Source organism: Tachypleus tridentatus, chromosome 12, assembly GCF_004210375.1.
Source record: "Tachypleus tridentatus isolate NWPU-2018 chromosome 12, ASM421037v1, whole genome shotgun sequence".
Taxonomy (NCBI): Eukaryota; Metazoa; Arthropoda; class Merostomata; order Xiphosura; family Limulidae; genus Tachypleus; species Tachypleus tridentatus.
This window is the reverse complement of record NC_134836.1, coordinates 108619510-108751023: the sequence shown is the minus strand read 5'-3', so window position 1 is coordinate 108751023 and position 131514 is coordinate 108619510. Positions and strand designations below refer to the sequence as shown.

Sequence of the window (131514 nt, the reverse complement as noted above, 5' to 3'; positions counted from 1 at the left end):
GTGGTATTAAAGTTACATTTTAATACTCCTACGACTGAAAGTGCGAGCATGTTTGGTGTGACGGGGATTCGAACCCCCGACCCATCAGATTACGAGTCGATTGCCTTAACCACCTGGTCATGCTTGGCCGAGGTATACGGTTAAATTTAATATTATTTTAATGACTCCTAAACTGGAAAAATTAATTCCTAATTTTCAAATGATACTCAGCAATGTTCTCCAAACTTTAAATGATGGCTCACCCTGTTTCTTCTATCGTTATATTTGGACTCTCATCCGCAAAGCTTCCCCTCCCACGAGAACGCACGCACCACAGTTTGGAAAACATTACGTTAGAGTGTTTGTCTGTGGGTACCAATCTTTATTAACATGAATGAAGTGATTCTATTAAGTAATGAATTCATAAAAAGTTCATCTGGATTTAAATGGTTTTGGTCTTTTTCAGCTTGGTATTCAAATTGAAGACGTACACAACATGGCCATCAATATATGGATACTTTTCTAGTTAGTGGGTTTGAACCCATTACTAACAGATGCATAAAATCAATGTAATCTGCTGGCAGTAGAATGGGTCGTGCTGAAGAGCTCAGTGACTTTCATCATGGCATTGTCATAGGATGCCACCTTTCCAACAAGTCAGTTCATCAAACGTCTGTCCTGCTAGAGCTGCCAAGAGAACGCTACTTGCCTGAATGCATAGTGCCAACTGTAAAGTTTTGTGGAGGAAGAATAATAGTCTGGACTGTTTTTCATGGTTTGGACTAGGCTCTCTAGTTCCAGTGAGGGAAAATATTAATGCTACAGCATACAATGACATTCTAGAGAATTGTGTGTTTCCACCTTTGTGGCAACAGTTTGGGGAAAGCCCTTTTTTGTTTCAGCATGACAACACCTCCGTGCACAAAGCGAGGTCCATAAAGACATGGTTTGCCAAGGTATGTACACGAACGTGACTGGCCTGCACAGAGTTCTGACCTTATCTTCATTGAACACCTCAGGGATGATTGTTTGTTTGTTTTGTTTGTTCTACGAATTTCGCACAAAGCTACTCGAGGGCTATCTGTGCTAGCCGCCCCTAATTTAGCAGTGTAATACTAGAGGGAAGGCAGCTAGTCATCACCACCCACCGCCAACTCTTGGGCTACTCTTTTACCAACTAATAGTGGGATTGACCGTCACTTTATAACGCCCCCACGGCTGAAAGGGCGAACATGTTTGGCGCGGCGGGGATGCGAACCCGTGATCCTCAGATTACGAGTCGCACGCCTTAACACGCTTGGCCATGCCGAGCCCCTTAGGGATGAATTAGAACGTCGACTGAGAGCCAGGCCTGCTCGCTCGACCTCATTAATGCTCTTGTGGCTGAAAAGGAGCGAATCCTTACAGCCATGTTCCAAAATCTAGTGAAAAGTCTTCCCAGAAGAGTGGAGGCTGTTATAGAAGCAATGGGAGGACTAACTCCATATTAATGACCATAGTTTTAGAATGAGATGTTCAACAAGCACACATGGGTGTGATGGTCGGGTCTCCACATACTTTTGGCCATGTAGTGCACTTTAATTAGTATTCCATGTTCAGACACCTATCTGGACTTCGTAAAAGTTCTTAGGAAACTTCATACTTTAGTTCGGCTCGGCATGGCTAGGTGTTTAGGGTGCTTGTCTTGCAATCTGAGGGTCTCAGGTTCGTGACCCCTTCCAACCAAACATACTTACCCTTTCAGCTATGATAGTCAATCCCACTATGTTTTGGCAGTGTGTGGTGATGACCATTTTACCATCCATTTAGCCTTTCGTTGATAAATTGGGGATGGCTAGTGCAGATAGCCCTCGTGTAGCTTTACGCAACATTCAAAACATACTTTAGTTTCTTTACTATGTATTGAAATTCCATTTATTAAAGTTTTTAAGTTTTTGCCGCGCAATATTTAGAGAAACTGGTATATTATTAATTTGGTTATCAACTTTGTTGCTGGACGTCCAATTTTCCCCGACCATTACTTAACAAGACGAAATTCAACATTTTTTTCAACGTTGAATTATGGTTCTAATATTTTTACAGCCATACACGCGGAATACCCATACCAGCCTTTTGAGATACATTTTTATTTCAAGTGGGTTTCTCGTCATCAAGGATTACCGGACACTTCTCATCTATAGCTTTCAAGCCCGAATATTATGTTAAGTCTTGAAACGCAAATGTTTGTTTGATAAACATAAAAGGTTGTGTTCCTGAAAAATAAAATAATACACACTATTTGTGCGTAAATGTAAACACTATCATTTTAATTTACTTCCTGCACTCTATCGAAATGTGAATTAGTTTTCTTGTGCAAATAAAAGACGGCAATTATTTTTGTCTTGTTACTACATATATGAAGTGTGACGCCATCTGTAATTTGTTTTCGTCACTAAAGTAAATGTGAGTTGATTGATGTAGCGATAAATATATATGTAAAAATGGCTGGTATGAATACAGAAAACTCTATGTAGAGGACAGAACAACGTTTCGACCTTCTTCGATCATCTTCAGGTTCACAAAGAAAGAAAGAGATAACTGACCGATAGCTGACCACATGTTTGAAGGCGGTTGTGTAATTGAGTATAGGAATGTAGAGGGCGTGATTAGATGTTGGATTGTATTTATTAATATTAGTATAAAGGTATTCCTTTATATTGGTTTATTTTGGGCTTGAGTAACCGTTGTATAAGTAAGGCTTCTTTAATTTTGCATTTGTTTATGTTTGTTTCTTTATTTAGTATTTGGGTTTTTTCTATGGTTATGTTGTGTTTATTTGATTTGCAGTGTTCGAAAACGCATGAAGGTGACTTTTTATGTTCTTGGAATCTGGTTTCATTTTTCAACTTGTTTCTCCAATATAGAAGTCGTGGCAGTTATCACATTGTATTCTGTAAATAATGTTGGTGTTGTGTTTGTCACTGTAGTTTCTACATAGTATAGACCTTAATTTTGTGCCTGGTTTTTGAATAAATTTGGTATTGACTGGAAACAAGTAGAAAAATGGAAACCAGATTCAAAGAACACAAAAAGTCACCTTCACACGTTTTCGAACACTGCAAATCAAATAAACACAACATAACCATAGAAAACACCCAAATACTAAATAAAAAAACAAACACAAAGAAACGAAAAATTAAAGAAGCTTTACTTATACAACGGTTCAAGCCCAAAATAAACCAATACAAAGGAACATCTTTATACCTATATTAATAAATAAAATCCAACATCTAAGCACGCCCTCTACATTCCTTTCTGTACCCATACCAGCCGTTTTTACATATATATATATTTTTTTTTCTCTACAAGTGGGTTTTCTCGTCATCACGGATCATGTAGTAATAGTTTTACATTTATATACCATGATTAGCATTTTTTAGACTAATTTGTTGCATAATTGGTGTTTCCTGGAATTTGCGCGACAGTGTGCCTATCGTAAATTTTAGAGAAGCTGCTTTTAACAGCGTTGTGGCTTCGTAGTTGGCTATTTCATTATAGTTAGGATAATTTGGTCATCTCTTTCCTCCTTACAAAGTATATTTCGAATTTATTCATATATTTTGTGTTCACTGGTACACCGTAATATTCAGCTTCTTGTTCACGTTGTGGTACATGGTATCGACTGTAATCGGGAATTTAATCTTATATGGTGCAGGCCCATCTGCAGAATGTTTTAAAAGAGATTCTAATTTGTGTGACCAAAAACCAAAACATATTGTGCAAAGCATGTTAATGCTATGGTGGTCTGGAAACATGCGACTATTTTAAGCCAAAAAAATGCTAATGCTTCATTAGAAGAATGTAGACCATGTGAACAACATTAGACACCATAAGAAACTGCGCTATAGCTATATAAACATAACCCCCCCAGTGGCACAGCGGGATGTCTGCGGACTCACAACGCTAAAACCTGGATTTCGATACACATGGTGTGAAGAACGTAGAAAAACCATTGCGTAGCTTAACTACAAACAATACAAATATAATTTTTTGTACACGATAAAAACAGGTGGTTCAGCCGAACCCTCCTTTGCATACCTGCATGGGGGCTCGATATGAAGGAAGACAGCAACACATGAAGGGTATCTTGGTATTCAAAGGAGCGGAAAACTCTCATCATGAGTGTAATCTTCCTATTAACTCCATAGGTTGAAGAAATGGTAAACAAAGTCCGATTTGTTCTGGAAAGGATTATAAGGATGGCAACAAGGACAATAGGGCTTGGATTTGGTACATGTGTATGCTTCCTAGTAAGACAGGCCAGAAGAAATGAAGGATTAATTTTATGGAAAAATTTAGTTGTGTTGGGTGACTTTAGGGGTCACGTTGGAACAAACGTGGTTGAATGTAACAGGTGCTGTGGAAGCTTTTGGCATTAGGAATGGAAATAAAGATAAAGAAAGAGTACTTGATTTCTCTGTTAGAAACCAGCTGCCAATCAGAATGACTTTCTAATTCCCTCAATAGTTCCATAGACGGGATGGTATTGTTGGAACCGAGAACTGGAAAAATCAATGATTGACATAACGTTGGCCGTCGGAAATAAACTCGACCATTGATGTTAAATCCATTTCACGATTGTTCATGGATTCAGATTACAGACAAGTTGTCGCAAAGATAAAACTGAATGTATCAGTAGTAAAATGGAAGCCTCAGTCTGATGAATGAAAATAATAGAGAGGAAGAAGTAAAAGTAAAATTGGTCGGTAGGATTGAAGAGTTTGTGTGTCCATTAAGTACGCTTCCCAGTGGCATCGCGGTATGTCTGCAAACTTACAACGCTATAAGCCTGGTTTTGATACCTTTGGTGGGCAGAGCACAGATAGCCTGTTGTGTAGATTTGTGCTTAACTATAACCAACCAACCTTTAGATATGTAATGGTAATCGCTGCATAAAGACGGATGATAGTTATTTCTGAGAAGGTGACAAAAATCACTGAAGATACTCCTGATGTTAAGCAGGTCAGAGGGACTAAGAAGAAGAATCTACTGGAATGATGAGGTGAAAACATCCGTTAAAGAAAAAGTTAAAGTTTTTAGAAGATGATAAAGCATAGGTCGAATAAAATCGTAAATAATATATTGAAGAGCTAAGCCTAGCTAAGAAGGCAAAACACCAAACATAAAAGGAATGTTGGGAAAAGCTCGAGAAATATCTCGACGAAGATTTTTTTTTAAACACGAGAGCTTCTATGTACACTGGCAAAATCTTACAGAAAGAGGAGTTGATCAAGAGCCTACTATAGTTGTTAAAGGTAGTGACACCAATATTTCGACTGATCTTTTTGAAATTGGTTGGAAATGGAAAGAGTACCAAAGAGTTTACCCTAAACGCTGAAGAGAATAATCCATACATGCCAGAGAAGGACACGAAAACAAACAAAGGCCCATATGAAGCCAATATCTCAAAGGAATATCCTATCTCTTTGGATGAGGTCACCAGATGAGAAGCAATAAACCTACAGAATATATGATGACCTGTCCACAGAGATGTTTAACTGTGATGGAGAAATCATGGAGATAGTTATAGAGAATTTCAATACAGTGTGGGAACAGGACGATATGTCAGCAGATTGGAACAAGGTAGTTATTTGGCCCATATACAAGCAGACAGGTGGCAACAGAGAGTGTGCTAAGCATAGATGAATATCCCTGGGACTTCACAATGATAAAATCTTTGAAAGATTGCTATAAAGAAGGCTAAGGATCTGTGAAACTAGAAAATTAGCAACATGGTTTTAGTACCACCGACTTAATCTTCTGTATGAGAATGATTTTGAAAAATCATGATAATGTAACGAGGACAAGCATTTGTTTTTCTTAGATCTGGAAAGAAAACTACTTGATGGAGTCCATAGGAGAAAATTGTTGCAAACGATACAGGAGACAAAATATCTCATACCTTTTAAGCTTCACAAAACAATAAAAACCACGCGCAGTGAGGAACATTGTTTTAAAGTAACAGAAGAACGTGATATTCTTGCCACTCTTGGTCATCTTACTGAAGAATCAAGCAATCAAAGAAGTGGTAGTGCACATTTCACCCATTTGTGAGACTGTGGATTCAGGATCAAGCAATGAAAGAAGTGGTAGTGCGCATTTCACCCATTTGTGAGACTGTGGATTCAGGATCAAGCAATGAAGGAAGTGGTAGTGCGCATTTCACCCATTTGTGAGACTGTGGATTCTGAGACATTTGCACGCGCCGATGACATTAGTATTATTACACTTATTGAAGAGGAGTTACAAGTGGATATGGCGAAAAATGTTTGAGGAGTCAGAATAATGGTGTTACCACGTATACCAAAACAAGCACTTGTTGCGGTAAACTGAACACCAGGCAAACACTTAAAGATACCTAGGAATTGTCTTTAACTAAGGGACAGATAAAGAGCATGTAATAATAGAAAGGATAAACTGATTCAGTAGAAATTTAGGCATACCACAGAAAGTTAGGTTTACCATATATGTCATCAAATTTCGACCTCTGCTGTCATCTATGGCAATAAGGCATGGATTTTAAAATAAATGCTAAAATGAAAAGTCCAAGCAGCCAAGATGAGAGTCCTCCGTCCTATCAGAGGTGTCGCGCTCAAATCCAGAACGAGAAATGATAATATTAGATCAGACCTAGCAGTAAATAAAAATAAATTCAAATTACACCAAAGAAAACCACCTAAAAGTAGCGTGAAGTTCATTCTACTCTAAATATGTTTACACTTATATTTTTCAATACAGTTTGTTTACTAATGATCTTCAATATTTTGTTTTTGTACATAACTAATACAAAGAATTTCTAATATACTGAATAAGTTGTTATTTCTTAAATGTTAGCCCTTCAGTGGCACAAAGGTATGTCTGAGGACTTGTTTGTTTGTTTTTGAATTTCGCGCAAAGCTTCACTAGGGTTATCTGCGCTAGCCATCCGTAATTTAGCAGTGTAAGACTAGATTGAAGACAGCTAGCCTTTTCCACCCATCGCCAACTCTTGGGCTATTCTTTTACCGAAGAATAATGAGATTGACCGTTACATTATAACACCCCCACGGTTAAAAAGGCGAATATGTTTGGTGCGACAGAGATTCGAGCCAGCGACCCTCAGATTACAAGACGAGTGTCTTAACCATCTGGCCAAGCCAGGCCTATCTACGGATTTACTTATATTGCTAAAAACCGAGGTGGTGGGAAGAGTGTACATAGCCCTTTGCATGACTTTGTGGTTAATAACAAACAACATTGTAAATGTTAAACTCGAGTATTTTCATCTTGTTCCAGCTTTTAATTAATTACAGATGCACCAGCTTTTAATTAATTACAAATTAAAATGATTAAATACAAAAACAAAACGCGAGAACAAATAATACTTCATCATTAGCCCTTTGATTACTAACATTATTTAAACAAAGTTGCGACATTAGTGCACTATGTTAACTAACATGGTTAGGTTTTAGTCCATCACCTGAAAATAATTAATTAAAAATTAATCATTTCATTATGTTATTCTACGCAGAGAAATATTATTTAATCAAGACAGGTACACATAGATCGCGTGAGCTACATGATTTTGTTTAACATTTTAAAATAACAACAGTTTTATTTTATAATTTGAACTGAATATATGTTAAGTTTTACTAAATTTTATCAAAAATAATTTTTTGCATTAGAGGAGACAACACATGCTGTTCATAAATCATAAAAAATCACGTCGTGGAGAAATTATTTATAACAATCCTGCTGTTTCCATTACAAGTCGGTCCAGGTGGGTTAAGGCACTCGACTCGTAATCTGATGGCCGTGGGTTTGAATCCCGGTCGTATCAAACATGCTAGCCCTTTCAGCAGTGGGGGTGTTATAATGTGACATCAATCCAACTATTCGTTGGTAAAAGAGTAGCCCAAGAGTTAGAGGTGGGCGGTGATGACTAGTTACATTCCGTCTAGACTTACACTGCTAAACTAGGGACGGCTAGAGCAGATAACCCTAGTGTAGCTTTGCGCGAAGTTCAAAACCAACCAATCAATTACAAGTCGCGTATGGTATTTTAAATCCCAAAGGTAACTTGTAAGATAAACGGCCAAGTCAAATACTCTCAAGTTAAGGTATAGCAATCCTTAATTTTGAACTGTTGACAAGAAGGAGGACAACCAGTTATTAGTGCTCGCCGCCTACTCGGCTAACATCACTTTTATAACGTCCCCACGACTGACAGTGAAAAGTTTGTTTAGAGCCATATTAAGGGTTTGAGCCTTTTTTTTTTTTTTATTCAAAACCTAGTACGCTAAATACACTGTTTAGGGTTAAAATACCAAAGTTTACGATAAAGTATGATTTAAACTTGTTTAATTCGCGATTCCTACAATGTTTTGTATATACACATATACGTATCTGGCAATGTGGTTTTCTTTTTCAATACCTAAACAAGAGGTGTCTGATTTATATAATATAATGATAATCTACACTGAGTTCAGTCGTATCTGGTTGCCGTCTCATTACATTGTCGAGTTAAGAATAATAACACTCTGTGTATCTTCTACAGACATGGCTTATCAGAAATTAACGTACACGATGTATTCTTGTAACCTTAGACGTACTAACCCTTAATATATTTATACACAACGTAGACATAACAGTTACGTTTGTTTGCTTGTTTGAATAGGTAAAAGTATATTTTCACTATACATAAAGCCTTCATATCTCTAATAATAATGATAACTTCCGGTCCGTGTTTCTAATATGAATTAAATTTTTTAGTCATTTATATTTGATAAAACGTGTTTTTCCTGAAAAAACACACACGTAAAAACACCTCTTCTGAATATAGATTTATACATTTACAATTTCATTTTAAACAACAAATTTTAATACTAAGTAATAAGTAATTATTTATTCCTCAACACATTATTTTGAACGAAGTGTATAATAATATAATTATTTATTCCTAAATGCACTCTTTTGAATGAAGCGCATATTAGCTTCATCACTTTTTGTTCCACATCCAGGGTGTTACGCCATCTTTAATTCGTATCTGTCATTAAAGGAAGTGAAATATGAACGAACTATTCGGGCGATAATTTATACATGAACAACGTGATAAGACATGCACATTTAACTTGATATGGAAAAACTGATGTTTCCTTGGTATTTGAAGATTGTCTGTTTCAATTATCTTTTAGAGTTTGTTTGATATAATGTTGTGACTTCGTAGTAGCCAGTTTGCAACACGTTAGAAAAGGAAATTATTAGTGATATTGGTTGTTTTAGAGCAGATAACCAAACGTAATTCCGTTTAGGCGTTTAGAATTAATAACAAGATGTACGAAACTATGATGTGTAAAGTTTAAAAAGATGTGTTAGTATATTGTCGTTTTTTACCAGTCGGTTGATTCTGGTGTAAGCTAGCCTCACTCGATCTGAATTTTTAATTCATTAAATTACATCTTTTCACTGTTCTGATGACATATCAAACAATTTGGCTCCAGTATATGTTGTACTTAACTTCACAAAACTGCGAGCGTTGCTAGGAGACCGCTAACGCACCAGGCACAGACGCCTTTTCTGTGTACACCTCAGTTTCGAGGTGAAGAACAACGAATACATTATGAATGACGACTGATTTTGATTTAAACTTTGAAAATCTTGTTTCTAGTATGAATTTTACTTCAGGATGTCTTTAAAAATAACAGCACACTGATTCATGCTAATTCTGATTTTACTGTGTTTAAATAAGTGATAATTTTTTTTTATTGGCTTTCTGTCTGTCTTATGACGAGGCCTGGTATGGCCGAGCGCGTAAGGCGTGTGACTCGTAATCCGAGGATGGCGGGTTCGAATCCCTGTCGCATCAAACATATTCGCCTTTCTAACCGTGGGGGTGTTATAATGCAACGGCCAATCTCATTATTCATTGGTAAAAGAAGTAGCCCAAGAGTTGGCGGTGGGTGGTGATGACTAGCTGCGTTCCCTTTAGTCTTACACTGCTAAATTAGGGACGGCTAGCACAGATAGCCCTCGAGTATCTTTGTACGAAATTCCAAAACAAACAATCTGTTAATAATTTAGCAGTGTAAGACTAAAGGGAACGCAGCTAGTCATCACCGCCAACTGTTGGGCTACTCTTTTACCGAAGAATAATGAGATTGACGGTTACATTATAACACCCCCACGGTTAAAAAGGGCGAATATGTTTGGTGCGACAGAGATTCGAACCCGCGACCCTCGGATTACGAGTCGAACACCTTAATACGTTTGGCCAGCTATGCAAAAAAAACCAAAAAAAAAAAACACTTCATCACTAAAACTACTAGATTGCCCTCATAGGTAAATAATTTATTTGTTATTAATTATTATCTTTATTCGACACTCTAAGCACCTGCTATGATACGGTAATAAGAAATGAACAAAATGCTAGAGTATATCCAGTTTAATTACATTAAAATTATTGATGTGTAAATTTCTTTTTGTGAAAATATTGATGCATATTTCTTGATAAAACGACCCCTAGCTTCGAAAAGAAAAGATATCGTTCTGAATCTGGTGGGAGTTCACCGCTCAAAGTGGAAGGTCACTCAAGGAAAAGCCACAGTTAGATAGATCTTCCACAACAAATTGAATTCTGTGTTTGTGTAGAACTCGCACGTTGTGGTGAAGCAATTATTAAACTATCAGGGACTCAGTTTTTATATTTTTAACTTTTCCACATTGTGGTTATGAATAATAAACGTAAAATAAAGAATACACCGCCATTTGTGGATCGTGTACTATTCTAGAAATAAAAAACGGGTCAAATGAGAATTTCATTTGATCAAATTTCATTGCCCAGACTTCTGTAGCTCCGAGGTACGTTCGTATGTGAGCATATGAAGCTGAGATTTCGGTACCCTCAGTGGGCAGAGCACAGATAGTCTGTTGGAATAGCTTTACGTTTGACAAAACCAAACCAGTTTCATTTCTTACTCAAAATAGGTTCACGTACTTTCGTAGATTTATTAGCGTTTGCTTAAAATATATTGATATGGGATTAAGTTAATTCGATATGTCATAATTTCACAATGATAAATAAGAAGAAATATGGAGGACAATATTATTTTGTAACTTGCACCTAAACCACTTTCTATAATGAACTATGCTTATTACAAACCCTGACGAACACTTTCCAAGGTCCCATCTTGACGTAAAACATGACGTCAAGTACAACGTTGTCATGGAACGATCATTCGTACAGCCTTGAACTTAACAGAGTTACATACGATTAGTGCAACCACGGAGCTATTGATTGTTTAGTGAAATAAAATACATTTAAACACTTTATTTTAGTTTGACTTGTGATGAACAAAACTGAGCCGTTTCTAAAATTATACACCGATAGAGGACGCTGTGATTAGTTGCTGAAAGATACTGGTAACACATTTTAACGCTTTGCAAGTTTTTGTTTGTTTTTACACAATCTGATAATGCGTTTTCTGCTTTTCAATTAACTGTTTTTATTTATTTATCTGAGTTAACTTTTACGATCCTTTGCGATTACTTACTGCTACATTTGGTCTAACATGTTATTGTTTATTTGTTCACAGTCGTGAGTGAATAACCCATATGATTTTTTTTTTTTAATTATAAGAATGTAACCAACCTTATGATTCTCAACTGGAATTATTTATAACAAAATTCGTGTTTGAATATCTTCAGCTTTTGAAGATAATGATAATTATAACTTCCACAAGTTTATCTGTTTATTTGGACCTTCTCTGTGTGTGTATGTGCAAAGATAAAAAAAAAGTTATGTGGCATAGCCTTTCCTAATTTTGATCGTGTAAGCCAGACAGACAGACAGAAGGCAGCAAGCCACTGGCAACCCTTGAGTTACATATAGCTGAGTTATTTGTAGAATTTCATTACCAGAGTGCACAGTGTATTTTTGTGGCAACGGAATGCAAACCATGAATCTACATATTTAAGCATCAAGCATACAACATGTTATCACACTGTTTCGGTTGTCATCCGAACTTCTTCCTGCTACAACTGTGTTGAGTTTTAGTTTCTTCGATTTAGTAAGTGTTCTTTGCAGGAAATAAAATTCGAGTTTTTAAACAAATTAAAATTCCTTATGAAGAAGCAAAACTGGTGATTTTGTTTTTGTTTCGATTTTCTTTCTATTTTGAAATCGGAAAAACAAAACTATATTTGTTTGTTTTTGAATTTCGCTCAAAGCTACGCGAAAGCTATCCGCACCAGCCGTCCCTAATTTAGCAGTGTAAGACTAGAGGAAAGGCAGATAGTCATCATCACCAACCGTCAACTCTTGGGCTACTCTTTTACCAACGAATAATGGGATTGACCGTAAATTTATAACGCTCCCAAGGCTGAAAGAGTGAGCGTATTTGATGAGACGAAGATTCGAACGCGCGATCCTCAAATTACAAATCGAACGCCCTAACCCTCTGGCTATGCCGGGCCAGTTATATATGCTAAATTTGGTTATTTCTGAGTTACTACTTTCACAAATTCAAAACTAACAGCGCATCATGAGTTGAATCAACTCCAAAGTTTATCTTATTAATACTACTCTAACAGAGTCTTTAGATCTAGGCTCCCAAACTAACTCTAAAATTTAAGTTTATACTCTTATAGAGAGTTTAGTTTTTTTGGCAATTGAATGTATTACTACTAACGTTTCAAGCATCGCAGTTCGTCCAGACACATTAGAGTTCAACTTTTCTAGATGCAGTCCTCCTATACAATGTTATATTCTGACGTAAATAATTATTACACCTTAAAACTACAAACAACTTTTGAAATTGTATACTATTGGTCTACTTACGTAAACTTTTAAAACGTATTACACTTGTGTACGGTGATATTAATTTTCAATGAAGGCAGGGTGTTACGTATCTTCCCCAAATATGATCATGTGAGTACATGTTATGTAATTCATGTTCGTCCCCCGCTGGTAAACCAGTAATTCAAGGGATTTAAAACGCTAAAATTAGGGGTTCAATTCCTCTCGGTGGACTCAGCAGATAGCCCAATGTGGCTTTGCTGTAAGACAACAGGCACACGGCAACGCGTACTGAGAACCTCACTATTCATATTCTCTGTGGTTTATTCAGTGTTCTGATTTCTCTGGAAGTGGGACCATACCCTTGCGATAAGCTTCGGGTTTATTGGCCAGTAAATATTCGAGTAACCGGGGAATATTTTGTGATGAGTAGAAGTAATAATTATATTTATTTCTTGCTTTTGACGTTCATATTTAATGCTATGTTGTGGCCTACAGAGTGCATAATTTTATTCGTGATTCATGGCATGTGCAACTTGTACTGACGTCACAACAGTACAAATTGCAACGTAAAGTGTCTCCTTATGTGACGTCATTTTTGTGGCTGCTGTGTGTTTTCTTATGGCAAAGCCACATTGGGCTATCTGCTGAGCCCACCGACAGGAATCGAAACCCTGACTTTAGCGTTGTAAATCCGTAGACTTACCGCTATACTAGCGGGGAGCTGTGTCTACTGACTGACAGACAACAAGTGTTTAAAACACGTGTTCATGAAAAATGTCTGCTTGCTTGATAGTTTATATTACAGTTCTAAGACATCCAAAATAAAAATAAACGATTCATGAAACTCGATATGGACACATGCCAAAGACGTTGCTCTGTGCAATTACATGTACAGAGAAAAAACTACCAATATATTCGTTTTCTTAACTCAGTTACTGTTTGTTTATTTCAGAGCAAACCTACATTGGGCTATTTGCTGTATCCATCACGAAAAGTCGAACTCCGGATATTACTATTGTAAGTCCGAAGAGTTGCCGCTGACCCTCTGGGGGATATTTAATTAAAGGGGCAGTCATGAATGAATTGTTGAATGAACAGGAATAATTTTCTGTACTATCTGTTCATTCTCGCGAGGCTTCTTTGCGCATAAAGTAACTTTTTTTTTTTTTGTCGTTCAGACTATTAATTTTGGGTAATATTAAATTACCTCGTGAAATTTAATTGAGAAACGGAAATGTTACTTTTGACGTATTTCAACCAAGTGACAGAAAATTCATCCCAGAAAGTTCGTCTTCAATAGTATTTATTAATTAATTGTAACTATAGAAGTTTAAATGCTTAAAACACTTGTAAACCTATCGATATATTTTTTTTTCTCTCTAAGGTACCCCGATAGTTCAGCGGTAAGTCTACGGATTTACAACGCTAAAATTGGGGGTTCGATTCCCCTCGGTGGACTCAGCAGAGAGCCCCATGTGGCTTGGCTACAAGAAAAACACACACTCTCCAAGACAAAAGAACGAAGATCATAAATTACCATATGAGCAGAAATTCTCCTGTATGTAGAATTAATCCATGTATTTATATAGTCATACGAATAGAACTAGAAGACTTCTATTTTTATAGTATTAAATATTTAAGTAATATATTTCCTATGAGAATGGAGAATGTAAAATCTTCTTTTTTCTATAAACCGCGTGCATGGTTTTACACTCCGGCAACAAGAAACTATGATAAATCCGTTTTCTTTGAAAGAACACAATCCACTAGAATACAATATTTCTGTAACAACTGACTACGAAGGGTCCGTCGTTCTGAGGACTTAGAAAAACATCTCTTTTTTTATTTTCTAGACAGAGATTATAAGTGTGTGTTTGTGTGTTTAGGAGTGGTCTGTCTACAAGGTATTATATTTCCTTGAGTTGGATATAAAAGTCTATACATTCTCATATAATTAAATATTGTTGTATCAAGTCATACCACCATACAACAGTAGACTATATGTATATTCACTTGTTTTGCGTATAACTAAGAGTATGAAGTTCTGTATATCTTTAGTAGAAAGAAAATAACGTTCATGTTGCCACAGAGCTACTGTTATAAATCCATTATTACTACTAAAGTATACCTTCAACTCTTATTACTTATATTTCTGAAGTAATGGTGTAATAATCTGCTAATCTGTGTAAGAAGACAGTGTGCATCACTAAATACTGTGTTGGACTTACTTTATCCTTGTTGTAAAACTCCTCGGAAGTCGTAGATCTTTGTAGAAATAGACATTAAAAATATATATATGTTGTCTCATTGAGGTGGTGATTGCTTATACCAGAGGAGTGATGTGCCCATCAGGATGGCGGGAAAAAGACTCCACGGGAAAGTTATCCCCACCCACAGCAACCTTCTTGTCTGAGATATCAAGGTTTAATGTTTTAGTACTATATAATTCTCTGCTCACTATGATTACCACTGGCATGGAAGTGTCATGCTTGTATTTCGACATACTGTATAACTTGAGTGTTTCCAGACAGATTAGACATGGTTTTAAACAGAATCAGAACAGTTTGTTTGTTTGTTTTTGAATTTCGCACAAAGCTACTCGAGGGCTATCTGTGCTAGCCGTCCCTAATTTAGCAGTGTAAGACAAGAGGGAAGGCAGCTAGTCATCACCACCCACCGCCAACTCTTGGGCTACTCTTTTACCAACGAATAGTGGGATTGACCGTCACATTATAACGCCCACACGGCTGATAGGGCGAGCATGTTTGGCGCGACGGGGATGCGAACCCGCGACACTCGGATTACGAGTCGCACGCCTTAACGCGCTTGGCCATGCCGGGCCCAGAATCAGAACACTGGGATGCTGTAGAAAGAGGCTCTGAGTAGACGTACCAAAGACAATAAAAGCTTACTTTTACTTCTTTTGTATTTACTATTATTTAACTATCGCACCTTCTTACACACATTCCTCCTTCTGCTCCAAACTTTTTGCTTTCTCTTGGTTTCCTTTAATAATAATAAAAAAGTCTGGATACATTGGATACTTCTGTACATATTTCTTTGTAATGTCGGTGATTAGAACTCCTCTGTTTTTACAGGACTAGTATTGAGAAGTCCTAGCAATGGTATGTTAAACTATTTTTATTGAATAGAATAAGAGTTTTTGTCGAGTTACCAGTTCACGTAATCATCAGTGAACGAGAGATTTAAAAGCTAATTCAGGGGTTACTTTTTGCAACCGAACATTTTGAAATCTTGCCAGTGTTGGTGTTTTATTCTTCAAATACTGATTGATTTCACCATCGTGTTTCGTTACCATAGTTTCTGATTTATTCCTAGAAATTGCTTGAATCTAATTAAGCCTCATCAAAGTACAAACATACATAGGTGTCATTAAAACTAGGAAAACGGTTTCAGCTTTTGAAAACCTACACGTATTTTTTTTTTTTTTTTACTTTTCCAATTAGGTAAAGCTTCATTAATCTTCTTTTTTTTAAATTGTATAGTTCAAAGGTTTTCCATGCTGTATATATGTATTTGATGAAAGGTAATTAATTAGTTGATATCAAAATACGTTTTGAATATATAAAGGGCATGGCATATATTAATTAGGAACACAAGCTATTCCGATGCATAAGCGTCACCCGCGTTGTTCGTGCTACTATTGAATTTATAAGTTTCAATACATACACGCGGATATACAAATATTGTTTCTTTAACTGAAAGTTCTAAGTTCGCTGCAGAAATGAGTTTTTAATACTAGTATATAAATTATAAAACTTAATTTCGTGTCACTCATTCGCTACACACGGAAATGTTACATGTGTGTGTGCATGCTCAAATAAATTCAATAAAGAATCATGTAAAAGTGTGAAAAAGTAAAATAAATTTGTACTTTAGAAAATATCTAAAAACAACATTAGGAAAATTCCTTTTGTAAAAGTTGCTGTCTGTCGTTCGCAGGGAGCGAACACGTTAGGTAGATAAGAATGAAAATTGGATAAATGAAATGAAATGAAAGGGCATAAAAGGGTCAAATGAGGTCACACGAGCAAAAAAAAAAACAATAAAGGAAATGACCAGAGAGACAATGAGAAATATCAGAAGGATAAAAAAAAAGATCAAATGGGGTCATTTAAATAAAAGGAGGAATTAGATGTTTAAAAGCAAGGGTCAAGAGGTTAAAATAAAAAGTATGGGAATACATGAATAAAAGGAATGACCAGTCTAACAATATGGACAGTCGGATGTATCAAATAAAGGGTGAGAATGATAAAGGGAAATCTAAAATAATGATGGACGAAAAGATGTGTTAGGTAGATGAAGAAAAGATTATATATATATATATCTAAGGAGGGAACGAATGCATAAAAGCAAACTGTTACAACATAAAAAAAAAAAAAAAATAAGAATAATAAGAAAAGAAAGAATTCACTGAACAGAAGAAGGGGTCAGATGACTGGAACAGAGGGTTAGATGGGTAAAATAAAATTGTTTGTTATTAAGCACAAAGCTACAAAAAAGGGCTATCTGTGCCCTGCCCACCATGAGTATCGAAACTCGGTGTCTGGCACGGCATGGCCAAGTAGATAGGACACTCAACTCTTAATTTGAGGGTCGCGGGTTCGAATTCCAATCACACCAAACTTGCTCGTCCTTTCAGCCGTGGGGACGTTATAATGTGACTGTCAATCCCAGTATTCGTTGCTAAAAGAGTAGCTCTATAGTTAGTGGTGTTGACTAGGCGCCATCTTTCGAGTCTTACACTGCTAAATTAGGGACGGCTAGTGCAGATAGCCCTCGTGTAGCGTTGCGCGAAGTTCATAAACAAAAATGAAAACAAACCCAGTGTCTAGTAATATAATTCCTCAGACATACCACTGTGCAATTGGGGGGGGAAAAGATAAAATAAAGAGTCAAGTGTGTGTTCTCTTATAGCAAAACCACATCGGGTTATTTGCTGTGTCCGCCAAGGGGAATCGAACCCTTAATTTTATCGTTGTAAATCCATAGACTTATCGCTGTCCCATCGGGGGACAAATAAATAGTTAAGTGGAAAATTGTGAAAATGATAGTTTGGTTTGTTTTGAATTTCGCGCAAAGCTACACGAGGGCTATCTGCGCTAGTCGTCCCTAATTTAGCAGTGTAAAACTAGAGAAAAGGCAGCTAGTCACCACCACCCACCGCCAACTCTTGGACTACTCTTTTACCAACGAATAGTGGGATTGACCGTAACATTATAACGCCCCCACGGCTAAAAGGGGAAGCATGTTTGTTGTGACGGGGATTCAAACCCGCAACCCTTAGATTACGAGTCGAGTGCCTTAACCACCTGGCCATGCCGGGCAAAGTCAGATAGATAAAAATGACATTCTCTTTACATAATTTCTGTTGTGTGTATTGGTGTATAAAAAAAGACATTTTAATACTAGAAATAAACAACCGTAACTAGCTTTAAAAGATAAATTTAATATTGAAAATGTGATAAAAATTCAAAATTTGAAGAATAATAATTTGTGATTTAGTGTAAGGCCCCTGAAGAAGCAGTAAAGCGAAACGTTTTGTGCCAAATTAAAGGAAAGTAATAAATCTGGTGTTATGACGTCGTTTATTTATAGCATGTGTGTTTTTCTTATAGCAAAGCCACATCGGGCTATCTACTGAGCTCACCGAAGGGAATCGAACCCCTCACTTTAGCGTTGTAAGTCCGTCGATTTAGCGCTGTACTATCAGGGGGCTTATTTGTAGTAATAAAGCGAGTTCTTTATAGTTAATAGCATATTCACGTGAAATTTGAACATACGGTAATAGAGTCAATTTATCAGCAATAACCTTAATTGTTTAGGCAGGCGTAATATATAAATTGGCGTGACGAGTTTATTTCTTTAACTACCAATAAATTTAACGTGAAGGTGTTTTTTTTTAGGGAAATTCGATTTTCTGCTTAGTTTGAGAAGACATCTGTCAATGAAAAGATAACAAATAGTTGGCTAAAGACTGTTTCATACTGGCTGCTAGGCTGAACAAAAGCTAGCAGAGTTGTATTCAGTTCGTTTATATAGGCTGTACACGTAGGGCATTCATCACCAAAGATTTCTGAACAGAAAAATGTGACAGGGTAGAAAGCTAAATTATTTCAAATAACTCGATAAACCTTACAGAAAACCACAACTATTATTGAAAGAAACGATATAGAAACTGCAAATAATCCATTTAGCTAAATTGATTAACCTTTCTAACTTATCCCTCCGGGCTGGGTGTGGCCTGTTGGTTATTGTGCCTGAATTTTGAATCCGGAATTTTCGTGATTCGCGGTTCACAGTCGCAAAAATGCATTCGCACTTTGTAGTCGAGTGTTGAATAACAGTGACGGTAAAATCTCGCTGTTCAGTTAGAAGAATAACTCAACAGTTGGCGGCGAGTGTTGTAAATTGTCTGACTTCTCTCCAGTCAGTTAGTTCAAAATTAGAAACGACGAAATGTAAATATCCAGCCGTTTGAAACATATGAACAAACAATAATTCCTACACTCATTCTACGCCCTCTTTCATCTTGTGGTCAATTTTCCAAACGATAGCGTATAAAAATATCGAATGTGGAACGTTGTTAAAGATTCGTCACCCACAAAGAGAAATCTAGCTCCAAATGAGCGAAGCTTTCTTTTCGCAACTCAGATAGGGTTCTACCGCTAACATTAGGTTTTGTTTGTTTTGTTACCATGCATAAAGCTACAGAAACGGCTATCTGCGCCCCTGGGAGACGTGTTTGTTTCGGATACTTACGCAAAGCTACACAAGAGCTACTTGCGTTAACCATGCCCAGTTTTGAACAAATGGACTAGAGGGAAAGTAGCTAGGCAATAGCATCCACTGCCCACTTTTTGACGCATCTAATCAAATAACGGAATTTGACCGTTACACTTATAACACATCTATGGTCCCAAAGTAGAGAATGCGATTTTGTAACAACGAGACGCGAACCATGGATGTTCGAATTCACAAACGCTAACCAAAAGAACACTAATTCACCACGATTAGGCCAGTAATGAGAGAAAATCCCTTGCATTAAAACGGCATCCTTTATGGCAAGCCCCCCATTGGCTCAGCGGTATGTCTGCGGACTTACGACTCTAAAATCCGGGTTTCGGTACCCGTGGTGGGCAGAGCACAGATAGCCCATAACGTAGCTTTGTGCTTAACTCAAAAACAAAACAACAACCTTTCTAGCAATAACACATTCGATTTTACTGTTGTTTCTGTGTGTGTTTTTTTTTGTTCGCTGTTTTACTTAAATACTTTATCTGAGAATGGGGAACGCGGAGAAACAACCGTTTGTGAAAATTAAATTGTCCTGAAGAACGTAGGTTTTCCATCCACCACTACTTTCATGAGAGACAAGAGATACGTAGTTTATTTCCGCCATTCATTAATTTTGAAGCGGCGTCGTACCATTAGCAAAGGATGATAAGAGTCAACAAAATCATTGTTTTTTCAAGCACACAATGTTATTTACATGCGCTAAGTTGATATACGGCAATTCCTTTTGAGATGTTTGAAGATGAAGCGCTTTAATACGTGCTCATTTATTTTCAGCGGAACTAGAAACGGTGTTACTTAATTAATTATTTAATGTTTAACGAGATTAAATTGAATCAATATTCTGTGGATTAAGTGAAATGGCGAAGTGATTGAAAAGCACGTTGTATTTGTAATGTAATAAGCACACACACACACACAAAATTTACAAGCGTCATTATCTGAACAGTTTGGTGCCCGGCATGGCCAGGTGGATAAAGCACTCGACTCGTAATCCGAGAGTCGCGAGCTCGAATCCCCGTCACACCAAACATGCTCGCCCTTTCAGCCGTGGGGACGTTATAATGTTACACTCAATCCCACTATTTGTTGGTAAAAGAGTATCTCAAGAGTTGGCGGTGGGTGGTGATGATTATCTGTCTTCACTCTAGTCTCGCACTACTAAATTATAGACGGCTGGCGCAGATAGCCCTCGTGTAGCTTTGAGCGAAATTCAGAAAAACAAATAAAATTGGAGTTAACGGGTTCGAATCCGTACGATTTGATAATGTCTTACTCACATTTTAAGACGTGAGTGCATAATAGGAACGACAGTCAATTACTTTGCATCCATGCTGGGTAGTAGGGTGCAGCTAAATGACTGCTTTCTCTCTGGTCAATATTTCAAATTGGGAATGGCAGCTGATCGACAGAAATACAAATTACAAATTATGCTCAATAATAATAATAATATGCACCTGAACAGTATTAGTAAAAGAAACGTTTTGTAAAATTACCAATTATTTTGTATCAGATGCTAGTGTGCTGTACTGTGAAGCTGTGATATCGTAATTCCCAACCTTTTGTCGTAAAATCGCGCTTCATAGTTTGGAGTATCAGGCGTAATATAGGAGTGATAGTCAAACCCAACTACGTACCTTTATAATAGCCATAAAACTGACGATGGGTGCAGTTGACTTGCTCAGCCTTCCCTCTAGTTTATTAGTTCAAAATTAGGGATTACTGGTGCACATAAAACCTGTGTAGCCACGCATCCGTGTTTTAAACAACAAAACAAACCATATATAAATTTTTTTTCCCTATTTATTGTAATAGCTAATTTTGTACCCTCAGTATGAAAATTCTTTAAACTCGTTTATTTCTAAACTGTAGATTCGATATAATGAAAAATATTATTTAACAGTTTTGTTATTTATCTGATATTCTTGGGGAAACTGAATCGTATGTTTCGTAAATTTATGTGTGTGTGAGTGTGCAAAATGAAATTTCTGATTGTTCAGGCTTGGAGAATCCGATTACAAAGGAATGAATCCCTTTGGCATTTATTATGACAGGCTTAGGCCTAGAACTACACGTAAATACTGATAGAATCTGTATGGCATGGGGTAATAAATGTGATTTAAGACGTATGTGCATTTTTACAATAAACCTTGTAAGTTGCGAGAAACTTCTGGTATTCAAATCACGAAAAGTCTCTGCATATATATTAATTTCAGAAAGTTAAAATATGCTCATTTATCAGAACATGATAGTAATACTCATATTATCTAGAGCACTCGTGTTTTTAGTTATTTTGAATCCTTTTGAATGATATTAAGAAATAGAAAATGCCAAATGACGTTATAAGTAAGCGAGGTTGGAAACTTGTAAAAACACCGCATTTGAATATATTTGGTATTTTCAATCTGAATAAAGCTTTAAGAAACACACAAGATAAGTAAATTCGTGATTAATGAAAGGTATCTTAGGACATGAAAAGTTGTTTCCTTTGTATATAATTTAAAAAACACCAAAGCACAAAATGTGAAACCTTAAGTTTGAATGTATCTCTTCATGAATCAAACAAACCTTCATGCCAAATTTGGTGAGGATCCATCAACAGGGGCAAAGTAGTGTTAAAAAACCCAACAAAAACACGCATAAACACTTGTAAAAACCGCAAAATGCAAAATTGAAAATTTCTTGATTGGCCTAATGAGCCTTCATATCAATTTTGGTGAAAATCCATCCACACCCTGCGCAATATATTTACATGGACATACAACAGGCAATACATTTATATTTATATAGATGACGCCAGTGCATTAGATCTGCGTGTGATGTATTAATGATGTCATATCTGCACCCTGAGAATGGAGAAAAAGTTCTCTGTGACAGGAAACGGAGGAGAAACAAAAAATTCTGACCCTATTGTAAATCTACATACAAACAGGATAAAAATTTCGCGAAATTGGGGGTTGCAAATCGCGTAATAAAAATGTTTTTCCAGTATCATTTAAGCAAGAGTTCCATTATAGTATGATTACTCTTAGTTTCATAACAGAAAATCTGGAATATGTTTAGCGTCATATCACAGTCCATACCTTGGAATTCCTGATACTTAGTCTAATACGTGAACTGCAAGGTCTGACCTATCACTTTTCAGTTGAATATAACTGGATAGTATTCTTTACGCTATTTATGTAAACTTTTTTCAGTCTTTATATGAGTACAGTATAAGTTTCGAAAAGCTAATACCCAAAGAAAAAATTAACATAACTCAAAAGAAACACTATCAATACTATAAAGCAGTTTGTGTCTATCTGTAACGAAATTTTTTCAGCTTTTTGCCCTATGACCACCATGAAGCGTTCGAAGATTCTTGCATATGACCCTGATTTCAAAGACTTCTAGAAAAACACGTTAGTTAATATATTGAAAATAGTGACAGTAATGTGAAAAAGCTGCACAACGTGGACGAATTTCTAAAAAATTGTATGTCAACGTTCCGTAGACTTTGATGTCGAATGACGCACATGTACACTGTTCTACTATCTGAGTGAAGACAGAGAAATAATTGGCATGTGTTTATAGTGTAAGACTTTTGTTAGTAATTGCAATTCACTGCCGAACAGAAGCACAAGAGAGGGCTACATGTAGGTGTCCTTTAATCTTTGTGTTGTGAAAAGTCCAGGGTATTTCGTCATACTGAGGTCTTGGAACCACACATTGCAGTACTGTTTTAGCACCACGCTTCGTAAACTGGTAACAATGGCGCAGCTCAACTTCTAACGTTTTAAACTGCTCGTACATGTGTCACAGGTTACGTTTATCCGTACTACTTTCTTGTACTAGTGCTGGTCTGATCTTACCTTGCAGGACATCAAGAACCACCCACGCTAGACCAGGGCTTTTCAATTACTCGTCCTTAATTTCAGTATTCATCTTTTGGTGGAATCATCCACCTCATGGTCGGCTTTCACTATGACCGAAACATCTATGATTTGAACTTCCCACGTTGTCCATGGTCATTAGACACTACGAATGAACAAAGTTTTACATGCAATAAGAACATCAATTTACAGTTAGTTTCACGTTTCAGACCTGGACGATTAACTATGACAAAGTAATTTTGTAATGATTTTATCCCACTTACTATCGCCTTTTCCAGATTTATAAAGTATATTATTCACTTGAGCAAAAAAATAATTTTGTTTGTTTGGAATTAAGCACAAAGCTACACGAAGGGCTATCTGTGTTATGCCCACCACGGGTATCGAAACCCAGTTTTTAACAGTGTGAGTCCGCAGATATACCGCTGTGCCACTGGGGGGCGCAAAAACTATTCTCCTGGCAATAATGTTTTATGAAGAATGACCACCGAAATAAGCTATTTCTCTGTAGTTAAGTATCTGTAATGGAAGTCATGATTGTACGACTAGCGCACGTGATTACAAGTCCTATTGTATCTTGCAGCTGACATAACACTGTTCTGACTCTGTTGCTGTTGACAAACTTTGGGGATTAGAATGCATGATTACATTCCTCACTCATCCAGTGTGTACTTCCACTTTGATGAAAGCCAACGAATGGTGCTGATATTTTCGAGATTTTGACAAAAAATTGACAATAGTATGACCAAGTTAAGAGCAGACTTCTCACTTCATGATGAATCGAGGCCATTCTCTCCATAACTATCTTAACTTGGACTCTATTTTTTTTCGAAAATGTAACCGAAAATATCCCATTCACGAATAAAGATTTCCCTAGTTTTGGTTTCAAGCTTACCTTCTAAATAAATTGGAATATCACCTTCAGGTTCTCAGACGTAAACTCGAAAATGTGGCACAAAAACATAACAAATGTAAACCAATCATTTCTCCCATCGCAGTCTTTTGATCGTAAGCTCCACCAGTCACTTGATAGTAACTGTTGCATTGTACAGACTGGAGGACACAATATGTAATATATATATATCGTCTTTGATCCTAAAAGCAGTCGTAGCTTCGTATTTACTGCGCTTGACTTCCCACTATTTGGATGCCAACTCCAAAGTGTTGAACAAATACTACTTTTTTAACGAGTCCAGAGTAAAGGTAAGCAATCAACAAAGAACCTTGTTGTATCTTCATTATTCCTAATCATTATTGAATACAACCAAGAATTTTCAAATGCTGTATGAATCTATTCTACAGCATACACTGTATTTCAGTGGTTGTAACCTCTCTAGTGCTCAGTGGAAGTCGACACAGTAGCTGTTTTACTGGATGTGCATAATCAGTTTCTACATGGTATCGAGTCACTATTGCTTTACCATGTAAACTATCTGACCATTCAAACACATCGTCGTATTCATCCAACAAGTCAATCAGTTGCTTTTGCTGTGTTAAATCTAAATTGTTGGTTCAATCTATGAAAAAAACCCTAAGATGTATTGGTAGCTTAATATTTGCTTTTAACTGTGGTGTGATAGATACAACCACAATGTTATCACTAACACCAGTTCATTCAACTTCACATACGATGCTTTTGATCATTTCATCATCCACTTGGAAAGATGTTCGTTTATAATTACAAAGCAACACGGGTAATTTGTGAGAGATAAAAGATTCTTTCATGCAGGTACTTTATTACTTTAATTAATTAATTTTGTGAGTTAATATTTTATGATTGTTTAGTTGTTATATAATAAGAGAGTTAAAAGCAAACGATTGTTGGAAGTTGTGTTTGTAATTTATTGACATTAAGGCTACAAAGATTTCTAGAACGCCTCTTGGAGAATCGTATAAATAGCTGGTGAGCAGACGAGAAAATAAAGAGCAGAAAGAGAGCCAAAAGTAAAGCCGAGTGAAAGAGTGTTTTGGTCATAGAAAGGTTATAAAACATCGATTATCTGTCGTAGGGATAAACAGCTTAGTGGTTGATAGGTTAAAATGAGATTAGCAATTTTCTGACATTTTAAGAGAATAATTTGACTCGTCAAAGGGTATTCTAAACTTGTTCGTGTGAACTTTGACAAAAAGTAGGCAATTATTTGGAAGTAGGCCTACATGCGAAAAACAGACATGTATCGGAAGTTTAGAATACAATTGTGGTAACTCAACGGCAGCGTAAGTTGTGATAAAATTTGAAAACAAGAAAGAGAAAGAAGAAAAGTAATAAGTGAATTATACAAGGATAGTGTTTAAGAGGAAAATAGTTCAGTTTGTTAATTGAATTCTAAAGCAGTTGAATTAGTCTAAGTGCACCTTTGATTACAAGAAGAAAACAAAACAAATGGAGTGCATGCCGTTCATTTATTGTCTAATTCATCGCCAACCAGTTAAAGACACTTACTGTATAAGAATCTCTAGCCCAACACATCCATTGAAATGGTTTATTTTATGAGTGGCTTCTGTAACCGTGTTAGACTTTTTCTTTATTAAACTATGACACTATTTGCATACACTAAGATACTGTTTTCTCTTTGCTGCATACACTCGTACAATCAACTGTTTCTGGACTTGATCCAGGAAACACTGAATGTCTTTTTGGTGGAACATTATCTCACTCACTTCTCAAACAAAACTGACTGTCAAAAGTTGCAGTACATCATTTCGCAATATGTTAATTTTAAATCTGATGTCCACAATGACTACTTTTATTCTGTGGGTGACATCTCTTACAACGAGTCGGAGATTTATTTCTTTTCTAATGTTCAGTCTAACACCATTTACCAGAAGGATGTCAATACTTGCTGTTCATGATGTGGTGATCTCATTTGGAGAGCTTTGAAAATCACGACCTCTACTGGAGTACTCTCTGATATCGTGCTTATCAAGAATTTAACCTCTTACCCTTGTACCCTTATCAGCAAAAACCAAGATCTATCCAGTTCTGACAAAACTGGACTAACCACTAAACTCTTTGGTGCAAGTTGTCCACTTCGTTATCCCACACTGATAGTCAAGTCCATCTTGGGCTCCATCAGTTTTCTGGAACATTTGACATATAGGTTTTTATTTGTTGCTGGCCATTCCAAACATTCTGATTGGATGACCAGTATTAATATCCCTGTCTACTTTGCAGAATTGCTCATGTGAGTTAATAGTCAGTGACAGCTGATAGCTCTATTGTCTTTGCTGAGTCGCAAAGTACAGGAAAATCGTCTGCCAGTACCTCATAAGTACAATTTCCAAAAATTATCAAATAGGTAATCCCGCTAAAAACAACAGATTCACTGAAGAAATAAATGAAGTGTTCTGTAGTTGATAACTTAAGTGAATTTATTTAAGTGTAAAATAATATTTCGAGACAAATATAACTAACTGAACAAAATCTCTATTTTCTAAAACAAGCAAAAAGCATAATAGTCTTGTAGAGACAGAAAGACAATTACTTCTACTAGTGCTACATCTTCCTCTCTCAAAGGATTAGCCTCCATAGAACTAAAACATGATGCCCTTGAAGTATATCTTTACTCGTTGAACTCCAAGTAGGACTAGCTAAAAAAAAGTGCGCCTGTATTCAAAAGGTAAACTCGCTTTTTTGTCCACTTGACAGTGTTATCTCACGACTTTTATTCTCTCATAGCATTGGTTAGCACTATCATTAGGCATCAACTGGGCCAATAAAGGATATTACAGCGCTAATTCTTTTGACATGGATGCTATATCTTAAGCAATATCCATTCAGGCCAAACAGACATTACCAGCTACAGAGAACAAAGAAACTAGAAGATAATTTCAACAACAATTTGGACTGCGCGTTACTGTCATTGCAACATGGAAACTAACTAATCGAGAAAAAAATCTGTGTCATTAAAACAGGCATTCTGTAACTAAATATCACTTTTTAAATAATGTTTTAGGCTAATTCCTTGTATAACTGAGAGAGTTCTTGAAGGATAGTTTCTTTATCTTAAAAGGCAGTTTTAATTTAAACTTTGAGAGGTTGCTCTCAGTCTCAGTTGATTTTTATGTTTATGAAGGAATTTCATATTTGTAATTCTGAGTTCTTATGTTCTCTCATTTTGATTTAAAGGATTTTATTGTTTGCTAGCCTTATTCTTAGTTGACTTTTTCGTAAAGAAGACAAATGTCCGAGTTGTCAAAAGGTTATTTTGAACCATATTGTTTAAAAGTTTTTTTTATTTAATGTGTAACTTTTAGAGTTTAAGGTTTTTTGTATTTTTTTGCATGCATTGTTATTTTTAAAGACTTACGCTTTTTTATGATATACGTAATTGGCTTTGTTCTGTTTTCGTCATGCATAATCTCTTAGACTAGTCCACTTAAATGGAGAACACGATCTGGGGAACCATTTTTCTTTGTAGCGTTGTTTAACATCGTGAGACAAATGATTTTAGGGAAAAAAGATGACCGTATCTCTTGATTCATACATGATCTGATTTCTTTTTGATCGTTTTTAGAATTAAGGATGGCTGTGCTAACTTGGATATAAAGGGAGGTAGAAATGTGCTACAAGTCAGTATACTGAGTGATTTCTACTTCTTAGTTCAGGAAGGTTTTTTTAAAAATTTAATTTTCTGTATTTTTTAGTTCACTTTGTTCCAATAAACATATCCCAGTTTTGCTTCTTAAGTCTTATTTAATAAATACCAGTTTATAGAATTCCCTTCGGAGAAGATATGTGTTGTGTGTGTTTTCTTATGGTAAACCCACATCGGGCTATCTGCTGAGGGGAATCGAACCCCCGATCAGGAAGATACCATACGTTTTCCGTGACTCACGTAACACTGTGGGGATCCACTTCTGTGATCGAACATGAGTGGACAAAGATCACACGTAGAAGAGGACATTTTGTGTAAATCTGGCAAAGGTTGTTACTGTAGTTTCTAGTATTCAAAAGCAACAGATTTGTCTTTATTCAAAACTTCAAGTAGACTGGGAGATTTTAAAGTTTTTTTTCTTGCTTTTGTAAGACATATCATTGTTTTAATTTTGATGAGATCATAGCTTATCTTATTTTAAGTTCATTTTCACTTTGTAGTTTCAGTTAACTCTAGTTCACATTACACTGGTGAGAGAAAGAGGGAGTTCATTAAGGTTTAACTCGCCCTTTCACGGCCACAACAGTCACTCTTGTTTCATTTGTGATCGTGTTTTATTGTTACTTGTAGTGTAAATAAAGGTTGCTCTTTGCACGTATTGTGATTCATTTTTTCTTCACAATGAATTTTGTTAGGGGTAGGAAGTATAAACAGACACACGCCGTAACTTGATAGCTGTAACTGTTCCAGTGGTTTGTTTTGTTTTGAATTACGTACAAAGCTGGACGTTGGCTATCTGTACGGGCCTTCCCTAATTTAGCAGTAATAGGGAAGGCAACTAGTTAACTCCACCCATCCTCATCTTCTGGGCTATTCTTCTATGAACGAAGAAGTGGGATTGACTGTAACATCATAGCGCTCCTACATCTGAAAGACTGAGCATGTTTGGTGACGGTGATTCGAACCTGGGACACTTAGATTGCGAGTCGAGCGCCTCAACCATCAAGCCTTGTCAGGCTCGCTTCAACTAACATCCACTAGTTATAATATATCACACATCTGAAATTGTTTTAAACTAAATGTGTTCATTTATATTTTGTTTTCGTAAAATGAAATAACTTAGGAATTCTTCTAACTGTCTAGTATTGTGATAAGTGAAAACATACATATAAAAATATAACTATTTTTTTTTATTATGTGTGCTATTTTTCGTATGAAAATTATAAATAATGTTCAGAAATACTTTGACCAATACACAACAGTTTAGCCCCCCCAGTGACTCAGCGGCATGTCTGCGGACAACATTAAAAGCCGAGTTTCGATACACGTGGTGGGCAGAGCACAGATAGCCTATTACGTTGCTTTGTGCTTAACTCAAAATTACAACCGTTTGTAACTTTTCTTCAATTAGTAATTACGTAATTTTGCTTTCGGAACACAATAAATAAATATTTGCGTTAATATATTCAAATAATGTAATTAAAACTGTCAAACCATATATTAGTTTGTATCTGATTGAGAGAACCATTACCCCTTATAAAAATGAATCAGCGATAAATAATGTTGGCTTATAAATTTCTTGGAAAAATTAGGTAAGCCTTTTACGTCAATCTGAGGGTAGCGGTTCGAATTCCCGTCACACCAAATATGCTCGCTCTTTCAGCCGTGGGAGCGTTATAAAATTACAGTCAATCATATTATTTATTGGTAAAAGAGCAGCCCAAGGGATGGCGGTGGGTGATAATGACTAGTTGCCTTCTATCTAGTCTTACACTTGCTAAATTGGAGACGGCTAGCACAGATAGCCCTCGTGTAGCGTTGAGTGAAATTCAAAATAAACTAAACCTTTCTCGTTATTTTTCTGAAGTAATAACAGTGATCTTAAGAAAACGTTTACAACTTCAGTGTGTTCGGGAACCTTTCTATTCTCTTAATAGTTTTGAATTTGTTCAAAATCAAAGTTAATCAAGTTAGCAGTCTAAGGACTGTCAAATGCACTGCCAGTAACAGTCTTTAGTTACTTTACAAAACGTAGACGGTTACAATAACAATAATTATTAAAAGAGATTCGCGATCGAATTTAAAACTGGGGTGCTGAAAATGGCGGAGGGAATTGTATATATGTAAATATATTTTCAAATAATTCTTAAACATAAAGAAAATTGTGTATTTCATAATCATACGCACAGACCAAACAAAATAAGTATTATAAATAACTAGCCTATAACCTGTTATAAGTTACTGGGAAGGGCACCCCCACCCCGTAGTACACCCTAACATTTCATACATAACAAATAAATAATTTTTGCGTAATAAAGGAAGCTAAAAATGTATTCTCATGACGGCTGTTATGTAATACCAGTCTTTATTATAATACATTTTTACTTCAAGTGGGTTTCTTGTCATCACGAAACAAAAAAGCTGAAAGGTGCAGCCGAGACAGTCAAGCGTCTGTAAATTCCTTTGTGAGCCAATCAGAGATAATATCATCCATGGAATAAATTCGTTGCATATTGATAGAATAAATATTGGTAAAAATTAGTTAAATTAACAGCTTCTAATGTACAGCGTGTTTTTGTAACGGTAGGTTCCAACAATAGCTTTCATGCAATATCGCTTAGCAACAAAAATATAAGATACTATCATTGTTAGTCTGTGTACTAAGATTATAAAATGAAACTTACAGACAATAAAACCGGACAAATATTTGTTGATTTCTTAATTTAGAGTCTCTGTTACTTAGAAAAGTTGGTGATATAATAAAAAATAACTTAATTCAGAAACGATTAAGGTTTAAAATCGAGCTGATATTTTTACTTTCATTATAAATATTATGCACTTAACTCTAAACTAGGTGATCCCACACTACGTCTTTAGTTCAGGCTTATCAAACCAACACTCACTACATTTGTGAGGTTTCCGACCCCTTTGCACTCCCGTCACTATAATACGAATGGAGAGACAATAATCGGACTACGACTATTTTATCTAAATACATTTTAGCTCGTATGACTCCTCGTATTTCGAGAAACCAAGAGAAATTAAGCGTGGTATGACACACGCACTGGCTTTTGTAAAGGGTAGATAACACGCATGGTGTCACGAAATCACAAAACACAGAAATATCCGTCAAAATATCATTAACAATTTAACGAAAACGGCAGGCCACACTGGCACAGTAGCCCGGCATGGCCAAGCATGTTAAGGCGTGCGACTCGTAATCTGAGGGTCGCGGGTTCGCATCCCCGTCGCGCCAAACATGCCCGCCCTTTCAGCCGTGTGGGCGTTATAATGTTTCGATCAATCCCACTATTCATTGGTAAAAGAGTAGCCCAAGAGTTGGTGGTGGGTGGTGATGACGAGCTGCCTTCCCTCTAGTCTTACACTGCTAAATTAGGGACGGCTAGCACAGATAGCCCTCGAGTAGCTTTGTGCGAAATTCAAAAAACAAACAAACAAACACCGGCACAGCACTCCTGTGCGGCCGTATCCCAACGCCCCCTCCCACTTCTCACGTTCTCCTGATATCTCACTATTAAAAAACAAACAATGATTGGTTTGGTTTGAACTTCGCGCAAAACTACACGAGGGCTATCTGCGTTAGCCGTCCCTAATTTTGCAGTGTAAGACAAGAGGAAAGGCAGCTAGTCATCACCACCCACCACTAACTCTTTAGTTACTCTTTTACCAACGAATAAGTGGGATTGACTGTCACATTATAACGCTCTCACAGCTGAAAGGGCGAGCATGTTTGGTGAGACGGGGATTCGAACTCGCGAATTTCAGATTACGAATCGAGTGCCTAAACCACCTAGCCATGCCGGGCCACAAACAATAAATTATAAGATAGGGACAAGAATCACAATATGTGACATAAGCAACTTCAACTAGTGATATGTTGCAAATTATATATATATATTTTTTATTCTGATATGGGCCGGCATGGCCAGGTGGTTATATTAGGGACGGCTAGCGCAGACAGCCCTCGTATAGCTTTACGCGAACCTCAAACCAAACCAAACCATTCTGGTGTTTGTTTCCTGACAACTTATTAAAATCGAACTATCAAAGTTTTTTAATGAGCTAGCATGTCACACAATTTTTCTATAATAATCAAAATACATTTAAACAACAGTGTTTTTGCCTTAATGTACAGAAATTGCGTTATAATAAATCAAAACTTGAATCTTGATCATGTGATAATTAACACGACAGTATGGTCAAATGAAATATTTATTTATGCCTATTACGTCTTTACAGATTGTCAACTAGCCAAAATTATTAATATAATACAATACCCACGTCACACTCCCAAGCAAAAAGTATCTTCATTCAATAAAATCCTGAATTATACATTAATATATAAATATATATATAGGTTTCTGTGGTTTATGGTCGTTTCACATGTTACAAAACAGGCCTTTCCAATCAACCAAATTAATTATCTTGAACAACAACAGCGCAGTACTATAACCATAATTTTTAAATGCATAATAGAGGATTCTATACTTATCTAAACAGGTGCGTCATGGCCAAGTGGTTAGTAGCACTCGACTCGTAATGTTAGGGTCGTGGGTTCGCATTCCCGTCCCACTAATGCTTCCCTTTTAGCCGTGGGGGAGTTATAATATTAAAGTCGATCACACTACTATTAGTTGATAAAAAAAGAAGCCAAGCGTTGGCGGTGGGTAGTGATAACTATCTGCCTATTCTCTAGTATTGCACTGCTAAATTAGGGACGGCTAACGCAGATGTCTTTTGTGTAGCTTTACGCGAAATTCAAAGACAAATAAAACAAACTTTTATAAATAAAAGGAGACTTTACGACTGTCACGGAAACTTTTTAAACGCAAATTATAGGATAATTATTTTATTCTCAAACTTACCTGTTTCCACAGCTGGCCTACTGTACAGAAGAAACATAGCATACCACGATTGTAATAATTTCCATTTATATGTATCCGTCTAGCCACACTAAGGTGTAAAAATTTTTTTCAACTTTACTTCAAATAGAGCCATAGTCTCGCGTCAATAGGATTACCAACACCATGCACGCTTATAAGAGGTAAAACTTGCACCCTTGTCATGCAATAACTATAAAATAAATACTTAACATTATATATGACAATCATTTATTTGTTTTCTGTTGATTCTGACAGAGCAATTTTACCATTTGTAATAATCTCTTAACCAATTACATAACCTTTACACTAAAAGAAACACTGGTGCCATGTGTAAAAAATATGAAGTTCGTTTAGAAACTGTTCATTTTTATCGAGTACACGATTTATTAGGCGTACGATGTTGTTGTTTTTTTTTCTTTTATGGTTTCTAATCTCTGATAAAGGAATGTCTGCCAGTACAAAATCCGCGAACAAATAAAAAAAGACTTTTGGTTTTTAAAATTTAGGGTGTATTGTATGAGCAGTATGTGATTATTTTCTACGTTTATTGTAAACTTGTGGAATCGTCATTTGATTTACTGAAAAACTATTTTCCTATTCGTTTAGTGTAGTAGCTTTCAAATATTTTAAAATAATGTAATTTCATATCAAACACCATTAATATGCATTGTAGCAAATCCCATTATTTTGTGACGTGTATTGTATTCAACTTTGAACAAAAACCTGTACTCTTAATTTGTTAGTTTTATAATCACTATCGTGGGTTTAAGCATTTATGTTACACATAGTTTATTAAGAAAGTGGAACAATGAAAATCACGGTATTAATCAAAACAACAATGCTTTAGCTAAGTATTTTCATTTACAACAGGCTAATATTTTGATATTAATCAAATAAAAATTTAGGAATAACGTATAAAACACCTTTTTATTCGTAAGTTTTGTTTAAGTTATCAAAAATAAGCAAATGAACATGTAATAGGTAATATTAGCTGTGTTACCTATTTATTCGGTGCACTGTTATTTTGATATTTACAATGAGGTCATTGTAACAGGTTTCATTGTGGAATAACAAACCTTTAACAAGTCGTATTTACTTAAAAAGCTATAAGGATGCAGTCGTTAGTTTCACACAGGTTTATTTGTTTTGGAATTTCGCACAAAGTTACATGAGGGCTATCTGCGCAGTTTCACACCAGGTGGCCAACTCGAGGAAGTTCAATTGCTTCGTGAGACACAAAACACAGAATCAGAATTCTCAAAACAAAACACAGATACGATAAAATTATTATTCTTAAGATACATGTATAAGAAACTTTATAATAATTCACTGCGGGGTATCAAACAGTGATTTTTTCCATATTTTTTGTTTTTCTTCGTAAAGCAAAGCTACATTGGGCAATCTGCTGTGTCCACCGAGAGGAATCAAACGCCTGATTTTAGCGTTGTAAATCTGTAGACTTACCGCTCTCCCAGCCGAAGACGGTATCAAACAACTTACTATGATCAGAAGTTCTGCTCACTATTATACAAATTATTTCTTCTGTATGTAATATTTTGTCTCAATTTTCTATCTTAAAAGAAAATTTAATAAAAATATGAAACAACTTACAATGTTTATAGTTCAGGTTGTTGCAGGTACGAGATATGAGTCTTGCTCGAGGTTAACTTCATAACTAAACTTGGTCCTAGCCAAACAATGGGTAACTCATTGCTGGATACCTAACTAATGTGTTTGGTTCAGATGTGGAATTTATATCTTTCTAGTTCAAAATTTGTTGGTTATCAAACAGTAAAGAATTCTTTTACAAGATCAAACTGGTTTGTGAGGTGTACAAAGAATTTCGAACTAGAATTATTACTATTGCTACTATATAATACTGTTATTAGGTGAAGTAATCAAAATCCTTGCTCTTCATTTCATTGGTTTATATCCAAGTTATTTCAGTTTCATTTCATAACAAATCTTCTCAGTGCCTAAGTTTTCAGCTTGCCCTCCGTTAGCTGAATGAAATGACTACTTTTCAGCTCAGTATTTTATATTCCTGTTCGTTATCGACTATGATAACCGATCCTCCAACGTTGATTTAAAAGTAATTTTCATCTTGCAATTAGCTAAACTATTTTTTTAAGCTTTCAATTACATTAATTGCCAGATATATATACTGTTATAAGGTATTTCATATATGGATGCTTCTTCAGATTACTAACCTTTTCATTGACCACGTTTCCCTAATACTCAGTTTCACAACAATAAGGTATTGTTCACTGTTGATTTTTTTTTAAACTTTTAGATTTTTATCGAGGGTCGAGATACAGACTAAAACTCGCTTCGGTGATCTTGTGAAGAGATAGCGCCACCTTTAATTCCTGTGAAGACGAAGATGCGCACGATAGTCTTTGAACTGTGAGAGATTCAGATTGAAGAGCAGGTGGTGTTGGATAATCGAAGAACGGGTGCCATGTGTAGGAAATATGTTAGTTTCGTTTAGAAAATGCGGTGGTTTTATATTGCCCTTTTAGTGTCCTCTTGCGATGCTTCCTTTTACGATGTGACTCGTACAAAACCTAGAAGAAGACGAGGTAAATCGAGTAGAACAAGTTGACGAAAATATATATGTATATATATATATGTCTTTTTTAATTTTACATTTTTAGTATTTGTAGCACGAACACTAGTAATTTACTATTACTAGTATATTACGGTACTTATTTACTACTAGTAGTAACTACAAAAATTGTGTTGATCAGTGTTAAGTTAGAGCCTAATAATTAAATATTAGTGTTTAGCCTATGCTTCATTTTTTAATATACATAAGTTATAATCTCTGGGTTGAAGCTGAACGTTTAATAATAATTTTTTTTTATAAAACTTAACACAATTTTTGATACGTTAAAACATTTGGAAAGACTAAAAGGGAAATCTAAAAGTATTTCTTCCTACAGCTATGTAGGTGAAACGGTAGAAACTTGCATGTTTAATTGTATAACTTTGGTTTTTTTCTCTTTTATTTAATTTTTGAGCAAAGCTGCATTTTGTTGATATGGTGATGTATACTTGCATATATTTAGAGCCATAGTTATAAATATGTTAATAATATTGGATTTTTTTGTACATTTTTTATTTATGTGTATTGATATAATACTTTCATTTTCAGAAAAGTTCTGTTATACTTTACTAACTCTTTTATTATAGTATTTCTGTTTGTGTGTGTCATTTATTTTGACATTTTAGAAGACAATCTGTAAGGTGTTTCACAAATTCATCAAATATTAGTTAGCAACTTAGATTTATGGTAAGAGTAATGTCAAAAACTATTGTTTTGTTATTGTTAATTAAAGAGCGATTGTAAACTGGCAGTTTTCATATTGTGCAAGATTTTTCACAAAAATTTGTTTGTATACTCGCTATATTAATGATATTGAAAACTAAATGCTTTTTATTGTTATTTTCATCTGCAGACTTGCTAATGATTCCAAAATTATGGAGAGAGCTGATGATTTTGAACCATTTGTTTTTAATGCAAAGTGGTTCAAACAATAAGTAAACTTACTCCAGGATCTTACCTTTACATACAGAACTTAAAATATTGCAGTTTTGGTCTCTTTACTATAGAGAAACTGGCTGATTTACTAAAAAGATTACAGGGTAGAATTAGTACAATAAATCTGGATGTTCTATATAATTTAAGATAGATTCTGGCATGTTTCTAAATTCTATAAAAAAAACAACAACAAGGAAAAACTTGGAATGATTCATTCTCTGAAATGAGCTAATGTATTAAACTAAAGGACTGGAAGGAATTACAGTGGGAGGTAATTTCAGCCTACAAGTTGTATATTTATATTTATTAATACTGGATTTTTTATAATTAGAAACCATAGTAACAAAAACTTTGGTAAAGCTTTGCACAATAGTTGTACTTGTTGATGTGGTGCTGGTGATACAGTCATCAATGTTATCTTGACACAGTCAAACAAATTTATCCACTGGAGCTAAGGAAAAATGTTACTTTGCTAAAGACAAAGCATAACATCTGGACTTGGTATTGGCATCATTAATTAAACATTTCAATTTCTTTTAAATGTACTGGACATTTTCAACTTTTAAATTGTAAGCTTTCCATTTAAAAGTACAAATATTTTAAGTAAGTTACATTACAACATGTGCTGTTCAGCTTGTTAGACACTTTAGAATTTGTTCAGTATTACAAGAGTTCTTGGTTAGAGTTTGTAAATGCACTCTCATCTTTCACAAGGGAAGTTCTTCCTGCCATATTTTTAACACAAAATGTATTTGATCTGTGGGAAATGTAACAATATTGTTACTGTTGATTATAGGTTTAAAAGTTTTGTAAATATATCATAACCTGTTTGAAACTTTTACATTAGATTAAGCTCTGACGGCCCAGAGTGGCCAAGCATGTTAAGGCATGCAACTCGTAATCTGAGGGTCGCGGGTTTGCATCCTCCTCGCACCAAACATGCTCGCCCTTTCAGCCGTGGAGGCGTTATAATGTTACGGTCAATCTCACTATTCGTTTGTAAAAGAGTAGCCCATAAGTTGGCGGTGGGTGGTGATGACTAGCTGCCTTCCCTCTAGTCTTACACTGCTAAATTAGGGACGGCTAGCACAGATAGCCCTCGAGTAGCTTTGTGTGAAATTCAAAAACAAAAAACAATTAAGCTCTTGTATATAATTGTATATCAATACTAGCTTCATAACAGTTCTGTATATGCTATGAGATTGACAAAAATTGGTGTAAATTAACTAATTATGTAATCATTTTTTTTACTTTACTGGAGTTTTCCTTTCTGTGTAAATTTATTATTATTACTGAGCTTTCATGAAGCTTGTTTGATTTATATTTTAAGTTTTTATAAAAGGCTTAACTTAATTTTTGTTTACATCTTGTTGCATGCTTTGTTTCTTAAGTGACAGAGGTTAGTTAAAAGGGGTGTACTTGTATTGCACATACTTCATAGATTGTTTAACTAAATCACCTAATCTGGCCAGACATCATGGGATATTGAGTGTACAGCATAAAATATTGTTAATAGCAATGGTACTCAACTGATGAAAAATGCATTTTTTATCTTCATAAGTGAGAATGAAAGAAAAGTATCCCTGATAAGCTATACTTCTTAGAAGGGTGACTTATTTCACTCCACTCCAAGTGGGTAGTGGCTTTGATCAGAAGTTAATCAATTTTTATATCTACTTAACAGTATTTTAAATAACTGAAACTATATGCACACTACATCATCAAGAGAACTTAATACACAAATTCAGGGCTACTGAACTCCACCAATTATACAAGGTTATAATTTCATTGCACAGTTCATTGATTAGGCTACATTTGGAGTGCTGTTTTCAGTTTTGGGCTCCTTAACTTAGAAAGGACATTGAATTATTGGAAAAGAGAGCTACTACTGTTATAACTGGGATGGAAATTTTGTCACATGAGGATAAGTTAAGATCTCTAAAACTGTTTGTGTGGATAAAAAGAAGTTTGAGGGTGTTTAAGATTGTTAAGCCAATTGATAGAGTAAAGCATCTTTTTTTATTTTTGTACTTAATGGTGAGAAGAGTAAAAGTAGCAGATTCAGATATAACTTTGGCAGGGAAGAGTCATCTTCAGCTAATATAGTTTTATGACAAGGTAGTTGGCCTTTGGAATGAGTTATCTTCAGATATGGTGAATACAGTTAAATTGAGGTAATTTAAAAGAAAAGCTTGATAAATCTTTGAGTGTTAACCTTGAGTGTTTTATCTTTATCTTAGAGTTAAGTATAGTGAATATGGCTTAGATGGAACAACAGGTCTCTTGTTCTTAAAATTAAGTATTAAGATTTCTATCTTGAGAAGATAACTGACAGAAATGACTTTATAAGATAAACTATGTAACAAAGACTTTTAGTATGAGAATTATTCTAAGCCTATTCCATAGTACCAAATAATTTAGGCTAGTAGTTGACACCTTGTGCTGTGGTGTGTTCACATTTTTAGTGTAAGAGTTAATAGCTTGGGCTAGTAGATAAGATCTTGTGAGGCCTGGCATGGCCAGGTGGTTAAAGCACTCGACTCATAATGTGAGGGCAGCAGATTTGAATCCCTATCACACCAAACTTGCTTGCTCTTTCAGCAGTGGGGGCATTATAATGTGATGGTCAATCCCACTATTTGTTTGTAAAAGAGTAGCCCAAGAGATGGCAGTGAGTGGGGATAACTAGCTGCCTTCCTTCTAGCCTTACACTGTAAAATTAGGGTCGGCTAGTGCAGATAACCCTTGTGTAGTTTGTGCAAAATTCAACACAAGCAATATTTTGTGCTGTAGTTTGTAGATATTTTTAAGAGTAGATATTGCTTTTTTACCCATTGCAAAATGTTACTTGTATTAGATAAGTACTTGTGCTGCATTTCTATAAAATGTTTAACATATTATACTTTTTATAAAACCTATTACAAAATCTTAATTAATTTTGCTAGCACATAAAATATTGTGCTTTGGTATTTAAGCAGATGTAGGTAAATAATTCTATTTGCTATGAATGTTCAAGTCTTGTTTGCTGGATCCTAAATATACAGATTTATTTATAAGATAGAATTAATTATCTTATATTCTCAACAGAGAGCTTTGAAGAAAACTGCCAGTTTTTAATCACTAGATTTTGTTGTTAGATGTTCAGTTATGCTACTAGCTCTGCCTGTTAGCTTTTCTTTCAGCCAGTGCAAAAAAAAACGTTTTGTTAATTAATGTTTATAAATTTTGTTTCTGACCATTGCATTGTTATCAGTACATTCTTGAACACAGGTTGAATTCCATATTGACACCTTTTTAGTTTTTGAATTTCTTGGAGGCTTCATGACTTTCTAGTTTCATTAAACCTCAAATTATGGACATGTTTTTATACCATTAGCTAATTCAATTCACATATTGTATCATATTTGAGTAATTTGTTTTTGCTTGTTAGTGAAATCACTAAGTTGCTGAAGGAGTGTGCACAATATTTGTGGGATTACTGTGATATTGATGGTATATCTTTTTGTATGTTATTAGGGACTTTGTAACCAGTTGTTTTCAACTCGCAAGCAATTTGGTGCATGGTTTAGACAAATGTTGATCAAATTAGTTATTATAGGGTTAAATAAAAAATTTGGTTTATTATATTCAGTACCTAGTGATGTCGAAAAGACCCAGACAAATTTGATCAAATTATATTCAGTAAATGTTATAAGTGTATTTGCTTTATATATTCAGTACTGTTATAAGTGTATTTGCTTTTGTTTTTCCATATGATTTTAGTGTTTTCAGTTATTTTGCACTAGGTTGTACTTGTTTCTTTGTTGATAAGTATTGCACCTTTATCGGTAAGTGACAGGGATCATTTATCTATTATAGTATGTTTGTTCTGGTTTGTATTTTTATTTAGATACTTCCACTTAATCCTATTATCAGTTATTGATGGTTAGCTATGCAGCTTTAAAAATACTTTATATTGCTTTCAATTTTTTCAAGTTGCATAGTAATGAAGTATTATTTTTATGTAATAAAATATAAATAGTTTAGGTAAATGAATTTGAGAAGGGTTTTTGTTTATTGGTGAATAGCAGTAGTAACTGACATTTTCTTATTCTGTTATTTACAGGTATGAAACTTATTTTCCCTTTTATGCTCTTTTAGTATCAGTTGGGTGTGTTTCAGGTACAAGGTCTAAGGGTTTCAACTTCAAAGATTGGTTTATATTTTGGTCTGTATTATCCCTTTCTATGATTTGATCTCTTAAGTAATATTTTAAGAAAGATGTTTAAGAAGCTTAATATGATGATAGAAGAATTATAGAAAAGTTAGGAATTTGATAAAATCAAGAAGTATAAAATAACTTATTGAAAGCAGCTGGTTGACAATGCTAAATCTAATCAGCAAGGATTTTCTTCAAATATGCTAAAGGTAGGCAAAATATTAAAACTGGGAATTGGATCCATATAGGATACGGATGGCCAGAATTTTGTTGAAGGCTATGAGGTGGCTGAGCTTTTGAATGCCATCTTCTGTTTTTACAAGAGAAGATAATACCAATATTCATGATCCTGAGAATCATATAGGAAATACTGGAACTTACTTGAATCATGTTGATATTAATCCATTGGTGATAAATGGAAAGGTTAGGAGATTTAAAAGTAGATAAAATGCCAGGGATAGACAGTTTTTCTCCAGTTTTTTTTTTTTTAATAGCTTAAATATCAGATGTTAGTTGTTTGTTTTGTTTTTTCCATTCTTGGAAGGTACTGGAGGACATTGCAGGGTTGTTTATTTTTAAAGGGGATATTAATAGTTGTCCTCAGAATTCTATACTAGTGTGAAACATCCCAAATATTCTGAAAAAAGAAGCTTTACAAAATCATTTAATGAAATGCCTTATGGTGTTATAAATGAAAGCTAACCTGGATTTCCCAAAATATATATTCAAAGGTGTGGATTTGGTGCACTTAGATTTTGAGAAAGCTTTGATTAGGTACCACACAAAAATAATTAGCTAAAAAAAATCACATTACTAGTGGTTGGGGCGAGACTAGTTAACTGTAGGAGTCATCTTTTGGGAATTTTGCTCTTTTCACTTACATTAATGATATTGATAGAGATAGAATTAGTATAGTTTGCTGATAATATTCAACTTGTGGATATCTCTAGCTGCATTGTGAATGTCAAGTTATTACTTAATGATTTGAATCAATTGGTTAGCTGGACAAGTATTTGGTAAATGGCCTTTAGTAAGTGCAAGGTAATGTACTTGGAGTATCATGGTTTCTGTCACAAAATTAGTACAAAATTGAGACCAACTCAGTAACATTGCTGAAGAAAAGGGTCTTGACATAGTTGACAGTGGATAAATCACTCATACCACTTAAGCATGCTCTATTGATATCAGTGAAGTCTCTATAAATTTTGATATGTTGATTATAACTCAAAATAGATAATTATCTCTGTACAAATTACTAGTTACCAGTTAGTTATGACTTGGAATTCTATGTAGTTTTGGTCTCCTTATTTAAGAAAGGATATTGACTTATTGGGAAGGGTTTATAGGATGTCTGAGATGATTCTAGGGATTGAAAGGTTATCTTATAAATTAAGATCTTTCAACTTATTTTCTTGTGAAAAAATAAAGGCAAGGGGTGATCCTGTTGGAGCTTACAAGATTTTCTCAGGGATCTAAAGGATAAAGACCTTTGATTTGTTTCTGCTGTATTCTAAAGATATTAAGACAAGATAATACAAATTTAAAATTTGGAAAAGACAAGACAGACTCCAGTTAAAACTTTTATTTTTCTAACAGGGAAATTGACTAATGGAACAACTTAACATCATCACTGGTGGAGTTTAGCACTTTACAAGCATTTAATAGAAAAATTGTTTTCCTGAAAAGTAAAGAGTGGTTTTAAATTTTTCCTTTTCCCAAAGGTGGATGTGCAAGGACAGATTTGCAGGACTAAATGGTCCTTTTTTTGTTTACAGGTTATACGGTTTAGATCTCATTATTTTACTCACATTCCATTAATTCAACCACTTTCTTTAATAGTCTTAGCAGGTTTCCTGAATGGAAAAACAGAAGGTGTTAATAGTTTGTGTTTTTAATATTGTTACTTTCTCTAATATATCCACTTTAATGTAGATGTTCCTTAGTTCAAAAAAATAAAAATATTCTGATTTCTCCAAAGAAATGAATACATTAGTTTTAAGTATTTTTAAAGATTTTTTGGAGCATGTTTGTGTGTGTCAATATGGAATTCATAAGAACATTTATAAAAGAATATCTTAGTTAAGTTTTTCAAATCTTGTATCATCTGGACAAATGATATTTTTTACTGTCATTGCAGAACATGTATGTTTTAAATTTATTCCTAACTTGCCACTTATCTGTATTTTATTATTCACTTAAACATCTGTTTACAAGCTGATTCAATGTTTCACAGACTTAGAAGCTTCATTGGGTGATTCACCAGGTTTCCCTTCACGGGGTAAGTTTCTAGTGCTAGTATGAGACTTTGGTGACCTTGGCCCCTGCTTGTTGTCTTTTTTGGAAATCCTGTTATTCGTGATGGTTCTATCCCATTTGCAGATACATCGGATGTAGTGGTCAATTTTCTGGACTTTTTTGTTTTTTGCCTGAAATCCCTGTCCATGTGAAGTAGTTTTTAGTGTACTTGTATAAAGGCATGAACTGTGAACATGCAGAACTTGAATTAATTTAATTTACTGTAGAGTGTTAGATATGCCTCGTGCCATTTTGGTTTTTTGAAAATTAAATAATGCAAGTACTTTTAACCAACCTGCATGAAAATGTTTTATTACGCAATGAAAAAAGTTGATTCTCATTTGGAAACCATGTTGAGTGTTTGAAATAATGAATTCTAGTCAGAACATATTGGAAAATACCATTAATATCAGTGTTCAGTATATCTCAACAAATCTTTAGTGTTAAGTCTAAGATATTTTTTTAAGAATCAAAGAACTTGTAAGGTTTTATTGATGACCATTGCTGACAACACAGTAGAAAAATATGAAGCTTTTATTGTGAAAGAGAAGAAGATTTTTCTTGTTCTATGCTTTAAGATTTTTGTACGTGGAAATTAAACATCAAGTTTAATGAATGTAAATGGATTATCAATCAGTAGGTCAGTGGTAGGGAAATCAGGATGAAGATTTCTTCATCAGTGTTTATAATTCTTTTTTATGATTTTAAGAGAAGTGGGTTCTTAAAAAATATCTAAATGAGAAGTCTAATTCACTGTTTATTGTAAAATATATACTAAATGTGCACAGAAAAAATTTTAATTCAAGAGTTCACATGCTGTTAATAGGACATAAATTGGATTTAATGTGGATCAGGTAAACCAACCTTTTTAAAATTCTGAACACTTGCCGAGTTTTTCCTCTTTCTGTCAACAGTCAACTTCTAAATATTCTTGATTCAGTGTGCAGCATGTGTCAACTTACCCTGAGTTGTTCTCGTATAGTCATTCTGTAAACTTTGTTCACTATGAATGCTGAATTTGGTGTTAACTAGTAAGAAAATGTTTCTACCAACACTGGAAATTTTACAGCTCTTCAGGACGTCTAGGTTTCATAGTCTGTATCTAGCATGAAGATAGATTGTGACTTTTATTGATCAACATATCCTGGCCTTATATTCCATGTTGTCTGATGGTGCCCATAATGAGTTTTAGATTCCTGTAGACACTCAGTGGCACAAAATGTGCTGTTTTTTTCATAATGATAAAGAATTTGTTTACTTAAGCCTACTCATTGTTTTGAAAGCAAGATTTGTCATTAGCTGCATTTCTAAAGAAGCTTTTGTTGGACTGATGACATATCTGCAATACTTTTGGTTAAAAATTGTATAATTCCTGTAACTTTTAACAGTAAAATTGGAAATGCATAATATGTAAGTCAACACATTATCATTTAAAACATAAGATGTTAGAATTTTTGTAATTTACCATCAACAAAATATACTACTAAGGTGGCATTTTCACTGGAAGATAATTATTAAAATTAATTTGTTTTTAGTGGATGTAGAGAGTCTGAAGAGACTGTATCCAGAGAATGAGAAGCTGATAGCTAGCCTCCCAACACCCTACTACACAGTAATTTTCCCAGTTCAAGAACGTCATGCAAAAAGTGTTGGAATCTCAACTAGGGATACCACTGCAAACAGGGTAGGTGAAATGCACTGTGTGAGTTTGCATAAAAAGTTTTATGAAAATTTTACTTATTAATATAAATACAACTTATTATAATAATACTTTGTAATTACATTTTATGTAATTATTTGTAATTACATTTTTTAGTGTTCATTGTTATTTAGGTCCTCAATGTCCATCATTGTTGAAACAGTTGTGCGACATTTTGGCCTTCTTCAATCACAGAGTAATTAACAACTCTTGTTATGTTTGTTTACTGTTGTGTTAAATGAATTTTAAATTTACAAGTGTTTAGTAATTTCTTTATTTTAAGGTGAACATTTTGCAATGTTAAGATTTAATTTCTTGAAATTTGGACTTTAATCATCAAGCTTGTAACTAATAACTTGAAGTTATACAAATATTTTAAACTTTTAACAACTATTTGGCAGATATTTAACAGCTCAACAAAATACACGTAAATTACTGAAATATCTTTCATAATTCCAGGAAATAAAATAGGTTTTAATGACATTTAAAACAAACAGTACCTAGTCTGTTGGCTACACATGTAAGAGTTAACAGAATTTTGACTGTTTGAGTGCTTAAACAGTAGTTAACTTTACAAACCATTAGCAATATCAAGATGCTTGTTCAATAACATGAATAGTGTTCTACCCTCTACTTAAATCACAATTGATTTAGTCTTTAGTTTTGCTCTTCTATTGTGACTAAGTTCAAACATACCAGTAGTAAGCTTTATTCTGGTAATTTTTCTTAACTGTCGTGCAGACAACTGAATGTATAAAGATACTAAACTTGGAAATCTTTTTGCGCACACAAAACATATGCATGACAGTAGTCTTGTATCTGTATCAATTTCCTGGGCTGGGGTAAGCTCATCATGAAAGGTGATGCAAGCACTTTTACAAAGTGTTACAAATCAGGAGTTCTTGTCATTGAATATATCATATGGAATAGCTGTTTATGTGTGGAATCTGTAAGTTTTGGGATACTGTATTTGGATCTTTTGGTCTGCCTTGAAAGTGTAGCAGCGTACAATTCCTTTGTAAATGTGATAATTCTTGCAGTCGTTGCCTGTTTCATGTTTTGCAAATGCTTCATCATAGCAACTACTGTAGTCATGACAGAGTTTAAGGGGCTTTAACCTGAAAGAAACAAGTACACTTTTGTGAATAAGGGTGTTTGTTTCTTGTTTGTTCATGTGTATTTGTTTTTTGTTTCTTCTTTGTTGTCCATTCTCCAATAACTTTCTGCATACTATTTCAAAAAGCTGCTGTATTACAGAAACTTTAACTTCCTGTTGGCTATCAGGGTACGTGAATACATGTAGTTAACCTCATCAAGCCTAAACATTGTCTGATATTATGTTGAATGCTAATTCAGTAAAGTGAACAGCTGTTTACTACTTACTCAATTCACTAAAATTTTCCTGTTATTTATTATTCTACAAGTTACCTTTAAAGCCATGGAGGACAAGGCTGAGAAAGGCATGCTATACTAGAGTATTTGTGTATTAAAAATTATTTTGTTGAAGCTATTATATGTTGCTTAACCTTATAAACTTGGTTGGTATGGTTGATGCTTCTTCTGCCACTTGCTCAAACAAATTGTGTTGTAGTTTGTATATACACAAAACGAATGTATTAATAATGCAGGTATAATTTTTATATTTCAGTATATTATAAAATCACAACAGTTACTGTTTGTAACATTTCTTTTGTAAGAAGACGGAAATGGTATTTTCTTTTTCTTACAAGTTTTCACATTGTTTAGTCTCTATAACTGGAACTTTGTACATCAGAAAGTCATTATACCTAAGATAGCTGGCATCTACTGTCTTAGAAATTTAATAACTGGGCAAGAGTAGCTCATAATGTCTTATTATTTGCACTATTATCAACTATTTTGAGCTGGCTAGTGTATTGATTCCATTGAACATGTAGCTATATATTTAGGTTTGCTTATCTATATAAAAACATTTCCATAATTATGGATTGAAAACATGTTGTTGCTATTTATAAACTTTTTTTACTTGTTACATTTTTAAAGATATTATGGTTGCAATTAAATATTTTTTTTCCATAACTTTAGAACTAATATTTCTTTATGCTCAATCAATATTAAGAGTAGGTTTTTACATTTTTCATATATATTACATTTGTAATAAGCACAAAAGCTCAGTTTGCTTCATCAGCAAACAGCAATATTTCTGCTATTTACTTGCAGATGTACTTCTTTGTGATTGTATTATTAACCATTAATGTGTGTATATGTATGCTTTATTTAGACAGGTAAACATTTCAAACAAACTACGCTGGTAATAAAAGCATTTCGCTATGAATTCCGTCTTCATTTGGAGCTCAATGCGTAAGTTTCTGGGTGTTTTTTTTTCCTTAATTTGAAAGAACATAATTATCACTTGCATGATTTATTATTAACTGGTAAAAGTTATGAAACTATTACAAATATCTTAGTTATTAGAGAGAAAATTGAACATTATGGGGTCATGAGTTTGTTGTTGAGTTATTTTCTACAGGGTATTATGTATACTTGTGTGTATCTGTTGTTTCTAAGCCAAAACCGTTTTTTTTCGCAATTTAACTTCATGATTTTTCAGTAATTAGAGAATGTAATTTGCAATTCCTACTTTAACTGGTACAGTTAAAATGAACAGTGAAGTTCATTTATTACTATATACCAGTATGCCAGTGGTTACAGTGTACATCAGTTTAGTTATCAGTAAACCAAAATCTGTAAGTGGTTACAATTTACTTCAGAATAGTGATCAATAGATGTTTGTTTATTGATAAATTGTATATCATTGTTTGTTATCAGTAAACAGCAATCTTTAAGTGGTTACAGTTTACTTCAGATCATTGATCAATAGATGTCTGTCTTATTGGGGAAGCATACATCAGTTTAGTTATCAGTAATCAGTAGTTGTTTACTGGTGTTTACACTAAGTAGCATTTCTTAACTGATCCATGAATGCTCGTCTGTCAATGTTTACAGACTGTTTTAATAAACACCAACCTATTAGTGGTGACAACTTATTTCAAGCTGGTGATAGCTGAACATCAGTTCATCAATAACTTTTCACAAGTCAATCTAGAAAGTTGTACCTGGACAAACAGTCAGAGAAAGCTATTTCTATAGTGGAAATTGTCTGCTAGAATCCTATTAGTATCACAGTAGTCTTTCACATTATTGAATGATAGTCATTCCAGAACCTTTTATAAAGATGAAACTGTGTATTTGAATTTTTTTCCACTGCAGTTTTTGCTCTTTTTAGGATGAAAAAAATTTAAATCTTTTGTGCTTTTTCTATCTTTATGCAAATTTCATAAGGTACCAACTTATCTACATGGGTCGTCATATGATTTTTAAAAAAGAATGTTCTTCAACTAACTTCTTTTTTTTAAGGTTCTAGTTTAACTCTTGTTGTTTTTATCTCTGTTGGTTTTTGAAAGTTTTGATCTCCAACAACTCTGTTTTCTTCTTGCAGCATAATGTACATGCAATACTCCTTGCAAAGATAACTGCCATTTCATGTGATTTAACTTACTTCTGTTACTGCAGGTTCCAGTCATAATGTTCTTTTTGATATAACTAGTAATAACACAAGTTTTAGTATGACATCTCTTAATTTTGCATTTAGAGAAAGCCATGAATGTCCTGGGAAGGGAATCAGCATTTTTTTTTCCATGCATGTCTTCTCTAAAAGACTTTTATTTATCTTTATCAAAATGTATTACTAGGATAAAAATAATAAATAGCTTGGAAAACTGATCTGTGTTACTGTTCATAATGTTCCATTTTTGTCTAAATCAATTTTTCACATAGAATCTGTCCTGTCATTAAATTCTTTAGTGGTCTAAAATTTGGATCTTGCAAATGAATCTAATTTCTATTGAATCTCTTGTCACTTGGCTTACTGGAAGACCAGTGTTATACTGTACCTTCAGCATAAAAGTAAACATAGTTCCTGCTATTTACCTTTGTAGTAGTTTTTCTGTTTTTTGTCAGTCATGGATGTGAAACATTGTAAGTTCTGTTAATGGGTGTTTTCCTTAAATAAGGACACCAGTTTTTTGAAAGTCATATATTGCTTTCTTGTGTCATATCACAGGTTTATTGTCAAGAAGAGCAAGTTTTAATACTGACTGCCATGTTAAATAGAGAAAGAGAGCAGCTGACTGTTTTTAATTGTTACATACACACTGTTAATTTGAAGTGAGGCAGACATTGATTTGGTTAACTGTTTTGGTATTTTATTGGAAAACATTAAAAAATGGAAATAAAAAAAGAGTAAAATTATTTTAACTTTTATATTTTTCTTTATTTTTAAATTAAAATTTATTTTCTTTTTATCTTGAATGTTTTTGCAGTATCTTACTGGTTCTTTCAGGAGAAATGTTGTTGTTGAGGATTGTAAATGTTGGTTGATTGTTCTTGTAATTGTTTCAATAAATAGGTTATTGTTTGAGAATTTTGTTTTGCAAATATATTCAATAAATATGACAATAAGTAGACTAATTTTTTCTATTTCTCATTAATACTAACTTTGATTTAAAAACACGGTCATGTCTTACAATAAGTTAACATTACTTATGTCATTTGTCAAGCTTGTATTTATATGTTCAGTTGTAGTTTCTTTATTAAATCAAGATTGTTTTTTGAAAAAGTTAAAAAAAATTTTAGTGAATGCATTGTTTATAAAAAAAAAAAATCTTTTAAATCCAGTTCATGTATCTATATATTGTAAAACCAAAAACATTATTTCATGAGTAATCCCAGAGACATTATTATTTGCTTTAATTAAATGCTATTTGAAGTGACATGTTGCTTCAGAACTAGTAATTATATTATAATGTTAAGGTCTTCAGTTTGTTAAAAAAAACAAACGACTCATTGTTTTGTTTTTTTAATCACTCAGAAGCTTTAAAGTGAAAATGTTAATCAGAAGTTTGTGATTGGGAGAATAATTCCAAGGAAAATTTATAGATACAAGACATTTTTGTATGTTTTAAAATAGTTCAAAACAGAAATATTCAGTGTTCTTATGTGGATTAAAGCATCAATGTTAAAGTCTGAACTACATCAGCTATGAATATCTGTCAATTGTAAACAGCTGTATCTGAACCACCTGGAACTGATATGTATCAGAAACTAAAGGGGGGGGGGAAGACTGCTGTGCAACTGAATTATGGTTGTCTGTTAATTCTGAACATTTTTCTTTTATCTAACTGTATATGATTTTCTCTTGCAATGTCTATTTATGTAAAAATTACTGCTATCTCTATTTTGTTCTTAAGCTTTTAAATCCAAAACATTTTGAGTGACTTCTAAAAGAAGTAAAAGCTTTAGGAAGAGATGGGGTTTCATAATTACATGAGTGGAATTGTGGCAACAAGAAAATGTGATTTTGTGTTTTGACATATCATAAACTGATAGTAATCTAGAAGAGATAAACATTTGGGGTTGCTTGAAGATATTCTAATTAAAGAACAGAAATTAACATTTGTGTTTTCACAGAAGTGTTCTTTCTTTCAGTTGTGTGAAAATATAATGTTTTTTGAATTAACATCTACTTTTCTCTTTTTCAGAAGTCTTCCTCACCCCTTTGTTACTTTAGAAATACATTGTACCAGAGTATTTCAGAAATACATGGTTGTCTTTTACAGACATTTTCTTGTTCCTCTTTTACTTCAAAAATCTAGTACCCTTGGAGATGGTTCCTCTACATGGTGAGAAGACCTCCCAGATAAGGTTCTGTACTTTCAGTTTACCTCCTCCGGGATCTAAACATTCACTCATTTGCTGTGCGTGGTGACTTGTGAAGGAGAGGGGTCCATTTCCAAAACACCACTTTGGCCTTGAATTCCTGAAGAGGTGCAACCTTGGGGTTGTCTCCCCCCAGGGTCAGTCAGCTGATCCACTTGGGCTAGGGTCAGTTGAATACCAGTGTTGGACATTCTCAACGAGTGTTGTCTGATACTGGTGTTTGGGTGTAGTACTCGTGTTGCTGCAGTGTCCTTATTTGACATTGTAGTGTGTCTGCTCATAGGGCTCCATGGTGGGTTGATTTAGTGGGCACTGATATGTAGCATCTTTATTATGGAATACCCCATTTATGAAAAAATAAATAAAAATTGAAAAAAATTGGAAAAAACAAACATTATTGGAAAACGACCACTCATGGGTGATTCTGTTGTACAGTCAACATCATAATCAGATTCTGTACCTTCATTTCTAATTATGCATTCTTTATCTGAGAAATCCTTAGGGATTAGAGGGGCTTGCTGGCTCCCCTAAGTCAATAAAGAAGTTGTGCTCTGGAGACATTTTGGTAGAAACATCTTCACCACATTATACCATACTCGTATTGATATTGAAGGCCATTAAGGATATACCCATCGAGATTACTCCCCATGCAACTTTGAATTCTTCCAGAGGAGTTATAGTTGAGAAGGTTGGAGATCTTTGCTCGTTTTTCGTGCCAAGTCATTTCTGCTGTGTGCCGAATCTCCATTTCCAAAGATGGAATTATTGTACCTACTGATGATCTGATATTGATGTTTACATCACCAAATCCTCCTGCCACAGTCTAAGAAGATTATTTGAACTGTAAAGTATGGCTATACATACCTAATCCTCAGATGTTTCCAGTGTCAATGGTTCAGTCACTCAAAAACATCATGTTGTAGTTCTATAACGTGCTCGTTGTGGTGGCAAAGACCTTGATGCTTACAAGTGCAAACTAGAACCACATTGTGTTAACTGTAGAGATCTACATCCCTCTCTTACTCTACTTCTTGCCCTAAATGGGTGGAAGAGAAAGAGGTGCAACACTTGAAGACTATAAATAACATCTCCTACCTAGACGCTTGGAAATTATTGTCCTCAATTTTATCTTGGACATATGCCTCAGTGGGAGTGCAGAAAAATCCCTCTGTGCCTCCAGTAAAGTTGTTTGCAAAACATCTGAAGAATATTTTGCCCTCCCATGATTAAAATGTTGAGGAATCTACTTGTACTTTCATCTGTCTCTGCTACTCCTTCCAGTGTCTCTTTGGTTACATTTCCCATGGCTTCAGGTGTTTCATCAGGCCCATCCTTTTCTGCAGCACTGAGAAGTAAAATAACCATTTGTTCATGCCCTCAGTTGCTGGAATCTCTGTTCACAGATCCTACTTGACCAGAAGCAGTATCAGTGGAGGTTTGCATGCACGTCTTGTAGAAGGTGTACTTCCCATGGCCCTTGAGTCAAAGTTGTTAAGGCTTATCTCTGACTATAAGATGACCTTTATTCTATACTTCAAGTAGCTATGTGTCAAGTGTTTATTTGATCAAAACTGGACAATGGGTCTTTGGTCCAGGACTTCTGCTTTAAAGATGTTGGACACTATTCACCTTCAGGGGCTTCAGCTCTGCACAGGAGCCTTCTGCACTTTTACAGTCCAGTGTTTGTACATTTAAGTCTCGTGAACCTCCTCTATACCTTTTGCTGTTTGCAACTATCTTTACTGTAAGCTGCAAAACTTTGATCCTTACTACAGCATCCCACCTGGGGTTGTTTTCCTTCCTGAGTGAACCATGCTTTTTCAGGATAGACTGTCTGTTATTGTTCCCTTTGGCCTTTGTATTCAAGTGCAGTTGATGAATTGGGTCTGTCCTTAGATAACATAGCTGTATCCACTGATCAGCCCATCCCTAAATGTGACCATTCTTTGAGTCATTTGATAAAGGTGGATACTCTCTATTGTAAGTATTGCCTTCTATTTGCCTACATCTTTTGAATCATCCTTCCATTTTCGTTTATGTGGTTGGTTCGAAATCGGGTGACTCTGTGGACTTTGCTATGGTTTATTGTGATTTTGTTATTACACACAAAATCCTGTCTACAGTTTCTGTGTTCACTGCTGAATTGTATGCCATTTCTCTTGTCCTGAATCACATAGAAGCTATGCAGTACAGAACTGTACTGTTTATACTGACTCGCTTAGCTTTCTGTTGGCCTTGGAATTGCTTTATATTAGTTCTCATCCAGTTCTCATTGATATTTGAAATCAATTTGCCCAATCTCTCTATCATATTTTCAGTGTGGATTCCTGTACATGGTGAGGGGATCTCCCAGGAAGGTTCTGTTCTCTCAGTTTACCTCTTCTAGGATCTAAATATCCACCCACATGTTTGCTGTGCAAGGGGAGGAGAGGATTCTGGTGGTTGAGGGGTCCAACTCTAACACACTACTTTGGCTTTGAATCCCTGTAGATGGGCAGCCTTGGGGTGGTCCCCCTTGGGTCAATCGGCTGGTCCACTCAGGCTAGAGTCAACCAAGTACCAGTGTTGTATGTTTTCAACAGGTGTTGTGGACATTATATCTGATGCTGGTGTTCGGGTATCGTGCTCATAAAACCCTGACATTGCTGCATTTGGCATTGTAGTGCATCCCGTCATAGGGTTTCATGGTAGGTGGAGTTAGTGTGCACTGAAATATTCCTTTTTATTATGGATCCTGTAGATAAAAACTTAAATAAGATAGTGAAAAAACAGTCATAGGTAAATAACCATGTCTTGAAGATTCTGAGCAGCAATTCTCACCATCTGTACCACCAGTTGTACCTCATTTTCTTTATATTGCATTCACTTTCAGACAAATCTTTAGGGCATATGTCTCCCTTTTTCATTCAGAAGGGACTAGAGGGACGTGCTGGCTCTCCTAAGTCAGTAAAGAAGCTCTGATCTAGTGACATTGGTGGAAACATCCACATCTCAACACAGTGAACTCCTCATGCATTCAAAGACAATTGGGGATATACCTATTGAGGTTACACCTCATGCTTCTTTGAATTCATCATGAGGATTTATTGTTGAGAGGGGATTTGAAGAACATTCCAGAGTCAGAGATTTTCGCTGGTTTTTCCACCCAAAGAGTTTCTGTAGTGAGGCGTATATCCACTCGCAAAGATGGAATTATGGTGCCAACCAATATCCTGATTCTGACATTTACATCACATTTTCCTGCCACCATCAAGGCAGGTTATCTTAATTTCAGGGTACAGCCATACATACCAAACCCCCTCAGAGGTTTCTAGTGTCAGCTGTTTAGTCACTCGAAGACGTCATTTCGTGGTTTCTTAACTTGTGCTCGTTGCAGTGGCAAGGACCATGATGCTTACGAGTGTGAAATGGACCTTTATTGCATCAAGTGGATTGGCTCTCATCTGTCCTAGTTTCATTCTTGCCCTAAATGGTTGGAAGAAAAAGAGGTGCAGTGTTTGAAAATGATTCATAACATTACTTATCCTGAGGCTCAAAAAATTGCTGTTCACCACCTCATCTTGGACATATGCTGCTGCACTTCGTTCCATAACTACTATGGGAGTGCAGACAGATCTCTCTGTACCTCCTGAAGAATCGTTCTCCAAACAAATGAAAAGTCTTTTGACCTCCATGGTTAAAAAAGTTGATGAATCAACTTCAACACCTATCTCTGTCCCTTATACATTCCACCAAACCCCAAGATCCACATCTTTTGGTTCCAGGTACAGGCATTTCCTCAGATACATATTCTTCTCTCACCCCAAGATGCAAAACAATCATTTGTTCATGTCCTCAGTCTCTGGAATCCCCTTCCAACAGCAAAGACTTGCCCAATCGACCCAGGGCAGGATCCATGGAGGTCAATAGACCTCCCTCGAATAAGGATAGTAAGGAAAAAAGACATGGTTGTAAACAGAAGGGTTTTCCACCAAATTCGCCTACACATAAATAAAAGTGGCCACCCTGATATAGTGGAACTGTCGAGGTTTACGTTTTAATCTGGATGATGTCAAAACATTGATTGCTTCCTACCATCCTGTTTGTCTTTCCTTACCGGAAACTTTTGTGAAACCTGCCGATACAGTCACCTTTCAGGCAGTTTTCTTTATACAGAAATGACAGACTGTGTGATGAACGAGTGCATGGGGGGGTGGCACTGTTGGTTGATCAGCATGTGCCAACCCTGTCTTTGTCACTAGACACACCTTTGGAAGCTGTAGCCATTTATGTTTCCTTGGGTCTTTCCATCACTGTTTGTTCTCTCTATCTGTTGCATGGAGAGACATGTGATCAATCAGACCTTAATGCTCTCATTGAACAGTTGCTGCTTCCCTTTTTCATCCTGGGGGACTTTGATGTACATCATCCAATCTGGGGGAGTGCTGATATTGATAGGAGGGATCATTCTGTAGAGCATATGCTCTCTGATCACAACTTTTCTCTTTTCAATACTGGTTTTTCTACTTATTTTCATGCACCTAGTCAGTCCTTTACCGCTATTGATCTCTCAATTTGCTCCCCTTCATTATTTTCCATTTTTCATGGAGAGTTGACAATACTCCACGAGGCAGTGATCATTTTCCTATAATTTTGAGAGAGACTGGCCGTGGTCAATGCCACTTGACCCGTGTGCTTAGGTGGAAGCTGGATCAGACAAACTGGCCCTTTTTGACTGCTCTTGCAGAACTTGATCCTGCTATCATCTGTAAGCCATCAATAGATGACTGTGTGGCAGCAATAACTGACTGTATTGTACAAGCAGCTGCTCAGTGTATTCCTAAAACCTCAACATATTTTCCACTATATTCTCATCCATGGTGGAATCCTGCCTGCTATATGGCATGGAAGTCTCAAAAACTGGCCTGGGATACTTTCTGTAGATATCCCACATTTTCGAACTGCATCGCTTTCCATCTGACTCGTGCACATTCTCAGTGGGTAAGAGATCAAAGCTAGAATGAATCTTGGATTAAGTTCACAACTAGCATATCTTCTACCACCAGTTCCAAAATCATATGGGATAAGATTCGAAAGGTCAGTGGGAAATATAATTCTGTACCCCTCTCGATCTTTTTCACCTATACTCTAGGTGAAAGCTTTTGCTGGGTATCTAGCACTTCTTCTTCCACCTTCTTAGCCATCAAGACTCGAGCAGAGCAATCACCTCTTTCCTTTTGAGCTGATTTGTCTCTATGACTATAATTGTCCCTTTACACGGGTGGAATTGAAACTAGTTCTTCATCGGTCTGGCAGTACATTGGTTGGATTAGATGATGTACACTATGACATGTACATCATGTACACCATCTATCTCCTTCTCTTCCTATTCTTCTGATTATTTTTAACCAGATCTGGCAGGAGAATGTTTTTCCTGATGCTTGACACCAGACTGTTGTCCTACTTTTCTTAAGCCTGGGAAGGATCCCAAGATTCCTTCAAACTGTCGTGCAATTGCTTTGATGAGCTGTCTCTGTAAGACCTTAGAGAGGATGGTTAATGCTCATCTTGTTTTGTTCCTCGAGTCAAACAACCTTCTCTCACCCAACCATTGTTGGTTCCGATGATAGCACTCCACCATGGACTACCTGATTCAACTTGAAATTCAACTTGAGAAGCCTTTCTCAAATGACAACATCTTGTATCAATATTTTTTGACATTGAGAAGGCTTATGATACAATATGGAGGTATGGCATTTTGCGAGACCTCCATACATATATATATGGGTTACATGGCCATTTGTCCATTTTTATTACAAATTTTCTAATGGACAAGAGATTCCAAGTTTGTGTGGGTTTGACACTTTACTGTTCTTTTCTACAGAAACTTGGGGTCCCCCAGGGCTGTGTTTTGAGTGTCACACTTTTCAATATGAAGATTAAGGCCATCACTGAACAACTCCCTCTCACCATTGCAAACAGGCTCTATGTTGATGACTTTCACATCTCATATCATTCATTGAACATGAGGTATATTGAGCACAGGTACAGACTGCCCTCGATTGTTTACTGAAGTGGACCACAGCAAACAGCTTTAATTTCTTTCTCTCTGAAACCACTTGAATGCACTTTTGCTGCCAACAGGGTATTCATCCCAATCCTGAACTCCATATCGGTGAAGTTGTGCTTCCTGTGGTCCCTGAGATAAAGTTTTTGGGGCTTATCTTTGACCTAGGCTGACCTTTATATCACACATCAAGCAGCTACAGGTCAAATGTACAAGAGCACTGAACATCCTCTGTGTCCTTTCTTCCACCACTTTGGGAGCAGATCAACATTCTATGCTAAAGATATATTGTTCTCTTATTTGATTGAAACTCGACTATAGATCACTGGTCTGTGGCTCTGAGGAAGTGTGGAAATCCTCAGTGCAGAGCTTACACATAGTCTCATGAACCTTCTTTGCACCTCTGCTGTTTGTAACTGTCTTTACTATATGCTTTGAAACTTCGTTCCTTACCAAAGCATCCCACCTGGGATTGTGTTTTCCTTCCTTGGTGGGCCATACCTTTTCAGAACAGACAGTCTGTCATTGCTCCTTTTGGCCTTCGTATCCAGGCACAGTTGGATGGATTGGGTCTTTCCTTGGATACCATTGCTGTATCTGCTGGTCAGTCCATCCCACCATGACTTCTTCCAGTCCCCATATGTGGCCTTTCTTTAAATCGTCTGAGAAAAGCAGATACTCCCAATTGGAAGTACCGTCTTTTATTTATTGAACATTTTTTGAAAAATCTTTCCATTCCAATTTATATGGATGGTTCCAAATCAGGTGACTTTGGGCTCTGCCATGGTTTGTTGTGGTTTGGTGGTTGCTCGCAGAATCCCCTCTATAGCTTCTGTGTTCACTGCTGAACTGTATGCCATTTATTTTGCCCTGGATCACATAAAAGCTGAGCAATACTCAAACTGCACTACTTATAATGACTTGCTGAGTTCTCTACTGGTCCTGGAATCACTTCACATTTGTTCATACCATGTTCTTGCTGATATTGAAAACAGACTGGCCTATTTCTCTTTAATATCTACTTCTATCCAATTTTTTTGGATACTGAGCCACGTTGGTATTTGTGGGAATGAGCTTGCTGACACTGCAGTTCAGTCTATCTGCTCTGGCACTATCACCACTGTGCCTGTCCCATGCATGGACTATGGCCCAGTATTTAAGGCTCAGCTCTGTGCCAGCTGGCAGTCAACTTGGAGTGAGCAATGAAAAACCAGATTTTCCAAATAAAACCCTATATTGCACTTTGGCTGTCTTGTTTCTGTAAGGATAGGAAAGAGGAAGTTATTCTAACTAGACTATGCATTGGTCAGTTTTAACTCGTTGTTTTTTTTTTATCTGGAACTAATGCACCAGTGTATATTTTGTGTAACACTCAGATCACAATAAGCCACATTTTACTTTCATGCTCTTGTTATGACTCAATGATGGCACCATTTTAAACATGTTCTGTCCCAAGGTTTGTCCATAACATAAGTGTTATTGATGATGGTGACACTGTCCACCTTGGTAATGTTTTTAGTTTTTTAAAGGCCATTAATCTTTTTAATGCAATTTAAGTTTTCTAATTTATACATTACACCATTTTTTTAATGTGGCTCCCTTTTGAAAATCATAGTTCATCTCGTATGATTTGAAATTAGAAACTTCAGGTGACTGATGCTGCTGTTTGAACTAGCCATTAGTCATTCTGGAGAGTTATTAACATTTTACTACAAGTCTTTTAAAAATTTAATTCTTTTACTTTTTGAAAATGGCCATTACATCAAATAGCTCAGAACCAGGATTGAAAAGGCCAACTTCAGGTGACTGATGGTGGTTTTTGTACCTACCTGATAGTCTTCTTTGAGTGTTGTGATAATTAGTTACCCTACAGAAAGTCCTTTACAACTTGAATTACTGTAGTTTTTCTCTTAACTTTGTAGACTAGATGTAAACATTGGTTTTATGCTATTTATTTGTTTTTAACTATATTTTGTTTTACCTTAATTTTCTTTTATGAATATTGCTGCTTTGTGCTATAAAACACTAAATCAACCAACCAACTCTCTATCACATACTTCTCTCCAGTTTTTCTGCAAGGCAGGTCTTGTTGGTATTTGTGAAAATGAGCTCACTGACATTGCAGGTAAGTCTGCCTGCTCTGGTACTATCACTGCTGTTCCCTCATGCATGGAATATGGTCCTATATTCAAGACTCGGCTCTTTATGCCAGTTGGCAGTCGACTTGAAGTGAGCAACGTGATAACAAGCTTTTCGAGATCAAACCTTCTATTGCTCTTTGGCTGCCTTGTTTTCATAAGGATTGGAAGGAGGAAGTTGTTCTAGGTAGGCTACACATTGGTGATAGTTTTTTAATTCATTGCTTTCTTTTATCTGGTACTAATGCACCAATGTGTAACACTCATGTTACAATAGCCAACATTTTACTATCATGCCATTGTTACAATCAGGAGCAAAAGCACCATTTTAAACATATTTTTACTATGGGTTCACCCTTGACATTAGACAGTTCCACTGATGATGGTGACACGTCCACCTCAGTTGTGGTTTTAAATTTTTAAGGGCCATTGGTCTTTTTAACTCTCCTTAGGACTTTAATTTGAAAATTGGACTGTTTTGTCATAGCATCATTTCTTTTTACATATCTTTTAATTATTTTACCTTCTTACCAGTTGTTTGGCACAGATAGCCCAGTTGCTTTGCACCAATAATTGCTAAACAATCAGCCAACTGTAGTTGAACATATATATTAGGTTGAAATTTCTACGGATCTACAGATGTACTTTGTTTTGTATCAGAAACACTTCAACCTGTATGCTGGTGTTTCTCTATAAAAGTTTTAAGCCTGAAAGTTTTCAGCTTTTGACTATTTCTTTTACAAAAACATTCTGGCTTTCAGATTATTTCAGAAATATTTTGTGAATAAAAGTTGATTTCTTATTTTTTCTTTATAGACACTTGTTAGTTCCTACATTACTTCTAAAAGAGTTTTTGTCTGGGATCATTACACTTTCATATGGACCCTTTACTTTTATATTTGTCCTTTGTAGAAATCTTCTGGCTCCTACATTACTTCTAAGAGTTTTTGTCTGGGATTATTACACTTTCATATGGACCCTTTACTTTTATATTTGTCCTTTGTAGAAATCTTCTGGCTCCTACATTACTTCAAAAACATTTTTTACCAGAAGGTGCCCAACAAATATCAACTCAGGTAAGTTTACTATTGCTAATACTTTGCAATAAGTAAGTGACGAGTAAAAAATAGTTTAATAAACAACATTAATCTGTATTGAGTTATAAGTTTTTGTTATTGGTTACTAAAATCATACTTTATCTATTATAAATGTTTAGGTATTTTCAAGTTTGTAAATTACTTACATACTGTCATTGCTAATCGTCACTCGGGTAAAATTATCACTTTTAATTTTTGCACTAAAAATTATTACAAATTTTATTTAGTTTGTAAGATTTTCAAATGTGTATAAAGAATTATTTTTACCATCATGAGATGTAAGTAAGCCAGTAATAAACTAGAAATGAGTGTACAAAAAAAACTGATAAATGGCAGAGTAATGTAAGTAAAAGAAAAGCATAGCCTTAAACTTCTGCAATCTAATATTTCATAGGAAGGAATGAATAAGTACAAAAGTAAAGTTTTTAAAAAGGTTTGCCACCATATATGCACTACTAGGAGACAGTGGGCTTTGAAGTATGTACAAAAACATCCCTGTGTACACTTGATGTGTGGAGAATGGCGGGAAACTGTACAAATGCTCACATAAGCAGTTGTTTATGTAGTAGCTTTATTGGATATAATGGTTTGTCTCTTCGTAGTTAGAACCACCAACTTCATTCTTAATTATTACGAATTGATTTTCCTTGGTCATACTTGTGTCCCCTGCTAGTCCAATAGTTAGCCTACAGGTTTACAATGCTAAATAAAATCAAGGGTTTGATTTCCCCTTAGTAGGCGCAGCAGATAACCGAGTGTGGCTTTGCTATAAGAAACATACACATACTCATATTCACAATATGGTCCATTTTTAAGGGTAGTTTAAAAAATGTACTTTCCAAAAATATCAACTAAAGACAAATCATTTCCTAGAATTATTACAGTAACACAAAATGATTACAGTAGCATTGGGAGCTTTAAAAAAAAAAAATCATAATGGAAAGGACCGGTGCTTATCGTGTCAATCTCTTTCTGTCAGTGGAAAAACATTAGGAGTAAAAAGGTTTTGTTTTAGAATTTCGCACAAAGCTACTCGAGGGCTATCTGTGCTAGCAGTCCATAATTTAGAAGTGTAAGACTAGAGGGAAGTCAGCTAGATATCATCACCCACTGCCAACTCTTGGACTACTCTTTTACCAATGAATAGTGGGATTGACTGTCACAATATAACGTCCTCACGGCTGAAAGGGTGAGCATGTTTTGTACAACAGGGATTTGAACCTGCGACTCTTAGATTACTAGTCGAATGCCTTAAACCACCTGGCCATGCTGGGCTGTGAAAAGGTTGAAACCTTAATATAAGAACAAAAGTGTTAAACTAACTTGTTTTAGCTTTATGTTCTTCATTAATAGGGGTGATAATACAAAGAGTTTTGTTTTTAAGTATCTCCATAAGTTAACCACATTCCTTGAGAAATGAATGTAATCTTATCCATTTACTACGTATAAGATATTTTGTGAAATGTGTTATTTGTACCTTTTGACATTCATAAGTTCAACAGTATGGCCATCCATGAAGGTTAAAGAAACTTATCATATAGCTAAGCAATCGAAAATGATTTTTCTTTATAAAGTTGTTCAGTTTTTTAGTATTTAGGTTTGAATTTTCTTTACAGGAATAATAACTTTTATTTTCTACATGAAGTTTTTTTACGTGTTATTTATAGACCGTCTAGATTTTAATAATGTACACATATATTTGAAGCTGGTTTTCTCCTTTGTTTTGTGTATTATATATTACACCTTTTGAATTATCATGAATGATCAGGTTTCCTTGAAGAAATTCAGCCTTATGGGGTCAATATTTTTCAATGCTTCCTCATTGTCTATGCTGATATACAATCCATCCTATATATTTGACTCTTTTAGTTCAGCATTTATAGTTGTTGTCATAACAAACTTGTATAATAATGATTCAAATATAATTACCAGTTAGTTAATGATTGTTTTATTATTATTAAATACTTCTACTAATAAATATATAGCATTATATCTTGTGTTTTGGTTGGTTATCTGCTGTTGTCTCCAGGAAGGGCCTGAGAAGTATTTTATGTGATAGAAGGAAGGATTCAGTTTTTTTTTTTTTCTTAGAAAGGTAGTTGTTCTGTCACCTCATCTTGGATCTCACCCCTCATTGAAACACTGAACTATTAAAATTGTTTCAGAGGATTTTTCAGGTTCTTTCAACTTCAGTGCTAGGTGGACTATGTATGATATCAGGTAGTTGAATGTAGGAAGATTCTTGTATATTTTTCTTCTGTGGTTTATATCCTATTATCTCAGAATTATTTTGTTTTGTTATATGTTCTTCTTGATATGTAAATTATTGTACATTTTTTTTATGTTGCTGAATTCTGACTTTCATTGGTCATTTTATTTGTCCAGTGTGTTGGTATCCACAATAAGAAGGGATGTTGTAAGTTATATTTTTCCTTTCTGTGTGAATCACATAATTGATAACTCATTCAGTCAGTCTAGCATAGACACTGACTTGTCTTTTAGTGCAGATGAGAGCTTGGATGAGTGGTAATGCACCTGTTTTTTTAACAAAGACCCATGATACAACATATATTCCTTCTCATGTTTTTGCTGAAGACAGTCATAAATTGCTAGCCAAAATGTAGGATATAAACAAATTGGCACCTTCTAATAAGGAAAGAAAGTTAGTAACTAATTAGTAATTGGTTTCTAATGATTGCATATACTACTAACTGTGTTATATTAGTCATATTTCTAATAAATTTATTCTTGTCCTTCATGCAGATAAGTAATGATCTTGGGCTTGTATATTCTATATTTTAAAATCTACATATTAAATACATTTGAGTTATAGTCAAATTTGTTTTGTCAGTTCTACTTGTTTCTGTGTGTATGGCATTTTATGATTTATTTTGCTCACCACATTGAACTTTTATATCATAAAATCAAAGAACAAGAAGTAATTTTGGTGCAACTGATTCATTATTCTGAATTATTTAGTAGACAAACTGTTTACAATGCTAAACAAATAAATGTGAATCCATTCTGTTTTTTTGATCCACTATTTGTTGCTGAGTTCTTCTGAAATCCACTTCTCTTCACTGTGGTGAATATAAGAGAACTCCGAGCATCATTTCTATACCATGCATACCACCACCATGTAAATTCTAGTCTTGTTCTGGGTTGTTGATGAGGAATGCACTTCTCCTAAACCATTATAACTTGGTCACAAGTAGTGAAATGAACAACAGATTGTGCTTCATCTTGTACCTAGTTAGTCCTTTGATGTGATTAGTGATAGCTTTTCTGATGTTTGTAAATTTTCTGTAGTTCTATCAATGAAGATTTCTGTTTAATTTTATTTTCTAAATAAAATACATACAGACTTAGTTTTTCAGAAAAAAAAAACATTATGATAAACTGTGACTGAATAAATATTTCTGGTTTGCACCTGAAGAAGACAGGCCCATCTTTAGAAAGTGCTCATTTTATAGGTTACCATATTTTTTATGTTCAGTTGTTTTCTTGGACCAACTTGTTTTCTCGACATCATAAATACATGAGTAGTAGGTTATTGAAATCCTTGACATTGGACATGCCACATTCTCAGTTATCTTAACAGATAATGTACTGATTTATTACTTTAGTGTAATAAGATTTTTTTTATTTATTTTGTGCTGGGAATAGGAAGTTGAAAATTGTTACTACCATGGAACCATAAGTAATTACCCAGGAGCCAAAGCTGCCTTTCGTACTTGTAATGGGATCAGGTAAATGCATGTATTAGTTATCTGGAGGTAATTTTTATGAGAATTTGAGTATTAAGCTATTTTTTTTCAGAGTCTATTTTTTGAGTAGTATTATAGTAAATTTTAGTGAGTAATTTATAAAAGAAATATCACAAGTGTTCTATTTTCAAGTCATCTTATGAGAACAGAAGATGTTCTTCTACAGAATACATAACCTTGTCTCTTGGTTTGATAATTCGTAAACCAGGACCTCTCTCTCTTATTTTATAGAATACATAAACTGCATCTGTTGTTTTGTGTATTTCTTAACCAGAACCTTTCTCTTATTTTATAGAATGCATAAACTGCATCTGTTGTTTTGTGTACTTCTTAACCAGAACCTTTCTCTTATTTTATAGAATGCATAAACTGCATCTGTTGTTTTGTGTACTTCTTAACCAGAACCTTTCTCTTATTTTATAGAATGCATAACTGCATCTGTTGTTTTGTGTACTTCTTAACCAGAACCTTTCTCTTATTTTATAGAATGCATAAACTGCATCTGTTGTTTTGTGTACTTCTTAACCAGGACTTCTCTCTCTCTCTCTTGTTTTATAGAATGCATAAACTGCATCTGTTGTTTTGTGTACTTCTTAACCAGAACCTTTCTCTTATTTTATAGAATGCATAAACTGCAACTGTTGTTTTGTGTACTTCTTAACCAGGACTTCTCTCTCTCTCTCTTGTTTTATAGAATGCATAAACTGCATCTGTTGTTTTGTACTTCTTAACCAGTGAATGCATAAACTGCATCTGTTGTTTTGTGTACTTCTTAACCAGAACCTTTCTCTTATTTTATAGAATACATAACTGTCTCTTGTTTTGTGTTCTTCTTAACCAGAACCTTTCTCTTATTTTACAGAATACATAACTGTCTCTTGTTTTGTGTTCTTCTTAACCAGAACCTTTCTCTTATTTTACAGAATACATAACTGTCTCTTGTTTTGTGTACTTCTTAAGCAGGATGTCTCTCTTGTTTTACAGAATACATAACTGTCTCTTGTTTTGTGTACTTCTTAAGCAGGATGTCTCTCTTGTTTTACAGAATACATAACTGTCTCTTGTTTTGTGTACTTCTTAAGCAGGTGTCTCTCTTATTTTACAGAATACATAACTGTCTCTTGTTTTGTGTACTTCTTAAGCAGGATGTCTCTCTTGTTTTACAGAATACTTAATGTGTGTCTTGTTTTGTGTACTTCTTAAGCAGGATGTCTCTCTTGTTTTACAGAATACTTAATGTGTGTCTTGTTTTGTGTACTTCTTAAGCAGGATGTCTCTCTTATTTTACAGAATACATAACTGTCTCTTGTTTTGTGTACTTCTTAAGCAGGATGTCTCTCTTATTTTACAGAATACATAACTGTCTCTTGTTTTGTGTACTTCTTAAGCAGGATGTCTCTCTTGTTTTACAGAATACTTAATGTGTGTCTTACTCTACACATTTTTTTTTCTTTTGAAATAAAATTTTCTTCAAGATTTACAAATAGGTTTGATAATGTGTGTAAATAATTTAAGCTTCTTACTTGTATGTGAATTTCTTATGTTTTTTTGCTCTATAAAATATTTTTTTATTTTTATTAATTTTATTTTAAATTTTTTATTTTATTTTATTCTAAATATTTATTTTAGCAACATTATGTTGCTAAAATTGTTTGAATATGAAGTGTCTTTGTGGACACCATCCTGATACAGTATAGCAATGCTTTAAGCCTAACTAACTCCTACTGTTTTTAATGCATGCTTTAAAATACGTTTTAATAGATGTTGGTGCAGTTTGTTTCCATTCTTGTTTCAAAGTCTATTTCAAAACTATATATGCAAAACTATATGTTTGGAACCTGCATGACCGAAGAAGGTTTGTTTCTTCTATGTCTTGCATATATATTTCTCAATAAGTCTATTTCAAAACTAGTTATAGTGCTATATATTAGAAATAATTATGCTGTTGAAACATTGTTTCTTTGACAGTAACCTTTGTTTTTGCTTGTGAACTATTGCCACAGTAGGGTTCTCATTATCCTTGGACATTTATACATGTAAACACTTTATACAGAGATCCCACTTCCAACTCATAAAATGCAACCTAAGCCATACTACCCCCACTATATACTTTTCATTATAAAGCCACAACTGATTGTACGTTAGCATACTTTCAGATCCACATCAACTATACACTGTGAAACTGTATGATTTGGCTCTCATAACTTCATGAAATCTGTTCCCATATTAAGATAGTAACACTAGATGCATTAACTTTTCATCATTTTGTTACCTAGATAATTGCTGGTTATGCCATTTGGTCATTGAATTGCTATGTCCCTCTATATCAAGCACAAAGGTATTGAGATTCTTGATGGTGAAGTACCTAAGGTGTTTTGCTACATGTGTTTTCATTGGAAGCACACTGCACAATCCTCACAAATGAGACCCTGTTACATTGGGGCCATATTGGATGCAGGAAAATTACTATGAATTTATTCCAAAATTTCTGCCATAATACTCAAAAATGCAAGTTTGTTTCACTACACACGAATATTTTTTGGACAAAATACAGTATTCTTAAATGACCACAGGTATGTTAGATCATTTATAACCAAAATAAAATTGCAACTGTTTCATTTTTTTAACACTTGCAAGGGTCTACCATCTTTCTAGAATTTCTGTACAGATTTTTTACGACAGTAATCATATGATTTTTTGGTGAATCCTTGCTCTTGTACTTACTGAGGTTCAGGAATATTTCGAAAGAAAGTGTATCACATACCTAGTGTGTTCAGCAGAGCATTATATACATACCATACCACCAAGTTATGGTTTTATTTATTAGAAATAAGTTATTTATTGATTGATGCTGACTGAATGTATTTTGATAATTTTATTAACAACTTTTATTTTTTTGGTATATTTTTAGTGGGGTTATTCATGTTCAAAATGAAACATTTGTTATCCATCCATTTTTTGGAGTGGACTTACCAGTAAGTATGAACATTATAATGATTACGTAGTTGTATGGTAATCTTTTTTTCGTTTCTTTTTTGCTGTTGGGTCAGAATCCAACCTAAGTCCTACCATGTACAAGTCAAATGCTCTCAATGGAGCTAGATGGTTAACTTGCAAATTCTTGCTAGTAAGACACTTCTTAACAAGTGAAACTACTTTGTTCCTTCTCTCTTACAAACTAAACCTTATCTCATGGTCATGTACTAGCCTAATATTGAGCAACTGTTTTTCTAGAGGCAATTTCAAATTTATTTTTGTTGCTCCTATTAAGTATGAGAACCTTTGGGTGCTGGGTGAGTATGTAAGATCTTTGTTTTGCATCTTAGCTAAGGAGTTAATAAATTTGAACTCAGCACAAGAAATATTGGTGTCTAACACAAATTCATTCCACAACCCTGAGATAAGAGGGGGTGGAATTACCACAGATATAAGCTGTTTTAATTACACTTGCTAATGGAAATTCTTTGAATGTGTTTGTTTTTATTAGTAGATAAATGGCACAATCACTGTGTATTCCTCTGTTATTAATAGTACAATTATTACAGATTGGTTGTGGAAATTCTTTTCTACTTTGGATGTAATTAACATGGCCATGACACTTTGATTTCTGTATTTCTTGGTTAATTAAACCAGTAATTAAAAATAATTGAATAATTAAAGTAAGATTTTGTGGTTACCACTTTTCATGTTAATCTGATGGCCTGTTTATATCATTTAGTGTGACAACTGGTATAAGCCATTTTATTCAATGCTTAATTAACTGTTTGGAACTGGCAACTTTATCTTACAGGTAGCATGATTATTGACACTGATAATTTTAATATGCCAATTAAAACTAATAGGTTTATATGAGAGATTAACATGGTCATATTACCACATTATTGGAGTTAATTATTTTACTTTTAGCCTGTGTGTTTAAAAGATAACATGGATGTTAAGTTTCCCTGATTTATGGAGTTTAAAATTCTATTTGTTGGTTCACTTTTGTATTAGATGTAATTTTAATGCAAGAAAATTTGATTAGGCTTCAAACACATGCCATTACTAGTTAGACAATTGCTTTAACCAGCTATAAGCTATTGCATTAATGTTTCTGTATTACCTGTTTGTTTGCTAATATAAAATAGTTATCAATGATGCTTTAAAATACAGGCATTTTGTTTGTAATTATTAATTGTTCACGTGATGTTTGATTTTTAAAAGAATGAGGTAATGCAGTTTTCTAAATGGTGATTTTCTTCATTAGTAAAATTATCTGTTTGGAGTTTCTGATAAAAACAGTAAACAGAGAAGCATAGTTGAAGCATAGTTTGTTGTTTTTTAGGCTGACTTATTCTGGGTTTCACCTCTGTAATGTCCTAAGGCTGTGTATTGTGCATGTTAATATAATTATATGGACTAGAAAATGTATTGTGCATGTTTGTTAATATAATTAGATGGACTAGAAAACCATTTGAACAGAATGGAGCAATTTTACAAATGTAGTTAGATATGCTTAAATTGTTTTTTTCCATCTTTGTGGCCAAGGTTTCATCTATTGTACTTGGAATATGAAAGATGTTTTATATTTCAGATGGAACATCCTCATATCATTTACCAATACTTTGGAAGAGATAAAAGAATGTACTCTTGTGGTAGGTATTGTTAAATGTGTATGAATCTGATGGTTATGTTTTAATGTTTGTCAATGTTTAAGAAGTTGTAGCTCTCTTGATCTGTTAGTGTTTGATATTAATTTATAAATAATTTGTGAAGTGATAATAACTTTTAATTATTGATGAAAAGTGTAATTCTATTTAGTAAGTGAAATTTTGTACTTGGTTTCCTTAAAGTTAATTCTACTTATGATTCAAAGATGCTATTTACTTTTAAAATTAAAATGTTAATTTTTGCTAAACTATTATTTTTATATACATATATAAAGCATGATATTAATATTTTATAAAATTAATTGTAGTTGTAACATTTATCCAAGGTATAAAAGCTTAAATTAAACCAGTTTTTTAAAGTGGGTGTTGAGAAGTGGAATTATTATCTACACATGTAATACTTACAGAAAATACAGTAACAATTCTGGCCAATTTTGAAACGTATATAATCTTTAGTGTTTAAGAACTTTATGATAACGTGTCATCTCTCCTGATGAGAAACTTGCATGCGAGCATTTTCATTTATAAAAGTATTTTACCTCGTGACCTTGTGAAGAATTAGGGTTCCATTTGCAAATTCTAATGCCTTCAGCTAGTACTATTTATAAACATATCTGATAAATTTATCACATAACAATGTATTAAAGATTATCATACTTCATTATCCATAATGGTAAAATCAAGAAAAGCTATTGTTATCTGTAAATATGTGCATAAGAATGTAGTGTTATTCAAAGACTTGTGCAATAAATACTAACCTCGGGAAGAATACAAGAGTGCAATTTACTGTTCAGTTGGTTTACTCTCTACAAACTGTAGAGTATGAAGATTCTGAGATAATCAAGGGAATTTTGGGTAAAATGGTTAATGTGTAAATACATACTTTATGCACTTGAGGTTTACATTATTAAAGTATCTTGGTAACTGCCAGTTAGGTCTTTTTTAAGAATAATGTGTTGAATATATGTAAATGGTTATTAGTGAATTGTATAATTTCTCTTTGTGGAAATTGCTACCATAAAAATATTTTTAATAATTTGTTGTTTGTTTTTTTTTTTGTATTAGGAAACAGTTACTTGCAGGAGTGGGGATCCAGACACAGTAACGTATACTCAAAAAAATTCAAGGTAGGACATCAAAGTATAGACAGCTATAATAATTTAATGTAGTAAAGCTTTAATGTTATACGCCCAGTAATCTTCAAAACATTTTAAGGAATGCAAGTAATTTGTGAAGACTAATCTTTTATCCAGAATTACCATTATTAATAGCCATTCTCCATAAATTCTTTGTGGTGTTAATTATAAGTCAGTGCTGTTCAGTTGTTTTACTTAAATTGCTTTTGAATGCAATACAAGCTATATAACCTAGATCTTAAAATATATACAATTTTGTTAATTCTAATACAAGAATCTTTTAATTTTGTTTTAGTTGATTTAAAATCAATACAAATATTACTCTTAGTTACAAAATAACTGTTTACAGAATGGCTCCCTAGAACATCTCTATACTTACATTGGTAGTATACAGTAGTAGTGAAAGGTACCACGTATTTTAAGGATTAAGAAGTAGTGCATAGGAATAACAGGTTTACACACAACTGTTACAGCACCTTTTGGTTACTTTTTATTTCACTAAAGGTTATTTCAAACTCATTTTTCTGTTCCTTGTAAACATAAATAATTTTACTTGTTCTGTTACAGGGATATCTTTTATTTTACATTGTTTTTATTTTAATTTTTTCTTTTCAGAAATGTTATCTTTTTGATTTATTAAAAATTTCATTTTATTTTTCAGTCTATTTATGTAAATTTTTGGTGAGATTCATAACTGATGAACCATTTTAGGAATTTCAAACTACAAATTTATGTAAGTTATAATATTTTTTTCTCTGATTTGTTAATGATTTGTACCAGTTTTCATTTGGAATTTTTTGACAGAAATAAAGTTTACTAGTTTATTGAAACAGTTGGATTGTTTTTGCACGCTCTTCATTCTTTCTTTAAGAAATGTTTAAGTTGACGTTTTACTTGTCATAAAAGTAACCTAATTACATTTCAAATGTACGCTTGGTTAACTTCGTTTATGCACTACAACCATAGAGAAAGAATGGGAAAACAACTAGAAAATACAATGTTATTCAACAATTCATCAAACATTGATGACGGGTGTAATTATAATGCCTAACAGCTTAGTTATTTTTCATTGTAATAAATTCCAGAACTATAAATAACTGAACACATTTATCATCCAGATTTATAAAACACAATTACCAAGTCTAAACAATTAACTATTTATTCAAAAAAATTTATATTTCATTGTTACTGCAAAACTTGTTTATGTATCTTTACACACAGTTCAGTGCAGATCATTGGTGTTGATTTATAAACAGAAACATGAGGCATTAAATTGCAATAATATTCATATAAAGTTAATTTATTCATCTGTTTTTACTTGCAGTAGTTTTATTTTTTGAATTTATCTAATTTCAGAGGGATATACGACAAGTCACAAAATATATTGAGCTAGCCTTAGTATTGGATCAAGCCATGGTAATTTTGTCTTTATTTCAGAATTGAATGAGTGTGAATTAAAGAAAGTAATTAACCGATAAAAAGATTTGCACATTTGCTACTCTGGAGAAATCTGTCATCTGTTAGACTTTAGTAGATTTTGTTTTAATACAAACTTTCAATATTGCAGAGATATTGTTCATGTACTAAATAAAACACAGTGGCTCTTCTCATCTCTTTCCTTTTTTGGAAACAGACCGTTATATTTACTTTATATATAACATTTGATTAACCAACTGAAAGGTCCCCCGCTAGTACAGCGGTATGTCTCCGGATTTACAACACTAAAATCAGGGGTTCGATTCCCCTCGGTGGATTCCACCCATCTCATAATGAATGGGTTAACATAGTTACAAGTGAGAAAAAGAGCAGAGGGTGATCAAATAGTAAAAAAGGATTCAATTACGTACAAATTCAACATATTATATTATAATCTACTCTTCATAAATTCTTTTGTAATTGAGTCAGTCATTGAAATGCATTTACCAAATTATTACTGCTCTGTGTTAGGTGATATTGTTGAGATTAATGAAGCTTTGAGATGCAAAACAAAATTCATTTTGTGTTAAATCTATGTATAAAGAAATTATTTCTCAAGAAATCCATAAGTTCTAAGTTATTGTGTATGACTTTTTTCTTTGATATGGTTAAATAAGTTCTGCTCTGTGGCATTATTTTTAATCTTTAATTTCAGACAATTGCAACATATTTTCCTAATGAAACAGCCTATAGAATATTGAAAAAAACATATTGTAGTAAAGAAACATTTCATTTAAAGTCATTTGCAAATTGTTTTATTGCATTTTGTGAGACTATATTAAAGTCATTATCAGACTTGTGCTCTTAACTTTTAAAACAATTTTTAATGAATTAAGTTATTCTGACACACAGTTAAGTTAGAAGTTAAGACCGTGGTAATAATAAGCCAGTCAAATATTACATGATTTAAAAGTAAAATGATTTGTATATAAGCCATACATTAGTATCTGGATTGATATACAAATTATTTGATATATTTTTAGAACCCTACAGTCCAGTTTAGTTTCTCATGACTTAGTCATGATATTATATTTCTCAAGCTTTTAACTGTATGTTTGTACTAAAGGTACAATGATTATATTCACTGTATATTTTAATATTTCAGTTTGAAAACAGTACAAGAAATTTAGTTGTATCTGATGTCCTTCAGATAATAAATTGCGTCGACATGGTAAGTAATCATTTAGTGTTGTTTTTTTTAAAATAATTTTCATTGTTTACTTCAGTTGTGGGTATTTTAGTTTAATTTTGTGTATAAGTTTATTTTGAAAACAAGTACACCTAGCAATTTAACTGTGATTCTCTTGCACTCTTCTTATGTAAAATGTGCAAAACTTGCTTGTAAAGACAAGTTAATCTTTCAACACCACAAAACAATGCAGCTCAACTTATTGATAGTAGTTTAGGCTTTGAACAGAAACTTTTTAGAAAATTGTTTATATCTTGTCAACATTTAAAAAATTATATTCAACTATTTGTAGTAAGTTTGCAGAAATTTAGTCAACCTTTCCCAGGCAAGAGATATTTCATTAATATCTTCTGGTTTTAACTTTCTCATTCTTATAGTGGAAAAACTTGATTGAATGATATGATATTTAAAACAGGCTTCTTAAATAGTATCTAGTTTTAGCGTAAATGTTTTTATATAATTTAATTTTCTGTTTGTATAATATTTTTATTATGGACTTTCTAAAAGTTTAAGCCTTGAGAAAATGTTCATAAATACCTCCTTAGAAATTAAGCTTTTATAATCAGTCAGAACATTTTTTTTTTTGTATATCTGGTCAGTTACTACTTGTTTTATATTTATTAAGGAACTTGTTTATTATTATTGGCCCCTGTTGGCTCAGCAGTGAGTTTGAGGTCTCATAACACTAAAAATTGGGTTTTTGTACCCATGGTGGGCATAGTTCAGGTAACCTATTATGTAACTTTATGCTTGATAACAAATAAACATTTAATACTCTGTGAATTAAAGTATTCACCATTTGGAACTATAAACCATACAAAACCTAAACACTGATATATTGCACCTTTTTCAAAATGGTACTACTGTTACCTTTATCAAACATTGTCTCTCTTTTTTTTTTGCCACCAGTATTCTTGGTCCATATCAGTTTGTATCTTACAAGCATAGTTTGTTTCCAATAAATAATAATAAATTTGTGTTTGTGTTGTCTGAATATTATGAACTTAAAAATATGTTCAGTAGAAAAAAAAGATTGTAATTTACTGTTGTTGTTGTTAAACTCAAAATTAATGTGGTCTTTGAAAAATATTCTTGTGGCTTTAAACAAATAATTTTACAAAGAAATATTGTCAGTAATAAAAAAATATCTGTGGTTTGTTGTGAACTTTAAATTAAAATCCTTTGTTCACTGTTTTGGAAGTTATGGGTAGTTAATATGTCAAAATAAATAAACAAAGAAAACATCACAAGCTACTAAAGCCAGTTTATTAACTCTGTATTGACATGGATAGTTTTGGCTTTCCTCTATTGTTATTTTTAGCTATCAGCTTCAGCTGTTTTCATAATTGATCTTTGTAGTAATTTTGTTCAGACCACATACTTTGACATCATAAAAGGGTGACAAAAAAGAGCTGTAGTAATAAAACTGTTATCAGAGAAGAAAAATGAATTGAAAACAAGATATGGATCTATATTATATTTCACTATGGCAGTTTGTTATCAAATAAATCTCATGGATGAGCAGAAATATTCTAAAAAAGTCATAAAGGTGAAATTTCTCAGAATTAAATAAGTACCATGTAATGTTTGTACCAGTTTTGAAGTACTTTTAAGAGAAAAATTCAAGACATATAAAAAAAAAAAAATTAATTTTTTAAAAAAAATTGATATGAAAGTGAGCTTGAAACCTGAAAGTTGTATTAGTTACAACAGGATTAATTAGAGAGTATTAGAATAACAGTTTCATGTATTGATGTTTGAGATATGTGTTTGTACTTTCAGTTAAACATTTTTGGCTATAGTTTGCAATGGAAGTTTGTCTGTATTTCAATCATTTTCCAGTAAAAAAAAAAATTCATATTTATATTAATGTTTAAGACTTAAGTGATTTATTTTTCATGGTATTGTAAGATAAATGTTTCATATCTCAAGGAGTCAAAATGACAAATGAAATTTACTATTTATTTAACAAATATCTTTGTCTACAGTACTTGCAATACCTGATGTTGCAATATTAAAAAAAAAATTATTTTTCAGTACATGAAGTCCATAAATACTAGAATTTCTGTAGCATATATAGAAACGTGGGAATTTGAAGATCAGATGAAGTTAAGTAGGGATTTGAAGAAAACGGTCCTTGATCTTTTAGTGTATGCATCTCGACACCTACTGAAAGTTACTAAAGATGCCACTCATATGTTGACGTGAGTTCAGTATTTGGAATGCATTATTTTGTGCTAGTTATATCTTTATTTTCATGCAAAATTGACTATTGTATAAAGGCTTATGTTTTTTATAAAAATTACAAATTCTAAGATTGTTTCAAATGTGAATAAGTCCGGTCAACTAAAGATGATTTGGTGTCAGTTCTTTTGTATATTTAAAGTCTTATACAAAGGAACATGCTTTTAAGCATTTGGTTTTTAAAGATGAATTTTTTTATTAGAATTTCTTTAAAATGATCATATTATATGTTTGAATGTCATGTTTAAAATGTTCGAAAACTTGTAAGCTTTTCTGAACATTTATTAACAAATGAGCAAACTTTACTATAATGTGATACTCCTGGCTTATCTTGTTGTTTTTAGTTTAGTTTTATCCTGGATTCCATAAACTATAAAATGTTATGCATTGGTTTGCTTGACAAGTTATTTGTAATAGTGTTGTTGTTTTGTTTTTTAAACTAATACTAACATTACTGAGATCAGATTTCCAGTGCCAGAGTGTTGCATTTTTGTTTGCATTACATGTTTGCCAACCCCAAGACAATTTCTTTCAATTTTTGGCATCTGGTAAAAGTATTCACAATGATCGAACTTTAGTTGACAGTTACTAATTGCCTTCATGACAGTAAATCATTAATTACTGTCAAATTTATCCACATTCATGATAATAGCAAAACTCCAGTTTTGAATAGGTATTTTGATGAACTGATTTATTACAGTTTTGAAACTAAGTCTTCTCTCTGTCAATCACAACCAGACACCTGTTATCAATGTTTTTTTATTCTCTAACATGCAAGACAGTAAATTTGTACCTTCAGCTGTTGACCAAGTATATCAACTCACCAGCACCTTTTGAACATCATTCAGTCTTGTTGCTACACTAGCTTTAGATATTTTATACAAGTTTTATTTCAAGTTAAATTGGCAGTCGTTTGTCTAAAGGTCATGAAAAACTCATCTGCATGTGTTGCTTTTGGTGCATTGTGCTATTAATCTTACTTAAGGTATTATCAAATAGTTTCAAAGACATCTGAAAACTGTCATGTTTTTCTAAGACAAAGGTAATTATTGATTACAGAATTAATCTTTATCTTTCCCTAGACTGGGCTGCTAACTGTATTTGAGCTTAGACTTGTCTGTTCTAATTCTTTACTTGTGAAGACAGACTCCAATCTTTGGAGTTGAAATCTGGCCAACAAAATAGCAACAAGAAAACTAATATTAGTCAGTATTGGTTACAGTTGTTTTTTTTTGTGGCTCTATAAACTCATTTCTCCTTAAATAAGAAGAATTTGCTTCTGTTACATTCAATTCAGATGAAATTTTTCAGCTCTTATCATTAATTGCATCAACATGTTTTATCATTAGAATTATCTTCTAATGCCCTTATATCAACTTTAGCCACAAATGTCATCATGCTTGGCTGTGTCATTTTTTACATGAATGACTGTTTATTAGTTTCTATAAACTTCTTGGTAGAATGATACACCCTGCAGTATTTATCAATGGATAACTGTCACAGCACAGTGTGCAAGTATGTGTCACAGTGGTCCTTTCACTAACATAAAAAGCCTATATCTGAGGTAAGGAGATATATCAACATTTAAATAATATCTCCTATACAAGCTTGAAAGTAGGTTTCTCAGTGGGCCTTTTTATTTGTGTCACAGATAAATTCTTCATTTTAATGTTACCTCTATGAAATATCAGACTGGACCAGAAATGCTTTCTGCTGTAGATTTTTATGCTTTAATTGATGAGAGAGTAACATTTGGAGCAGTGTTTGGTTGAAATTCATGAACAATTGACTGCGAGATAAACAGCTGGAAAACTGACATATTTTTGGTTTTATTATGTATTCTTTCACCTTGTTAGTCCAAGGTGTTTGATATCCCTTAACATGTGAATAATAGTTTCTACTTTGTTTTCATCTTTTGTGTAACAGCTCCTAGAATGGCCCAAGGTTTTTTGTTGTTTTTAATCAATTACATACTTTTAGCCATAGCTCTGACAACTCTTGACCAATTTCAGATTTAGTTTTAGACTTGGGAGGGAGGCCAAACCCTTTTAATTGATATATTTGACCATACCCAAGGTCTCTTAGATTAATTTACTGTGTCTAAAATAATTTCAATTTGAGGGTAGGTTGGTTGAAATCATGTTGAGCAGTAAAATCGAATCAGGTATATGAATGCTTCCTGCTTGTTGTTGCTAGCACACAAAATTATAGTTAATAAAAGAGGAAAAAACAACAAACAGTTGTTGTAGATTAATTGACTTGTATCCTGACTAAAAGAATTAAGTGCTGTGGTTACTGAGGATTCCTTCTTGTTTTATACTGTGGTATTTTATAAGTTTTTTGTGTACCTTGAAAAAACATGTAGGAACTTATGAAAGGTTATATAAGTGGAATATTTATGTTGTAATTCAAATGGAGAAATATAATATATTCTTTATCTCATGTTAAGAAATAGTTTATCTTTTTTTAATGCTTGTAAAAAAACTGAATGTTTATTTATTGGAAAATTGTAGAATACATACATAAATCTTAAATAAAATGCAATAAATTCTACACAAGTTTCTTTTCTTAGTGGACGTACATTTGTTGGTAATGTGGTAGGAATGGCAGTTCCTGACTCTATTTGTAAAAGTAATGCAGTTGGTGTAAGTCAGGTAAGAAGATATGATAGTATTGTCTACTTATATACCAAAATATTATATTTTTTCTTATATTTTGAATATGTATTTTTGAAGTTATAAATGAGCAAAAGTGATGGGTAAAGCTTAATTTAATCAAACAAATATACCTGTCTCCAGTGATGAGGGTAAGTTTGTTAATCTATCAATTGAAATTATTTCATGGACTTTAAAAAGGTAGATTGTATTGTACTCCTTAGTTTCAATCAAAAGCTCTGAGCTACTTGTATTCCCCACCATGAAAAGTAATTGTTGAGCATTTCAGTCATGCTAAGAGTTGCTCAATAATAACATATGGAAAATCTACATTTTTATTTTTTAAGTTAATCACATTTTGTAATATGAATAATAGTTTGGTTAATTTCTAACAATTTAGTGTAGAATATCCTGCTTGTGAAATAAAAGTTGGCACCAGCATTATTCATATTTGTTCTATCATTTCAAAAGTGAATATTGAGCTTTATTTCCATGTGCAACTTTTCATATGCAGCATAGGAAGCAGGTGCCATGACTGGGAAACATATGCCCAGACAGACATGGTTGGCAATATGTATATAAAATTAAGTTCTGGTCAAAGGAAGTTATATATCAATCAGATCTAAGCATCAAACAAGTAATGAACGTAACGTAATTTAATATACCAATTTTACTTATAATAATCTCATGAATTTTGGGCCTATTTAGACGTTTTATGTTAGTTCTAAACCCTTGCCAGATTATCTGTATAATATGAAATGTGTAATAGAAATGAAAATAAATGATGTATACATTTTTAAAAATTTTAACAAATTTTATTAATCAAACTAATGTTAGCACTTAGAATAACACTTTAATTTACGAAACTCGTAAAATTTTTGCTTCATGCACTATTGCTAATTCCTTGTCTCTTGAAAATTGTGGCACTAATATACAAAAACTGTCTCATAATCATCTCTGAAAACATCTAGTGACCAAAATTATTCACAGTGTAGGGTAGGTTAACACCAGAGATAAATTACTGACTTTTATTTTTTAACATTAGAATTACCCCTTTATGACTCGGTGCTATGCTTGAGTGCAGAGTGTGGATAAACAATTGTGTAGCTTTGTGCTTATAGAGTTTGGGAGGAGAACACAATAGATAATAAAGAGAAAAAAAATGTTTATGGTAATAATGATAATAAAGTAAATTTAAGAATACAATTACACAAGAAATAAAGATATTAATACCATGGTCAAAATAAGTTAAGTAATAAAAGAATCATAAATATCTCTGCAGTATCAACATATTCAGATACATTACACTATTTAACAACTAGTTGTTTATGGATATAACTTGATTATCATGAGTGTTTATCACAGGTTTAACATGTTACAGTAATTACCAAATCCAAAGATGGGTTATTGGTTAGATTACTGTATTCCTCTTGATATGTACATTTATTTACAGACTAAGTTTTGAAAGGAGTGTCTAAACTAACATTATGAAAGAAAAACTGTTTGATCTCTATATATTTAACTACATTTTATTGGTTAAACACTGATGTTCTAACTTATGTAAATCCATTTTCTTCACAATGTTTCTTCAAGGAGTATATAATTCTGTATTAAATCTCTTCATGAGTTCTTATGTTATGCTAGTTATTATGTATCTTGCTTTTCATAAGATATAATTCGAGTATGTTTTTCATTAGATATGGAGCTATGTTTGTGTTCTTCGTGAGATATAAGTTGATGCTATATTTGTTATACATTAGAGCTTTAAAGCACCAGATATAGCCAAGTGGTTAGCACACCAGACTGTGAATCTTTTGTGTATCCAGGCATGAACATATGAAATAAATAAAATAAAATATTCTTCATAAGATATAATTGTATATTATTTTTTTCATTTGGTACAGAGATATTCTTGAGTTTTTTGCATAGGATGTAATCCTATGCTAGTTTATTTATGAGGTGCAAAGATATTCTCAAATATTTCTTAAGATATTTTATTTTTGAGACACAAAATTTTGTTCTTAATAAGGTATAATTCCACATTCTCTAATTACTTGTGAATTAATCACATTGATAGTTTAATGTAACAACATAAAACAGCATAATTTATATCAGAATGTTTACAAAATTTATGTTGTGCAAGCTTTCCTTGAATATTTCCATTAAGATTTCTAGTTTTATTCGCACAATATCAACTGTAAGTTGTTCACATCCATCTTGCACCTAACAGGAAACTTTCTGCTAATCCAAATTAAGTCCAGCCTGTTAAATTTGAATACACTGAAAGGAAAAAAAAATGTAATATAAAATTCCACTTGTTTAGGTAACCAACATATTTGAACCTAATGTAGTAGCAGTAACGGTAACCCACATGCTGGGCCACAACCTGGGAATTAGTCATGACCATTACAGTAAGTGTTATTTGTTTCTTTAGCTACATTCATTTCTTAGAGTATAAGATTAAAAACAATAACTAAAATTTAAATTTGTTCACACTATTAAAATTTTGTAGAAATAGCAATACTTGTGTTACAAGTGAGGTATTGAGTTTTAAAACCTGAAGAGGGTTTGTAAATAAAACATTGATGGAGCAAAATATAGAATTAACAGATGTATTTGTTTCATATAAACTATTCATTTTGTAATTAACTTTAAAAAGTGCCATCTACTCTACCAATGGAGTTCACATTTTATATAATGTGAGTAACTTTATATTCTTGCTTATTACAATACTCACTGTTAAGAACTCCCCAAAATTACTTGGTGAAATAACTCTTTGTAAATGAAAAACATTGAAAGTATTAGTGTTTTTGGTTAATATTATACTTAATCTCAGGAATGTTCAGTGTGTGTGTATTAAGTCTTATAATTAATTATCAATTTGAAAAACATGTTTTAATCAGTGAAATACTTAGTTCTAACTTTATTGAGAAAAAAATAAGTGTTTTTTTTATTAACTTGAGATTGTTTTTCCTGTATCATACATATTTCAATCATTATACATGTACATTAGCCTATAAAAAAACAAAGTTATGGAAAATGTAAATTCATTAAGGTTAATCTTAAAAATAATCTGTGTATTTTTTAATTTTTTTTTACAATTATAGTTCAGTTTGTATAGCCATTTAAGAAAAGTGTTTTCTGTCCATAAAAATGCCAGTTAATTGTTAAAGTGGGAAAAAGTTAATTAATATTTCATCTTTTTTGAAATAAGTTCATTAGAGCCATAAAGAAAGGTTGAAAGAAACAGTTGTGTTATTTACTACATGTACTAAATTACCTATTTTTTACTTGTAGTGGTCGGGAGAATTTAGATATCTTGTACTTTAAAATGTTCTTTATAGACTTAACTATGATTGTTGAATTCTCAATTGGATTCTTAAAAATCAAAACATGGGTTGTAATTTGTTACACTTGTGTTGAAGTAATTGTTAAGATAAGCAAATTTGGTCAGTACAGGCATTGCTATTAAATCAATGCACTAGGAAATACGTTTGACTAAATTTACCAGCATAGGTTGTTTTAAATCAAGAATAACTGCAAGGTTGAGAATGCTATACTGACATGATTTTGTATGTGCAAATCAGTAAGTCACATGCCAGTCATAACTGGAAGGAAGTTTCATGACATTTCATAAGTAGTTTAATGCCACCAAAAACTGATCACTTTTGTAAAGGGCACATATGTACCTACCCTTTCTAATGTAAAATATTTGTACACGTGAATGATGTGTTCAGATCGCATATGTAAAATTTTCAAGATGGTGATATCCCTTGTATTTAATGGCAAAATATATCGATCAACTTGGAGAATAAGGACCATCTACAAAGGGTTCTGTAAGAAGTCATTCCCCAGCTTTGGTAAGCCAAGTGCAGTTGACTTGTAACAGTTGAATATCTATGAGCACAAAGGTCAATGGCTGTAGTTTCTCGTATGTTCTGGGTAATAGTACAAAACGTAATCATGATGGATCTCTTGCTGGAAACGAGACCAAAAGGTTATGGGTTTGTTGAAATAAGACTTCTAGTCATACCTTTCATTTAAATGACATGTCATAAGTATGTGGAGAATGATATACAATAATAACTGTAATGTACCTGAGGGCATTGCAAACTGCAAGGAGGGGGGTAATTAGAAACTAACTGGGTCATATATTACCTCTATTAAAACATGTATATCTTTAAGTTCTAGCAAACATTGCCTATTTATTTCTAACTTTGATATAAACATCAGTGCTCAATATTGCAGAAAATATGATAAGCATTTTATTTTTTAATGTTTACAAGACTCAAAAAATTGCTGTTAAGCAGTTCTGCCACATACCTGGTAACCTTTGATCAGTGCCACCATGGTGTCATTGAAGTATCCACCATGGTGTCATTGAAGTATGCTGATATGAGGAAGAAAATGTGGGAAAATTGTGGCTAATGTGACATTATTAATCACCTGTGTTGATTGCTAATCTATGCAATCAGAGCAGTGGATGGTAGTGATAATTATAGAAGGGGTGTTAATTAAGGGCAGTATGGAAAGTATTTGTTATTCCAAACCTTACATGCCAGACAAGTTATCAAATGCAGTGGATTTCAGTATGACTGGATTGTTGAAGTGTGAGCTGGGAACTTTGATCCTTGTACACTAAATAGATTATTGAAAGTCCAAAGGATGAAGAGAATGTTTTGGATATGATACTCTTACAGCAGAGGTTTTTGTGATGGAAACTACATTGCAAGGCAATTTCAAGATGCACAATTGTTGGATACAGCATGACCAGATGAGGCAACACAAACTTTAACCAGCAAGGTGCCAAAATAGTTTTAATAGTGTACTCAACCATCTGTAGCCTTAGATTGTACAGTGACACTGGCATCACAAAAATTGAAAAAAATTATAAAACTGAAAACATCTAACTCCCTCTAGTTTTCCATATGTAGTCATTCATATAGCAGGACTTTTCACAGTGATAATTGTTAGTCGTCATTCTATTACGTGAAGCTTTTGTTACTTTTAGTTATTCTTGCATCTAAAAAACAATTGGCACACAGTGATATTGTTAAATACTTGTAATAATAGTGTTATGAATTTTTTATGTTTGATTTATATGGACCATCTATATTTGGTAAAATAAAAGAAAAACTTTAGGACTTCATGTATGATGCAGATTATTTTAACTGATAAGTTTTATTTGGTAATGACTAACTACTGTTTTCTGTTTTGATCCTGTATATTATAATTGGATAGCAATTCAATATCTGTTTATTATGAAACCAGGAAAGTAGTTTTTACCATGTTTACATATTTTGATCATTTTAAAATAAAGATTTTCGTTTACAGATGAGTGTTATTGTCCAGACTGGTGGGGCTGTATCATGGAACAAAGTATCATGTAAGTTTTAGCATTAAAGTTTTTCTAAACAACAAAAACAATTGAAGAAAGATTATCCATTTTTATAATTTCATTTTTGACAATCCTTCCATGGGGCCAGGCACCCAGGATTTTGAAGAACCTAATGTTTCAAATCATTCTGGATCATTTGTTTATTGGCTAATACTGATTGGACAAAAAAAAGTAAATGATTGTTACACTCTTTGTGTAAACTGAATCCACAAAATGGATATTAACATAATATCAATATTCAGTGAGCAAGCATATTAATCTTGTTTTGCTTGATAAAGCTGCATTAATACAGGAAAAGAAGAAATTAGCTGGTAAGTGCAAAGTACACGTGTGTGCAGTACTTGGGGGACATGCTCTTAATGTCAGTGTTGATCTAATGGTTTAGATCAAGGGCTCAAAATGGCATGAAAAGCACATGTGAAACCACCACAAAGTAAATTAAAGGCCCAAAGAAAGAAAAAAAGGAAGGATTGATTATGATATTCCATTGGAGAGTGATGAAGATGAAATGTCTAGCGATACTTCTGAGGATCCCTTGAATTTTCTGACACAGAAGAAACAATGCAGATCATCCAAGAACTCAAGTGTGAAAGTAAAGCATTGTTGGTGTATTTCAACAGGACATGGGAACAATGTCTATTCAATGCAGGGGTTCTTTGGAATTGAATTTGCAGTGACATCAAACTTTCCAAATGAAAAAGCTCAGTGAAAGGCATCCAGTTTCAGTACTCCTGACAAGAACAGTCGATTGCTTCTGTTCTGGATGATTGTATTGAGGATTCAATGCACCATCTTACTCCCAGGAGATCCAGATGGTCTTAGGAACATGATTGCAAATGACACTTGTAAGAAATCTGGTGATACAAAACTATTATCATTTGTCAACAACGTGCAACAAGCTCTTCCAGATAAATGTATTCAGAGAATAGCTATAGTTGCATGTCTGTGTTAGTCAATGACAAGCAAAGAAGTTTGAGAGATTCAAGAATACATCTTTTGAAATGGCTAGATGGCACTTTTGTTGATTTGAAGTTTGGGTTTCAGCTAGAACCTACAGTACAGTTTGTCCAGCATTACCATAAGCAAGCTGCACTGAAAGCAGTAGAATGCCATTGATTCAGGTGATGAGAATTGTCCCACTGATGCCAAGATTAAGGCCTTTGTATCTACTTTGAAAACAAAGAACAAGATTGGAAAAAAAGAACACAACACACTGTTTGATCTTAGCCAAGAGGCTGAGTGGGTAAGTCAACAATACAACACATCTAAGTTTACTACTGTGTACTGTGGAGTCAAAAACTTGTGATAGCATCACTGAATTTGCGATTTTTTTTTTTTTTTTGTAAAACTTTCTGTAGAATTTTAGTTCAACCTGAAAACATTAAAAATAGTCATAGCTCATTCTAGCATGATGTTATATATTAAGGTTTGCCATACAGCCCAAATCCTGTGTGCTTGGCCCATGGAAACACTGTTAAAGTAACTATTATGTTTACATTTCTACTTTTAAAACTATTTTTCAGTTGTAATATTCTTTTATACATGGATTTTCAACAAAATAAAGGGATATGGTCTTCTAAATGGAAAGTTTGCCAGATATATTAAATTACAGAAAGTTGATAACCAAAATTTATGCAAAAATATTCTGTAACAATAGATCACTAGCAGAGTGCATACCAAATGCAATGAAAACAGGGGTCTGTGTTTATAGTGGGTATTTGGAGAGTACACAAAAAGAATTCTTTATTAGTCTCACCAGTTCAGTGTGAGCCTCTGTGTAAGCTAAAATAAAAATAAACTGTAAATAAAATTACCTTGTCAAACTAAAGGAAATACAAGCTAGCTAAATGCAAGTGAAACTCTGTCTAAAGTTGAACCTAAGAAAGTTGTATCAGGTTAGTCTGTTTTTTTTCAAAATCTTTAGGGCTCTTAAACATCATTTTATCTGAAATAACACTTAGGCCAAGTCTCTAAAGTATGAAATAAGAACAGTAATAAGAATACTGCTTGGAATCGGAGAGACTGGCCTTAAACTTTCAATGCACAAGAAATGGAGCTAGGCTACTCATAGTGCAAACCTTTCACATTAAAACTTAATCCCCTCATAGTCAAATGCTGGCATTGGGAAACTCCTAGCAATTACACAGTCCTCTGACAAAGACAGTTGTTACTTTTTGATGGAATCACAGGTATCCTAAAAACATTTCATTCCTGTGTGCAACTAAAACAAGAGGTCTACCTGAGCATCTTTTTATATCCACACTGAACACAAATAGAATATCATATACCACACTATTAAATGAATTTTGATAAAAGTAGTGCACATTTTGAAATGCACAATACTTAGTTTTACTTGTACAGTTTTATTTCATACATTATATTCTATCCACCTGCATATTTAAAGAAAATTATTGTAGTGAGTATTATTATCAGACTAAGTAAATTAGGTTTAAGCTGTTTAAGTATCTTCTATTCTAATTGTTCAGACTTTTCATGTTAATTTCATCCTTCTGTAAAGTTTTGTTTTTCCCTTCAGGGGTCGCGATTCTATCCAGCCATATCAATTTTCCAACTGCACAAAAGAAGATTACCTCAAAACTTTTAAGCTAGGAAATGGAATATGCCTTCTAAACAAACCTGGCGAGGTAATGTATGCTCTTGTATTCGTAACATATCTTTTAAAATCATAATTAAAAAACAATTCTGACTTGTGTTTGTCTTTTATTCTAAGTACAAATAAACTGCTGCACATGTAACCCTTTTTGACACAGTAGCATTATGCTGACCACTTTTGTATTTGTAAATGTATGTCATTATAACCATTTTATGATTTGGAATACAAGTTAGATTATTTTGATGAATTTAGAATGAAATAATAAAAACATTACATGACATAGCTGGATACTATGTGGTTACACAAAATGCCCGTAACCATTGCTCTGAAAGTTGGGCTTTGTGTATGTTTATGAACAGCAATGCATCCAAAGTCCTAATAATGACAACGGCATCTTCTAGTCTGATTTGTATAAAGAAATTCTGCAGTGAAACTTGTTTTGTTTCATTAAATCTAATATGAATGGATGATATTTATCTTAACATGTATATTGTTTATAAACATTACTGCTACATTTCTTTCAGAAATTACATACTGCTTTTTAAAGATAACCAGTATTAATTTCTAATGTCATGTTCATAAGGCTCCATGGTTTCATGCTAGTAGTGAGAATTAGGAAAAAAAATGGAGCTCTACAGCTAACTAATACATAGATGGTGAGAAAGAAAGTAATTCCAGCTTTCAGACTTTATATTTATGATCTTGTTAACATAGAAGCTTGAAAAACATTAATTAAAATACACTTTTACTCTTTTGTGATACCATCAAATTTACAAATTTCCTTTCTTAAAACTATTTGAACTAGAAATAAATTGGAAACTAGTACAAAACCACAGATACACAGCTACAAGATAACAGATGTTATCTACACAAGTTGGAATCTTAAATAAATCTACTCTCATATAAATATTAGTTGTAGAGGGGGTAATCAAAATTAGGGTTAGCAGTATATATTTATTTTATCCAAAACAAATGTTAATGAAAACAAAGTTGTTGTTTTTTAAATTTGAACATGATATACCATAGATTGTTGAGAGATTATTTCAACACTGTAAAGTTTTGTAAAACACCTGGTGAAGTAATACATACTTCAGTATCTTAAAAATATGTCATTTAAAAACATATTGGAAAATACAATGTCTGGTTTTATTGATTTACTTTTAACCTAACAAACTGCCTATGTTTTTCTCTTGTACTAATACTTTTGATTTTTATTTAAATAAGGATATTTATACTTCATACTAAGTGATACTGTGTTAGTATTTTTTGTAACTGAGAGACACTACCAGCAATATAACATAATTGAATTGGATTGTTAGTATCAACTATATATGATCTGGAGGTATTGTGTAAAAGCACAGTTTGTTATATATAGAAACACAAATATTGGTAGTTGAACTATTTTGTTAGTTCATGGAACTATTTTACACAGGATTAATGACAGTACTGCAATGTACTTGTTTTTTTATATTCAGTTATTATAAATTTTATTATTATTTACTAAGGATCTAAATTTCTACACTACATCGATAATTTCATTTATTACATAAATTTCTGTGGGCAAAGCATTTGTATACTAATGAATACAGTTTTTTTTCTGCCACACATTGTTATTTATTCTTTTTATCAGCTGCTCAACATTTTAGAGTTGAAGCATTTAGATATTTTAAAAAAAATTTAACTAAAATTCATGAATCAGTTTGTAAAAAAAAAAAAAAAACAATGGAAAAAGGTACAAAAGAGAATTTAAAAAAAATTGCTGATGTCAGACAACTTTGTACGTGAAATATTGAAAGAGTTGACTTTCAGTATAACAAGAAATAATTACAGTGTATATTTAATGCAATTTAGAAATATTGAATAAACTGAAGTTTGAAAAGTTGACCAAGAAAGCAAAGAAGAAGAACAAATATTTTAGCATTAGCCTAATTTCATAAAAGATTGTTGGTTATGGGTTTTGTTTCCTCCAAGTTAAATTTAAACACGCGTATGATATTTGTTCAATAAGTTATTACGATTTCATCATTTTTCAGTTAGTAGTCTGGTTCTTACAATAATCTTGGATTATTTGGCAAGATATTGATCTTTTATGAAATAAATATTCAATACTGACAGTAGAGTTATGTTGTAAGTATTATATATCAGGTTTTTTGTTTGTGTGTGTAGTTAGAAACTTTTAAATCATGTGGTAACGGGATTGTGGAAGAAGAAGAAGAATGTGACTGTGGAAATATACAGGTGAGATTAGTTGTTATATAAATATACAGGTGAGATTAGTTGTTATATAAATATACAGGTGAGATTAGTTGTTATATAAATATACAGGTGAGATTAGTTGTTAAGTTTAGTTATTTTATGTGTCATTATTAATTATTATTTTGTACAGCTCAATTTTTCAACAATTCAAGACCAACAATCATACTATGTTGTTGATTATACGTTCTTATGTAAACTCTGTACTGTTATTTTATTATGCTCTAAACTCAGTCCACAACTGTATTTTAGGCTTTATCAATAATGCTTTAACATGGGCTAAAGTCAGCACACAGAGGTATTTGTACAGATTATGAAAATGTGTTGATTAGATATCTTTTGTTGTGATAAACAAGATGATTATAGAATCATAATTGCAGGGTATGTGACTTGTTTTTCTGTAGCTAAATAATCATGCAATAAGATTGTCATAAGAGGTAGGAACAAAGAACACAGCAAAGTGCAGTAGACTTCAAAACTATAACTTAGCCCTATTGCCACGGGCATCCTTTACTGCACATGTCACAAGGTTTTAGTGGCTTACCTTCAAAATTTAAACTACTTTTTTTTTATGTTATACCAATAAGTATAGCATAAAATCAAAGCTAATAATCCAAGTTTTAATGATATATACAAGTTTTATGTTCTTAATATTACAAGACAGCTTTTTGTCTGAATTTCAACTGGTGTGAGAGATGTCATTTTCTCTATGCATCCATTCTTCTATATTTTGTTCACCAACCCTCCAATAAATATGAAACTTAATGTAAATTACTCACTATAAAATTGTCATTTCTCAGACAAACCACATTTTTTATAACCTCTAATTTTCTTTGGTTAGAGTTATCAAATAGAGAATCAGACCCCTTTTGCCACACCCACCAGTTACATCCTCTCTTTCAATATTTGTTAATTTTTTTTTTCATGTTTAATATTACATTATGTATAATCAATAGAATGTCAAGGTTTTCAGCTATCAAATGATATATTATATTACCTTGTTTTCTAAATAGAGAATTGTCATTTTCACCATTAATAAAAGCTTTGTTTCCTACAACAACAAAAAAAGATTAGATTGAATGGATTTGCAACAGCCATTGTCATATAGTTATAAAACCAGAAAAATTGTGATAGTTAAGAAAAATTGTCTGTTTTGTTCATGTCTTTATTCTGTTTGTTGGTTATCACAGTTATATTCAGATCCATAAATAATTCTCATTTTTATTAAATTCCACACAGTCTGGTTCAATTACTTTAGAACACAGTTGATAAGACAAGTTATTATTTTCTACTGTGTTATTGCAAACTGATCTGTAATAATTTCATTTTTAAAATTGCCACTCTATGCTGTCTATGGCTAAACACACAGTCTAGATCTATTTGTATCTATCTAACTAACTTGAACTACATATCAGACATGTATTTATTGCTTGACCAAGGCTTAGAATGTTCCACATGTTAAAAAATGTAATGATGCAACAATGCTCAATTAAAATGAGAAACTCGGAAGGTTTTAATAATATGATGCAATAATACACTAATTGCCAATTCACAATAATTGAGTTACACAACATGGAGTTTGTAAGCAGTGATGTAAACAATCTTGCATTAAACTGTTTCTTAAAATAACTAAATTTAACATTTGCACAATACTTGAATGGAAACAGTTGCGTATATCTACCATTGTTTATAATGGTATATTCTAAATTTTGAGCTTTGCTTGTCGTAAACTTCTTGGCTCCATTAAAATATTTTCATTATTCTGTCTTTTTTTTTTTTTTATCTTGGTCAGTATAGTGGGTTTTGCTTTTTATGCTGGACCCTTGCTGCTAGTATTTTTGGATTTGTTTGTTGTGGTAGAACTTTCTTAATTTCTGTCCATTTTGTGGGTTTTGTTTTATAAGCTGTATCATTTTTAATATTAATCAGTAATTTAGATTTTTTTATTATAATACTTTCCTTTATATTGGTCACTGCTGAGTTTTGGTCTTGGCCATCATGCTTTTTATCTATCCTTCTTCACCACAGTCTGTTTTAATGTTTTTTTTTTTATATCCTGACTCATCAAATACTTCGGATATTGTTTCTCATGTTATACCCCCCCCCTTATATCAGTCAACATGTTTAATCAAATAAGATCATAAACACTTGTATATAGGAATTATATATTTTACCTTTTGCCACTAATATTTAGCATGATCAGTTATTTAGTAGCAGTTTAGCTTTGGTATTTGTTGATTTCTTAAAGAAAGATCTGTTTTAGGACTGTATACAAGATGATCCTTGCTGTGATCCAATAACGTGCAAACTGAAGTTAGAAGCACAGTGTTCAGCAGGTCCTTGCTGCATTAATTGTAGAGTGAGTATGAACTGGGAATATAAATAAATGTTGTTTGTTTGAAATGTAGACAAAGACGATCAACCCCCAGATTTATCTAAAAATAATACTTAAGACTGCTTTCTGACCAAAATGCATTTTTATGTATAGAGAAAAACTTCTAAAAGTATGTTGTTCAATTTTCAAATATGTGTGGTGACTGAAATGCTAACCTACACTAACAAGTTGAAATAAACATTTTCTATGTGTACCCATGAACATTTTAAAAATCTATTTAAAACCATGGATGAGTATTTTTAAGGTGGCACCTTGATATATTTTGAGCTGCATTTTCTGATGCACGTGCATTACACTGTTTCTTCAGAAAGCATTTATTTATTGATGCACAAATTTTCAATTTCTGTGTTTACATGTAAATTTTTTTTTTCTTTTCAAAAACATAACTTTTCCAGTTGGAATGCTTCTACATTTTGAGAATTTCACCCTTGATAAAAACCACTTTAAAATTCTTAAACTTCTCCCTTAGAGAAAAAAATATAAGTCACCAAATCTGAAAAGAAAATCAAAATTATCCATCCAGGGAACTTGGTATTGAACTATTCTTAAAACAAACTGTTAATTAATATACCTCAACAAGCACTCAACAACCACCTAACTTCTTTTCAATAAAAACAAATATTTTAAACAAATAGATCTACATACAAAAACTTTCACCATCTGTTTAATGTTACTGTATTACTTGCTGTACCTGTTAATATATAATTTCTTCATTTTTGCAGTAAACTGCTGAAGGTGGATTGAATTTTAACATGAAGTGTTTGGTATTATTGTTTTTTTATAGTTGCAGTCTGCTGTTTAACGCAATGATTTTTTTGTATGAGCAGAGATATTTTGATGTATGGACTTTTAACAGTAAAAAGAAGTTACTGTAAGATTATATAATACTGCATCATGATTGAAAAACTTTTACATTTTTACTTCTGTCATAGAACTATAATCAAAATTGGTATTCCATTATTTAAATCTTTTAATACAACAAAAACAACCCTTAAAATCTTTTATGTAAAGTTAACAATGTAAGTATCATTAGTGAAATTTATTCTTCAAGAAAACAATGGGATTCAAATGTTTGAAGGCCTGGCATGGCCAGGTGGATAAGGTACTTGACTGGCAATCCGAGGGTCATGGGTTCGAATCCCTGTCACGCCAAACATGCTTGCCTTTCAGCCATGGGGGTGTTATAACATGACACTCAATTTCACTATTTGTTAGTAAAAGAGTAGCCCAAGAGTTGGCAGTGGGTGGTGATGACTAGCTGCTTTCTCTCTAGTCTTACACTGCTAAATTAGGGACAGCTAGTGCCTGTTCCAAGCAATTGTAATACTTTGTAATAAATTGTGTGTGTATGTATGAACGTGACAGTGTTGTGTATATGAACGTAAATGTAAATGTAGCTCATTTTTCGTAGTTGTCTAAGTTGATGGTATTAAAACCTTTTCACTTCATAAATTGTTTTCTTAATGTTTGTACTGAATACTTTTAAATTATTTCTTTCTTGTTTAAAATTGTACCTCTTTTAATTACAGTATGTGTTTTGAGTTAACAAAATCATTACTGGAAGAATTTTCATAGAGAGTTGACAACTGATTTGTCTTGTAGTTGCGGACTGCTGGTGAGTTATGTCGGAATGAAGCTGATGAATGCGATATCCCAGAATATTGTAACGGAAGTAGTGGAGAGGTGAGTAGTTGGACAGATAAGGTAACTTATTTGTACTCTTTGAGGTAATTATAATTACTGTGTTGTTTTTTTTGCAGACTTTGCTGAAATTTATTATATATCATAATACACTAATAAACAAAGCTTTGATAGAATTCTTAAGCCCATGCTTTTATAACATTATTTAAAAAAAGAATAAAGAATAGTTTTGGCAATGCCCGGTTTCTGTGACAGAAATTCTCATGCTTGAATGAAGCATCTGTTAAGATATCTTCAGAATCACTAGACATAACACCATGTTAATCCTACCTTCTGTAATGAGAAATTGTTTTGACAAGATAATACTAGAGAAAACGTGTGTGATGTTAATTTATGTGAACCAAAAATAGCCTCACAGGAACTGTAATGTACTTACCACTCTTTGATTCCAGGTGTTTCTTTTAATAATTAAACATGCTCTGGACAAGAATAGAAGGTATACATCTGTCAGTTATAGAGAAAGAATTCAGGGGTGGATTTGGCAGTAAAGGACCAGTCTGGGCAGTATTACATCCCACGTACTGGCTAAATAATTAAAACAAAATTCTAAGAATGTGTCAAATGCACCAGCCCTGTGAAATAAGTTATAAACTGAGTCAAGAATAACTTTTGAAGAGAACATTTTCCCTTTTGTTTTGCAGTTCACCTAACAGTTATTTGAAAGAAGCTTATAATTGGAACTAAGTATAATTATTTATTTGTCACTGTGTGTTAGTACTCATAAGACTTAAACTCTAACCCAATTATGAAAAAGTTCCATAATCCAGTGTAATATGACTCTGAAACTATGAGTGTAACTCTGTATACCATCCATAACTAAATTGCAATTACAGCATCACTTTGAAATTACCATTAGCTTTGATTAGTATATAACTTCATCTTTGGACCTTGCATTGTCTTCAAGGAAGTCAGTTACAGCTAAAATAAAGCCAGTATGACACACATGATCCTAAACTGTTGTTTATTTTACTTGTATATGTCCATTTCACAAAGTTGCTGTTTATTTTTCTCGCTTTTCAAACACAGAAAAATGGTAAAATTGTTTTTACAGACTCTAGAATTATTGTCTTTCCCTGTACATAGACTTGATAAAACTGTAAAAGGTAAATACTAAAAAAAATCATTTAACAATGTGCATAGTTTAAAGTTAAGTGTTTTATTAACCCTTAAATTCTATTACTTTCAGTTGCTTGTAGTTTATAAAAGCTTTCAATTGTTGTTATATTTTATGCAATTAATTTGCATTTGTACTTTAAGTATGACATGAAACTTTTTCATTTCCTACAGATGGAATTATAATGAATTGATGTTCTTAGATTCATTTGCATTTAGTGTTTACATTTAACTCTGTGGTTCCAAGATGGGGGCACTCTACTTCGAGGAAACATTGCACCATTGATATAGAAAATAAACTTACATTTATTCTTTCACACATTTTTTTAATACTTCAGAATTGAAATTTATTTAATAAGTTTTTGTTATTTTTTTTATTTAATACATAATTTTGTTAACTTTTGATATTGGGTTGGTTTCAACACTCCAAAAGAATTGAAAACACATTAAAAACATTAAATTTATCATTAGTAAATTACTTTTATATAGTTTTAAAAGTATTGAAAACAAGACAAAAATGTGCATTAGAGTTGTAGGTGAGCTAAGCACACAATAATTTCTTATCAAGAATCACAAGACCAGTGAAAGAAAAACAGTTTTCAGAAGGATTCAAATAATGTAATAGAAAAAGGATTAAAATAGTTTAGAGTTGTTTTGTAGTAATAAATAACTGCTTTAAAAGATGTATAAATAAATTTAGTATTAACCTATTAACTGCTATTACATTACATAGGACTTACGGTCTGCCTCTGGCAGTTGAATGTGTGTGTGCTGTATACAACTTAAGGCTCATAAAACTTCAGGAGTTTAAAGCAGCTTCATTCAAAGAGTTAAGAATAATTTTTCTTATTGTTGTTGGTTTTTTCAAGGTATCTATATATGTCTGTGCCCTTCATTCTTACAGCTTTAAGATGTTTCCTGTTTTTGTTAGTACTATTCAGACTGCTTTGATCTTCCTCCTTATATCTTCAGAACCTAAAGAAGTTTTTCTATAAACAAAAACATTGTTATCTTTGTTTTCTAATTGTTTTTGTATCATGGATGCTTTATGATTTACTTTTATTTCTAAACAAGCCAGTAGTTTTTAATGTTTTTTCAGTAAAAGTTGTTTTTCTTCTACCTAATCATAATGTTGAATGCTACTTCACAACCACCACCACCCTTTCAGTGGCTCAGCAGTAAGCCTGAATGCTTGTAATGCAAAAGACCAGGTTTCATTACCTGTGGTGGGCAAAGCACAGATAGCCCTTTGTGTGGCTTTGTACTTAACAACAAATAGTATTTTGATGTTTTTTTTCTTAATTGTTACAGAAACTACCAAAACTAATAAAAAAAATTAAAATAACAACACTTAAGTCATGGAATGTAGTTAAAGGTTTAAATTTATATTGTGTGAAATATTATTTGTGATTAATTGTTTATAACACCAATTGATCTCTTCTATATACTTACAGAAAAAGTGTAAATCTAGATAATGCATGTTAGGCCTGTAAAGTTAACAGTTGTCAAGATATTTTACAGCAAGTAAAAGTATGTGATGGAAACTAATCCATTTCAAAGCCAGTGGTGGTATATTATGTACAAGATAGATGTAATAATGTTTGGCAACTGATTTTAACATGTTGAAATGCAGTGTCCACCTGACTTGTTCAAAAAGAATGGTATTGAGTGTCTCCAAAACCAAGGATATTGTTTCCAGGGGAAATGTAGGACTGGCAGGGAACAGTGTGTTTTTATTTGGGGATATGGTAAGTTATTGTAAATATAAAATTAAGGCAAAAAGCATATTTCAAATTTCAATTTTGAAACTGTAAATGAAACGCTCATAATAAAAGAAACTAGTTAATGCTTAAGTTTGTTATCAGGCTTTCGTAAAGAATTTAGAATCATGGAAAGAAAAGACTCTAGGTTATTGTGCAGTATTTTAAGTGAGTCTACAATAAATGTACCAGATCTCAGTTGAAATAGTGTTTTATAGAATATACATTTTAAGAATAATTAGGCCTTTTAAAAAGTTCCATCACATGTGAAAATGCCATAGAAAAGTTATTACATTATATACTGCAGGTGCAGAAACATCAGAGCTGGAATGTTTTCAGCAGTTTAATACTCAGGGTATCATGAATGGTAACTGTGGGTTTGATGGAAATGGAGGATACCTGAAGTGTGCATCAGAGTATGTCATTCTTTCAAGTTCCATGCTATTTATCATAGACTTAAAAAGCTTTTATGAATAGTTGTTTGTTTTTTTACTATTATTATTTTGGAAAATGCTTTGCTTTGTTTTTAAAAATAGCAAAATGGAAGTTCATAAATTGAGTGTTCCAGTTTACTCGTAAGCTTGAAGATAAAATTCTTAAACACTTTTGGTTTGTACTGAAACTCTTATTAACACGTGAAATTCAGTTTATATTTATTTGAAGCAAAAGATTTGGTTTAAATATAACATTTTGTTACTTATTATTTGATTAATAATTTCATGGTGTATTCATCTTTCTCATTAATTGTAATTACTTTTGTTTTGCAGTGATAATGGCATACTAATAGTGTATTTTTATTGGTTGAATATCATTAGTAAACTATAATAAAAATAAAATCATAATAGAGTAATATATTATTGTTATCTTATAAAAGTGTTATCTAGATAGTCCATTACAAAGTTTATTATTTGTATCTCTGTGTATAAGCAAAAAATATTGTATTTGTTTTCTGTCACATTGCTCTGCAAGAGACTTTGTTTATTACACGAATATACTGGGTTTGACTGAATTCATATTAGCTCAATAAATTTTTAATTCTACTAATGTGTTAAATCAAACAAAGTAATGAAATTCTTCTTGCTTAGGCAGGTAATAAAATATTAAATACAAAGTTTCTTATGGTTATTTCACTCATCTCATATGGATGTATAAAGGAATAAGTAAAAAAACAGGTGTTTGAAAAACATTCTTGATGCAATGTCTATTTCTTTGGATTAAAATTGTCTTCAGTGTGGCATTATCAATTTTTAACACTTTATAACACTTAGTTTTGCCTCAAGGAAGCACTGCTTTCTTAGAAGTGTTGCTGCTTTGTTGTTGAAAACATTTTGTTTAAACTGCACAAAAGCCATTAATTATTTGTTTATGAAAGTGTTCTATTTTTTATAATATAGACGTATATGATACAAAATCTGTGAAATCAAAATTTTATTTTTCTCACAGAAACATCTTGTGTGGTAGTTTGCAGTGTCAGAGAGGGGCAAAAACCCCTCTGGTGTCAGGCATGGACAACCATTACACAACTACAATAATTTACATAGAAGGAAAGGAGTATGAGTGCAAGTAGGTTTGTTTTGTAACATTAGAGATCTTCTGAAGTATTTAAAATTTAACTTTGTTACTATTCTTAATTATCTATTCAAAATCACTTTTGGTACAACTTGAATGAACAAAATCAAAATTGAAAGTCAAACTAGTAGTTACACTTATCACTGATAATAATTTTATGCCAAATATTCAATTGTTACTTAGCCAGGCTGCATTTTTTGCTCAACTTGGGACTTGACTCTGAGTGAAATGTTTTTTTATCAAATAAAGTTTTCTTACTTTTGGTGCAAAGAAAAAAAGAAAAGAAATTTTATATATTGTATATTTCTTTTATAGATGGTTTTGAAATATGGTATATGAATAAGGGGTCCAGTTTAACATGTCCACTGAAAATGTGTATTAGTTTGAATTACCACAGTCTGTGGTACAGAAAGTGGAAGATTGCTAAACTACTGCTCATGTTAATAACACACAGTGTGTCCTGCATACTACCATGTGTCTTGTTTGGGAGTTTTAAAAATCCATGATATTTCTGATCCAATCAGTTCAGCTGTATCATTTTTATGACAACTAAAGTATGTCATGGCATTAACTTACTGCTTGTAGCACCTGTTACATTCCTGAGTTAACACATTTTGTTCAATAAATCAATCTTGAAAAAAAAAAGGATAAGATACTGGGCTGGAAATTGTTAATGGAAGTTTTATCTTCAATAAAATAATGATTTAGTGAGGATTCATTAATTTTTTTTTACAATGTAAAGTAACATCATTAATGATTTTTTCTCATCAAATCAACTACAAAATAAAACTATACCTTTTGATGTACATTTTATTAATATTTATTTATATTAAAGTAACAAACCACCTGCTAACACCGATTTTGATTTTACCCCTGAATTGTAATTTATATTTAGATGGTAGTGATGTTTAAATGTTTCTAATTCAGCATCATAAAAGAAAACTTTCTTTAAAGAAACATTAAGTTAAGATTGTAAAGGAAAGCTTTTTTTAATGAACTATTAATATAAAACTGTAAAAGGGAACTTCTGTTAGTGAGTCGGTAACTTAAGATGATGGAAACTTGTGCAGTAAAATTAAAATTCATTGCAGCTGGTCAGAAAAGTGGACATTTAATGTGATTGAATATACCTTCAGCATGTAAGGTATTGTAAGTGGATCATAATATATTATGGATAATGTATGTTAAAGAAATGTAGTTAAATTTCATGAGGAGGCTACTAAAAGTTATGTTTTTGGTAGAAATATTGTGGTAATTGAAGAATAAACCTAACATATACATTTAATTTCTACAACAATTAAAGATTCAAGAACCTAATATCTGGAAAACAAAGTGTAGTGACTTGTAATAGGTTGAATAAAAATGTACAGAATATGACATTGGAGTCAAATGAAAAATAAAACTTTATATTTTGAAGGACAAAGAAAGAGGGTCTTATCAACTAATGGCAGACATGCACTGTAGTGTGGAAATTAAAGTGAAATCAATGGTATCAAACTCATAACTAAAGAAAAGATTGGTATTTTTATTTAAAAAAAACATGAAAATAAACTCCACTGCATAGGGCTTCACAAGCAAGTCTTTAATCCTTGAAACAGACAAGTTTTCCTTTTGAAACAAAGAGCATTTATGATTTTTCTTCTCTCTGGGCCCACTATGGCCAGGCAGTTAAGGTGTTCAACTTATAATCCGAGGGTCGCAGACTTGAATCCCCATCACACGAAACATGTTCTCCCATTCAGCCATGGGGGCATTATAATGTGATGGTCAATCCCCCTATTCCTTAGTAAAAGAGTAAGGTGGTGATGACTATCTGCCTTCCCTCTAGTCTTGCACTGCTAAATTAGGGATGGCTAACATAGATAGCCGTCGTGTGAAATTCAAAACAAACCAAACCTTCTTTTTATAGCTGACCAATCAGAAATCTGGATTACAGGAATTTGAAAAGTATTTCTGCTTTTTGTGAAAGTCACAAAGCAGCCACATATATATAAATTAAAGTAGGACAGAATCCAACTCTCTTACGAAACAGTTGGTTGTTATTGTAAGTGAACCTGCTATAAAGATTAAAATTTCAAACTCTGTGTAGCATATGATCTTGACTGGATTTAGTTTGTTTAAAGTCAAAACTGCAAAAACTATATGCATTTTGTAGGTGTGAAATAAATTTGAGAGATTTAAGTTTATACGATTTACTGTGTGTGTCAAATATTGTTTAAATGGTGTCATGGAAATGGAACATTTTATATTCATGTTAAGACGAATGGTGTATGAACACAACAGGTAGCATAATAAAAAGCAATCTGTGTTAACATTTTTCTCTTTTCTCCCATAAACAAATTTACCTTTTAAACTACACTAAAAACCCTGTAAGTTAACGTTGGTTAAAGACGTGAAATCTGTTTGTGCATATTGAATGTTGATGATCAAATTATTAGTGTTTTTCCATTAACAGTTCATAAAAAATGTATTAGGGATGTTATTAGTTCAATTTACTGCTGACATTTTGTACAGTATCATCTGAAAAGTGTTACATGGCATTACTGTATTTTTCAGAGTGACAATAGGACACAGTGAAGATACACCTAATTTTGGCCTGACTCAGGATGGAACCAGATGCGGGGACAGGAAGGTGTGAAGTCCTTAATTATTGCTGTAATTAGAGGTCGAAGATCATATAGTTAATATTTTTTAGCACTTTTAGTTTTTATATGGACTACATACTCACTAAAAATTGTCCATTTTTATTATTGTATTGTAAAACTTATTTACCCACATTTTTTGAAGCCATGCATATTGTGCTGTGTCTTTAAAAATAGGGTTTGTTGTGTTTGATGTTGTATTCTTGTTGATGTGCATGTGCTAAATTTAAATATTGCATACCAAATTGAAGGAGTTGGGAAATTTGAAAAGGGGGTAAAAAAGTCAGGCAAAATGAAAATTTTTCCCAAAATCTGGAAAAGTAAAGGAAAAAGTATGGGCCTCTGCTACCTGTTTGGATGACTGCACATGCATCTATCCATATTGTTTAGTTGTGCTAGTTACAGATATGTTTAATGTAATCCTGGTCCATCAGTTTGCGTTTTATCTGGTGATTACTGTCTGATTCATTTTATTTATTATAAGTAAGATGAATACTTTTGTAAATGAAAATGCAACATTTCATTGTCGACCAATAGGTGCAGTGTCTATATTTTAACTTCTGTGATACCATACCTTAAAGTATGTAGTTCTTAATTACCTTTTATAATCAGAATACAAGCATGTGTGTGCATGCCTGGAAAATTTGGAATTTTCTCTTGGAAGTCATGAAAAGAAAGTTTAGAAAGAGTATGGTCATTCTGAATGGAATATAATGAGTCTTGTGATGTCCTTGTTGGTTATCAATTCATTCTTGCTTTTGGACATTGTATTGCATAATAGGTTATTTTGAAATTGCTTATAAACATATTTTTGTATTCCTGTTCTGATGTACACTTTAGTTTGGGATGTACAAATTTCAATTTACAATTAAACTTAGGATGCTCTTGTGTTTTAGTGTATGATGTGGTTCATGATTTACTTTGTATGTTTTCGTTCTAATGTTTTGCTAAGCCAATGTTGTGTTGCCATTTTTAATGAATTTAGATATTGATACTTCATCTGTTTTTTTGACAGATCTGTGTAAACCAGTCATGTGTTGACTTGGATAAGTATATTGTACCAGGAAATTGTCCTACAAATGAATTGGGTAAAATCTGTTCTGGTCATGGAGTAAGTTATTTAAAAAAAAAATTTTTTCTGTATGTAGTTGCATAAAAGTCTTTACTGGCTTCTCAGAGTAATGTATTCCTGTATATTAAATAACAATATTCATATCTGGTGAGAGTGAAGAAAAACCTCACAGTTATTGAAAATTGTCTATTTGAATAATATATGTGTAAGTTAAACAATCACTATTAGCAAACAAAAGAATGAGATACCTGCAGCTGACCAGTGCAAGCAAATTGTTCTTGAAGGTGGTTAAAGTGGGAGTAAGAACTTTAGTTATTTACCTTTTTTTTTCCCATTTAACTAAACTATGTTATAATCTGAATTTGAGATAATTAATGCAACTGAACATAGATAGGAATGTACACAATTTGATTACTGGTAGAAATAATACGTCTTAAGTTCTCAGAGGCATTTGTTCTGTTTGACAGGTTTGAAGCAAACAGAACATATTCTGATTTAGAATGATAGAAAACGTAGATTTTAAGTAACTTTGAAGTATGCATTCTATGAGAGTGAAATGTATTACCACTTGAGGTTTAGGTCATTTTGATTTGAATATAGTAAAGATTAAAATGTTTTTTGTTCTGAAACTTGCTTTAAGTTCTCAAGGGTAATAGTGATTTTACTGATTAGTTATGAAATATTGTTATTTTCCTAGTTTCAGAATTTTAGGAAACTTATAAAATGTCTGGAGAAAAATGTCTTACAAGAATGTTCAATGTTGGCAGATTTGTACCAATGTGAATACCTGTCAGTGTGATAAAGGGTGGTTTTTATCAAACTGCAGTCAACAAGAATTGGATAAAAAATTTACAAAAGGAGTTTTTGGTCGATATAAGCCTACTGCCAATAGAACAAAAACAGTTTCTCCGAGTACCAATGCTACCGTAAGGACAACATCATATGGTAAGCTGTGATTAGAGCATTGAGTTTTTATTTGTTTTTGTTTTTTTTTGCTGTCAGAAATTGGTCTGGTACTGATTTTTAATTTGCTTTTTTCCAAACATCTACTTCTGCACTGGTGTTGTAAATATCTGTGTAATGCCATATAGATTCAGTAGCATATGCTTTAAAAGCAAAGGTTTTTGCCAGTTTCAAGATTGTCAACTCTCGCACAAAATTAAATTGAAAATATTTCAGTTACTTTCAAAACACCTTACACGAAATGAGTCATCAATAACAATAAATTTTTTTTTTTTTTAATTCAATACAAAAACACAAAACCCTAACCCTGAGAGCTCTCAAAAAGTTAACTTATTTTGTAAAAAGTAAAATAAGGAAGAAAGATGGAAGGTTTAACTTTTGAAAGTGTCTGGGTTCTTGTGTTTTGTATTTTTGTCTTAATTTGATTTTTTAAACCTATGTTTTCCTAACATCATGAATAATTGTTATTTTTTATTCTCAGCATAGCTGCTTCATGCACATATACTGATTTCATTGTAAATCTGTAATAATACATTGGCTTTTAAAATAATTGCTGTACTCACATTACTCACTGTAAAATGTGATTCAGTTAGTACACAATGATTCTTTGCATGTAGTCACATTTTAGTGCTAAATTTAAATTACTACACATAAACTACACACCCCAGGTGTAAATAACTTATTGCATAATTGGATAGAATTGGTACCAGTGTAAGCTATCCCTCTTTCTAGCTAATTACTCATATCTGCTACAATATGAGTAGTTACCTTTTTTGACAACATAAAGCACACTGTTACCTTGTATTAGTCACCTCTGTTACATCGTAGAGTGCGCTTGCTTTGTTTTTTTGTGACTAAAGGTGCTAACTTTACTCACCCCTGATATCAAGGTAGAAAACACTTATCTTTGGAAATACAAGCATAGTACTATCTGATTCTAAAACAATATACAAGTTCAAAATATTTTCATGTTATTTTAAACAGTAATTTGTAAAGTAATCATACATTTATTTATTTCTCCAGTGAAAAAGAATGATTCTCTCAGTGCTTCTTCCTTGGTGATAGTTATGGTTTCTGTTGTTGGAGGAGTTTTTATCTTTTTTGCTCTTCTTGCAAACTGTTACAGGTAAGATGATCTCCATCGTTTAATAAAATGTTTCTAGGACTATGAATGGTCTTGTTTAAAATGTTTAAAAACCTCAAAGACACACACACTTTGAGGTAATGAGGTGAGACTGGTTTCAAACATATGAATTTACTAACTGATTAGCAACCACCCTTCCATCTCATTGGGGAATCTTAAGGGTTATAATGTTAAAAATCAGATTTTAATACCCTTTGTGCAGCATGTTGTGTCTTCTAAACATTAGCCAGTTGTAGAACAATAATTAAACAATTGCGATAATACTTACAGATTTTAATATAATTCATATGTACACATAAGGATTATACATTTTTGTGAAAAGATATTTCTCAAATTCATGACTAACCTCATTAGTGAAAAAGTGGTTTTATAACATCAAAGAAAAACAAAAAAAAACACTTTGAGGACATTAATCCATGAAAGAATTAGATAAGAAATGTAATCTTCTTCAGAAGGTAAGTTTTTTCGTTCGTTGAATATTGTTTACTACAGTTTTATACATAGACGTGAGATAGAAAATGTTCTGTGATTCACTGACAATATTTCAACCTCAGTGATTTGCTAGAGGTGTCCCAGATTATGGGATATTACAAGAAAAGAGTAATAATTCACTTTTTGTCTTGTTTTGTTTCTATATCCATGTACCAGAATACTATAAAATAAGATATCCTTCTCCTAAAACTCTTGTATGCAGGAAGAAAAATGGAGGTTGCAAACCAGACATTAGACGTCATGACAAAGCAGGGAGTCACAAAATGCCTTCCCATCTTACACCAACAGAAAGAGACCAATCAGCAAACAGGATGATAACATTTGGAAGCTTGCCAACTTATAAGTAAGTTTGAATATTACTGTTACTTTTTTGAACTTTGACTTTTTTTTAATGAGAAATGTATTTGTAAAGCAAGTCATGTAGGTAGTACTTTTAAAATTGTGTGGGGTAGGTACAAAGGTGACATAAATACAGTTGATAGAAAAAGACTGCTTCGTTTAGAGGTTGTGATACATCATAGCACAAAAAATGAGTGTGTGTCACAAAATACTTTAGTGTTTATGTAGAAGGAAAATTTAATGTTTTTTCGTTTAGCTATTAATCAGAAGTCAGTCTTATCATGTAACCACGTTTTGTTAATCTCCATGTAGAATTTTATTACATAAATCTTTGTTGTACTAGGGCATGCCCCCAACGGACACACAACCATAGCTATAATGACATTATACTTGAAGCACAAATTTAAAAGTAAAGAAATCTCAAAAACTACCATACTTATGTTATTACTGTTAAGTACTGTAGTAGCAACAATTAACATGTGAAATGACATGTACAATATGTACACAAATAGGTTAATAAGAGGTGGGGGGGATAAGAAAACATTTTAAAATGGGGAAGAAGAGATAAAATGAAACAATACATGCAGTAATGATATCAGTTATGCTGAAAACACTAAAATCAAGACTCTCATTAAGGAACACTGGGGAAATTTTCATGAGGCTGTTTCTACTTCATTGATACGTATGTATTTTGTCACAACTTACAACCAAAAAATATGCTTATTCCCTGAACTTCAAATTCTAGTGATACTGCCCTAAATTAAACCATTATAACTCTTGTTAAAGATGAATGACAGAAATGTCTTGTAAAACGTTATGCTGTTCAGACTTTTGGAACTCTAAGATTAAATGGTTTGTGTTGTTCAGTATTCAAGCATGTAATTACTACTAAGTGTAACATAGAAGAACGTCTGACATATTTTAGTGGTAAGCCTAGTTAGGAATAGTTTTATAAAACATTTGCCCTATTTTAATCTCTTTCATTTCCACCAAGAATACAATGACCTTAAACTGTACAGACTATTTACAATTGTAATATTCCAACTATATACAAACTTAAAATATAATCCACAAACAGTTTGTTTAGCAACTAAAAAGTTTTATTTTAAAGAAACCTTTTCAGTAGAGTAGAATGTTCTAAATACCAACTATATTGCATTGAAATAATTAAGGCATTTTCTTAACTGTGGGTGTATGTTATAATTTTTTATGTGCTGTTTTATGTCACATTTGTTAAATAATTACTAATTACGTTGATTTTAACTTGTGTATTTTCTAGTAAAGGTAAGTTAAAACCCATATGAGCAAAACATAACTTTATATTTTTTTGCAGATTATTTATTTTGTTTATTTAAATTTATCTTAATCTGATAAAGCATATCTTTCATAAACAAGATTTTGGAAGAGCTTTTCCTATTTTTGTATTGAATATTAATATTAATATGAAATATATTTCAAACACTATCATGTTAGGGTTTTACCTTCCTTTTTTTTTCATCAGTAAAATTGAAGATAAGAGAATATGTTATTCATAAATGTTTGGTTGCCAAGGCTGCTACATTTTTTTTCTCTGTTTTAATATTTCTACTTTATGAGGAACTAAATCTCAGTAAAAACTATAATGATTTTTTATAAATAAAAAATTATCCTTTTGGGTGCAGGATGCTTTAATATATACTATATTCGAAGAGTTCTTCCTATTTAAATTTCCTGTAATATTTTGGGAGATCATGCTACTGCAACAATTTCATTTTTAGTAATTTATTTAAGGGAACAATACAAAGTCCAGTCCACTTCTTTATAACAAAAGCATTCTGTTTCTCTAAATACAAGTTCTATAAATATAACTTGTGCACACGTGTTCAATGTAATTAAACAGACCCAACAGCAGGTATAAATAAATTCTCAATAAAGCTTTTGCTTGCTTACTAATTTTCATGTATATACAGTACTTCTCATATCTTTAGTTCTTTGAAAACAAAATTTACAGCACTGAATTGACAATCAATAAAAACTATTAACAGTGAAATTTTGTTTGATTGTACTCTTAAAGTTTCAAGCAAATTTCAAGCTTGCTCTTCGCTAGATATTAGGCCTGGCATGACCAGGTGGTTAAGGCACTTGAATCGTAATCTGAGGGTAGTGGGTTTGAATCCCTGTCACACCAAACATGCTCGCCCTTTCAGCCACAGGGGCATTATAATGTGACGGTCAATCTCACTATTCATTGGTAAAAGAGTAGCCCAAGTGTTGGAGGTGGATTACGATGTCCAGCTGCCTTCCCTCTAGTCTTACACTGCTAAATTAGGAATGGCTAGAACAAATAGCCATTGTGTAGCTTTCAGCGAAATTCAAAACAAGCCAAACCACTTGACATTAACACTTACCTTGGCAAAAAAATCAATATAAATGTATATGTAAAAGAACAAAACACATAACATGATTGTGAAGTCTCTTTAACAATCCTATTACACAGAGAAAAAAAAAGATGTGCTAAACATAGGTATTAGTCATTAACTGTGTGAATGATACAGAAATTTCTGATTAATAAAACAATCTTTTCCTAATGCTTAATCAATAAATCCTTTCAGTAGTTTTCCATTCACATGATAAGAAGATGTATGATCTCTTGCCCTTTATCAACACTTATCTTGTCACTGGGAAGTTTTCTTCGAGTATATGGCCAAAAAAACCCACTGGTGTCTCAGTCCCTACCCTTTGGAAGTCTTTTACACAAGAACCTTGGGCTCTTCAATGTGTTGATTAACCTTTGGTGAAGTATGGGACATTTGGAAAGTTGCTGTGCACTTGTATATTTATTAACAAACATGTTTCAATATAGAATACAGGAGGTAAATATGAATGACAATTATAAACAATGTTGAAAGTGACCTCCATTGGCATAAATACAGGCCTGGATTCTTCTTATTTTGTTTACAAACACTGCTATCAGTTGCTGGCTTGAAATAGACTGAATGAATGCTGTTATCGCTGCTTTCAAGTCATCCAGCATGCGTGGACGATCTCGATACACTGCAGATTTTGCTGCTCCCCATAGATAAAAGTCTGGTGGATTAAGATCTGGTGAGTGTCGGGGCCACACGTCTTTGGAAATAATGCGGTCTCCAAAACATTCGTTTAATAACTGCATAGATCTATGAGATGTGTGGGCAGTAGCACTATCCTGTTTAAACCATGAGTAATTGATTTCATCACTTGTCATCTGACAGATGAAGGTGTGAAGAATCTCCGAACAATAACCCTTGCTGTTTATTGTACTCATAAAGAAAATAGGGCCAACAATTTGACATCTGGAAATTGCAACTCACACACCAATCTTGAAATCATGTAGGGGTGTTTTGTGCAAACTGTGAGAATTATCGGATGACCACAATCTTGCATTTTGTGAATTAATGTAACCCGAGAGATGGAACCATACTTTGTTGGTGAAAAAGGTCACATCCAACACATTAGCTTTAGCTGTATTCTCTTAGATAAATTGGTTAAACCATCTTCAATAGCATATTCGTTTTTCATTATCAGTTGCTTCCAGTTCTTGTACCGCCATTATTTTGTATGGGAAGAGTTTTAATTTCTTTCTGATGGCCTTATGAGCATTACGAAAGTTAGCTCAGCAGCATGATTATGATGGACTTTGCATCACACTGTCAGAAATATCCAACAATTTCTCCTCTGATAGCTTTGCTGGCCTTCCACAGCATTTGGGATCATCCACTGATCTTGTTTCCCGAAACTCATCAACAAGGTTACAAACTGCATTGCAATGCGGAGCAGGTGTATCTGGGAATTTTTCAACAAATTGCTATCACACCACATCTGTGTATCTACCACCTTCTCGGAATACGTGTTCGACGAGCCATACACATTTTTCAGTTGTTAAAACCATATTGGGATCAAAATCTGAAATATAATAACATGATTACAAAACTGCACAGTGACTTTCTGAACACCCTGTACTTTGAATTTAACTATTTAGCTATTCACTTGTTGATGTACTTTCAAATATTATCATGGTGGATGACCTTTGGCTTGGACCACCTGTCTTTCTGGATTCTATGAACTGAATCATTTGATTCTTTTGACTAGAGCATTTGGATCCTTTTTCCACTATTTACTTAACTTTGTATATGGTCTTGTTTTGTAGAATGGATTGTATGGTCATACCTATCACGTTGGTGAAATAGTCTTTTTGTCATTTTATCATCATTAGTGGATTTAAACCTTTCTTGGGTAAAGTCATGTATGCATTATGCATTAGTGGTGCTCCTTAGTCTCATTGCATACTCTGTACAAGACTACTGACTAACAATCCTCAGGGTGTTTGTACAAAAGATTGTTTTACTTTCAGATCCCTTCCAAACATCCATGATGCTGCTAATAACTCTTAAGTAGGAGTGAAAGATGTTTGTGCAACATTCTTTGATATCCATCCAAATAAAAAGAGAATTGATTTAAAATTGTGTAGTTGTATATCTCATGATCATTCCATCAGGAGAGGTGTGAAGTGCAGTTCTCCTGGATTTTTTTGTTTTGTTTTTAATTATTCTGCTATTATCTTAGCAATGTTCTATCAGTGGTATGAATGATGTTCCATAAGTACCCCAAATCTTGAAACAATTTTTGAAAGAAATTTTTTTTTGTTTCTTCTTTCTAACTAAGAACATCATATGCTTGTGACCATTTAAAGAAATGGCCTATTATTACCAAGACATATTTACTTCCAGTGTTACTTTGCGGTAGAGGAACAAGGATATCAACAACTCTCAAGTGGTGCTTCAGCACATCACTGTCATAACTGTCCATACTGTTTCTTTATTAACTGTTTTTGCTTACAGCATAGTTAGTACATTACATATTTCTAGCATTCAATGTAATAAACATTATTTTATCTTCTCTTGTGTCTTAAGACCCATGTTTCTACCTATTGGAAGGTTGTGGAGGTGGAATTTTTGTATTTTTTTCACTTTTGACCTTGGAAGTCTTTTTTTATAAGCATCTGGCATCTTTCATTTGAGTTTAATTTACATTAGTTTTCCATAATTATCTGTGGATGTATATTCACAGATTCTCAATGACACTAGTTAATTGTCTTATGTTTCCCTCTTTTCAATTTATTAATGTTCTTCAGTGATACAAGGTCTTAAGGATGAAGTATTAACACATTGATGTTTGTCCAGGGTAATGCACAATGTTGAAATTATGCTCCTAAAGTTTCTAGAGCCATCCAGCCTTCTGAATTGCAGGATTTCATAAGTCATTTTGTTGTTGTTCAGTGAGGGAAGCGACTTGAACAATACTTATTAGTATTCTCCAAGTTGTACTGTACTTCTTGGTGATGAGAAACCTGCTTGAAATAAAAATGTATCTCACAACAGCTGGTATGGGTATTAACACTACTCTTTCTTTGTTGACCTGAAGATGAACTAGAAAGGTTGAAATGTTGTTTTCTTCTTTAGTAGTAAAGTGTTAATACCTGCACCACCTGTTCCGAGATATCTTTGTTTAGTACTTCCATTTATACAGACTTCATTGCCTTACTATTGTGTGTTATTTCTCATGTTGCACTTTTGACAGCACTGCTCCATCTGTGACTTTGTGAATCTCAAAGAGTTGGGTATGTATGATATTGTATTAAAGTTATAGTGGATTTCTCTTCCGTTATTTGAATGTCTGTTTGCTTTTTCTTATATTTTATGTAGAGGACAAGCTATCAGCAGTACTAAGAGCACAGTCAAAGATATTGTACTACATTATTTAAGGTTTGTGGTATTTGCCAAATATGAACGTATTAATTCTCGTTGGTTCTGTAGACACTCCTGTTGAATGTCTTGGGAAACTTGCCTTTTGGTGGAACAGTTCACACTTTTTTAGGAAGTGACATTGCTAGTTTGATCATTGCATCTCCCAGTACAGTTTGTACATATTTTATCTTGCTGATGTCCCTCAGTAATTTACTTATGGTTTATTTAATCTTGTTAGTATCTTTCTCTACTTCTTTGACCTGCTTAGCATGGCCAGGTGGTTGAGGCACTCGACTCGTAATCTGAGGGTCGCTGATTAAAATCCTCGTCACACCAAACGTGCTCACTCTTTCAGCTATGGGGGCATTATAATGTGACAATCAATCCCACTATTAATTGGTAAAAGAGTAGCCCAAGAGTTGGCAGTGGGTTGTGACGTCTAGGTGCCTTCTCTCTCGTTTTACACTGCTAAATTAGGGATGGCTAGCACAGATAGCCCTTGTTTAGCTTTGCGCAAAATTTAAAACAAAATCAAAACAAATGAAAACCTTCTTTGACCCTGTCATTAAGATCCTTCTGCACTCCTAGATTCATTTCATTAACAATCTTTTAACTTTACAAATAACACTCTGTACATTTTCTGTGACTTCTTATTTTCAATTAAGTCGATTTTTATTCATATCTAAATCTTGTTTTTATGATCACATCCTTAAATTTGTCTTTCTGTATTTTTTAATTTTTTGTAAATTTCTTCCTAATCTTTATTTCTTATTTCTTATAGTTTTCAATCTTGCTTTGAGCCTATATCGTCGTCTTGAAGTCCAGTTTCGGTTCTATTTTTACTAAAATATACACACTTCTTATACCATAATTGTAATTTTTAATACCAAAAGTGTTATTTTTAGATAATTTAGTAAAAAATGGTAAGTTTCATTTCTCTGGCTACACTCTTGACAAGTACAACTTCTGCAAAGTTCCACGTAACTGGTGATGGTTCTTACTTCACAAATAAATAATGCTCATATAGAACTTTCACTTCTTAATTTTCTTGTTATGTGTTATATACTTTGTGCATCTCCAGTACTTTGTTGAAAACAAACTCATCTTATGGTTGAACTAGCTAACTTCACAAGGAATCGACAATCCAGTAAATCTACTTTCACCTCACCCACATTTCTTTAAATGTTCAAATCACTTCTTAAATTTTCAAAAACATGCCAGAAATTAAGCCTTGCAGTCCTTTAATTATTTCTTGCAAGTTTCTGATATTTTTAGTACATTAACAACATAATATATCAAGAAAATTTCACTTGGAAAGCTTCAATGATAACATTTTGATGAAATATTTGTATTTGAAAATACCAATGTTACATAGTATGTAAATAAATGCTATTTTTATCTTTGAATTTCTGAGTCTTCATAATGTTTTTAAACTTTTATTTTGGTTTTTTATTTTACTGTTTGGATGTATATTTATATACCACTATCTTGCTCTTTTAGAGGAGACAAGCTTCAGTCTCTGGATTCACAACAACAGTCTGGTGAAGCCATTCCAGCTATCAGGGAGTCTTCCACGTTTATTAAGATACCTCACAACGATCTTTCAAAATCTCCAGAGAAGAATGACACTAGGCTTTCTGATTCAACTAGGGAAACTGATAATCATATTTCTGAAACATTCAAGAACATGAATGGATACCATGAGGACATTTTGGAGGCTCTGCATTCTGCAGCATCCTACCACCCAGCAGTATTTTTATCAAGCCCCAATCAGGAGTCTGCACAACATTTATCCAGTACTCCTGATACTGATGCACTCCAGTCAGTTTTAGAAAATATCAAAGTCTGTGATAATGACAGAGAGGATACAGTTCCACCATGTGGATCACTTAGGATTCGAAATCTGGAAGACTTGCTTCGTCAGTATGATCAAACTGCCGAGAATGTTTCTCCGGCAGGTTCTGAAGATATTCGTTTCAGTGAACCAGAAGCTGATCGACACTACCAACCGAACAAGTCGGATGAAAAAAAGAGTCAAAGAGATCCCAGTGTACGCTTCTTGATAGGAAAGAAGGGGAGACTGTCTCCCAAAGATAAGAAGAGAATACCAGTTGCTCAAGTGAACAATGGATTTACCACATATCCAGATAAGCCTGAAGAAGAAGTCGAAGAAGAAGATGAAGATGATAGAGGAAGCGATGAAAATGATGCAGATGATGATCGTAGCGAATCTGCATCACCTCAAGTAGCACGTAGTGCAAGTGAAGAAATTCTCACCCTCCCTAACTTGAACTCTCACCACCAGCCTGATAAGCTGTTTAAATTAGATGTCAGTGATTACTTTCCAAGCCCACCTTCAGAAGAATCTAATTCCACTTCTTATGATGAAAATACAACTTACAACCCCATGGTGTCTCGAGTAGGTAGGGTTAATGTACCACAAACACCAAATTTTCCACCTCGAATTGCACCACATTTATCTGCTAAAAAAAAGGTTAAAAAAAAGTTTCCTGAATATAAGGTGTGACTAAAGCTGCTCATTTTCTTTAGATTGAATTGAATGATGTTTCTAAAAGCTTTGAGGAGTTTTTTTATGAAAAAAATATTTAATACTTTTTATTATTTGTATTGAATATATTCTTTTATTTGTTTTTTTACTGATATTTTATTATTTCTTTAGAATTCTGCAAGCTCGATTTAATGTGCATGTTAGATGAGGAATAGTAAAGTATGTAATGTAATTCTGGTGTTAAAATAATGGGGGGAAAAACAACAGCCTACAAATACGTTATAACATAATGAAAAAGTATTTTACCTAATTGATAGAAGTGTCAGTTGAAACATATGTTTCTTTAAAACTGAGATATTGTTCATTTCAGGTATAACCACAGAATATCAAGATGTTTCACTCTGAGCTATTTTATTATCTTGTTCTTTTCAGCATTGCCTACAATTGGTTGCAGAATGAAACTGTGTAGTGAGTGAAATACATGAATTATAGATAAATTTTTGTTACTTAAACTGGTAAATGCCTCTGGATTACTGTTTTATTATCCAGTGTATGTGTTTATGGCTAGTGCAAAAGGAACATTTCTCTTATTTTTCCACAAACCTTTGAAGAGGAAGAATATTATATATTTATTCGAATAGATTTACATAGATTTTTCTATGTATGTGTGTGCGTGTGTGTGTGTGTGTTTATTAAGATAACATAATAATTATGTTAATTTTAACGTTCAGTGAGTATAAAATGTTACACAACAGCCATTCTCTCACTTTGGTAATTAAAAAACAGTCCATATAATGAGGCTAAAACAAATATCATTTCATGTATAGGACAAACCAGTAAAGTTTTAGTAAATGCTGTGGCATGTGACTTAGCACTGGTACTTGTAGTAGAACATACACAGTGGTAGGACACATCATCTATTATATTTAAACTGTATCAATTATTTGTTAGCTCCAACTATCAGGTGAAGCTAGTATTAAAACAATTACAAAAAAAACAGCTGATCCAAAGAAATGTTTGTTCAAAAAATGGATAAAAATAATAAATATGGGTTACTGAAAACAGAGGACTTAAGAACAAGGGGACTTTTAGTCCATCTAGGCTATTATATTTGCAAAACTAAATATTTAAAACAATTCAAAAGTACCATTTATCATTCATATGTTTATTAAACCTTCCCTTAAACCTGTTGCTTGCTTTCTACAATTAGATGTAGATATTGGATTTTGGCTTTAGAAGAGAAACGTTATAAGCTGGAACACAGTTCTCCTGTGTTTTTGTTTTATTGCTGAAATACCCATCAACTGATGGAGAACGTGAAAACTTAGTTAAAAGAATGCAAGTTCAATAACAATCATGTATTTCAAAATAGTAACTTGGAAATAATACTTTATCTCAAAATTTTAAAATTCTAGCAAAGCTTCTTCATAAGTAACATTTGCAGTTTGCTTTCTGACTTCAACAAGTAAAGACTTGGCTATGACAAAAACACGGTTGTTTGAGAGACAGTCCAATAACTTTCTTTAACCTTAAATCCCTTTAGAACATTATCTAAAGCTCCAACCTGCCAAGATTTTTTGAGATTGACTCAATAGGCTGGGAGTAATTAACCAACAGGCTTTCAAAACAGAAATAGGGTTAAGTTCAATTTTGGCCTTTTTAGGATATTCCCCTTATTGTATAGTGTTTTCATACAAATTTTGGTTAAAATTGGAGGAGCTAAGGTGGAAGATTTAGGCTTCATATATGTGGAGATATGAGGTGTGTTAAATTTTATGGATTACATATATTGTCACTACTGTCCAACTCCTACTTCTCTGTATTATAATTCTATTAATTGAATGCATTTTAATCTTGCATACTTTAATTTTGTCTATTATATGTGTATAACCCTAACTTTATGGCCCAGTTGTTTGGATATTTATATAATATTCATGTCTACACAGTAACATTGCTATTAACGTAACTCTCTATTTGGCATGCAGTACCACTGAAGAAATGTTATATATTAAAATTTGACTTCAGTTACAGAAATGTACAGCAGTTTAATTAAATAAAATTCTAGGTTTGGTTACCATTCTCAGTTTGTTAGTACTTACCTTTTGAGATCTTCTAAACAGAAATGTTAACTTTAGCTGAATTGTAACTTCATTAATGTGTAGGCTAATATATTAAGTTGTTATATCTGTATATATCTTAAGATTTTTCTTATGTTTATTCACATATTTCTGATTCTGCACTACTGCATGTAGGTTTATTTCAAATGCCTGCAGATGCGCATGTTACAAGTTTAAAAATGTGAAATTCCTGAAAAACAAATATATCACATTTGTTGAGTGTTTCTCCGAGTTAACAACACTAATAATTGGCTTAAAGTATAATAATTTAATAAAAATCCAGAAATTAATTTAATGCCTCCCCCCTTCTATTGTTTTTTTCTTGATGTATGAAGATGGATCTTGCAAACCATGTGTATACCATGTAGCGACATGTTAGTAGTAACTTTTGTACATGATTTGAAATATATAGTCACATCTATAGAATCTTCACCAATTCTGTGTGAAGACTGCTGTAATGTCAGATTCAAAACTGTAAGGATTTTGCTCATATTGAAGAGGTCTACATGGCTCAGAAGGTTGATAGCCACTAATCTATCATTCTTTGCTTTCCTTATTCCAGAATGTAACTTTAATGAGGTGGTGTAGATTATTATTATTATTATTATTATTATTATTATTTTATATTCTTATAATGATCAGTCATAAAATAGACTCTGGAATAGTTCTTACCAGAACAGATAAATGTAACATTGGAAGTGACTGTTGGATTACTGATAGTATTATAATGGATTAATGGTAAGTGAATATTAAATTATTTATTGTAACAATGGAAATGATCTGTTGGATTACTGGTAGTATTGTTATGGATTAATGGTAAGTGAATATTAAATTATTTGTTGTAACAATGGAAGTGATCTGTTGGATTACTGATACATTTATAATGAATCTCTGGTATGTTTGTTAAATTTCTGGTTATAATGTTAATGGTTATCTGTTAATAATGTAATGGATTGCATGTGCTGATATAGCTTGTTAGTAAATACTTGATAATATATAGAGAGGTTTAAATGTTCTTTCACCATTACATTCCTTATTTGCTGTGATCTAAATGTACTACACATACTTGTTTAATTTCTTCCCATTAATTGTCTGATTTTAGTAATAATCTAGCAGTTTTATTTACTATTTTGAAATACTGGGATATAATAGATTAAACTTACCAGTTTAATTGAATATCATTAATAATCTAGTCTAATAATAATAAGAGTAGTAATGCTTTGAAGTATTACATGTTTATGTTGATTTTAATGGATTATGAAGTGCATTTCTCATTGTTATAATTAAAGATCTAATGGATTACAAATACTAGTTATAACGTAATTAAATCAATGGTTTTATCCTGTAACTAGAAATGATCATATGGATTGTTGCAGTGCGTTTAGTAATAATGGCCTAATTTTTTGCTGTTAATTATTCTGTGGATTCCAACTTGTGGACTTGTTTAATGCTAATAGTGAACTAACTGATTATGTGCAATGGTTACAATTTGTTACTAGTAATAATTTTATTTGGTAATAATAAAGATATACTGGTTGGCAAAGGAACTAAGATCTTCACAGTCATATTAGTAAATTGTATGCATGTGTGTAATATGAATCAGATATCAGAGGTTAAGTTTGGGTTGTGAATTATAATACTTATTAATGGTGTTTATTTTAGATAAAGTTGAACAAAGAATGACAGATACCTTTCCAGTAGAAGGAATAAACTTGTATAGAAAATTAGAACTTATCAAACTATAATTTATTTGGTTTCTTCTGTCCTCAACTTACATTAATACAATATAAACAACTGCACATGTATAGAATATTGGTTCTGATGTGAGTGAACCTCTACAAAGTTTTTTCTTAAATGACTGAGAGAGAATGAGTTAGGTTTATGATTGGCATAAATGTTTACGTACAATGTTATAATTTGATTCATCAGTTGTCACTGAAATAAGTTAGTTTTGGTGAATTCCACCCATTAGTAACCATGGACATGGACAAATTGAAAAGCAAGAAAAAAGTTTATTATATTGGTGGTTTGTGTATTAAAAGTGTGTGTGTGTGTGTGTGTGCAACTGAAATTTGATACTGTTTTCTTTCATTATTTTGATAGGAGTTATATAACATATTCTATAACTTGCTTCATGTTTCTTTCCACATGTTTAAATATGGACTCCTGATTTCTGCTATGTAGAATGTGATCAGAATGATTGATAACAGCTCATTTCATTTGTTTGTTGTACCTGGCTCTTGTCTTGCTATGATTGAAACCAATTGTGTAGCTCAATCATTGGATTCTAGCTGTTCTGGAAAGCACATAAAATGAAATGTAATTAATGTACTTCTTTTCTTTTTGAAGTAGATATGTTACTGATATGTTCTTTGGACAAACAATATTATTAGGCTAAATTCTTAATGTCTTATTTCACATTTTAAGGCATTTTGTAAAAGAACAGTTTCTCTGTAGATTATGTAATTCTAGATTAGATACTGATCACATTAGTAATCTTTTTAGAATTTACTTCTGTCTGTGTACTATACAATTAACTCTAGTAGAAATAAAGTAGCATTGCTTTTGAAATTACAAAAGTTCATATGAATTAATTCTAGTTAAAGAAATATATTTCCTTTTATTATTTAATTATTCATCATGTGAGACTGGCAAAAGGAGGTTAAGACTGATAGGCAGTGTATCCCTACTGCAATGTGGGTCCTACTTTACAAGCACCTCCAAAACCTAGGGTACATTTTATATCCCAGGTTATAATCTGTACCCTGGTATCCTCTTGATTAGTGCAGTGTTTTTTATTTTTGTTTCAGCTTGTGTTTGTTTATAACGAAATGTATTGTTCTGTTTTACAAAAAAACTTGAGATATTGATGAAATGGTTAATTTAAAAATATTCAGTAAAATATAAAAATATTTCCAACACACTTAAAACAAAAGATTTTTTAACAATATAAACCTTTTTTTTTTAAAGCTCTGATGAAAAACTTACTTTATAACAATATTGTAAATATTTGCACTATAAGATGAACCTTTACTAATTCTTGATTTCAAGAAAGAAAAAAAAAAATAGTAGAAGCTGTTAAGATGTTACAGTATGGTTTGGATGTCGTGTTAAGAATTAAGCATTTGATGAATGTGTTTAGCCTAGCATTAGATTTTTCACTTGGTATTAATAAAAAAAAAAATGTTTTTTCACATTATCTCTAGATCGTTTTTTAATTTTTAGATGAGTTCAGACTTATCTAAAACAGCTTTGTGACCCTTGGAAGAATGTAGAGGAATATTGTGCTTGTCAGTTATTTAATGGAGCTGTGAACTTAAGAAGTAATTTTAGAATCACATTTGCAATAAAAGTGGACAGGACAACAGGTTTATATTTAGTTGAAAATACAGCTTAAGAGTCAACATGTTCACTTTCGTCCTAAAGTTCTTGATGTGAGAGGGAAGGTGTTCGAGACTCCATGGAGTTGCACTCTAACTGTAGCATTTCAACAACATAACCTGTTGAACATTCAAATTTTTTATTGATTTACTCTGATGTACGGAATACTGAGAATCGAAATAATTATTTAAAACAAATTACTGAGCCTGTATTTCTTTTAATATTTGCATATCAAATATTTATTTCAACTGAAATGATGAATTTGTTTTTCAAAAAGTAATAAATTTTTACGTTTGTCATTAGTAAGAGAAGATGTAAGTATACTTGCGTATTGGTTCAACCTCAAAGCATAGGAACTTTCCCAACTGTAGTCATTACTGTCAGATAGTTCGCTAGAGACTTACACGTGCTTCACTGCGTTTTGTGTCTGTGTAATCGCTAGACTCGGTGACGTTTTACTTGTTTATCTGTAGGATTAATATTGTATTCTGATAATTTGTTTAGTGAATCACTGTTCGTGTCACAGAAGATGTCCCACCACGTGATTTTTTTTTCTGTTTGCTATCAATATTGTTTTTTGATCAACAACTGTATCTTCGTACGAAATAAAATCTTTTTGACTTTTAACAGTAATTTTGTGTGATTGGAAGAGTTATAAGATGTGTATTTCAAAAACGAACAATCTTTTTACATTAAATACCTTCGATACTGTAAATAATGTTAAAACTTCATTCCTTTACATAATTGCATTTGGCGATTTTGTTTGAACAATGCAAGAGTTGTAATTGTGCTTTGAAGTAAACAGATCACTAGTTGAGTTTATAGGACCTGTATTGGTAGACAGGACCATACTTAATTATGGTAAAACTGATATCCGCACATATTTAAATAAAGTATGTATAATTTATAACACTTAGGTCGACTAGAATTTCAGATTAAGCAGAAAAAGAACTAAAAAAGCATCCAAATCTATTATTTCTGCGTTAACGTTGCAAGATATTGTACATGTATTTATTTTAATGACAGATTAAAAACCAGGGCCAATAAAATATAAGTACTACTGATATAAAGTAGTAGTAACTACCAATCATAGTAAGCTATGTAGTTAGAGGTAAATGAAAAATCAACTTGTCCATCAGTACAATTAACTAAGTATACATTAGTTGTGTATCATGTTATAGAAATTAAAATGCATTGTTTCATAATTATGCAACCTCGCTGGTGACATATTTTTGGCCGCAAATCCAATAGTATCTCATGAGCACTTAAATATTTAAGATGGCTACCGTCGGTATCCCTCCTATCAATTTGCACGAAATCCAACAAATCGGGCAAAATAAACCTTCTAGTTTCTTGTGTTTTTCTAATGCAATAATTGGTATTTTGAAAGAGTAAAAATGTGTAAGATAAACTGGCTAAAATATGCTTTTAGACTTGTACTCTGGAATTACTATATAGAAATTTGAAATATCGGACATTTCTCACGATACAATATTTTTTTTAATATTGTACGTTTTTACTTCAGTTGTTATTGGCTTGTTACTTGCGTTTTAATAAATTGGTTTACTGCTGGAGTACGAAGAAATGGTTCATGTTTTTCATCCCTTTAAGTTTTTAAAATTGTGTTGCTTCTCATAATTCCCTCTTTTAAACACTGCAGAGCTGAAACAAGTTACCGAGCTTTCGCTATCTCTACGAGAAAACAACAGCTACGGTGCAATAGGAATATGACTGGTTTGTTACAGGAATAGGAAAGCATCATATTAACAAACTGAGCTATCTTTGTTGACGAATGAGATAAAAGATGCAGGTTGCCACGCCTTTGTCTGCACGAGGTAACAAATACAGATAGTGGTCTTCTAACCGGCTAGTAAACTGAAGTTCATTGTTATGCCTATTTCATTATGTCCTTGAAAGCTGAAACTTTGCGAAAAGTGTTTGACTTTTGGCCCAGTGTGGTCAGGCAGTTAAGGCACTCGACTCGTAATCCGCGGGTTCGAAGCCATCACACCGATCATGCTCGCCTTTTCAGCCGTGGGGACGTTATTTTGTCACAGTCAACCCCGCTATTCGATGGTAAAAGAGTAGCCGAAGAGTTGTCAGTGGGTGGTAATGACTAGCTGCCTTCCCTTTAGTCTTGCACTGCTAAATTAGGGACGGCTAGCGCAGATAACCCTCGTGTAGCTTTGCGCGAAATTCAACACAAACCAAACCAAATCATTGGACTTTCATCGAGAACCTTCGAATACTGAATTGAAAGTAGTTTCTAACGTATTTTCAAGTTTTTACATAGTGTTCAGTTTTCTCAAGAGCTCTTAAAAGTTCTCGCACAGAGTACTGTAATTTCTGCAAAGGTTGTTGTAATTTCTTTTTAACATTCATTTGCTGAAACTTGTTTGTGTTGGAATACAATCCACTGATTTTTCACAAATCGTATTCAACTCAACTACGTCAGTGAGAACAACATTTTTGTTTGAAATAACGTTGGCAATATAAAATTTTGACAAGGCAGACGAATCTTAGCCAACGGTTCTGGTAATAAACTCCTTTCTCATTGAAAAATAGTTAAAGAAAAACAATACTGATAAGACCTCGTACTTTGCGAGAAACATTCTCTGAAAACACTGTTCTAAAAGTCATGTGAAAGCATGTGTAGTCGAAATATGTGTTTAATAAATGCGATTTGAAATATGAACATAAAATCCAAAACGCACGAAACGGCTTGTCGTAGATACTGAAACAAATATTATTTTTAACAGTAAAGCTACCCATGTGGAACTTTGGAGGAGAAAGCATCGTGACAACAACATTCATGACTGACTCAACCTGATGTTCCTCGTACCAGGGAAAGTTGGTTTTAAAGAAATATTTCAGACCATAAACGATTACCTGAACTGAATGACGTTCTGTCAGTTACAAAGTGTTAGAAGCGGTTCCTTTTACCTCGTTTTTATCGAATACTTTTATTTTCGAGAACATTATTTACACAGTGTTTTGCTTAAATTACAGAGAATTTTGTTTTAAAACGACTGAGATCAGAAGGAATACCTTTCAGAAAATTATGAACTTTATATCGCATCAGATTAATGAGGAATATTTGTGAAAGATTATCACTCCGTAGCGGTATCTTGCCAGATTAGCAGGGATAATTTTTCAAAAAAAAAATTTTTCTGCATCGGTATCAGACTACATTAGCTGGAATATCTTTCAGGTACAGTGGAGCTCCATTAAGCCGCGGACCAGTAAACCGCGAATTCGCTTAAGCCGCTGTAGCAAGTCTTGTCCCAAAATTTTTGATGTATTAAATCTACTATCTGGCTTTTTAAAGCTTCTTACACTCTCCTTGTCTTTATAACTTCAAGGGGATATTTAAAAAGGATTTGCTTTAATTTGGAAAATAAATAAAATATATTACAATAGAAATCGACCGTTAATCTACCTTATCCGCTCTTTATGTCAGCTTTATGGAGGCCGCCATTGTTACCGAATCACACCTCTCCATAGATTAAAGTTAATCCGTGAAAACAGTGATCAATAATTAAAGTATTATTTTAATTCAATAATTCCGAAATTTTTATGGAATTGTATAAATATTGGCCACAAACCCAATAGAAGTCACTTCAGTTTCTGAATTAATAGTGAGCATATCATATTGATATGGCGGCCCGCATGTAATACGGGAAGACGAAATTTTTCAGGGAAAAGCGAACCATCGCAATACATTGGTCGTTTGTGTTAAAACGGCACTTGTCAATTGTATGTGAATAGTCTATACATTAATATTATAATGATCACGCAATGGCCCGGATGAGGCTCCTCGGCGGAGCTATTGGCGACTTCGGCTTTTCAGTCACAAAGGTTTAAGCCGCGGTTAAGCAGGTTGACCCCCCAAATATCGCGGCTTAACGGCGCTCCACTGTATTACTATATAGCGATATAAAGCTGAATTAGATTATCTTTCAGGGTATTACTACTCTACAACGGTATCGAGCTGGATTAGGGAGTTTTTTTCAGGGTATTACTACTATATAGCGGTATCAGCTGGAATAAAGAGTTTTCTTTCAGGATATTACTATATAACGGTATTAAGCTGGATTAAGGAGTTTTTTCAGGATATTATTACTCTATAGCGATATCAAGCTGGATTATGGAGTGTTGTTTTTTCAGGATATTATTACTCTATAGCGACATCAAGATGGATTAGGGAGTGTTGTTTTTCAGGATATTATTACTCCATAGCGATATAAAGCTGGATTAGGGAGTGATGTTTCTTCAGGATATTATTACTCTATAGCGACATCAAGATGGATTAGGGAGTGTTGTTTTTTCAGGATATTATTACTCTATAGCGACATCAAGCTGGATTAGAGAGTGTTGTTTTTTCAGGATATTATTACTCCATAGCGATATAAAGCTGGATTAGGGAGTGTTGTTTTTCAGGATATTATTACTCCATAGCGATATAAAGCTGGATTAGGGAATGATGTTTCTTCAGGATATTATTACTCTATAGCGACATCAAGCTGGATTAGGAGTGTTGTTTCTTCAGGACATTATTACTCTATAGCGACATCAAGCTGGATTAGGGAGTGATGTTTCTTCAGGATATTATTACTCTATAGCGACTTCAAGCTGGATTAGGGAGTGTTGTTTCTTCAGGACATTATTACTCCATAGCGATATAAAGCTGGATTAGGGAGTGTTGTTTTTCAGGATATTATTACTCCATAGCGATATAAAGCTGGATTAGGGAGTGATGTTTCTTCAGGATATTATTACTCTATAGCGACATCAAGCTGGATTAGGGAGTGTTGTTTCTTCAGGACATTATTACTCTATAGCGACATCAAGCTGGATTAGGGAGTGATGTTTCTTCAGGATATTATTACTCTATAGCGACATCAAGCTGGATTAGGGAGTGTTGTTTCTTCAGGACATTATTACTCTATAGCGACATCAAGCTGGATTAGGGAGTGATGTTTCTTCAGGATATTATTACTCTATAGCGACTTCAAGCTGGATTAGGGAGTGTTGTTTCTTCAGGATATTATTACTCTATAGCGACATCAAGCTGGATTAGGGAGTGTTGTTTCTTCAGGACATTATTACTCTATAGCGACATCAAGCTGGATTAGGGAGTGATGTTTCTTCAGGATATTATTACTCTATAGTTACATCAAGCTGGATTAGGGAGTGTTGTTTCTTCAGGATATTATTACTCTATAGCGACATCAAGCTGGATTAGGGAGTGTTGTTTCTTCAGGACATTATTACTCTATAGCGATATAAAGCTGGATTAGGGAGTGTTGTTTTTCAGGATATTATTACTCCATAGCGATATAAAGCTGGATTAGGGAGTGATGTTTCTTCAGGATATTATTACTCTATAGCGACATCAAGCTGGATTAGGGAGTGTTGTTTCTTCAGGACATTATTACTCTATAGCGACATCAAGCTGGATTAGGGAGTGATGTTTCTTCAGGATATTATTACTCTATAGCGACTTCAAGCTGGATTAGGGAGTGTTGTTTCTTCAGGACATTATTACTCCATAGCGATATAAAGCTGGATTAGGGAGTGTTGTTTTTCAGGATATTATTACTCCATAGCGACATCAAGCTGGATTAGGGAGTGATGTTTCTTCAGGATATTATTACTCTATAGCGACATCAAGCTGGATTAGGGAGTGTTGTTTCTTCAGGACATTATTACTCTATAGCGACATCAAGCTGGATTAGGGAGTGATGTTTCTTCAGGATATTATTACTCTATAGCGACTTCAAGCTGGATTAGGGAGTGATGTTTCTTCAGGATATTATTACTCTATAGCGACTTCAAGCTGGATTAGGGAGTGTTGTTTCTTCAGGATATTATTACTCTATAGCGACATCAAGCTGGATTAGGGAGTGTTGTTTCTTCAGGACATTATTACTCTATAGCGACATCAAGATGGATTAGGGAGTGTTGTTTCTTCAGGATATTATACTCTATAGCGACATCAAGCTGGATTAGAGAGTGTTGTTTTTTCAGGATATTATTACTCTATAGCGACATCAAGCTGGATTAGAGAGTGTTGTTTTTCAGGATATTATTACTCCATAGCGATATAAAGCTGGATTAGGGAGTGTTGTTTTTCAGGATATTATTACTCTATAGCGACTTCAAGCTGGATTAGGGAGTGTTGTTTCTTCAGGATATTATTACTCTATAGCGACATCAAGCTGGATTAGGGAGTGTTGTTTCTTCAGGACATTATTACTCTATAGCGACATCAAGCTGGATTAGGGAGTGATGTTTCTTCAGGATATTATTACTCTATAGTTACATCAAGCTGGATTAGGGAGTGTTGTTTCTTCAGGATATTATTACTCTATAGCGACATCAAGCTGGATTAGGGAGTGTTGTTTCTTCAGGACATTATTACTCTATAGCGACATCAAGCTGGATTAGGGAGTGATGTTTCTTCAGGATATTATTACTCTATAGCGACTTCAAGCTGGATTAGGGAGTGTTGTTTCTTCAGGATATTACTACTTTATAGCGACATCAAGATGGATTAGGGAGTTATTTTTTCAGGATATTATTGCACTGCAACGTTATTTCATGATATCGAGAGATGCCTGTTGTTATTAGATTCGGAAGTAGTAGTACATGAAAATAAGTAGGGGAAATATTAAGAGGATAGATAAATAATTGTAACTTAATACTGGACTATCAGACATAAGAGAAACATTTTGGGATGATAAACATTACTATAACTGTACGTTGGGTAAACAAAGATAAACGTTACTATAAATGTATGTTAGGCAAATAAAGATAAACTTAACATTATATTTTCATGGATAAAATCACGACCTGTATCTATATAATCCAAACTTATTAGCTCAATATTTCCTTATTACGACTTCGTAGCCCCCATTGTCACAGTGATATGTCTGTGGCCTTTTTCTGCTAGAAACTAGGTTTCGATACCCATGGTGTGTAGAGCGCAGATAGTCTCTTGTATAGCTTTGTGCTTAATTACAAACAAACAAACAGTACAGTGACAAGATCAAACAGTATCGTTTGTGTATCTCGTTAAAGGTTTCTGCATTAGAATATATTCAGTTATTTACTGTATCTGCCATATAAAGTATTATTGTTATGTTTATTATGACCATGTTTTAAAGTATTAATATTTCTGTTATTATTTTCGATGGTTTGATTCTTGACATTGCTGGTAATTTTTATAATGAAAACATTTTGTTGTCTTTTTCACAGGATAAAAAAACTAACAAAGACTCGCATTTAAGAACCTTTTATTCAACTTCAGATGTAGTAAAAACATTTGCCAAATGTTCGTTGAAACAACCACTGCAGGTAACACTGAAAGTGGAAGATCGTTGGGTCATATTCTATAAGATAAAGCAAGTGCTTCTCAACAGCGGCGTAGTAGGGTTAAAAGTTAAATTGAACGTAAATAAGGTTGGTCTTTTATGACTCATAAAAACGTAAGGGTTTCTAAACTCTTTGATCGTTTAATCTTTACTATAACTGAAATAATGTTTTAAATAAAAAGGAAAGAAAGAAAAATTTGCTTGTTTTAGTGAAAGGCCATTGTGGAGAGTCGAATCCCGGGTTTTAGCGTTTTCAGTGCGTAATCTTGCTGCTGACCCATCGGGTTAAAGAAAGGGACTGGTAAAGACTTAGTGACCCTCAAGTACTGTGCGAAGGAGTAACGCGCTAAAAACTCTCCGTTTCATCTAAGTTATTTCAAAATATTTTATGTGAATACATTAATTCTCTCCCTCTATGTACCCCGCTGCTACAGCGGTAAGTCTACGGATTTGTGTGTTAAAATCAGGGGTTCGATCCCCCTCGGTGGACTCAGTAGATAGCCCAATGTGGCTTTGCTATAAGAAAAACACACTCTCTCTATACACTTACATGAACGTCTCCCATTAGTACAGCGGAATGTCTACGGATTTACAACGCTAAAATCAGGGGTTCGATTCCCCTCGGTGGGCTCAGCAGATAGCCTGATGTGGCTTTGCAATAAGAAAACACACAAACACACACTTACGTAAACCTTGAAATTTACGAATATATTAAGAAAAACTCTAGAATCCATCTAAACACTTCCTTACAATATACAAAAAGAAACACAAAAACAACGTTTCATAGACTGCGTTGAAAACAAATTCTATTATCGAGCTGTGCATGTAGCTGTTAGTGAGGGTCTTTAGAAGCCGTTGGTCTTTACATCAGTTCGTCCACGATTTTGCTGTCTTTCAGTAAGCTCACTATTTCCTGTGCTTGAACGGACTTTTCGTCTACGGCTGTGCAGGGTCGGCACATGCAGTCCACGGGAGCACGTGTAATTATCCTACGGAATCGAGGTCTTGTCTGAGGGCAGAAAATTCCGATGCTGGCCTCTCTTTCTCCCATCTCTTGACAACACATGCAAGACCGTTCCACTTGCCAAAACTTGGACCCGGAAACCTGTGGATCGTAAATTTGAATTTGATAAATCATCTGTAATATGTTCGTATATGTACATTAGACAAATGAACCGTGACAACTGTTTTGCTCAGTTACATAATCAAAGTAAATATCACCAGTTCGTGATACAGTTGTATAACAAGAGTAAGCATACTCTGTTCATGATATAACAATATTCATAACTAAAGTAAATATGACCAGTTCGTGATACAGTTGTATAACAAGAGTAAGCATACTCTGTTTATGATATAACAATATCCATAACTAAAGTAAATATGACCAGTTCGTGATACAGTTGTATAACAAGAGTAAGCATACTCTGTTCATGATATAACAATATCCATAACTAAAGTAAATATGACCAGTTCGTGATACAGTTGTATAACAATAGTAAGCATACTCTGTTCATGATATAACAATATCCATAACTAAAGTAAATATGACCACTTAATGATATAACAAGATTATGACTAAGATATGCTTCTTTCATGATGCAACAAGTTATACAATTAAAGTACATATATTTAGTTCATGATGTAACATTCATAATTAAAATATGACTAATTCGTAATGTAATTAAATCCATAACTAAAGTATGTTTAAATCGTGATATAAAAATATTCATAACTAAAGCAAATATTTTCAGTACATGAAGTAATTCCATGATTAAAGTGTGACCACTTCATGATATAACAGCATTCATGACTCAAGTAAATATGACCAGTTCGTGATAAAATATGATCATCCACTAAAGTAAATGTACTCATGTCATGATGTAAAAAACATGACTAAGATAAGTATTTTTACCAGTTCGTGAGGTAACGATTTCCATGACTAAAGTAACTTCCTGATGAGTAGCATGTATGGCTGAACTGTATTTAGTAAATGATCTAACGACATTAATTACTACATTGTGTGACATATGTCGTAACTGAAGTAAGTTTTCATGAAGTAAAAAGATTCCTGAGTAGATCAAGTACGTCCAGTTCGAGGTTTGGTTTGTTTTGAACTTCGCGCAAAGCTACACGAGGGCTATCTGTGCTAGCCGTCCATAATTTAGCAGCATAAGACTAGAGGGAAGGCAGCTAGTCATCATCACCTACCACCAACTCTTGGGCTACTCTGTTACCAATAAATGGTGGGATTGATCGTTACATTATGACGTCCCCACGGTTGAAAGGGCGAGCATGTTTGGTGTGACGGGGATTCGAACCCACGACCCTCAAATTACGACTCGAGTGATTTAACCACCTGGCCATGCCGAGCTATATCAAAACATAACGACGGAACTGAGTGGCCTAACTAAACACACGCAGAAGACCAATGTCTCAAAACCTCCCAGTAGCTCAATGGTAAGTCTCAAGGTTTATACTGCTAAAAGAAAAACAGGTTTCGATACCGGTAGTGGGCAAACATAGTCTATTTTGTAACTTTGGGCTCAACAACAAATAAGATCGCAAAAATCTGTTGTTTTTTTCAACCGACTGGTCGTACGAAAGTCAAATATTTAACACTATTTTTGTTTTCTAATTTGGTTCTGTGAACCTTAACAAACGTGTGCGTAGGACTGGGTAGGTTTAATGGTTAGTGTTACGGATTATGATTCTGAAGGTCCATGGTTCACGTCTCGTTGTCGACAAGAAAAAAGCGCTTAAATACTTGGTCATGAGTGCTCTATAAGGGTAATGTTATATATTACTATTCGATTAGAATAGCCTAGGAGTTGGCGGTATGTGCAGCTGGATAGTTGCCCTTTCTCTAGTCTATCAGCTCAAAAGCAGGAACAGTCTTTATATAACTTGTGAAACAAAGAAACATTTCCGCGCATGCACATTTTTATTTATAGTTTCAAACATTTGGTCACGTGACGATTTAAAAAAAATAACTTCCGTTCTAAACATTTTACCTGAACGTAAGAGGAACATGTTCCTTGACAAGCAAATGATGGAATTGGTTTAGGAATACATCCTGAATGTTTCAGGACGTGAATAACAGGTCTCAACTGACATTCTTCCAATCGAGCTGTGACAGAACACAATGACGTCAACAATACCACGAGAGTAGCTGCCCAATAGAAGACAGTTGTACTGGTCTTGAGGAAAGGAACCATGTTGAACTTTCAGACCTGAAATGAAAAAGTGGCCGTGGCGTGAATATGTATACAAATGTCCACTTATCAAGATAACCATGAGAACCACTGTTAATTCATAGCGTACATCTATCAAAATAGTCGTGAGAACTGTCTTCTACTTATACTGTGTATCTATTAAATTACCTGATAAAACCACTATGAATTTATACTATATGCTTGAGGCGGGATGGTCTATTGCTTAGTGTGCAGAACTGCATATAAAAAAGTCCAAGGTTCGCGCCGTGATAAATATAAAATTGGTCTATACTTTCAGCTGTAGGTGAGTTAGAAGAGTGACAGTCAATCCCTTTATTCACCTCAAAGCGACGATTGCTGCTGAGAATTTACCTCTTACTCCCCTCCCCCAGTGGCACAGCTGTATGTCTGCGGAATCCCACCGCTAGAAACAGCGGTTCGATACCCGTGGTGGGCAGAGCACACATAGCCCATTGTGTAACTTTATTTTAGCTTCAAACAAACAACCAAAGTAGTTACGAGTACGGCATTTTTTTTTTCCATTTCCTGTAGTTCGTAATGAGCAAGCAGAATCCTTTATTATTATTCAGATGCGATTATCAACACAGTTCTTGATTGGTAGTCTTCTTTGATTACCTTTAGTCCGGACAATATCGATGGGTCAAGCTAACTGACGTCATTCGTTGAATGAGAACTGTGAAGGACCCACAATGCCGAAGCAGTCTTGAAACAGTGCCATCCCAGAGATTTGTTCTATGCTTAAAAATATGGCTCCTACAATGCATATCAAGTGAATTGAAAAGTGTTTGTGTTAGAAACATGATAACACTTTCGCAAGTGCAGCAAAGCATCCGATTTTCGTCAGAAAACAACTTATCAGTGAATAATACAAGAAGAGTGGTCACTTCATTATATATTGTACGTCCACATATACATCTGCACGTGAGGTTTTTCGTGATTATGATGGTTATTTGAAGAAGTCATGTCGTTTGTTTTGTATATTTGTTGAGTTTTCGCGTAAAGCTGCACGAAAGGCGAGAAATATTGGTGTGAAGAGGATTTGACTCGTTACCCTCAGATTGTGAGTCAAGCACACGAATCACCTGGCCATACTGAGCCAACAAAACTATATTGGTGTGAAGAGGATTTGACTCGTTACCCTCAGATTGTGAGTCAAGCGCACGAATCAACTGAGCCAACAAAACTAATACAATTATCTGAGGAAACTATTTGCTCCAGTATAAACGTGTGATAAAGATAATATAACCCTTTGATAATTAGTTTCAACTGATAGAGAAATCGTATACTTTAAATAAAACATATGATACAGATAATACAACCCTTTGATAATTAGTTATAACGGTTTTTGTTTTTAAATTTCGCACAAAGCTACTCGAGGGCTATCTGTGCTAGCCATCCCTAATTTAGCAGTGTAAGACTAGAGGGAAGGCAGCTAGTCATCACAACCCACCGCCAACTCTTGGACTATTCTTTTACCAACGAATAGTGGGATTGACCGTCACATTATAACGCCCCCACGGCTGAAAGGGCGAGCATGTTTGGCGCGACCGGGATGCGAACCCGCGACGCTCAGATTACGAGTCGCACGCCTTAACACGCTTGGCCATGCCGGGCCAGTTATAACGGACAGAGAAAGTGTCCACTATAGATCAAATATATGATAAAAATGATACGATCTTTTAATAATTAATTTCGACTGAGAGAGAAACTCTCTATTACAGGTCAAACCTATGATAAAAATGATAAGACATTTTTGAGCTCAAGTGTAAATTTACATTGAAAATATGTGTAGTTTCATGCAAGGCAACCATGATTATCATCTAGATATAACAACACTGTATGTATTCTCATAATAACTTTCCATGAAAATCACAGACCCTAAAGAAAACGAATTCAAAACGTGCGAAAACAAAATTTTTATTTTGCTATAAACAGTATATATTGCAGTACTTTAGGAAAAATCGCTTGGCACTTTAGTAAAAAAAATACCAGTATCATATATTTCCATAAGAAAAAAACATACTTTTAATACAAAATTATTTTGTCTACAACAACATATTCCTGGTTGTAATAATAACTTTTAACCCCCAAGTGGTACAGCGGCATGTATGCGGACTTGAACTACCAGAAACCAGGTTTTGATACCAGTGATGGGCAGAGCATAGATAGACTTTTTGTAGCTTTGTACTTATTAACAAGCGATAACTCTTACCTTGTTTGATGTGTCATAAATTTAAGTAACACAATAATCCTTTAGGTGCACGTGCCTTAAAATCAACAATGAATTTATAATTCTTCAAAAACTGTACCGATTCAGAGTCTCGTCTGCAAATATCGGAATGTTCGAAAATTTACAGCTATTTGTTTATATTGTTTGCCCCTATCAACAGTGGTAAATTGTTCGGTTGTGATCTTCTAAATTTAGGTGGATTTCGTTGGTTTCAATAGATTAGTTCCTCTTTGAAATGTGTAGGAAGAAGCAGACATAAGATAAATAAAAACCTACCTTGTGTTGTATGGTAATCGATCTTGTTCAAGAGGTGTTGATCCGGTTGACCTGTGGCTCAGAAAAGTTGGATAAAACTGGCGATAATAAGAAAGATCTCAGTGTGGATATACTAAGAGGTCGTTGCTCGTTTTCATTAAACATACTCGAAACTATTGAGGTTCGAAGCTTCCGCATTTCCAAATCACGCCTCGGGAGAGCACTTTCCCTGCAAACCTACTGGTGACTAATGAAACACTGACGAACAGAAACTTAACTTCGCATCAGGGGAGGATATAGAAACAGCTTTAATGTTTAAGTAAATGAGTGTTTGGTTATATTCAATTAAGAGGTCGCTGTAATCGACTCTGCACGAGGAAGTGGAAGAAAGCTGGATTTACATCTTAATGCCGTATTATTAGTAACCAAATTACGTTGTGCTTTTGGATAACGAACATAATAATACACATTTCGTCGTACATAGTTCTTTCCTTATATAACCAATTTATTGTTATTACTAGAAAGGCAAGTATTTAAATGTCAACAGTTGTGTAATTACATAAAAGTTTAAAGATCGTAAATATCAAAACATTTCGAAAGTACGTCACTTCGTCTCTGAAGAATCATTCCGTTCATTAATGATACATACTTGCTCATTTCATTTCAAAACGGATTCAAAGGGCCCTATACGGAGTTCTTTGTAATTTATGAAAAACTTCGAAGTCTTTCATTTTGATTACTATGATTTTGATATCAAATTCAACATTGGTGGGCATACTATACATATATATACAAATTTAGGATTGCACAGAAGCCTATTAAATAAATCCTTGAAACAATGTTTTTCGTGTATATATATGTGTGTGTGTGTGTGTGTTTGTGTTTTTATGGCAAAACCATATCGGGCTATCTGCTGAGCCCACAGAAGGGAATCGAAACCCTGATTTTAGAGTTGTAAATCACTAGACATACCGTTGCACAAGCGGTGTGCATTAATATATATGAGACGGTGAACTGGTTACGTAAATTAATTATTGTTTGTTTGCTTTTCATTTTGGATAGAGGTACTTGAAGGCCATGTGCGCTATCCATCCCAAATTTAGCACCTAATAGACTATAGAGAAGGTAGTTAGTTAACATCACCCACCGTCAACTCTTGGGTCACTCTATTATTAATTACTGGCAAAATTGACCTTCACATTATAGCACCACCACGGCTGAAAGAACGAGTATGTCCGGAGCCAGGGTTCAAATCCCGCAACACGCAGATTGTAAATCGAGTACCCTAACCACCAAGTCACGTCAGGCTTTTAAATTGATGAATATTTGTAACGGTATTTCAATACACGGGAACTCTTAAAATTTCTTTTGTGACACATCATGACTAGTTGTAGATCAGTTATATTGGTTGTTCCCCCGCTAGTACAGCGGTAAATCTACGGATTTACAACGCTAAAATCAGCGGTTCGATTCCCCTCGGTGGACTCAGCATATAGCCTGATGTGGCTTTTCTGTAAGAAAAAAACACACACACACTATATTGGTTAGTAATGCAATTAATAATCTCATCTCCCTCTGCTTAATTTGAAGAATAAGATCACATACACACACAGAACATTCAATGGATATGTAATTGTTTAACGTATTTATCTGGTTATAGAGAGCGCTAATGAAAACAAAGAAATTAATCTTCTGTTAATTCGATACTCATAGTTTGTAGTTCACTAAAATACACATGTGTGTGTTTAGTCGTTCTTTTTATTTTCCTTAAGTTATGCTGTGTTTATTTCTTTGTTACGCATGTTGGATATAGTTCCAATATTGACTTATTCTAAACATATAACGACTTTATATGAACTTTTAAATTTGTTTTTTTTGTATGTTATAAAAAACAAGCACTTTTCTAGGGATTAGTGAAGTAAATAGTGAAGTATAGCGATATAACTTATGCAACGAGTTTTTTTTATATTTATTGGTCCCACATGGCCAGGTGGGTTAGACGTGCGAGTCATAATCCGAAAGTTGAGGGTTCGAATCCTCGTTGCACCAAACATACTCAGTATTTTTAGCCGTGGGGGCGTTATAATATGACGGCCAATCCTACTATTCGTTGGTAAAAGAGTAGCCCAAGAGTTGGCGGTGGGTGGTGATGACTAATTTCCTTCCTTCTAGTCTTACACTGCTAAATTAGGGACGACTAGCGCAGATAGCCCTCGTGTAGCTTTGCGCGAAATTATAAAAAAATATATTTATTTATTAATAATATCAAACTTTTGATAAAGAAAAATAAATAATTTCAGAATATGTTTAAATAATTTCATCTC

At 33.4% G+C, this 131514-nt stretch overlaps 2 protein-coding genes across 4 annotated transcripts; one reads left to right on the top strand and one right to left on the bottom strand.

Annotated features, from left to right (window-relative positions):
* The first annotated feature begins 35332 nt into the window (after positions 1 to 35332).
* LOC143234307 (disintegrin and metalloproteinase domain-containing protein 23-like) lies at positions 35333 to 112675 on the top strand. 3 transcript variants are annotated; one of them, XM_076471574.1, is made up of 28 exons: positions 35355 to 35565; positions 42959 to 43003; positions 44556 to 44704; positions 46980 to 47059; positions 59667 to 59736; positions 63424 to 63506; positions 66436 to 66499; positions 68098 to 68158; positions 69239 to 69300; positions 70666 to 70725; positions 71891 to 71956; positions 74012 to 74178; positions 76791 to 76872; positions 79196 to 79283; positions 82207 to 82258; positions 84807 to 84915; positions 87051 to 87122; positions 89401 to 89496; positions 91135 to 91215; positions 93980 to 94094; positions 94414 to 94522; positions 95550 to 95669; positions 98232 to 98307; positions 99333 to 99428; positions 100157 to 100334; positions 101376 to 101478; positions 102191 to 102331; positions 109590 to 112675. In XM_076471574.1, exons 1-28 carry the CDS (start codon positions 35478 to 35480, stop codon positions 110614 to 110616), a joined length of 3540 nt encoding a protein of 1179 aa, XP_076327689.1. In that variant the 5' UTR covers positions 35355 to 35477; the 3' UTR covers positions 110617 to 112675. The 3 variants fall into 3 exon arrangements, with proteins under 3 accessions (XP_076327690.1, XP_076327689.1, XP_076327691.1); XM_076471575.1 differs by lacking the exon at positions 42959 to 43003 and having other exon boundaries at positions 35333 to 35565; XM_076471576.1 differs by lacking the exons at positions 35355 to 35565; positions 42959 to 43003; positions 44556 to 44704; ... (2 more) ...; positions 63424 to 63506; positions 66436 to 66499 and adding an exon at positions 69971 to 70042.
* Positions 112676 to 123383: 10708 nt separating this feature from the next.
* LOC143234306 (bursicon-like) lies at positions 123384 to 129348 on the bottom strand. Its single transcript, XM_076471573.1, has 3 exons — positions 129212 to 129348; positions 126484 to 126702; positions 123384 to 124577 (listed from the first exon to the last, which is right to left on the bottom strand). The coding sequence occupies exons 2-3, from the start codon at positions 126685 to 126687 to the stop codon at positions 124335 to 124337; spliced, it is 447 nt and encodes a 148-aa protein (XP_076327688.1). The 5' UTR covers positions 126688 to 126702; positions 129212 to 129348; the 3' UTR covers positions 123384 to 124334.
* Positions 129349 to 131514: the final 2166 nt, after the last annotated feature.

Bases quoted from the DNA above. Each gene is read 5' to 3' on its own strand.
- LOC143234306 (XM_076471573.1), bottom strand. From the start codon at position 126,687: ATGGTTCCTTTCCTCAAGACCAGTACAACTGTCTTCTATTGGGCAGCT. The intron at 124,578-126,483 runs GTAAAATGTTTA...TACGATCCACAG, and splicing joins CATGTTCCTCTTACGTTCAG to GTTTCCGGGTCCAAGTTTTG.
- LOC143234307 (XM_076471574.1), top strand. From the start codon at position 35,478: ATGCGGTGGTTTTATATTGCCCTTTTAGTGTCCTCTTGCGATGCTTCC. The intron at 44,705-46,979 runs GTAGGTGAAATG...TGCTTTATTTAG, and splicing joins GGGATACCACTGCAAACAGG to ACAGGTAAACATTTCAAACA. The intron at 98,308-99,332 runs GTGTGAAGTCCT...TTTTTTTGACAG, and splicing joins CCAGATGCGGGGACAGGAAG to ATCTGTGTAAACCAGTCATG.